The 130,379-nt window shown below is 39.9% G+C and overlaps 4 protein-coding genes across 5 annotated transcripts in view; 2 read left to right on the plus strand and 2 right to left on the minus strand.

Annotated features, from left to right (window-relative positions):
- The window catches only part of LOC309474871 (uncharacterized protein), a gene marked incomplete at its 3' end in the record, with an annotated part of 89,173 nt that extends 72,443 nt beyond the window's left edge, over positions 1 to 16,730 (plus strand). Inside the window, exons 6-8 of the mRNA XM_082137490.1 lie at positions 14,054 to 14,686; positions 14,867 to 16,093; positions 16,720 to 16,730. Coding sequence (XP_081993616.1) covers positions 14,054 to 14,686; positions 14,867 to 16,093; positions 16,720 to 16,730 — 1,871 coding nt within the window. The remainder of the gene's footprint in view (positions 1 to 14,053; positions 14,687 to 14,866; positions 16,094 to 16,719) is intronic.
- Positions 1 to 28,420, plus strand: part of LOC309475951 (uncharacterized protein) — a 237,897-nt gene extending 209,477 nt beyond the window's left edge. The window contains exon 7 of the mRNA XM_082138968.1: positions 24,487 to 28,420. Within this exon, the coding sequence (XP_081995094.1) occupies positions 24,487 to 26,291 (1,805 nt within the window). The 3' untranslated portion in view covers positions 26,292 to 28,420. The remainder of the gene's footprint in view (positions 1 to 24,486) is intronic.
- Positions 6,428 to 11,282, minus strand: LOC309474873 (uncharacterized protein; the record flags this gene model as incomplete). The annotated part of the gene is made up of 2 exons (XM_082137492.1): positions 6,428 to 9,173; positions 11,224 to 11,282. The coding sequence occupies 2 exons, from the start codon at positions 11,280 to 11,282 to the stop codon at positions 6,428 to 6,430; spliced, it is 2,805 nt and encodes a 934-aa protein (XP_081993618.1).
- Positions 28,421 to 45,869: 17,449 nt separating the features above from the next.
- Positions 45,870 to 117,265, minus strand: LOC309475962 (GTPase IMAP family member 8-like). Of its 2 annotated transcripts, none has more exons than XM_082138988.1 (5): positions 117,209 to 117,265; positions 67,114 to 67,788; positions 54,574 to 55,233; positions 48,309 to 48,941; positions 45,870 to 47,930 (listed from the first exon to the last, which is right to left on the minus strand). In XM_082138988.1, the coding sequence occupies exons 1-5, from the start codon at positions 117,222 to 117,224 to the stop codon at positions 46,780 to 46,782; spliced, it is 3,135 nt and encodes a 1,044-aa protein (XP_081995114.1). In that variant the 5' UTR covers positions 117,225 to 117,265; the 3' UTR covers positions 45,870 to 46,779. The 2 variants fall into 2 exon arrangements, with proteins under 2 accessions (XP_081995114.1, XP_081995115.1); XM_082138989.1 differs by lacking the exon at positions 117,209 to 117,265 and adding an exon at positions 90,202 to 90,237.
- Between the last annotated feature and the right edge of the window lie 13,114 nt (positions 117,266 to 130,379).

Below are 130,379 nucleotides of genomic sequence, written 5' to 3' on the forward strand. Positions count from 1 at the left end.
AACGCGCCGCCTAGCTTCCAGCGTTTAATGGAGTTGGTTCTCCGTGGTCTTCATTGGAGCATTTGCTTGATCTATTTAGACGACATAATCGTTTACAGTGCAGACTTCGCACAACATTTGAAACATTTGCGCGACGTCTTTGGACGCTTCCGTTCAGCTGGACTTAAACTCAAGCCGTCTAAATGCCATCTGGCATGCTCCTCGGTTACATTTTTGGGCCATCGTGTCTCCAGCGCCGGAGTTGAGCCTGACCCATCAAACATCGAGAAAGTTAAAACGTGGCCAATTCCAACATCCGCCACGCAGGTCAGGGCTTTCTTAGGCTTATGTTCGTATTACCGCAGGTTTATAAAAAACGTCGCTCATACAGCAGAGCCCTTACACCGGTTAACACACAAGGGTGTTACGTTCACTTGGTCAGTTCAGGCGGAAGAATCATTTCGTTTCTTAAAGGAAGCATTGACGTCGCCGCCTATTATGGCGTTTCCGAATCTTTCGATACCCTTCCTTCTTTACACAGACGCGTCCCTGTATTCAGTTGGCTCTGTCCTCTCACAGCAGGTGGATGGCAAGGAGCATGTTATTGCATACGCCAGCCATGTGCTGTCTGTGTCGGAAAGGAAATGGTCCACTTTCGATCGAGAACTATTCGCCATTGTGTGGTCGGTGCGCCATTTCCGCCACTACCTTGCGTGCCACCCATTTACTATCATCACGGACCACAAGCCATTGGTCGGACTAAAAAAGCTCCCTTTGGACCACGATCCAACGGGTAGACGTGCACGTTGGGCAGTCGAATTAGACCTTTATGATTGGTGTGTGCGCCACCGCGAAGGTGCCAAACACTTGAACGCAGACGCTATGTCTCGACGGCCACAGGGTGAGGTTGTTCAACAAGATAATGGCAATGAACGGGAGTCCGCCAAGTTTTCGGTCGCCACACAGACCACATTGTTCGATCCCCAGTCAAACCCTGCGTCGACACCTCTGCAAACACCAAAAATGGATGTTAATTCTCTCGTAGGCACTCCTGTTTCAAATTATGTCACAGCGAACCTAATTCAAATTCAAAGTGACTGGAAAGTAGCAGAACAACAACGGTCTGACCCTGATTTGGCCGCTGTCCTCTCATGGGTAGAAACGGGTCATAAGCCCCCTTTGTGGAGGCTCCGGAACGCATCACCATACGTTAGGAAATTGTGGTCACAATTCAGTCGGTTAACTATACATGACAATGTCTTGTGTAGACTGTCGCGCGAATCTCCTGCGGACGATGTCCTCCAAATTGTCATTCCGACGTCCTTGGTTCCAGACATACTGACCCATGTGCACGGCGATCCTTCAGTTGGCCACTACGGACATGCTAAAACCTTGAATAGGGCTAGGCGGCTCTTTTATTGGCCCTACATGTCTGCAGACATATCTAAACATTGTTCTCGATGCGCGGCCTGTCAGTCCCGACGTTCGCCTGTGCCCCGACCACAAGCTCCGCTCATTTCCATTTCTCCTGACCGACCATTCGAAATTGTCGCCGCGGACATAACCGAGCTGCCTTTGTCGACTAAAGGCAACCGTTACGTTTTAGTGATGATGGACCTGTACACTAAATTTGTAAATCTGTATCCTTTGAAGGATCAGACAGCTATCTCTGTGGCAGGTTGCATTTTTGATCATTATATACCGCAACATGGGGTTCCGGATGCCTTGCACTCCGACCAAGGCAGACAATTCGAATCTGACCTCATTCAAAATCTCTGTAAGTTATTGGGCATTAAAAAGCTTTGCACATCTCCCTACCACGCCCAATGTGACGGCGCTGTGGAGCGCTTCAATCGCACCTTAAAAGATGAGCTTGCCAAATATCTCTTTGAGTCTGGTAGGGAATGGGACGAACACCTCCCACATGTCGCATTAGCTTACAACACCATCAATCATTCCAGTACCGGGTTCACGCCATTCTTTTTAGCGCATGGACGCGAGGCCCGCGTTCCCTTAGACGTGCTATTTCAGGACGGCACCTCTGTCACTTCAGCCACATCGGGCACGCCTGCAGCGTTTGCTAATTCACTACGACACAGATTATCCTCTGCTTATCGGTCAGCAACTGCCTACCGGGACAAAGCGCAAGGACAACAACGACATTACTATGATCGTCATGTGAAGTACACTCCATACAAGGCGGGAGACTTGGTACTCATTGATGACCCAGCCAACAAGCATAATAAACTACGTCCTCGCTGGGTGGGTCCTTATGAGGTTTTACATTCAATAGCACCTCTTGGTAGTCTTACCCCCGTGGATTTTGCTGTTCGTGATACTTCCAAACCACACGCCAAGACCAAAGTCATTCACTATAACCGCATGAAGCCATACATCACTGAGCACTCACAAACACACACACCCCTCTCACCTCAGTTAACCGCCAGACCAAACACTCTGAACACATTATCAGGTCTCCTTCCACCTCATGTTACGCCAATAGCCCCAGGACCTCCCGCTGGACCCCCCAGGCCACGTTTGCCGCCAGCACACCAACCTTTGCTGCAGTACGGCCCACTACCTGATGTTTCAAAGGACAATGCTAGAGACATTTGCCCCGCACCTTCCTTGGTACAGCCCCCACAAATGCCACCTTCGATGGTTGTGGGAGTACCCGCTGGTTCCCCAGTGTCCCCTGTCACACAGTCCTCCACTCCACACGAACGTCCAAGGTTGCGTCGAATGCCGGTTTACTTGAAAGACTTTCAGTTGTACTAAATAGTGTACTTTGAGGTTCTGATGTGACTTGGTTCTATCTTTATACAGTAGGCATAGTGTAATGAGTATTTTGTTTAATTTATTTTATTTTATTTTATTTTGATACCACTGTAAGTTGGTTAACAGTATGATGAGTTCATTGTTCTCATGGCCTTACAGTAGTGCAAAAATATATATAATGTGTACGTTTCATGATATGCACTGTTATCACATGTTCTCTTATGGGGTTTTGTGTCGACATACATAGAAATGAGGACATTTCTTATAGGAAGGGGAGTATTATGTAAGAATGGAAATGGGAAGGTTTAAATAAAGTTAGATGGTACGCGAGATATCGCGAGCGTAAGAAACACGCGAAAAGGGGAGGAGTTGAAAAAGAGGGAGAAGAGAGAGAATATGGATGGAGAAATGGACGATGTAATCGGGTGGAACGATGTAGAGTCATAGTTAAGAGAAATGTTGAAATAAACACTGAGTTCTGAGCACAGAAGTCTTGGTCTGACTCCTCTATCAAGTGACTACGACAGATACAGAAAATAGCCAAGAACCCACGCATAATACTCGGTAAGCACGGATTCATCGAGACTCGCAAATCCGAGTATTACAGACCTATTCAAACCAGCCAATGGAGTGTTCGATCACTGAGCGAGTCCTTCAGTGTCTGTCACTATGTAGCTGGCTCGTCTACTTGGATGGAGTCAAGTCAAGTCATCTTCATTTATAGAGCGCTTTTAACAATGTAGATTGTTTCAAAGCAGCTTTACAGAGATAAACGTATAATTTAAGGTAACAGAGATTGTTTTGGCTTTATAGCGGTTCTTTAATAAAGTTATTTTCCAGCTAAAGTTAGTTTTGATTGATTCGCTTCCGTCGCAACGATCATTTGTTATTAAATTAGGGGCCGCTAAGACGACACCATTCTCTCTACACAGACTTTAAACGCGAACCTGTGAGAAACGCTGATGGCGTTCACATGCGCATTAAGAATTGGTTCTATAGTTATGTGCGTTTGAATATATGTGCGCAGGTTTGTAATTCCCTACAGACCAAGCCTAAACAAAGTACTGGTGTTTCCTTATAAATTTTGATACAGAATTTCTTTATATTTTGTCACTTCGTGGTAACAAATTTTCCAGACAACGTTTTATCTGTTGAGTGGTAATGGGATTCTCCATAGGGAGAGACTAGTTGGCACTACAGCACTGCGTTGTCATCGGGTCCTGGCGAAGGTCTTTCATCAGATCTGGATACGGCCTGGATACGGCAGGCTGCAGGAAAACCTCGGGATAAACAAAAACACTAAAATTAGCGTAGATGCCATTCTTCTTATGATGTAACGAGTACATCAGGATTTATGGGAATTGTTCCCGGTTCCGGCTGACCTGATCTATGCAGCCTAACATTGAATTATAGAAGTCTATAATGTGTTATGTGTATGCTAGGCCAAAGAGATGTGTTTTTAGTCTAGATTTGAACTGACAGAGTGTGTCTGCTTCCCAGACAATGGTAGGAAGACTGTTTCAAAGTTTTGGTGCTAAATAGGAGAAGGATCTTCCGCCAGCAGTCGATTTTGATATCGAGGTATTATCAACTGGCCGGAATTTTGAGATCGCAATAGACGTGAAGGACTATAATGCGTTAAGAGCTCGCTCAAGAACTGCGGAGCTAAACCATTTAGTGCTTTGTAAGTAATCAGCAATATTTAAAAATGTATACGATGTTTAATAGGGAGCCAGTGCAGTGTTGACAGAACCGGGCTAATATGGTCATACTTCCTGGTTCTGCAGTGGCGTAACGAGCCAACACTGGGCCCTTAAGCAGGATTAACAAGGCGGGTCCCCCTACTACAACACGTGATGACGCTACACGCACCAAAAAAAAAAAAAAAACTGCTGGTGACGGCGCACCATAATAACACATTGTTACTGTTACTGTCACTGCTATATACACATAGGCCTATCCAAATACATAAAAAAAGATGCTCACTTACATTATAGGTTATAATCTCCCCCTGTGTCATCTTTTTAAAGAAGCTTCCTATTTTTGGTAATTTATTAATTAATTTATCAAATTCCTCTTTTCGTTTGCGCTTTTGAAAGCCACTTTTGTGTTTAAAATTTGACGACTCCATTCCCCAGTCCCAATTCGAAACAAATTACACCAAATTCATCATTGTTAGTTTCAAACATTTATTTAATGATCAGTCAAATATGTTGTTGTCATTATTTATTCAAATCAATTGGCAAAAAATTAAAATGCGATCAGACTAAAAGTAGAGTGTGGGGAGTGAATTTCGAGGGGGGACGGCGTTCCAGTTGAAAAAAAAAAAAAATGGTTATAGGCAAATTTTTTTTTTTTTTTTGGACATTGTAACAATTACTATATTTTATCTACAATATAATAGCTACATAAACGTAGCACAATATATGATAATAAAAACTTAGAGGGATATTGATATTTATCAATGGCATTCTGTAAAATTGGCTGCGCTATGTCGTCTTTTGTTATTGGCCAATGCCTGCAGACTGCAGCCAATGGAAATGCTTCTCTATCAGTGCGCGTCTTTCTTACTACGCACAGAACTTCAAAACAGACCGCTTGAGGTAAATAAATAATCTTACCTTAAAAATCGTTCTCATAAATACTCAAATCGTGTTCTTCTAATTCTTCTGAGGTAAATCCAAGGTAAACAGCACATTGAGCACAAACACAGTCTTCCAAACTCGAGGAAAAACAGGAATACGGTACTTGTTTTTGAGGTAATGAGTCCGTTAACAGCACGTGGATCATTTGCATGTCAATAGCTCGTACGCGCGTGGACGTGGTCACATTAGAGTTAATTAGCTCGGACTGGAGAAACTGTACATGTTGTTGCTTTCATACGGATTACTTAAACAGAGAATATTTGTTTTTTTTATATGGTTTACATCATTTAAAAATGGAGACTTCAAGCTTTGTAAAGACACATGTTTCATGCCACAGTGACAAGCATTCGCGGAGTTACAGATCATTTTCTGTCGCATTTCAGAATGAACTTCACTTTGAGAGAGACGGGACAACGCATCATGTTTATTTATATTTTATTTTACGAAAAACACAACGTTTTGTTTTTATTATTTGCAATAGCCGACCCCAGGGGGTTAAATGAAACATAAAATAAATAATTGATATAATTTTGTTATTATAGATTATAAAGGTTTTTAAACATCTGAAAGGTCATCTAAAGTTCAAGTTCAAGTTCAAGTTGAGCTTTATTGTCATTCCGCTACATGAGGGAACATACAGTGGAACGAAATGTCGTGCCTCGCAGGACCATAGTGCTACATAAATACAGACATACAACAATGAAGTAAAAAAAAAACACTATAAACCTATACACAACTAACCTACTGACAGATTTAACTATAAGTATACAATATATAAGTATTTACCCTATACAACTAAAAGAATAAAGGATAAAAAAAAAAAAAAAAAAAAAAAATACAAACTATATACTTCACAAAAATATTTACGCTATACAAATAAAAATAGAAGATACTGTAATATGTGCAAAGAGAGACATTTGAGTCAGCAGCTGGTTGGGGAACAGTGCAGGATGATATGTAGTGCATGAGCATGTAAACATATATTGCAGAGTCTTGTTTCAGGAGGTAGGGGGTTGCGTGGGGTTTCAGAGGGGGGCGGGGTGATTTGAGTTCAGGGCTCTCACAGCCTGGGGGAAAAAGCTGTTGAGCAGTCTGGCGGAGCGGGCTCTGATGCTCCGGTACCGTCTTCCTGATGGTAGGAGCTGAAAGAGACTGTAGAATGTGGTGAGGATGGGTGGAGGGAGACTTACTCTTTTCAGCCGGCGGAGAAAGTATAGGCGCTGTTGTGCCTTTTTGAAGAGTGACATGGTGTTGGTGGTCCAGGTGAGATCCTCTGTGATGTGCACCCCCAGGAATTTAGTGCTGCTGACTCTCTCCACAGTCGAGCTGTCGATGGTCAGTGGGGGGTGGTCAGCGGAGTTTCTTCTGAAGTCCATCACAACCTCCTTTGTCTTCTCCACATTGAGGGACAGATTGTTTGTGCCACACCATTCAGCCAGCTGTGCCACTTCCTCTCTGTAGTGCGTTTCATCGTTGTTGCTGATGAGACCTACCACTGTTGTGTCATCAGCAAACTTGATGATGTGGTTAGACCTGAACTTGGCAGTGCAGTCATGGGTCAGCAGTGTGAAGAGCAGCGGGCTGAGCACACAGCCTTGTGGGGCGCCTGTGTTCAGTGTGGTAGTGCTCGAGGTGTTGTGGCCGACACGGACTGACTGAGGTCTTCCAGTTAGAAAGTCCAGGATCCAGTTACATAGGGAATTGTTAAGGCCCAGCAGGTTTAGTTTATTTATGAGCTGTTGTGGGATTATTGTGTTGAATGCCGAGCTGAAGTCAATGAACAGCATTCTAACATAGGAGTCTTCATTTTCTAGGTGGGTAAGAGCCAGGTGGAGGGTGGAGGAAATTGCATCGTCCGTAGAGCGGTTTGGACGGTATGCAAACTGAAGCGGGTCGAGTGTGTTGGGGAGGCTGGTTTTGATGTTATGCATGATTAGCCTCTCAAAGCACTTCGTCATGATTGGAGTCAGTGCTATGGGACGGTAGTCATTGAGACAGGACACCGGTGATTTCTTTGGTACCGGTATGATGGTTGTGGATTTGAGACATGTGGGGACGACTGCCTGGCTCAGCGAGGTGTTGAAGATATCTGTTAGGACATCTGTCAGCTGTACAGCACAGTCTCTCAGAACACAGCCAGGTATGTTGTCAGGACCCGCAGCCTTGCGTGGGTTAATCCTAGATAGGGTCTTCCTTACGTCGGCTGGAGACAGACAGAGCGCCCGGTCGTTGGGAGGTGTGGGCAGTTTTTGTGCAGGTGTGTCATTCTGCATTTCAAACCGTGAATAGAAGTGGTTGAGTGCATCGGGGAGGGATGTGTCCTCATCACAGGCCTGTGGCGGGGGCTTGTAGTCAGTGATGGTCTGAATGGCTTTCCACAGGTTCCGTGTGTCTCTGCTGTCTGTGAAGTGGTTGTTGATTTTTTGGGCATATGACCGTTTTGCATTTTTGATGCCACAGGTCAGACTGGCTCTTGCTGTTTTGAGGGCTGCTTTATCTCCTGATCTGAATGCTTCATCTCTGGTCTTTAGCAGCCCACGAACCTCTGCTGTCATCCATGGCTTCTGGTTGGCACGTGTGGTGATGGTCTTGGTGACTGTCACATCATCAGTGCACTTTTTGATGTAAGCAGTCACAGTTTCAGTGTACTCATTCAGGTCTGTGTGGTTGTTGTACGTGGCTGCCTCTTTAAACATGTTCCAGTCTGTGTCCTGGAAGCAGTCCTGCAGTGCTGAGGTGGCATTGTCTGGCCATACTGTGATCTGCTTTTGAACCGGTTTGGTGAGTTTGAGAAGTGGTCTATATGCTGGGATTAGCATAACAGAGATGTGGTCTGAGTACCCGAGGTGGGGGCGGGGTTCAGCCTTGTAGGAGTTCTTTATGGTTGTGTAAACAAAGTCCAGTGTGTTGTTTCCCCTTGTTGCAAAGTTCACATGTTGGTAGAACTTTGGCAAAACTGACTTTAAGTTTGCGTGGTTGAAGTCACCGGCTATGATGAAAAAGTCGTCAGGGTTTTTTGTTTGTTGTTCGCTGATGGCGCTGTACAGTTCACGAAGAGCGTCTTTAGCGTTTGCACACGGGGGGATGTAAACCGCGACAATAACAATGGCCGTAAACTCCCGCGGCAGATAGAACGGTCGGCACTTCACAACCATAAACTCAACCAGCGATGAACAGTGTTTTGATAATACCGCAGCATTGCTACACCAGTCTATGTTGATATATACACACAAGCCACCTCCGCTGGTCTTACCGGACAGTGATGAGTCTCTGTCCGCTCGGAAGTTGGTTAGCCCGTGCAATTGAATGGCGGAGTCCGGGATGTTGTCCTTCAGCCATGTTTCGGTGAAAACAAACACACAACAGTCCCTTGCCTCATGCTGTGTAGACCGACTGAGTTGAATTAAGTCCAGTTTGCTTTCCAGAGAGCGAACATTTGAGAGCATGAGTGTTGGAAGAGCCGGTCTTGTGGGGTTAGCTCTCAGCCTAGCTCGTATACCTCCGCGCTTACCGCGCTTCCGTCCTCTCTCACACCGCTTGCGACGCTGCCTTGTGCGGGTAGCATCAGTAGGCGAGGCCGCGGTCTCGAGGTCTGGCTCCAGCAGTAAACAAAGGCCTCGTAGCTTCTCAGTAGCCGCCGGCGAGATTTGATATTCGTATGCGTTGCTGATATCCAAACGACTTTGGCGATCATAGATGAATTCTGGGGTTATTTCCTTAAGAGTTAGCGGTAAACTGACGCTATTTGGAGACGAAAAGACGACATTAACCCTCTGAGGTCTGAGGGGTTTTTGGGGTCCTTGAGATGTTCTGACATGCCCTGACATTTGTGCTTTTTTCAGTTGCTTATAAACATATTAATGGCAAAGGTATAATTACACTCTATTTAGCACAAACAGGGCTACCATAATATGTGAGCAACATGCATGTACATGTTTGTATTTTTGAGAGAATAATGTTTATGCATGGTTATTGAAAAAACTAAAAACTAAAGTTTCTGAAATAAGGCCACAAAACACATACTAAATACGTGTCAATAAGACTTTTGACTAATTGATGTCTTTGCCTAGAATTTTTTCTTCAAAATGATGTGAAAATCATCCTGCCCTTATCATTCACATAACACAATACATTGATTTAAATCTTGTAAAACACTTTTTGTTTGTAAAGGCAATATGCGCAAGGGGCGTCAACCATTCAACAGCATCATGCATATGTAGTGGTTCACACCTCAGGAGACAATGGGGCCCGCATACCTAATGAGCCATTCATTCAGGTGTGTCACCTATAGCCACAAGAAAGAATGCAAGAGCAATATATATACAGTATATATATATATATATATATATATATATATATATATATATATATATATATATATTCTACCAAATTGGTTCACAGTTGGAAGCATGTCAATTTTTTTTTTTTTCACAAATTTTGCTTGCAAATTGTATAATATCCAAGGAAAACATGTCTATTAATTGTGCAGTTAATTCTCATACTGTATTTTCAGTTTTGGAATATGTATCCTCTCCCCAAATTTGTCAATAATAAAACACAATAAAAATTATTTAAAGAAAATGCTTATATTTACCTTTTAAAATTTGTTTACATCTACCTTGTAAATATATATTTTTTTATTAAAAAGGTTACAATTACAACAACAATTGAAGTGTAATCTTTCTTTGTAAAAACTAAAGTATACATTTTATCATACATATTTCAAACTTCGAATATAGCCTACATTGACAAAACATACTATATTTAACATATTAGCAAAAATTGGCAAACAAAAGCTTATTTGAGGTGGCAGATATTTTACAGTAAAAATGTGTAATCTATCCAAAACTAATCAACGAAATGTTGTCTTTCATATGTCTGTAACATAGGTCTTTCGTTTTTATTATAAGGAATATAAATGTTAATTTGCAGTTTAATACGTTGCTTATACAAATACATTTTATTTCAACATATTTCAATCGATTTTACTCAGTATAGCTAAATAGTTTGCTAAAAGCAGATCATTTATTCACACACAGAAACGCAATTCAAATTTAAACCGTCTTTTTGCGAGTTGTGGTAAACAGCGCATCTCTGCGTTCATTCATTCACACAGAAACGCGATTTACTTGAGAATGAAAAAAAAAACTTACTACATTATTCCATCCGTTGCTCCTCGAAATACCAGCACTTCTGAGGTAAGTTTTCCATTATTATTATTCCTCACAGCGCTGCGAGACAGTGTAGACAAGTACACTTATCTGAATAAACTTGATGTGTTTTCTCGAGCTGATATGGGGGCGTTCACAGTTTGTATGGGATCGTCTCAGTCATTTGCGTTTGAATAGCGCGCGCTCTCCGTGGGCGGGGCCGATTATAACGTAATGAGATGAGATGAGCTCGACTGGAATCGCTCTCTTTTAATACAGATTTCACAAGATTAGAATATTTGTTTTTTATATAAATTACTTCATTTAAAAGAAGAAAATTCAAGCTTCATGCCTGTGTGTCTGTATGCCTGTTTGACTGAGTATTCGCTCAGTTATTGTTCATTTTCGGACGCGTTTCAGAATGGACTTCACTGGCAGAGAGAAGGCAGAACTCGCTTCGTGTTTATTTTTCTTTATTTGGCAAAAAGCACAACACTTTGTTTTTATTGTGAGTATACACAAAAATAATACACATTTAACAGAATCGATTGATGTATGAAACTCCTATGGAAAATCAAAGTCAACAGAGTATTTATGAGTTTCTTTTACATTGACAAAAAAAAAAGCGAGCTGGTATCGCCGGCGATACCGTAGACCTCAGGGGGTTAAACGACATAAAAGCACCGTCTTTGGGACCCGGAGCAGCCGCTGCGTTCAAACGCGCCGCCATGATGCCAGATGACCTCAATTTATTCATTTTTTTAAATAGAGTCCGCCCAGTGAATTTTGCCCATTTCCACCACTGCCCGTAAGCAACCGCTTACCCTGCTTACCGATAGGTACACCTGTGTGGTTCTGGTAAGAACTCGAGCTGCTGCGTTTTGGACCAGCTGTAGTTTGTTTATTAAGTGTGCAGGGCAACCACCCAGTAGAGCATTACAATAATCTAGCCTTGAGGTCATGAACGCATGATCTAATTGTTCCGCATTTGTCAATGAGAGCATATGACGTAATTTAGATATATTTTTAAGATGAAAAAAATGCGGTTTTACAGACACGTGACTTTCAAATTAAAGATTGGTATCAAAGAGCACACCCAGGTTCCTAACCGACGATGAAGACTTGACAGAGCAGCCATCAAGTGTTAGACAGTATTCTAGATTATTACGTGAGGACGTTTTTTGTCCAATTATTAGAATCTCTGTTTTTTCAGAATTTAGTCGTAGGAAATTACTAGTCATCCAATTTTTTATATCAGCTATGCATTCTGTTCATTTTGTGAATTGGTAAGTTTCGTCTGGGCGTGAAGAAATATAGAGCTGAGTATCATCAGCATAACAGTGAAAACTAATACCATGCTTCCTAATGATATCTCCTAATGGTAGCATGTACAGAGTGAACAGCAGCGGTCCTAGTACTGAGCCTTGTGGTACACCATACTGAAATTGTGATCGATAAGACATCTCTTCATTTACTGCTACAAACTGATAACGGTCAGATAAGTATGATTTAAACCATGCTAGTGCAATTCCACTAATGCCAACATAATTTTCGAGTCTATTTAAAAGAATGTTGTGGTCAATAGTGTCAAATGCAGCACTAAGATCGAGTAACACTAATAGAGAGATACAACCACGATCGGATGATAAGAGCAGATCATTTGTGACTCTAATGAGAGTTGTCTCAGTACTATGGTACGGTCTAAAACCTGACTGAAAATCCTCACAGATATCATTTCTTTCAAGAAAGGAACATAGTTGTGAAGATACTGCTTTTTCTAGTATCTTTGACAGAAAGGGTAGATTCGAGATCGGTCTGTAATTGACTAATTCTGTACGATCAAGTTGTGTTTTTTTAACAAGCGGTTTAATCATAGCCAGCTTAAAGGTTTTTGGTACGTATCCTAGAGACAAAGATGAATTAATGATATTAAGAAGAGGATCTATGACCTCTGGAAGCATCTCTTTCAGTAGCTTAGTCGGTATAGGGTCTAACATACATGTTGTCGATTTAGATGATTTAATGAGTTTAGAAAATTCTTCCTCTCCTATAGTAATGAATGAATAGAATTTTTCTTCAAGGAGACTACAATGCACTGCCTGATGCGATACTGTAGTAGACGGTTGCATAGTTATAATTTCGTCCCTGATATTATCAATCTTATAAGTGAAGAAGTTCATAAAGTCATTACTGCTGTGCTGCTTGGATATTTCTGGGCTTGAAGCTTTATTTTTTGTTAGTTTAGCCACTGTTTCAAATAAATACCTAGGGTTTTTTTTTTTTTTTTTTTTAGGGTTGAAAAATAAGCAGATCTAGCAGCTTTTAAAGTTTTAAATCCGAAATACCTCTAGTTTTGTTTTCTTCCAGTTGCGCTCCATTTTTCTGGTGTGTATAATGTATATTACAAGAATCATTCAGTTTAATTAATTACTTTGCTTACTCCAATAAAAAAGTGCGGACGCATGGTCTTGAGTGTCCGTACGGTGTGCACATATTTACGCCTAGTTTTCTTTTTTATAAATCGCGATATGTGCATGGAAAAATGGGTGTACTAATTTCTATGCCCATTTTGTGCGTATGCAACGTTAATACATCAGGCCCCAGATATCTGCCTCTGTCACTTGTTTCTGCTCCTCCTTGCCTGTGTTTTGAATCAAAGGTTACATACTGATTCAGAAGATACATCATAGTGTAATAGTGCCCTCTACAGTGAGAACACGGATAGCTGGATTATTCCATTTTTGGGGGGGGGGGGGGGGGGGGGGGGGGGGAAGCGTTGTGTCATAAATGACAAAACTGTCCGTCAATGGCAGGGAAAGAGTCAAGCTGCATGTTTGGTCTCATTGTCCTACTGCAAAGTGAAGCCATTTCCAGTGAGATCCAATGAGTCATCAGTAAAAACTAAATGTTTCACTGACCATACTGTACATGACAGTTTATGCATTCAAATAAAAAATGGCTAGATGCAGCACACATAAATGTCTTGAGAATATTTTAAAAGATGTGCTTATTAAAAATAAAGAAATGTTGAAAAAAGCATCACATCTAAACATCTGTCTAGTGCAGGTGTACTTGGAAAAATAACAAAAACCAATGCAGGAAGACACACAAAAACCACCCATAAACACTACTTCACCCATTTCACAGATATGATGGGGGTTGTTCTTCTCCAAGCAGTTCACCATGCTTTTTGTTCTTTCTCACTTTGTTACACATTGATAAAGTAAATGGCTTGCTGCTGTATCTACCACAATTTGGACCATTGCATTGGACTGAGATTCAAAATTCAATGTTCTGCATAGCTAAATCATAGCAACAGAACTAGTTACTGTGCCAATATTTACAGTAGCATGCAAACGTTTGGGCATCCCATGTCAAATTTTTGTTTCTGTCAATTACATTACAGTCATGATTACGGCAATTCCAACATGATGCAAATGCAGAATTAATCTAACTTTTAAGCTAAAACCAAATTGTTAAACTAGTTTGTTCCTTTGACAGTTCCAGAGGGTGTGAAGCTGAATCTGGTTCTGTGTGGGAGTGACAGAAGATTAAAATCCTTCATATCAAACCTGATCCTAAACCAGGGAGACAGAAGATCAGAGCTCAGCTCAGGGTGTGTGAGGAGAGACGTGGAGCTTCATGGACGTCTGGTGTCTCTGGTGGAGCTTCCAGCTCTGTTCAACACTCGGCTCTCAGAGGAGGAAGTGATGCGTCAGACGCTCCGCTGTGTGTCTCTCTGTGATCCTGGAGTTCATGTGTTCATCCTCATCATTCCTGATGCTCCACTTAATAATGAAGACCGAGCAGAAATGGACAAAATCCAGAAGATATTCAGCTCAAGAATCAACAAACACACCATGATCCTCATAAACCAGAATCCAGAAGACAGGACAGCAGAACTAAATGAAGAAACACAGTCTGTCATTGAGAGTTTTGGAGGACGACATCATTTCATTGGCCCTGACACACAAGTGTCCATGTTAATGGAGAAACTAGAGCAGATGGTTGAGGCAAATAATGGTGTTTGTTTCTCTACAGAGACATTGTTGGATGTACAGATGGAAAAACTGCAGAAATTTGAAGAAATGAAGAAGAGAATCCATTCATTACAGACGTGGTTTCAGTCACAAGGTAATGATCAGAAAATCTGCATGATTTTCACTTTTCATGATTGCAAAAGTCTACACAAATTTGTGAGATAAAAAAATTACATATGCAGAGTTCAGAAGAAATAATGTGATTAGCACATGTATTTTCTTGGCAATCTTCACTTAAAATTCTATATATTGTTTTTATTTGATATATCTTTAGATTCCAGAGAAAGTGAAGATGATCTGAGGATTGTGCTGCTGGGAAAAACTGGAGTTGGGAAGAGTGCAACTGGAAACACCATCTTAGGAAGAGACGAGTTTACAGCAGTAACCGCTCATGAATCAGTCACTAAAGAGTGTCAGAGAGAAACGTGTGAAATCAACGTCAGACATGTTACTGTAATCGACACTCCAGGAGTGTTTGATACTGAACTTACTAATGAGGAAATCAAGGGAGAAATCAGCAACTGCATTCCCATGATCCTGCCCGGACCACATGTGTTCATCATTGTGCTCAGTCTAGCACAACGATTCACTCAAGAAGAAGCAACATCAGTGAAGATCATCCAAGAGACATTCGGTGAAAACTCTTTAATGTACACAATGGTGCTCTTCACCGGAGGAGATCGTTTGAAGAACATAACCATTGAAGAGTTTCTGGGAAAACCTGGATCTCCTTTGATGAAGCTGATTGAAGCGTGTGGAAACAGATTCCATGTGTTCAATAATAATCAGCCTGGAGACCGAACACAGGTGTCTGATCTACTGCAGAAGATAGACGACATGGTGAAAGCAAATGGAGATAGTTACTACTCATGTAAGATGTTCAGAGAGATGGAAAGAGAGAAAAGAGAAGATGAATTTAGAGCGAGAGAAGAACAATATAAAAGAGACATTAAAGAAAGAGAGGAACGAGAGAGAAAGATGCAAGAGGAAATGAAGACAGAACAAGAGGAATGGGAGAAACAGAAACAACAGGAAAAACGCATGAGAGAAGAAGAGGATGAGAGAAGGAGAAAGAAAGAACAGGCAATGTGGGATGAATATAGTCAGAGAGAAGAACGATATAAAACAGAGATGAAAAGAGAACGACAAGAATGGGAGAGACACAAACAAGAAGAGAATGAGAGAAGGAGAAAGATAGATCAGGAAACATGGGATGAATATTATGATAAACTTAAACAAGAGATAAAGAGAAGACGCGCTGACAGGGAAGTTCTTAAGTCCAAACATGAAGAAGAGAAAAAGAAAATGAAGATGATGATGGAGGAAGAAAGGCAATACATAGAGGATCAAGAGAGAGAGATACGAGAGGAGATGAAGAGGGAACGAGAGGAATGGGAAAGACAGAAACAACAGGAAAGACTAATAAGAGATGAAGGGGAGAACAAAACAAATAGATTGAATCAACTTTATATGGGAACTCCAGAGGGTCAGGACACAAATAGTAAGTCAAAATTATTACCAGCAATTTTGAAATTATTATGCCAAAATATAAACATTTGGGTTTAACCTGTTAAGCTGCAACGCCACTTTTGAAAAATCCCCAGAAATGACATACCCAAACTGAAACAGATACAGTTCATGAACCCTTTGTACTAAAAGCACAAGTATGATCTCATTTGAAAGCTGACACCTGGCTTCAATAGCTTCAAAGTTTTGTAAAGTTATTAGAAATGTATTTTTATGAAACATCTTCATGAAAATAAAATTGAAGTTGGCACTGTAGCAATCTAGAAATGCACTGCAGCTAAAGCCAAATGTGTGACCATGTTATGTTTAAAATCTGAAGATGATAAGTCTAAAACTCTGTATTTAGTTCAATGTTTTTCAAGATCATGTCAAATTACTTTATTTTGATTAGACTCTAAAAATGCTACTGATGTTTAGTCATCATCTAAGTCATCTATTCAGTCTATTGTCTCTATTGTTTTGTGGTGCAAACGAGCCCCATTCAGTCTCAGTCTCCCCATGCACACATTCACACACCTCTCCAGCCTGGTTATGGCTCTAAATATGCATATCTTTTGTCTGCATCCTATCCTTCACTGCTCTTATTCTTTCTCTGTGCAGTGCCATTATAGAGGGGTTAAGCTTGGATCTCGAGCCGAGCCTCGGGTTCAATCCCCCTTCGAGAACAGCAAGCTAAATTTGTTTACGATTAACTATTAAGACTGAATATTTTGAAACGCTTTCCAGTTGTTCACAATTGCTAACAAGCGTTTACCAATACTTAAAGTACTTTTTCTAAACTCTTAACACAGTTTTGGAAACTCAGAATCGAAGACCAGGAGATGTTGGGATTGCGTTCAAACAGAAGTTATTCTTTATTGAGCGTGGCTGCAGTCCAACAATCTAACTGAGTTCTATACAGTATAGTTTTTATACATTTACAAGGAGGAGGGACTTTTGGAGGTGGAGACAACTCAAAACAAATCATAGGGATGATTTGATTCAATCAAGAATCAGCATTACACTATCATTTAAATGATCCAATCAGCCTGACAGTATCACCCATACCCTCACATGATCATAGCTTAACTTGGACCATGACACTGTTCAGGAGGTCCATACAGATAAAAAGGTTCATGTCCGAAACCTGGGTTGCTTGACTTAATCTTCTTTGAAATATCATCATCTATGCCTCACATGCTAAAATCAGTAACCTCATTTAAACATTTAATAAATGTGTTATTCCACAACAGCAACACACCTATATCACATAATTAGCCAACCATTCAAAATTCTACATTTTTGTTGAGTTTTGAATCTTATTTGGCATTCAATTACATGCTTTTAATAATATACTTCTAATAATAATCATAAGAATAATAATAATTATGTCACAATATGGCTTGGTTGCAATGAAGTGCACAACGATACTAGATAGATGAGAAAAATCTAATAACAAACTCAGGAAACACAACTTTTACCATGAACGTAAACGTAAACGAAAACAGACAAAGGACTCAACATAACAGGTAGTAAATATACACAGAGTACACATGAGGAATTAAAGTCTGTATGAACCGGAAGTTGCAAACGACTTTTCTCCAGTGTTGTGACGTATTTCCAAGTGAAAGGGAATATTGTACAGAGGGCAGGGTTTGACTTTAGCGCTCCTCCTCTCCATCTCTGCTCATAGCAGACTGACAGTTAAGCGTGGTTAAGACTGACAGAGGAGTGGTTAAGCGTTTTCAACCCAAGCCATCAAACCGACGTCATCAGAGAAAGACCAGACTGAAAGTAACTTTTTAGATTTTGATTACAGATTACCACGGCAAACTATTTTTTTCTGTTTATTAACTTGCACAGATTAATTGTTCACCACAAGACTAGTTGTATGCGCTAACAAAGTAAATAGTGTCAATTTTGATTTCATGTCGACTTTAAACAGGAACAGCTGACCGAAATGATTAACAAATGAGTAACCATAGAAATAACTAGAGCGCATGCAGATACAACAGGAACTAAAATAAACGGAACATGATAAATACTACTACTACTACTACTAATAATAATAAATATAGCTGCTAGCAGCAATTATCGGGGCCAAGCACCAAAAAGACATGATGGTCTGATGCTACCATTTTAGAATTGTTTTGCTGGTCTGGTCATCAGACCAACTTCAACAATAACATTAAAAACGTTTGCAGATAATTTTAGTCAAAATGGCTGAAAAATCGTAACAATTCGTCGACACTATGGCTACATTCACACTGTCACTCCAAATCTGATTATTTGTATATCCGATTTGAATCTGATCTAAAATTATTGACGTTAACACTGTGTATCGCAACTGTTCAGATCCAATTTGTGTGTCCATGCATCTCTTTCGTTTTCCAGAGTATCTGCATTGGTTTCTATGGCAATGATGTTGCGTTGGCGTTTACAACAGCCATGTCACCCTGTAGCCCAAGACCGGTTGCCCACTGAAGCTAAGCAGGGCTGAGCCTGGTTAGTACCTGGATGGGAGACCTCCAGGGAAAACCAGGTTGCTGCTGGAAGAGGTGTTAGTGAGGCCAGCAGGGGGTGCTCACCCTGTGGTCTGTGTGGGTCCTAATGCCCCAGTATAGTGACGGGGACACTATACTGTCAAAGAGCACCGTCCTTCAGATGAGACGTTAAACCGAGGTCCTGACTCTCTGTGGTCATTAAAAATCCCAGGATGTCCTTCGAAAAAGAGTAGGGGTGTAACCCCGGCATCCTGGCCAAATTTGCCCCTTGGCCTCTGTCCATCATGGCCTCCTAATCATCCCCATATATACTGATTGGCTTCATCAGTGTCTCCTCTCCACCAGTAAGCTGGTGTGTGGTGGGCGTTCTGGCGCAATATGGCTGCCGTCGCATCATCCAGATTGAGGAGATTCCCCCCTTCCATATGTGAAGCGCTTTGAGGACCCAGAATAGCGTTATATAAATGTAACGAATTATTAATTATTATTATTATTATTGTTGGTAGGAATAAGACAAATACAACAACAACCGCAACATGGAGGGGTTTGTAATAGAGATCTTGTCTTATTTAAATTTTACAACATGACAATATGTAGCCACCTCGCTGTTCTACTGCGTCTTCTGAGGCAGCAGCAGAACCGTAGGAGGCTGGTAAATACAGCTTTTTTTTCCGCACTGTCGTATCCGTCGGTTTACAAACATGTCTCCATTATATTGTCATTTTCTGCTCATCTGGCACTTTGGAAAAACACAGCCTTGTTTCGGCAGCAACTTTCAGCATGTTTCCTATAACAACGTCTGATGTTTACATTTTACGTGGCATGAGAAAGTCACAAAAACCACGCGAAATCCGATCAGAGTGGTCAGACTGAAACGGATTTCCAGAAATGTGATTTGAATAACCAAATAGTCTTTCATTATTTTGAATTGCCAAGGAATTTTGTTTCTAGCCCTTATGGTTCAAAAGGTATTAGCATAAATGAATGAAAGGAATGAGTGAAACTTTGGACAGTTGGTGGCGCTAGAGAGAATGAGTTAGAGACTCACAATTTGCTGTGGTTAACCCTCTGGGGTCTGAGGTGTTTTTGGGGCCCTGAGATGTTTTGACAGCTACTTACATGCATTGTAAGTAGCTGAAATAAGCACAAATGTCAGGACATTTGTGCTTATTTCAGCTACTTACAACATACCATTGGCCAACATGTAATTTTGATGTATTCAGCACAAACTCTGCTACAATAATATGTGAGCAAAATGGAAGTTACATGTTTGCATTTTATAGAGAAAAAATATTATGCATGGTTAGTACGTTTTGGGAAAAAATTGTCACTGCAATAAGGCCATAAAACACATACTGAATAGTTGTCCACAAGACTTTTGAGTTACTATTCTTGTAGGCTAGAATTTTTACTACAAAATTATGTGAAAATCATTCTGACCACTCTTTCACAAACAACAATATAACGATTTAAACTTTGTTAGTCAGTTTTTGTGTCAGCACTGCTGTATGCGTGGGTGTGTTGATGGCCATGAATATTAATGTAATTCATACCAGGGGTGTGACTAAAGACACTCCCCCAATGGCTAATGACCCATTAAGGTGCTGTGAGGCAGCCTGAACAAAGAATGAGAGGAGATTCAAAGGTTTTGTTTTTCAATCTGTTTTATTGTAATTCCTCTATGTGGAGGAACTAAATGTTGTGTCTGACAAGACCACAGTGCTACATATATAAACATATGTTACCGGTCAAAAGTTTGGACACATTACTATTTTTTATATTTTTGAAAGAAGCCTGAATTTATTTGATCAAAAATACAGAAACAACAGTAATATTGTGAAATATTATTACAATTTAAATGAATGATTTTATATTTTAATATACTTTAAAATTTAATTTATTTATTTGATCAAAGCTGATCAAATTTTCAGCATCATTACTCTAGTCTTCAGTGTCACACGATCCTTCAGAAATCCTTCTAATATCCTGATTTGATAATCAGGTATTATCAATGTTGGAAACAGTTGAGCTGCTTAATATTTTTTTTATAACCTGTGATACTTTTTTCAGGATTCACTGATAGTTAAAAAGAATAGCATTTATTCAAAATATAAATCTTTATATAAAAGAAAAAAATGAAAGAAAGGTAGTGTATACTGTTACAACTTAGTTGACACAGCACTTTCTTAAAAATAGTTTGAATAGACTCATGGGCGAATGTGTCAGTTGTCAGTTGTGGTCCAGTTTCCCGTGCAGGAAGGAATCGCACAGTCTGTGGAACCATGTCAACATCAGTCTCTGTTTTCCATGTCAGAGTTGACTGCCTGTTGCTTGCCTGCTGGTTAGCCTTGGCTCTCTTCGGAACAGGTGCTTGGACAAGTTCATTGTCACATCTGTTAATAACACAATCAAAGATACTGTATTATTATCATTATCAATCACTAATGGCAATGGATAAAAAAAGACACAAAATTTCACACAAGAATAGGTTATATTATGACGATGTAAACACAATTACATTTCATCTGTAAATATTACGTCTGTGGACTGTGGACGCACTGAGAACTGAACGACACCTGCGTGCCCCTCTGCGATGTGCTGGAGAAGGAGAGCTTGATGCAGACACATTCCTAAAAAACAACAACAAAATAAAACTGTTAGCATACATTATTCAAAGTAAACTGATGGGCAATTAATGGTTATGGACGCACAGTGGCCCTCATTTATCAAAAGTGCGTACACCAAATTTCCAGCGTACACCTGGTGTACACCCAAAACCACGGTGACTTTGAGATTTATCAATATGGACGTTGGCGTACGGCACGCTCTAACCCTACGCCAGCTCAGGAGGTGGTGTATGCACGTTTTGAGTTAGTGTAGAAATGCACAGAAAAACTATTCCTAACACCAGAAAACGCACTGACAAACTAAAAGATATGATATATTATGACCCACTGTAAAAAAACAACAGCATAGTAATTATAAACTTCAGTGTTTATTTTTGTGCAACATGGACTTCAATGTTTAATTTGTGTGACTTTACCAAAGCATTTGATTTGTAGGCATATGTATTCCTTCAGTTGCGAGCCTGTGCGCTTTACCTGACGTTTCAAGCCTTGTTTATACTTTCGCCTGGCTCTGCAGCGCGAGTCTCCGCTGACTGCGCGCGCACCTCCCCAAACGGACGAGTTATACTCGACGCGCTCGCCATTGTACTATTCTTTGAAACGATGGTTAGGCCAGGGTTAGGCCCGGCAGGTGCGCACGGACTGGGTTCAGTAATGAAAGGCTTTCAATGACCAAAAAATAATTCAGACTGACAAAATAATAAACATGACATTCTTCTTCTTTTAAATAATAATACAAATAATAATACAAATAATAATAATAACGACATTCTTCTTCTAAATAACAATAAGCGTCATTAATAATAAAAATCATAATAAGAATAATAAGAATGTTACAAATTGTCATGCAATTATTAATGTGAATGAATGGTACTCCACATCACATCATCATCACTATTGTACACCCCAATACATGTGACGTGATACGAAATTAAATGCTAATTGTTTCAAAACACGTGTTGTAAAATAATGCATTGTGATAGGTCATTTGCTCATCCAAGTTTCTCTTCTTTGCCGTCTTCCGTGTGTCCATGGCGTAAAATGAGGGCGTGGGGGAAGCGGAGACTTGAATATATAGGGGCGTGTTATTCTAATGACGATCGTTTTCAGCCGCGGCATTTATCAAGGGCAGGTATTACGTACACCTGAATTTCAAAGGTACGCACAGCTTCATAAATCAGGCGGTGAGAGGAGTGTAAGCATAATCTTACGCCAACATATACGCCCGTTTCTACGCAAGAATGATAAATGAGGGCCAATGTATGTATATATCGTATGTATTTATCTGTTGATGGGCCATAGGACGGAGAAATATCTATTTATGGGCCGTAGACCGCGTCACCGCGAGTATCTGTTGATGGGCCACGCATTTAGAGCATTTCAAACTTTTACACCTGTATTCACAAATATCTGTGCATAAGGCAGTATTTTAGCAAGATAAGCAGTGTCATAGGCTAACCAAAACCGAACATTTATATATAAAAATGTATTACATGGCTTGGTTGAATTCTAATGTAGAATGTGGTGTGTTATTTCTTGATATCAGCCACTGCTAAGTATAACAGAGCGTTGCAAAAACAGAGTGTTGCTATGGACGCAGGATTCTAACCGTAGAGACGGAACGGACTATTTTCTTTAGCAGAAGCAATACAATTGTTTTTAAATCAATAAACTCCTTTTTAAATCAATATTTTGTGTCAAATTATTATTTGGTGGGTAGCCATGTAATAAGCGGGACAATATAGAGCGAGGCGGTTGTTATAGCGAATACAACCCCTTCAGGATTCAAGCTCCGCTTCGCGTCGGGGTCCCGATCAGCCTGTCGGGGTTGTATTCGCTATAACAACCGCCTCGCTCTACATTATCCCTTACATAATGTCTAGTGACAGTAGGCTATCACATATTTTACCGGAGGCTGAAATATATTTGGACTGAATCACATTACATAAGCAGATATTCGCAAATAAGCTACATTACGCATAAGGCAGTATTTCAGCATGATAATCAGTGTCATAAGCTAATCAAAACTGAGTGAAATATATGTTTAGAGAGTAATATCACATTGAAAAAGTTTACACTTGTGCATATACACGAATGTTAGGGATATTGTAAGGCAATCTTTCCTGTAAGATGTCAAAAGCTAGCCAAAACATAGTCTGAAAATTCATACGAGTTCTGTATTATTAGACAAAGAATTATATAACACTAAACAACTTACTCCGAACTTGTATCCTCGCTCTTCAAAATGCTGCCGTTCGTCAGCGAGTTGCAATCTTCCTCTGAGGAAAAGGTGAATTCTTCCTCGCTGTCCAGAATCATCAGAAGGGCGTCTTTACCGGAGAAGCGTGCCATCCTCGGAGCGCGATGAACTATCAGTGAATCTGATGAAGAGACTTTGTGTTTTTATGGCATTGATCGGGGGGTGGGTGCGATGCATAGATCACCTAAACTATTTACCATGTGAATAGCGCCGGGGGCGGGGCGGCCTCAGCTCATTAAAGTTAATGAAGGGAGAACGTAAAAACGGTACCTCTCCTTGCTTTCAAATGGATTACATAAGCTGAGAATATTAGTTTTTTATATAAATTAGACATATAACTCGATCCTCTGTGACAAGTATTCGCTGAGTTACAATTAATTTTTCGGACGCGTTTCAGAATGCACTTCAATGACAGAGAGAAGACAGAACTCGCATCATGTTTATTTTTCTTTATTTGTCAAAAAGTACAACACTTTGTTTTTATTCAGAGTATACACAATAAAATAGACACTTAACAGGATCGAATGATTTATAACACTTATATGTAAGATCAAAATCAGTATTGGAGACTCTTTTGCACTGATAATAAAAAAAGTGAGCAGATCACGCTGCCGACCCCAGGGGGTTAATATTTGGATTGTCCTCTGTATGTGTACCAAATTTCATAATTTTTTAATATAAGGTTCTATGGGTTGTCATAGAGTCATTGGTAGAAGAAGAAGAAAAAGAAGAAGAACAATAACGTATACAATAGTTGCCTACACAGTGCCCCTAATAATAATAATCAACATTAATATTCAGGGAAGACAGTACATTTTATTTAATGGTGGTGGTGAGGGACCTGAATAATGGATCGGGGTGATGACCCAAAAAAACATTGGGGACCACTGAGATAAACTGTTGCAAATTGTTTAAATTTTAGGTTAGAGTTTTACCACATCACGGTCCCAAATGTAATCAATTGTTGTTAATCTCTAAACTCTATTGTCATTTTCAGATGATGAAGATTCATCATCAGATCCAGGATGTTTGAGAATCTTGCTGTTTGGGAGGAGAGGAAATGGAAAGAGTTCCACAGGAAACACTATCCTCGGAAACAACCAGTTTCACAGCAAAGCCAGTTCAGATTCGGTGACCACTACTTGTCAGAAGGGAGATGTTGAAGTTGATGGTAAATCAGTAGCTGTTGTTGATACTCCAGGACTCTTTGACCCTTCACTGTCAAAAGAACAAGTGGTTGAAGAAATGATGAAGTGTGTTTCACTGTCCGCACCTGGACCTCATGTGTTCATCATTGTGTTGAGTGTGGGAAGAATCACAGAAGAGGAGAAAGACGCTTTAGACATGATAAAGATGATCTTTGGCTCAAAAGCAGCAGATTTCAGCATTGTTCTCTTCACAAGAGGAGATGCTCTGAAGAAACAAACAATAGAACAATATGTAGAGAAAAATTATGAACTCAAAGAACTGATCACGGAATGTGGAAACAGATTCCTGGCTTTTAACAACAGAGAAACACAAGACCGGATGCAAGTTACTGAGCTGATGAACATGATAGAAGCGGTGAAGACATCTAATGATGGCCGATACTTCACTAATGAGATGTTTGAGGAGGCAGCGATCTCCACTGAAAAGAGAGGAGAAATGCTAGAAGAGAATAAAATAAAAAATCAGGCTCAAGTTGAAGAATTAGAAGCCAGAAATGAGATGGAAGTCAAACAAGACAAAGAGACAAAGAGACAGGAGGAGAAGAAACTAAAGACAGATGAGGTGAGAGTGAGGCTGGAGAACAAGTTCAGAGAAAAAGAGGAAATACTGAGGAGAGAGTTTGAGGAGAAAGAAAAATCAGACCAGAAGAAACAAGAGAGGGAGGAGGAACGGGAACGATCAGAAGAGGAAAAACAGCGAAGAGCTGAATATGTTCAAAGAATAGATGAGATGGAGAGAGAGAATGAAAAGCAGAGATTACAGTGTGAAAAACAGCTAAAAGAAAGTGATAAGGAGAAGAAAAAGAGAGAAGAAGAATATAAACAAGCTCAAGAAAAGATGAAAACTGAGCAGGAACACATCATGGCAGAGTTAAGAAGAGAACAGGAAGATGAAATAAAAAAGAGAGATTTAGAGGAACAAACGAGGAAGGAACGAGAAGAGAAAGAGAGAGAAGAATGGAAGAGAAAAATAAAAGAGGCTGAAGATGACAAAAATTCAACAAAGATTCAAGAGGAAATTAAACAGCAGAGAGAATGGGAGGAAGAGAAGAAACAACAGATGAAAGAACAAGAGGAAGAGGAAAGAAAGAGAAAAGAGAGACATGAGGAACAACTGAGAGAAAAACAAGAAGAACTGGAGAAAATGAGAAAGAGATTTGAAACTGAAAGAGAACAAGAAAGACAGAATTTAGAGGAGGAGAAGCAGAAACTGAGAAAAGAGAAGAAACAGATAGAGAGAGAATATGAAGAAGAGAGAAATGAAATGAAAAGCCATTATGAGAAGCTGGAGCAAGAGAGAAAAGAGGAGTGGGATAGAAGAAAACAAGAGGATGAAGAGAGAAGAAGTGGTAAGAGAAAAAGATGGGAGAAAATGATTGAAGATCTGAAACAAGAGCTAGAGGTGGAGATCAAGAGAAGACAAGAAAAAGAGTGTGATGAAATTAAACAGAAACATGAAGAGGAAGACAGAAAAATAGAGCAATTGAATGATATCAGAAAGAGAAAAGATCAGTTCAAGGAAAAGCTTGAACAACTATATGAAGTGAAAAGGTTACAAAAGGAGCTGAAAGGAAAATGGTGTCTGGTCATGTGAAACAGTTTGAATCATTATTGATGAGCCAGATAGATGATAGATGGATGGATAGATGATAGATGGATGGATAGATGATAGATGGATGGATAGATGATAGATGGATGGATAGATGATAGATGGCTCTTGTCTTTTGAAGTATGTGAAGGGGTGCTACAGATACCTGAACTAAAGCAATCATACTAAATTAGTTTTCTCTTGGTACATTTTAAAACATGATGGGACTCATTTATGAAATGAAATGACAGAAAACTGGGCATACAGCCGTTTCCACGCAAAACTTGGCATTTATCAATATGGACGTGAGCGGTGGCTATACGATCAAATCTTACGTCAGGGGCCTCATGTATCAAACCATACATAGATTTCATCCTAAAAGTGTGCGTACACACAAAAGCTAGATTTTGCATACACAACACACACAACAATTTTCAGATTTATAAACCCAAATCCTGCACAACATTTCCTTTCTAAAACCCAGTCAGCTGAAGATTGTGCGTACCTGAATCTCCACCCTGTCTCCTCTCCGAAAAAAACCATATATGGAGCTTACAACGCATAGTATTACTATGCATAACGTGACACCATGTTCAACACAAGACATTATGGAGAAAACTAAACACGGACTATGTGCCCTCACATTACATTGCTAAAAATCATTATGTTTTCTTGCCTTGTTTTAGAATAAATAAATCAATATTGTATCAAATACATTTCAGAGAAAATTTTTCTGGGAAGAAATAGAAATTAGAAGAAATTAGAAGAAATTAGGCCTATCAGTTTCCATTAAAAACATATAAACATCCTAAAATATATGTTTACATTATAGGCAAAACTGCATAAATTACAATTAACATACCATTTAAAAAAAATTTGGCCAGTGGAAAAGTTTGAGAATAACTGTAAATAATTGACTAACTCAGCATCACTGACAAAATATTTTAAAATAAAACGTGCGTATCTTACAGTTTCCTTTAAATTCTGTCTTCAAATACAGTGGTATTTTTCTTAATATTGGGAAGAGGATGAAAGGGGTGATCATTAGGCTACTGTCTGTCTGTACACAACACAAATAGCACCCCTGCGCACACTAGAGTACAGTACTGTAATGTCATTGGACCTGTTCAAACCAGCCAATGGAGTGTTCGATCACTGAGCGAGTCCTTCAGTGTCTGTCACTATGTAGCTGGCTCGTCTACTTGGATTAAGTCAATGATCACTGATCATTATTTGCACAAAAATATATAATGCACTAAGCAATCCTTGTTGGTCAAAACATTAAAACACAGCATGCCAGAACTGTTCAAAAGCAGCACATCCATTACAAATATTTCTATTTAAATTAATATAAAAAATGTGGTAAACAGAGTTTAAATCATTCTGTTTACTTCATCTCTTCGTTCACTCCAGTAAAAGAGTGCATTTTAATGGCTTTTTTGTGCGTACGCAACGTTTATACATCATGCCCCAGGGGCCTCATTTATAACCGTTGCATCATACAAAACAGGCCCTGAAAGAGTCGTACGCCACTTCCAACCATAGACTGTAAAAAAAAAAGGACGACGCCCCTTCGCTCTCTTCCATTGGTGAGAAGTGAAGCCGCCAGTGTCCCGATATGGCGCTGACATCTTGGGACTTAAGTCTGTGCAGTAGCGATCTCGGGACCAGACCTGCGCAGGAGTGAGGCCGCAAAATCAACGCTCCGCCCTCACTCTCGCAAAAGATGCAGAATGCACTCTCCCTGCACTTTTTTTAAGTGGCCTATGTCTGCTCCGTTCGGCTCCAATTTTGATGTCTGTTAATTGCAGTATGACAAGAGGCGTGTTCAAATAAAGTAAATACAATCTCCTCAGTCCTCCGAAGATCCCGAAAAAAATGTCTGTTGGTGCTTCAGTGACTACTTCGCTCAGAGAACCTGTCAATCACAGCTGTCAATCATGAAGTTACACCACCGCATCACGTAACTAACTAAAAACCAACTTATTTTAAAAACAAACACTTTAACTTACATCAGCGTGATTAAAACTACAGTAAATGACAGAAACCACCTTTGGAAAAAATATATTTGAAGTGTATTTAATTGTTTAGTTGGTCTCACGTCCCGTTGAATAACACGGGGAGGCGGGGCTTATGACCTATACTAGGACCAGTCACCGGGGGGCGATCGAGACGTTTTGGCTTCACTTTTCAGGGCTTGTGCGGCACACTTGCTTCCAACGCATAAGTTGTGATTTATAAAAACAAACTTGATGGGAAAATTTGTGCACCTTCACGCAAACTCTTGATCCATGTGTACGAACACTCTCGAGACGGAGCAGTTTGAGACACTGATGGTGAGCTGAGGGACTGACGGCAGATGGAGGAAATCTTCAGAATGAGTTCTAATCGTAAATACAGTGATGTTCACAATTACAGTTTAAATACATAAAAGAATGATTTAAGCTACTGTATGTTTTACATTTGATATACACATTTAGATTAAATATGCCATTCTCATTGATGGAGTCAAGCAGGGTTAGACACATTCGTATCTCATATTTTCATAATTTCTTGTAACGTTAAACATGGTGTCACGTGGATGAATATGCATATGCAAATGATATGCAGATGAGGATAAGCGTAGTAAAAGGAGGTGTTGTAAGCTCATACTGTATATGGTTATTTTGAGGTGGAGACGCATGTTCACAATCTTCCTCTGACTGGGATTATAAAGGGAATTTTGCGCAGGTTCTGGCGTACACACGCTTTTATATGTCTGAATATTTTTTACCGTACGCAATTTTTGGCTTTCAGGCGCACGTACACTTTTAGTAAGGATCCTACACACAGTTTTATAAATGAGACCCCAGGTCTCAGCTCCTGTACACAAGTTTTTGACCTAGCGTGCAGCATAGTAGGCTAAATCTAAATGTTGTTCATTTATATTTTCCTTTAAATTTAACGATATTCAGAACAGAACAAGAATGAAAAATAAGTAGCTATAAATTATACATTAAACTACAGAAGCGCTGCAGATGTGTGATGTGTGAGCATCCATTGTGTTCTGTTTATGCTGTTAAATTTGCGAATATAAATCTAAAGCCCTGGAAAAAATGGTTCACAGACACCCATCTATTCTAATTTAATTTAGCCTAACGGTTAATGATCGATTGAGCTTCGACTGTCGGTCAGGATTTGTTGAGGAGTGATGGGAAAATAGCCTAGACTATAGTAATGTTCGTAAATATTTAGTTTTATTTACCGGTATTTAATATACATAAATTAATATAATTGTTTGCAATTACGAGGTTAATGGGTGTTTTCGGAGTAAAATCTATTTCTCTGTCATGAGATTACTTCCTCTTCTTGGCCGGGTTACGTTTCTCCATGTTGTAAACTCTAGGAAACTGTGTCTGAATCTGAAATCGCCCCCTTTACCCTCAAATAGCACATTATTTGAGGGAACGGCCATTTGTAGTAGTGTCCGAAACCATAGTGGACATTATTAAGTGCACTCATTAAATCCCACAATGCATTGCAATAACGAGTGCACAACAGATGGACGCTCAACGGCTGTCCGAATTCACGTTATCATCCACTCCTTCAAGTGAACTGTATTAGTGGACTAACGTAGGGAATAGTGAATGAGGGTTTAGGGGGCAATTTCGGATTCAGCCTGTGAACTTTTAGGGGCGTGATATTAAAATGACTGTTTTCAGCTGCCACATTTATCAATGTCCGATCATTGGTACGATGGGATTGGCGGCATACAAATGTTTCATGAATCACCTGTCGTATAATGATTTTTATTTGGTAAAAAATACAGTAACAGCTTTGAGTTTGTTTTAAATGAAGTTTTATTTGGTTTGGTTGTTGTTTTCCTTGAATTATTTGTAACATGATCATTGTAATCAGAACATTATTCTCAAATCCTTTCACATATTCATAGATTTAATGGTGACAAAAAAAAAAAAAATTCCTTTAGATCATGTGATGCTGTCCGTCCTTCATTGAGATTCTGAAGAAAATGTACAACAGTAACAAAATAACACAATAACACAAAATAACTCTTTCAATCGTGACAACTCTCTGAATAGTTTTATCATGATATTGAATATGGCGATATTAATGTGTTTGGTCTTGGTGCACTAGATCTACTACTGCACTGTTGATTATTGCTTCTGCTGCACAGTAAGTATGGACTTGCTAGTGCTAACAGATACACAGACACACTGCTGTAAGAATGTAAGATGTGCAAGATTCTGCTGAATAAATAGATATACAAATCCAGTGGTGGACGATGTACACAAATCAAGTACTTCAATAAATGTACAGATAATCTAATGAAATATTACTCCAAAAGTCAAGTCAAGTCACCTTTATTTATATAGCGCTTTTTACAATACTGGGCTGCATTTCTCAAAAGCATCGTAAGCCTAGTAGATCGTAAAAATGATCGCACGAATCATCTTAGACTTACGGGCTGTATCCCAAAACTGTCGTTAGGCTGCTTAAGTAGTACTTGGAAATCTTTTTAAAACTACGCGTGCTCTGAAGTAATGTTAAATCCCTAGCTGCATTGTAAGGAGACAGAGGGTGCTTCTCAATATCACTCCTCGTCTCCTCGCTCCTCTGGCCTATGACCCGGAAACCAATCGTGATCAGCCATCTTGAAGGACATCTCAATTCTCTAATTGCACCGCGAGGAACGAGGATCAAGGAGTGAGGAGCTTCCAAATGAGTTATAAGTGAGGATACACAGACTAGTTTATCGACTAAACGTGACGCACGAACCCATAGAAAACAGTAAAAAAACAACAACATAGGAACATTGTGTGTACAATTAAGATAGCCTACACCACAGAAGCGATGTTATGAATATCCATAAAACACTTGACTAAACAACATATTAGATGTAACACCAGAAGCATCTCTCAAACATTGCATTTTAAAGCAGTCAACAGAGGGACACACGCACGCACATACACACCCAGGAAAGGTTGGTGGGCTTTTCAACCACTTACGGATATCCATGACGAACTGAAGTGAGTAAGCCGGCGAAAACTCATCCAGCTTTCAAAAATGCGCGGTAACTGTTGAGCGGCTACACTGACGTAGCCTAACTTTCTTTTTAGTAAGGCCGTGATAGGCTGTTGCAGTGTAGATTCCCATCAATCAAACGGCACAAGCATTTTTGTGGGCGGGCCCAGCTCCCTGTGGCCCGCCCATAGCGACGGGTGAGAGTAAAACGTCCGTCATTTAACACATTTTAAAAACACGGATGGATAATAAAAAATGCTTTCTGATATTTTGACAGAAAAAAAAACAAGCAAGAACAAAATTTAAACTTAAATTAACACTTACATTTTCATTTTACAATGATCTTCTCTCTCTGTGTGCGTGCGTCCCGTGTTTGTGAGAGAGAGCTCACGCAGCACTGATACAACGGTACTTTTTAATCCATAACTAACGCACTAGTTTTCATACAAAATAAATATGTAACATAATTAGGTACTTTAGTTATTATTAACACAATAACGTAACATATGCAGGCTACGTTTCTCAACACTGAGAATTAATGAATAAACGCCTGGTTCTCCAGACTCGCGCTTATCAGTAATCCACAAATCACAGCACTTTCATAATCACTAAGCTACAGCGATTTCAAATTTATTAAGATTTATTGTTTAGCATTACTTGAGCATTTTATAATTTGCATGGCTGATCTGAGTGACCATGAATGACGGAGTATTTAAGATAATCTATGCGATCACTCCATGTGATCATCGAATCCAGAGGATTAAGTTAACTCAATACAATATTTCAACTTTCCACATCGACCCCAGGCAGTTTACCTTAAGGACCGCGACTAGTCCTCTTAAATCAGTCAGACGGCGGGCCGCGGGAGTTGAAGGGGGATCGAGCAGGGCTGCGTTCCAGTCCACTTTTAGACATGCACTTGTAAACTTCCCTAAGCACTTCCCCTCGGGGAAATCCCTGCCGCCATTTTGAAGTGCGTTCCACTTCGTGAAGTGGACAAGGGAAGTTTATATGGACAGACCCTCGTTCCCTCGATTTTGACCGAGGGAGCGAGTCTACTTCATATGTACACTTCAGGCACCTATATGTCCCACAATGCAGTACGATTGTGACGTCCCCAAAGATCTCATCTAATCACCACCACAACAAACAACTCTATGATATATTAATTATATATATATTTTAATTTAAAACAACCCAAACACACCTAAACATTTGGATGCTGCATTAAACAAATTCTTAAAGGGAAAAAAATTTAAAGAAATAAATCAACTCCAAAGCTGATTCCAAGTGACCAAGGGCTTAGGACGTTCCAGTTCAGCCCATTGCAGTTTCCGCCAGTAGTGGGCACTTGTGCAACGTAAGCAATGACGTACATCCGAGTGAATAGAACAAGACGGGGGGGAAGTTAGCGAGTGAAGGGCATGACAATTTTGGACTGGAACGCAGCCCTGGATTCTTTATTTGTGTCGATTTTCAGTCTCTTTTTAATGATAGGCCTTAAGCATCTGTCAATCATCCCCGCTTGCTATTTGGGGAATGAACCCAGCGCTATGATTGGTCGAACTCTTCTTCTTTTGCTGTTGCTTGAGTGCAGACTCCAATTTGAAATTGTATCGCATAATGTTTTCTAAACTATTGATTATTTGTGAATCATCTATGACCATATAGCCTACATTGTTGTGATTGATTGTGACTAGACTTTTTTAAGAACCTGGTAAGAAAGAATATAATAAATAAAGTGAAAAACGTTTTACATGGTCGTCGAAGTCAGGCCACTCAATAATCCTGTCGTAATCCTGTCAGATCATCCACTGAGTGAGCGTGTACGGATCGGATTCATTGTTAAAAAACAAGATAAGAAAACTTGCAAACTAGCGTTAGTGAAGCGGCCAGGGGAATCGTTCTGCCTCCAGCTAAACTCCGCCCACAAAAAATGTCACCGTATTTACTAACTGAAAAGGGGTCTAAGAATGAAGCTTGAAATTATGCATTTCATTTTTCTTTTTAGTAACCCAGAAATGAAATACGTAAGGTGTGGTTCTTCTGTAGTTGTTCTGATATTAGAATGGGGAGATACAAACACATGTTCATCATTCAATTAAACATCATAGAACTAATATACAACTTGTATTTAGTAGTAATGTAGTAGCGGCTCCTGACCATAAAATGGTGGGGCAGATTCTGGACCATAGCTTATCTTTTAACCATAATGGCCAGAGTTTAGATTAAGTCAGGATTAGGCCCTAGTTAAATTAGTATATTTAAATAGATTTAATAAATTTGCCATTGAAAAAATCAAGTTAATGCAAGTTAAAACAGCTCAAACAGTAGAGCATTGGCGCTTGCAATGCCAAGGTCATGGCTTTGATTCCCAGGGAAAGCAAGAACTGATAAGAATGTAAATGTCTAAGTCGCTTTGGATAAAAACATCTGCCAAATGCATAATATAAATGTAAATGTCTGTGAAACTGGGGGCTAGAAAATATTTAGGCTACCACTGAGCAAGCGATTAAGAGATAACAATCACGTCATATGTCTAATCTAATCTTACCCTCATACATTTGCCAATTATATGTCTTCTCCATACACAAAACCCCCATGAGTAACTTTTAGCTCCACCATTCTGACAGTACGCTAAATGTGCAATACTGTGCTGGATCATTTTAGCCACTCGTAATTCCTTTAACAATATAATATTTGTGGTGAGCTTGTAGAATAGGACTGGAACACTGTGAAAGTGCTGCAGGGTTGCTAATTTCACCTTCTCACCATGTTTCTAACCATATGGAGCACTGTGTGTTTTGTGAAGAAAAGATAAACATTTCTCATTGTATTTTAATACTAATGTCCGGGGCCTGTACCATGATGGTAGATGAACAAACTCAGGGTTACAGGATTAGTTATGAGTTGACAAAACTAAACCAGTCCAACCAGGCTTTGTTGGTACCATGATGCTGATCATCAACTTTCTCTGTTAACTCAGGCTTTGATCCTGAGTTTAGGTGTGACATCAGTAGCAAACAGCCAATCACAGGCTGAGAAAGAGAGAAACAGCCAATCACAGGCTGAGAAAGAGAGAAACAGCCAATCACATGCTGAGAAAGAGAGAAACAGCCAATCACATGCTGAGAAAGAGAGAAACTGAGATTCACTTCTCTCTTCTGCAGAATATTACGAGATAAAACAAATATTAGGAATTTAAACAAATTTACACAGCAAGAACCAAATATCTGCCTATGAAAGAGGACTATGAAGTTAGTTTATACAGTTGATAAAGGTATAGAGAGAATTGAACATTTAAGCTCACATGTAGTCATATTATAGCTTCATATATTTATTCTAAAGAGTTTTTATATTACCTTTTATTTATTCTTTTAAACTGTGTGTAAAAATAATTGCTAAACTAAATTTGTACATTTGATCTATTAATAATTACATAAATAACATCTAAATCATACAAAATTATCATTCTAAATAAGCATTACTAAAAGCCAGAAGATTTTGTCTTAAAATCATTTGCTGTAGTGATCTTTAATGTGGAGTAGAAACAGGTGGAGTGACTTTATCGCATCAGACATGTGACACTTTGCTCACAGCTGATTGGTCCAAGTTGCAGCCTCTCACCTGAAACATCACCTGTCCCGCACTAGGTTAGCCGTGGAGCGTGAGTCACTATGGCGATGAACACGCTAAAACCCAAACCACTTTCATGATGCCTAAACTGACTTTGTCTGCCTGTCCAGTATCATGACGTTATGTGACAACTTCACCACTTTCTCCTGTGTGCTCCAAGATTCCAATTTTGGACAGAAAAGCAATGAACCGTTCAAAAAATCTACTAAACACAAATATTTAATTGTTTTGTTGCTGTTAATGTCAGGGAATGTACAGCCCAACCCAGGCCCAGACACCCCTATAAGTTTTAACACCCCGGCTGATTTTAAAGAAAGATCTGGTCTTGGTTTCTTTCATTTGAATGTTCGCAGTCTTGTTCCTAAAATGGACATGTTGCGTATCTGGGCTCACTCCACAGATGCTGATGTATTTGTCTTATCTGAAACTTGGTTAAGAAAATCTGTTTCAGATAGGGAAATCAATATTAGTGGTTACAATGTTTTTAGGACTGACCGCCTTAATAGAGGTGGGGGTGTAGCAATTTACATCAAAAATCAATATCAAGTTAATGTACTACTGTCAATATCATTAGTTAAACAGTTTGATTTTCTGGCTTTGGAGCTCGAAGTATCTAAATCACTTAGTATAACTATTATTGGTTGTTATAGGACACCCTCGGCTATTAGTGGTGCTCTGCCCTCCTTAATGAAACTTCTTTCTGATTTTAACTCTAAAGAATTAGTAGTCTTCGGAGACCTAAATTGGAACTGGTTACAACCAGTATCTGATGATTTCAGAGCTTACTGTGATTTATTCAATCTTTTTCAGATCGTTGACAGTCCCACACGGCCAAACCTTAAAAACTCGGAAAAATCATCGCTAATAGATGTAATTTTAACTAACGTTCCTTATAAATATTCAACTGCTTCCATATTTGCAAACGACATTAGTGATCACTGTGTCGTAGCAACAGTTAGAAATACTAAAATGCCTAAAACTAAATCACGCATTATCGTTAAACGAAATATGAAGCACTTCTCAGAACAAGACTTCCTTCACGATTTATCTAACCATGACTGGGAAAAAATTAATATTAGTACAGATGTTGAAAGTGCCTGGAATCTCTTTTATGAAGGGTTTACCAATATAATTAATAAGTATGCCCCACTAAAGAAGTACAGAGTCAAAGGCCGAAACAATGCTTGGTTTTCACCTGATTTAGCAAATATCCTTCATGAGCGCAATGTGGCATGGGCAAAAGCCAGAAAATCAAATCAGAACTCGGACTGGCTGGTCTTTAGACAACTGCGCAATACATGTACTCTCAAAATTAGAAAAGCTAAATCTGATCACTTTCTTTCTCAAACCACTCAAAATCTGAATAATTCATCAAAATTTTGGAAAATTATAAAATCGTTATCAGAAAACAGTAAAGGCCAGGAGCTTCCTTCAAGTATTGTTATGGACTCTCTAAAAGTTACCGACAAGGCCAAAATGCTTGATTGTTTCAATGAACATTTCATAGCCTCAGGATTTTTATTTGAGTCATTCAGTTCTCAACATGAGTGTTCCTCTACAGTTGAGACTGTTAGTCCTGACCCTTCTAGTTTGTCTTTTAGTTTCAGTCCTATCAAAGTCTCAGACGTAAATAAAGCCCTCAAGCATTTGGACACAACCAAATCTGCAGGCCCTGACAAACTGGATCCCTACTTTTTAAAGCTATCAGGAAATGTTATTGCTGTGCCCTTAACTACTATTTTTAATCTGTGTTTGAATACAAATGTCATTCCTCTCATCTGGAAATCAGCCTTAGTGGTTCCCCTGCTAAAAGGTGGTGACCCTACCATCTTAAATAATTACAGACCAATCTCTAAACTGTCTGTCCTGGTCAAGATTCTAGAATCCCTTGTTAGTGATCAGTTAAAGAACTTTTTTTTACAGTCATAGTGTGTTGTCTGACCGCCAATCTGGTTTTAGAAAAGGGCATAGTACAACAACGGCAGCTCTTAAGGTTTTAAATGACTTTGTTGAATCCATGGATAATAAACAGCATTGTGCAGCCCTTTTTATTGACCTTTCAAAGGCATTTGATACAGTGGACCACATAGTGCTTAACCCTCTGGAGTCTGAGCGTTTTTTTGGGCCCTGGGGGTGTTCTGACATGCTCTGACATTTGTGCTTTTTTCAGTTGCTTATAAACATATTAATGGCAAAGGTGTAAATTCACTCTATATAGCACAAACAGGACTACAATAATATGTGAGCCACATGTATGTACATGTTTTCATTTTTGAGAGAATAATGTTTATGCGTGGTTATCGAAAAAACTAAAAATTAAAAATTTTGAAATAAGACCACAAAACACATACTAAATATGTGGCAATAAGACTTTTGACTTATGGATGTCGTCGCCTATAGTTTTTTCTTCAAAATTATGTGAAAATAGTCTTGCTTTATCGTTCACATAAAACCATACATTGATTTAAATTGATGTAAAACAGGTTTTGCTTGGAAAGCCAATATGCGAGGGGGCGTGAACGAGGAGTGGTTTACACCTTAGAATACACCCACTCTGCATAATTAGCCATTCACTCAGGTGTGACACTGACTGAGCCACAATGCAAAGACAAAAGATATATTTAGAAGAAGACTTATATTGACCATTTAAGATTTTGCTTACATCTATCTTGTAAATATGTTTTGCTATTTTATTAAAATGGTTACAATTACAACAATAATTACAATTTCAACAATATTTCAAGTGTACTCTTTCTTTGTAAAAAAAAAAAGATTATAGGCCCTACATTTTATCTATGTATTCATTAGTTTGAATATAACCAACATTGGAACAGCTAACATCTTAGTTGATGACTTTATTTTTGACAAAAATAGTATTTTATATATAGAAATGGCTAAACAAAAGCTTATTTGATGTGGCAGTATATTCTACAGTAAAAACTGTACCCAAATCTGGTCAACAAAATGTTGTCTTTCATATTTCGTCTGACTGTAACGTTGTTTTCATGAAATATTAGGGCATATTGTTAATTTGCAGTTTAATACGTTGCTTATACAAATAGCCTACATTTTATTTCAACATTCAGTCGATGTTTACTTATCTCAGTATAGCAATACAGTTTGCTAAAACATCATCATTCATTCACACACGCGATTTAAATTTAAACTGTCTTTGCCAGCTGTGGTAAACAGCGCGCATCTCTGCCGTTTATTCATTCATAAACAGAAACCCACGTGAAGAAATTCACGTGAGAAGGAAAAAACTTACTTGTATTCCTCAGCTCGCTCCTCGATATACCCGCACTTCTGAGGGACATTTTCCATTAGTATTATTCCTCACAGCGCTGCAAGACGGTGTAAACAAGTAATGATCTAAATAAACTTGTGTGTTTTCTCGAGCTGATGTGGGCGTTCACAGGATTGCCTCAGCCATTTGCGTTTGAATAGCGCGCGCTCTCCGTGGGCGGGGCCGATTATAACGTAATGAGCTGAGATGAGCTCGACTGGAATCGCTCTCTTTTAATACAGATTTCACAAGATGAGAATAATTGTTTTTTTATATAAATGACTTCATTTAAAAGAAGAGAATTCAAGCTTCATGCCTGTCTGTCTGTATGTCTGTTTGACTGAGTATTCGCTGAGTTATTGTTAATTTTCGGACGCGTTTCAGAATGGACTTCACTGGCAGAGAGAAGGCAGAACTCGCTTCGTGTTTATTTTTCTTTATTTGGCAAAAAGCACAACACTTTGTTTTTATTGTGAGTATACACAAAAATAATACACATTTAACAGAATCGATTGATGTATGAAACTCCTATGCAAAATCAAAGTCAACAGAGTATTTATGAGTTTCTTTTACACTAATAAAAAAAAAGCGAGCTGGTATCGCCGGCGATACCGTAGACCTCAGAGACTGTATAGGGCTGGGCTTTGTGAGAAAACTGTTGGCTGGTTTGTTAATTACCTTACAGACAGAACTCAGTGTGTGCAGGCAGAGGGTTGTACTTCTCGCTACCTCCAAATAACAAAAGGTGTGCCCCAGGGGTCAGTCTTGGGGCCACTACTATTCATCCTTTATATAAATAACATTGATCATAACGTGTCTGACGTAAAATTTCATTTTTATGCTGATGACACTGTATTGTATTGCTCTGCACCCACTGCAGATCGGGCCCTCTCCCAGTTACAACTTGCTTTTAATACGCTTCAACAGAATCTTTATGATTTAAAACTTGTTTTAAACGCAGATAAAACTAAAGTCATGCTTTTTTCAAATTCAAAATCTAAGTCAAATCTCCCGTCAATCCTTACTTCCCAGGGTATGAAAATTGAATGTGTTTCTAAGTATAGATATCTTGGTATTTTAATTGATGAATCTCTTTCTTTTAGCCTTCATATTCAGCAGCTAGCAAAAAGATTAAAACTTAAATTAGGATTTTACTTTAGAATCAAATCCTGCCTTTCGTTCAAATCTAGAAAGAGGCTGGTCGCTGCCACGTTTATGTCTGTACTTGACTATGGTGATGTTTTATATATGCATGCGTCATCTCAAAGTTTACATGCACTGGACACTGTATACCATGAATCTCTGAGGTTCATCACTGGTATGAAGGCCCTCACTCACCATTGTGAATTGTATGAACGTGTTGGATGGCCCTCTCTATCAACACGTAGACTTCAACACTGGCTTATCTTCATCTACAAGGCTATTTTAGGTCTCCTCCCACCCTACCTTCGGACCTATATCAGTATAAATAGTACCGGGTCCTATAATCTTCGTTCCCAGGATCTTTTCCTGCTATCTGTCCCAAAGGTCAGAACTGAGCTAGGAAAAAAGGCTTTTAAGTTTGCGGCTCCCTCTGCTTGGAACAATTTACAGAAATCCATGAAACTTACTGAGCTCGTCTCATTGGTCGCTTTTAAGAGGTTGTTGATTGACATGGAGGCAGCCACATCTGGCTGCAGATGTTTTACCTAGCATGTTTTTAGGATTGTAGTTGACTTTGAAAGATTTGCTGTGTTAGTTGTTTTATGTTTTTTGTGTTTTTGTATATTTTGTATGTACTGTATGTGTGGTATAGTACTGCTGCCTGTCTTGGCCAGGACACTCTTGTAAAAGAGATTTTTAATCTCAATGAGTCTCTTCCTGGTTAAATAAAGGTTTAATAAAATAAATAAATAAAAAAACCCAGGGTTGGTGCAAACTAAACTGAAACACACCTGGCTATCCACCTAAACCGGCTTCATGGTACTGGCCCCTGGTTGAAGTTATGCAGGCTATCAACTGAGAAAGGAATGACAAAATAATCACAACTGAATCACACTTTATTATGCCACCACAGATACATTTATACAAGTTTTCAAACTAAACTATTTTAAAAGACCATCAAAGCAAGACAGAAGTAGCCTACTATATAATTAAAACAAGCTTGATGGATTTTGGCTCATTTACTCTGAGCCTATAGGCCTACAAACAATTAGCCACTGGCAAATTAGTGGCTGTAATCATTCAATCATATCACTTACATGTACAAACAATTGAGTATACATAAACAGTATAAAATAAATAAATAAAAGCTTAACTTGTTCTTCGCTGAAATTACGTTACAGAAGACAGTTTGTGTAGAGGAGCGTGCGTTAGTATTTTCAGTGGCGGTTTAAACACAAAACAGGAAACTCATGAATATTCATGAAAGCTCCGCCCAGTGTCACCGGAAATCTCAGACACCGAATATTTCAGAACACCTGACCGTGCCCTATTAGCATAGACCCCGCCCCCGAGTGAGCTGTCCACAGTCCACCATGTGTATCTCCTTGCCAGAGCTAAATAAAACCTATAAAAATAAAACCTAAAAATAACCTGCAGGGAATATTCTTGGTGTTCAGCTCAGCAGGACTACATTTCAAATGCCAACAGCCTGATTATTCCCTTATAATCTCACAGAAAATTTGTTTTTGTTTCTTAACAGTTACTGAGCAGTGACTAGAGCAAATCCTTTATTTAAACCTTTATTTTGCCGGCTCGACCAAATGGTTGAGCCCAGAGGAGTACCTAACTTAACTCCAGCTGACTGAGCCATCTCTACCATCTGGTTGAGGTATGTTATGCCAACAAAAATCCACTAGATGTCACTGTGTCAATCAACAGCACTTGTCACAACACTTCTTCTAATATGGATGTCAGAAACAAATAAATCACTCCTGCCATGTGAACTGTTCTTGGGGAAATTTTGCAAGGTAAGGTTGTTTTTTTTGTTGTTGACATATTACACTGTAAGAACCCATTTTCTTTGTCAATGCCAGAAGCCAAGTGTTGACTAATTACCATTTCACTGATGTGTTCTGTTGTATTTCTTGAATGTATGTTGTTGTCTGTATACAGATGCACTTGTTATTGTTTCTTGTTTGTAAGCAGATGCACATACATTTATAAGACATTTACAATTCCATTTCATTATCCAGTAGCTTAAATAAAACTAGTGGCAGTAAATGTTACACTCTTCCATAATATGATTTACTTTAATGGAACATGTCCAGAAACAATGTTACATGTTTGACAATATACAAAATACATAAAAGTATAACTTGTAAAATAGCATTAATCATTAAATATTTCAAATTAATGACTTATTTGGGAAATTTGTGTTTGTAATTAGACCAGGTCTGGGCCCTTGCAGTCAAATTACTAGGTCGAGCTATAAACACTTCTGTGCAGTCGTCTATGCGGTGTTGTTTGAACGTTTGGGGCATATTTTGAAGTATAGCTCCCTTATTTGGCCATTTAATTAATGGCTTGAGGACCACAGACATAACAGAGATCCAGCTCCAATAAATATTTGATAAAGTGCTTATTGTTACATGAAATCGATATACCAGCAGGTCAGTGTTACTGAGGCCCATCCTTCATTTCATCAAGACCATCAACAACTGGTCCTCTAGACTAGAGGAAGGGCTTGATGACTTACAGTCCCACAGTCCCACTGATGACCGTCCCAGTCCCCTAAACTGAACCCTATAGAAGATGAGTGGGATGAACTGAAGAGAAGAAGCACCAACATGAACTTGTGAATCTGAAGGATCGGGAGAGATTCTGTATGGAGGAATGGTCTCTGATCTCTGGTCAGTTATTCTCCAAACTCATCAGGCATTATAGGAGAAGACTCAGATCTGTTATCTTGGCAAAAGGAGGTTTTGCAAAAAGTATTTAATAACAGGGAGTCAATAATTATGGCCAGCGCGTTTTGGAGAAAAACATTTATTTCATAATGTGATCTAAATTCTAAATTTCAATTCTTTTACTTCAATGAAAGGTTTGATTTTTGCGCATTTTTTGAATGAAAGATCAAAAGGATAAACAATGCAGACTTATTTTTTACAGCCATTTTTTATCATATTTATCAGGGGTGCCATTAATTCTGACCACCACTGTATCAGCAAGCAATTTTGCGTTTAAAAGACGTCTAATAGCCGTCCAAACACAGCCCTGACGTCTAGGCTAAAACAAGGCTAATTTTGGGCTGTCAGTGAAAATGTAATAGACGTCTAAACGAAGCCCAAGAATAGACTAGACATCAAATAGATAGCAAATGATTTACTACATATAATAGACAACAAAATACAACTTAAGGATTCTGTTTACTCAAATATAACACACATACATGACAATCCATCCAAAAAATATATATAAATATAAAACTTTTATTTAGAACAATATAAAAATGAACAACTTAAGATAATAACAAATGAAAAAATATACAATTATGACACTTATTAATTATACAATTACAATTATGAAAATAAAATATTATAAATACAATAAAAATATATATAAAGATTATAATAACAAATATTGGAAATTAACTTAAGATAATGAAAATATAAAACATATTTTAAACAACAAGTATAGCTACAAACTTACATAACTGTGAAGTTTGGGTTATTTATTCTCTTAACTCTCAACAGTGAATACATTATTAATTGGTTTTATTTCTAAACCCCAACATTTTAAGGCATTTATCACTAACCCATTTATGTCTAATGTACATGTAAATGTACTTAAACACGTCATATGTTTTTATCTATCGTGTTGCTAACGAGATAGGCAACTGTGGGAAAGCTGCTTTTATTCCTTTATGTGAGTAATGTGCTGCCTGTAAATGTAAGTGTTATGTTCTGTATAGTTATTGTTGTGCTTAGTTACTGTATGCTGGATAATTTGCCAGAAACAGTGTCTTTAAACCAAAAAAGTGGATCACATCTCCCCAGTTCTGAGGTCTTTACACTGGCTTCTTGTCTGTCAAAGAACTGATTTCAAAATACTCATGTTGGTTTAAGCACTGAATGGTTTAGGACCAAAGTACATTTCTGATCTTCTGCTTTCTGTCCCAGACTAGAGTCAAAACTAAACAGAGAAGCAGTGTTCAGTTGCACCATATATCTGGAACAAACTCCAAGAAAACTTATTTAAAGTTAAGGCTTACCTTTAGCTTAGTTTTGTTTGCCACTACCTTTTATTAATTGGAAAAATTATTAATTTCTTACACTGCACTGTAACATTTACTATTCGGTTTTATTTGTTTTTGTTTAAGTATTTTAAAGTGTTTTTAATTGTTTTCTTATAATGTATTTTTATATTGCCTTGCTGTTGAAATGTGCTATACAAATAAACTTGCCAAGTTAAAAAGTCCTATTTTCATATCATAATGATCTAAAGAAAAGAGTAAAAGATATTTGTGGCTTTCATTACACATTATAATAGGTTGCACATGTTTCATGTTTACCCCTTTGAATTCAGTAATTGCATTTTTATTTAATTTAAAATGAAAGACATTCAAATAATATCGTAGCTTGTGTATGAATGTTATATGTGACAGCAAACATGAAGCTGCGTGGGCGAAAAACATGTAAACAATTTTAAGACTATTTTGGTCGTTAAACGTTGACCACTGATTGCCTCGATTTCGCCGGGTGGGCTAAAAGCAGACTACACTTTAGATTTTATTGTGAACATAATGGGATATCAACCATCTCATGCGCTGCCTGGCCAAAAAACTACAATTAATCAGTTTTGACTATAAGTGGGCTACAAATAGCCGGTCTGACTACAAGCTAAATCGTGTCTACGCACAGCCTACACACAGAACATGTCAAAGAAATGAAACCAAACAGCTTGTAATCACAGTTGACTGTGCCTACATGATGGAATATCATACATCTCGCAAGTTATTTTGCAAAAAATGACATGTAACCAGATTCAGTGTTATTTTGGCTAAAAGTGGGTTGCACATAGCCGGGCTATATCGGGTCTATATTTAACCGAGACGGTGAATTGACGGCTATTGCTTGCTGGGTTATCTCAATACTGCCACCTAATTTTTTTAGGAGCCATTCAAAGATTACAGAGGTCAGTCCAGTGAAAAACAGTAATTGTCCAATGCTTCTCTTAACATTGCTGTATGAAAATTTGGATTTTTGTAATTCATGCCTAAGTTCTTCATTCTCACTGCGTAATTTAAAGCAGTTCTTCTGCAGGTTGATGTAGTCTTCCTGCAGTTAATGATGTCTAAAGCAAAGATCATCTTATTCCTGTCTCGACACTGGGCGCTCCCCTTCAGCTTCCTCCTCTTCTTGAACAGAAAACAAACAGACATACAGAAGTTCAGTGAAAAATGATGACAACTTTGGAGGGTGTAGCTTGTGGGACCACAGGGCTGGTGTATTAGACTACATTAGTTTTAGCTTTAGCTTTACCTTTAAGAGATTATTCACACCACTGCAATGATGAAAGGTACAGTGATCAATGGTACAGTCTTGTTCCATCTCAGCCATGGAAGAAGCAGGGTTGCATGTCAGGGCGTTTATCTCTCTTCCTTTTCCTGTGATACCTAAAGGAAAACAAAAGGAACAATTAGTGCTGTGTGAAACCATTTAATCATTGTCTAGTTAAACTAGGCCTGCACAATATTGCTGTGACATTGAAATGTTATCATAGAATTTACATGAAACGAATGAATTTACAATTAAAATGCTGTAATTGTAATCTTTTTAAGTAGATATCAGATTCTACACTGAACATATGGCCAATAACACCATTGAGGTCTTAGTATCTCCTTGAGGCATGCTTATGCACTGACAAACATCAGACCAAATGAGTATTGATTGAATTTAAACAAGGTCCACAGTCCATATAAGACAGAAGGAGAGAGAAATACACGTGACTCAAGAGAGGGCTAGTGAGAGGAGTTCAAAGACATCTTGATAAGGATTAGACTAGATGGTCTAGACTGCACCAGTTTTCTGGACGTTCCAAGAGAGAAACAGACAAGCCTTATAGATAGATAGATAGATAGATAGATAGATAGATAGATAGATAGATAGATAGATAGATAAGGTTTTTTTTTTTACCTTTGCATTTTTGTCTTAGGTGTCTGGCTTTGTTTTGTGTACACAAACAAGGAGGGCACAAAGTCAGGACTACCGGAGTCAAGTGATCACCTCGGTCCTCACTCACTCCGGCTCCGCCTCGGTCTTCACTCCTGCTGGCTCCACCTCGGTCTCCTAGTCCTTTAGTGTCGCCTGGTCTCTCTGCCCATCGGACTCCACCAAGACCTTCACCGATCATGCCATCACCTCGGTAGGTTCACTCTGTTCATTGTCTTGAGTTGATTGTGGCTACCACACAGTGCCAAGAATAGCTAAATCCACTAGAGGAAGAGCACTTTCTTGCATGAAAATGTAAGCATGGTAACATACTGTATGTAAAAATTAACACTAAGATTAATTAGTGCTGAACAGCTTTTCATTGTCAGCTCATGTTAGTACTAGCAAAATATATTTGTAATTTGTAAAAATACACTCCGATCTATGTAAGTGACGGTAAAAAATCTTTCAAACACAAGATGTGAAGATGTGTGTTTTATTTACGTCAAATGCAAAATGTGCAGGTAACAATAAAGCTTACACCGTGTCTACACCTGACGCGATCCTTAGCACTCACATCGTGTCGGAACAGCTAAAGGCTGTCTACAACTGATGCAACAAAGCACCCCTTGCAAAGCATTTGTCCTTCACGTCAGAACAACATAAATAGAACGAGGCATCAGTTTACTGTCAGAGATTTGTTGCTCGCACCGCATCCAGTGTAGACAGAATCATATTATAAAAGTTTTTTGTTTTTAGTCGCGCCGCTAGCGTCAGGTGTAGACAATGTGTTACTCAATTCATCTGTTCACCAGCCATTTTGAGAGGAATGGATGAATTTAAATGTTGTAGATCTGACAGGCTTTGACAGCATGGCACCACACAAGACCCTGATCACAAGCAATCAACTATGATCACAGTAAACTTATTTAAAACACAAAATACATTTATTAGCATATATTTGAGAATCTGAATATCAGATATTTCACATTCTAGTCAACAAGTTTATGCTTTGTTACTCTCATTTACCAAAAAAAGTTTTTTTTTTAATTCCAACTGCTTGTCCTTGCATTAATTGTACATCACACATTCAAGACCAATCCCTAGGCAGAAAACTTTAACTGAGTTATATGGATGCCCTTAGTGAAAATAGTCAATACCTCATCTTACATGAAATTGAACACGGAAGACAAACACCTTTAAAATGCCTATTATAAATGTACTATAGTAATTAATACTATGACACTAATTTGGGAAACAAGCACTAATGACTTGTTAAAGACTTGAATCTTGCGTTGAGGACTTGACAACTGGACTTGGACTTGCAGGTCTTGACTCGGGATTTGAATACAAAGGCTCGAGACTTTCTCTTCTTATTCACTTTGTCTTTCCTGTTGTTTCTGTCTCCCCATTCCTCTCATTCTCTCTTCATCTCCTCTTGTATCTCTTTCTCATGATCCTCTATGTCTTTAATATCTCTTTTATATTGTTCTTCTCTCTCTCTAATTTCCTCTTCTCTTCTCTTTTTCTCTTTATCATGATTCTGTCTTTCTTCCTCCATCATCTTCTTCATTGTCTCTTTCACTTGTTTCAGTTTCTGATAATATTTATCCCATGTTTCCTGTTCTTTCTTTCTCTTTCTCTCATCCTCTTCTTCTCTTCTTTGTTTTTCTTCTTGTTTCTGTCTCTCCCATTCCTCTCTTTCTCTCTTCATCTCCTCTTGCATTTTTCTCTCTTGTTCCTCTCTTTCTTTAATGTCTCTTTTGTATCGTTCTTCTTTCTCTCTAAATTCATATTCTCTTCTCTTTCTCTCTTTCTCATGATTTTGTCTTTCTTCCTTCATCATCATCTTCTCTTCTTTGTGTTTCTTCATCAGTTCATCTCTTTCTCTGTTCAGTTTTTCCACTTCCTCCATCAGGATCTTCATCTGTTTTTCTTGTATTCCTCTTTCCATCTCTCTGAACATCTTACATGAGTAGTAACTCTCTTCATTTGCTTTCACCATGTCGTCTATCTTCTGCAGTAGATCAGACACCTGTGTTCGGTCTCCAGGCTGATTATTATTGAACACATGGAATCTGTTTCCACATGCTTCAATAAGCTTCAACAAAGGACATCCAGGTTTTCCCAGATACTGTTCAATGGTTTTGTTCTTCAGATCATCTCCTCTGGTGAAGAGCACCATAGTGAACATTAAAGAGTTTTCACCGAATGTCTCTTTGATGATCTTCACTGATTGTTCCTCCTCTTGAGTGAATCGTTGTCCTAAAGTGAGAACAATGATGAACACATGTGGTCCAGGCAGGATCATGGAGATGCAGTTGGTGATTTCTCTCTGGATTTCTTCATTACTGGATTTAGTATCAAACAGTCCTGGAGTGTCGATCACAGTAACGTGTCTGTCATTGATTTCAGCTCTTTCTCTCTGACACACTTTAGTAATAGACTTTTGACATGTGTCCGATATAAATGCTCCTCTTCCTAAGATGGTGTTTCCAGTTGCACTCTTCCCAACTCCAGTTTTTCCCAGCAGCACAATCCTCAGATCATCTGCACTCTGCCTTGAATCTAAAGATAGATAAAATAAAAATATATTGAATATAACAATACATTGCATTTCAAGAAGATTGTCAATCATCCAGGTCATCAGAGAATATTGTGTATAATTTATACTGAAGCATTAAATGCTAATCATAGTATTTCCTCTGAACTCTGCATATAATGTTATTGTTTTATCTCACCAATAAAATTTACATTTATGCATTTGGCAGACGCTTCGACTTACATTGCATTTCAAGGTACACATTTACATTCTTATCAGTTCTTGCTTTCCCTGGGAATCGAACCCATGACCTTGGCGTTGCAAGCGCCAACGCTCTACTGTTTGAGCTACAGGAAAGCTATTATCCATGCTAAATTAATCCATGCAGATTTTCTGATCATTACCTTGTGACTGAAACCACGTCTCTAATGAATGGATTCTCTTCTTCATTTCTTCAAATTTCTGCAGTTTTTCCATCTGTACATCCAACAATGTCTCTATGGAGAAACAAACACCACTGTTTGCCTCAACCATCTGCTCTAGTTTCTCCATTAACATGGACACTTGTGTGTCAGGGCCAATGAAATGATGTCGTCCTCCAAAACTCTCAATGACAGACTGTGTTTCTTCATTTAGTTCTGCTGTCCTGTCTTCTGAATTCTGGTTTATGAGGATCATGGTGTGTTTGTTGATTCTTGAGCTGAATATCTTCTGGATATTCTCCATTTCTGCTCGGTCTTCATTATTAAGTGGAGCATCAGGAATGATGAGGATGAACACATGAACTCCAGGATCACAGAGAGACACACAGTGGAGCGTCTGACGCATCACTTCCTCCTCTGAGAGCCGAGTGTTGAACAGAGCTGGAAGCTCCACCAGAGACACCAGACGTCCATGAAGCTCCACGTCTCTCCTCACACACCCTGAGCTCAGCTCTGATCTTCTGTCTCCCTGGTTCAGGATCAGGTTTGATATGAAGGATTTTAATCTTCTTTTACTCCCACACAGAACCAGATTCAGCTTCACACCCTCTGGAACTGTCAAAGGAATAAACTAGTTTAACAATTTGGTTTTAACTTAAAAGTAATGCTGCATTCATGTCATGTCAGAATAACTGCAATCTGGCAACAAGAAGTGTTTACAAGCTGTGATTCTTGCCATAGAGGCTGTTACTAATAGGAGTGTAATGGTTCCCAGAAAAATATCAAACCGTACCGTTCTTCATCTGCGGAATGGCGGAATAGCACTCGGGAGCATTTCGACTCTGCGCAGTAATATCATTACTCCTGAAAAATCCTCTCCCCCTCTCCCTCTCACTTCTGTCATTAGAACCAACGTGACTTTTTACTGCACCGAGTCGAAGTGCTCCCAGAGCTATTCCGCCATACATAAGTTATCCTTTTTACCCGCTTAGAAAAGCGCCACGTTTTATTTTGCGTCAGCTTACTTGGTCGTGTAACTACTCGTGTAACTGTATTTAAATAGGGAAAACGTGGAGGTGTTTGGTCGCTTCTAACTTCATCTCTGTTTGGATCCTAATGAATGAACTGGGCTAAGCTAAGTGCTATCAAAGTGTCACTGCGCGCCAGAGCAATTGAGTGCACGCACTGAGATGAGAGAGGTATGTATCAACTCATCTTAGTTAAGGGAATAACATAGTTTAAAATGAAAATATGGTGGAGTGTTCCTTTAAGGCTGAAATACACTACACGACTTTTACAATCTGAACAGATTTTAAAACACTAGCCATCATACACTTGCCGGCTTTGTAAATGGTTACATAGGAAAAACTGGGCATCATACACTAAACAACTGAGGATAATACACTACATGATTTTCTATGAAATCTGTTTGAAATCTGGCACTGAGTTTCGGCAACTGGCATCAACTTGTCCAGAAAGTCGTGTAGTGTATCCCAACCTTCAGAGTCTGGTGATGTGTAGGATCTTAGACTTTACCCATAGCCTAGAAATCTAGACGCACCCTAGCGGCAGCAAAATGTATTTTGCAGCCAGGGTAGTCTAGCAACTCTCCATTGACTTTCGAGCTGCAAAAAACAAAATTGGGTCAGGCCAATCACATCGTGTATAGAGTAGGCGGGGCGGGCTTAACATAATGACGACAGAGTTGTGACGGTTCCCTAGCTGCTACTTGAAAACAAAGAATGGCGGCTGCTGGAGAACAGTCTTTCCAATCGGCTTTGGCCGCGACTCTGGAGGACTTGAAGTTAACCCCCTGAGGTCTACGGTATCGCCGGCGATACCAGCTCGCTTTTTTTTTATTAGTGTAAAAGAAACTCATAAATACTCTAGGGCTGTCCCCGACTATGGATTTTCATAGTCGAATCAGAATCGTCATGTCTTGCCTATAGTCGACTAATAGTCGAATCATGTGTATGGGGGTGGGGGCGGGGCTTTAACGTTTCAAAGCCGCGATGTACAGAAAATCACACAAAGATATCTAGAAGAAAATGTATAAAAACATTTTTGATCAATAAAACAAAGAAATAACATAAATAACTCCAGAAAGGCCACACTGCAGATTTGCATTTCACATGCAAATCAAATTAAATCGGCTAAATTACCTGTGCGAGCAGGCCAGCCTACAGCACAACATCGATGCACCGAAAAAATAAACAATTAATTTACTAAATTAAATTAGAACAGAATATTCTACCTTTCTAATAAATAAAAATACAAAACGAAATAAATCAGAATCAAGTCACAGGATGAGGAGCAAATGTGTGCAAAATGCCTAAAGTGCAGGGGAACATATATTCAAAACACAAGCCACAAATAGTTAGATTAGATAACCCTGACAGATCAATAAATAAAATTAAAATAAAGAAATTATTAAAATAACGATAGTAGCCAGAATTTTCAACTTTGTCTTTTTAACTGCAGAAACAACAATAAATGCTAAACTGGAGAGGCAGTCTTTTTAGCTAAACATTTTCACAGCATCCAAAAATAAAATTAGAACCGGCTGAAAAGTTTTGAAATCACTTGTACCTGATCGAGAGAACAAATCCTGAAAGTCTTTCACTCTGTCTGTCCGTTGGAGTCTTTTCAAATTGTGCGCGCGGATAAAATACATTCTAACGTGAAACCCAGTCTATGCGTGAAACATGTTAACGTTGGCCGGCAGAAGTGCGATCATGGTTTTCCTGATGCTAAATCCAGCCTTGGAGAATATCCTTTCTGATGGTGTACATCCACACTTTAGATTTTCTTATCCCAGACATTGTTAAAGATTTAAAGGGGTCATATAATGCCATTTTTGTACAAGCTAATATGATTCTTTAGGGTCTAAATTAAAAGTTTGTAATATACTTTAATTAAAAATTCTCATTAGTATTGTAAGAAAACACTAATTTTACCTGGTCAAAAACAGCTCTGTTTTCAGCACGCCGTTTCAGTGCATGTGTCTTTAAATGATAATGAGCTTTGCTCACCCCGCCCCTCTGTTCTGTGGGTACACCGTATTAGACATTCTCTGACCGTATCTAACACAATAACCACGTGTTATTCGTTATAAACGTGGGATTATGAATTATATTGAGAACGTCGTACATAGAAAACATGCCGTAATGTACCCTGAGTGTAAACCTTATCATCATGAAGCCTGCAGCAAGGTTTGCAAATTTCGCAAAGATTAATATAAATACTAATATAAAGGTTAATAAAACATTACACTCACATCTTCTGGAGGTTCAGCAGGAACACGTTGGTACCGATCCGTTTTTTCTCGTTTGTGAAGCTGTCTGGTGTGAAATGATTCGCGCAAACATGAAAGCACAGACGATCGTGGGGAATCCCCGTGAGGGAATCCCCGCGTCAATCCTTTGGGCATATCACTTCAAAAACAAAACTCAGCCACTGCTTCTTCAACGGCTCGGATTTAGGAACATCCAAATGACTGCTGTGTTCCTTATTACATCTAAGAACAGAACACCACAATCGCTTAGACGCCATTCTACTCCAGCATATCAACAATGGCGGACTACTATGACGACGGCTGTCACAGCTTGCTCAGGGCGGGTCTTGTGTTGAAACACGGCTGTCAATCACAATAGCGGGAGGGGCGTACGATCTTATGACGTCACAATATCGAACGGCTTGATTTCAGAGATGGTCAAACATATAAGGAGATTAAAACAAAACCACTGGATGAATTTTTATCATGATAGGATGGTTGTGTACAGGCACTGCAACAGACATTTCAGTGCAATCAACTTGTAAAAGTGCATGTACCATTATATGACCCCTTTAAATCCTTGCCGCGAAGACGCTCCTCTGTCGGTCACGGATTGAAAGTGAAACTTAAATCTGCCACGGGGTGTTTGGATTTATTCACACACGTTAAAAAATATTTATTAAAAGCTTCTTTCTTTGTACATTTTTATATACAGCATTATCATAATAGGCTGAATATTAACGTATTGACATAAAAGCTAGTTCTATGTGAAATCAGACATTGATCGCCCTCATATAGCCAAAGTGGCATGATCCTCGTTTCATAACACCTCTGCGAAGATTCGACCGTGAGATCGGTAGTCCAATCAGGCTCCTCCTATCGAAGCATCGAATCTTCGACTATTCGGGGTCACCCCTAAAATACTCTGTTGACTTTGATTTTCCATAGGAGTTTCATACATCAATCGATTCTGTTAAATGTGTATTATTTTTGTGTATACTCACAATAAAAACAAAGTGTTGTGCTTTTTGCCAAATAAAGAAAAATAAACACGAAGCGAGTTCTGCCTTCTCTCTGCCAGTGAAGTCCATTCTGAAACGCGTCCGAAAATTAACAATAACTCAGCGAATACTCAGTCAAACAGACATACAGACAGACAGGCATGAAGCTTGAATTCTCTTCTTTTAAATGAAGTCATTTATATAAAAAAACAATTATTCTCATCTTGTGAAATCTGTATTAAAAGAGAGCGATTCCAGTCGAGCTCATCTCATCTCATTACGTTATAATCGGCCCCGCCCACGGAGAGCGCGCGCTATTCAAACGCAAATGGCTGGGGCAATCCTGTGAACGCCCACATCAGCTCGAGAAAACACACAAGTTTATTTAGATCATTGTTTACACCGTCTTGCAGCGCTGTGAGGAATAATACTAATGGAAAATGTCCCTCAGAAGTGCGGGTATATCGAGGAGCGAGCTGAGGAATACTACTAGTAAGTTTTTTCCTTCTCACGTGAATTTCTTCACGTGGGTTTCTGTTTATGAATGAATAAACGGCAGAGATGCGCGCTGTTTACCACAGCTGGCAAAGACAGTTTAAATTTAAATCGCGTGTGTGAATGAATGATGATGTTTTAGCAAACTGCATTGCTATACTGAGATAAGTAAACATCGACTGAATGTTGAAATAAAATGTAGGCTATTTGTATAAGCAACGTATTAAACTGCAAATTAACAATATGCCCTAATATTTCATGAAAACAACGTTACAGTCAGACGAAATATGAAAGACAACATTTTGTTGACTAGATTTGGGTACAGTTTTTACTGTAGAATATACTGCCACATCAAATAAGCTTTTGTTTAGCAATTTCTATATATAAAATACTATTTTTGTCAAAAATAAAGTCATCAACTAAGATGTTAGCTGTTCCAATGTTGGTTATATTCAAACTAATGAATACATAGATAAAATGTAGGCCTATAATCATTTTTTTTACAAAGAAAGAGTACACTTGAAATATTGTTGAAATTGTAATTATTGTTGTAATTGTAACCGTTTTAATAAAATAGCAAAACATATTTACAAGATAGATGTAAGCAAAATCTTAAATGGTCAATATAAGTCTTCTTCTAAATATATCTTTTGTCCTTGCATTGTGGCTCAGTCAGTGTCACACCTGAGTGAATGGCTAATTATGCAGAGTGGGTGTATTCTAAGGTGTAAACCACTCCTCGTTCACGCCCCCTCGCATATTGGCTTTCCAAGCAAAACCTGTTTTACATAAATTTAAATCAATGTATGGTTTTATGTGAACGATAAAGCAAGACTATTTTCACATAATTTTGAAGAAAAAACTATAGGCGACGACATCCATTAGTCAAAAGTCTTATTGCCACATATTTAGTATGTGTTTTGTGGCCTTATTTCAAAAACTTAAATTTTTAGTTTTTTCGATAACCACGCATAAACATTATTCTCTCAAAAATGATATTGTAGTCCTGTTTGTGCTATATAGAGTGAATTTACACCTTTGCCATTAATATATTTATAAGCAACTGAAAAAAGCACAAATGTCAGAGCATGTCAGAACACCCCCAGGGCCCAAAAAAACGCTCAGACTCCAGAGGGTTAAGTTTTTCTTTGAGAAAAGAGCAAAGAACGGCACTTAAGTCATTCTTTAAAAAAGGAAGATGTGTTCGTAGTTTTGCCGGCCAGATATGGCAAAAGTTGAATCTATCAACTAGCTCCGCTGTTGGGAAAACGCTCTGGTTGGTTGAAGCGCTGTCCTATTGCGTGCAGAGGGAATTTGAAAGACAGCCATTTATCCCACCCCTCGGATTGAGCCGTGTCTATGGTGAGTTGCCAGACCTAACATCTTGATGTAGGTCTGGCTTGCCAGGCTACTTTACCCAGTCAATAGTTGCAAAAGATTCAACAATTTATTTAGAAATATAAATGAATCCACTCACCCAGTGTCTTGATCTTCTCCTGTAACTCTTTGATTTCATTATCTCTCGCACTCAGTTTATTTTCTAGTTCATGTCTGATTCTTCTCTCTGGGGCGCTCATATACATCTGAAGTGAATAGGGTTCAGTATTCATGTTCTCTATACAATCCAGAATATTTGAGATCTCTCCGGAGTTTCTATCATCCTTTAACCCCATCACACAGTACCAATACCCATAGAGACTCACGATGCTTTGAGATTCTGTGGATGTTACAAAATCTGACACACTTCGGTCAACAGTGAGTTCAGTAGTGAAAAGCACCATGAAGTGCTTACTGGAGTTAAATATTCTTTTAATCTTCTCCATTTCTGCTTTGTCTTCATTAGTCAGTGAACCGACAGGAGTAACGAGGATGAAAAGATGAACTCCAGGATCACAGAGAGACACACAGCGGAGAGTCTCCCGCATCACTTCCTCCTCTGAGAGCCGAGTGAGAGCTGGAAGCTCTATTACAGTAATCTGCCGTCCATGAATCGTTCCCTCTTTCTTCACACACACTTTGCTCATCTCGTTCTGAGGTTTACTCAGTTTCCCTCTAAATATTTTAGACACTGAGGTCTTGAGCGTTGTATTATATCCACAGAGGACAATGTTCAGCTTTGTTTTTCCAGAAGTAGTCACTGAAACAATATTTAGAGACAGATGACTCAGTTTAGCTTTGGTACAAAATCTACAATTCCTTAAAAAACAACAAAATATTATATAAAACTTAGATTGCAATTCATTGTTTTATCTACTGAAGGCTTCCTTGCAATAGTTTACTGACTTAGGCCTCGTTTACACTGCAGGTCTTGATGCCCAATTCTGATTTGTTGCCTATATCCGATTTTTTTACTGTCTGTTTACACGTTTCAACTTTCAATTGTGACCCATATCCGATTCATGTGTTTACACTTGCCATAGGCTACTATCTGAAACATATCGTGCATGTTTAAAGGGTTAAATTCTCTTGCACAGATGGACGAACACGAAATATGCTTCATGCTCTGCGATATGCGAAGTTGCCAAACACCACTTTTGAATAAGAAACAATGTCTGTAAAACTCGTTAAAACTGTATGAATCACAAGCATAACGGTGAGAACACTTGTTAAAACAGCATACAAACACACAAACTTGACTCTACATAACATATTTGACATTATTGATACTGCTTTCATTCGTAATGAAACGGACCGATCTACGGGACATAAATTAAGCCTTAAAATAAAGGGGTTATTGGGCTGTTCACTGTCATACAATAAAGAGCCTGCACAGCGACAGGAAATAGAAATGAACAAAAAAAAAACTGCCTAGAGCCTGTACTTACACAACACTGACAGTGGAGTTGCGCTCAGGAGTAGAGCAGTTGTGGATATTTTTCTTTTTCTTTTTTGAGCGGCTGCGGATGAATTCTTTCTATGCACACACAATATGACGTCACACTCTGTGCGTAGCCTATGTTTTAAAAATATAATTGAACATGTAAATAGTCCTAACTAGGTGTCAGGGTTGTTGCAGGATGCTGAAGACGAGGACACAGGAACTTCAATGTAGTTGATTTATTTACAAACTAAGCTTCCAGAAACATTACAGGAACAAAGGAAAAACTCCAGGAATTCAGTACACACAACCATACATGAACGACGACCAACAAACACTGAGGGAAAACACAGGACCTCGGACCCTCGGGCGTCCAGGGCGGTGGTGACCCTTTGGGTGGCCATGGTGGTGAGGACCCTTCGAGTGGCCATGGCGGTGAGGACCCTGTCGGCACGACCTCCATTGTCCCCCTTAGAGGACGTACTGCGCCCCCCCAAAATTTGAATGGGGAACTCGACAGTCACAAAGATTGGCTCTTGGCGTTCGGGACTGGGCAGGACTGGCGCAGGATCAGCGGGCTCTGGCGCAGGATCAGCGGGCTCTGGCGCAGGATCAGCGGGCTCTGGGCTGGACAGGACCAGCGACAAAGAGGGCTCTGGGTTGGGCAGGACCAGCGGCGAAGAGGGCTCTGGCCTGGGCAGGATCAGCGGCGAAGAGGGCTCTGGCCTGGGCAGGATCAGCGGCGAAGAGGACTCTGGGCTGGGCAGGACCAGCGGCGAAGAGGGCTCTGAGCTGGGCAGGACCAGCGGATTGGAGAACTCTGGGCTGGACGGGACCAGCATCTCAGGAAACTCGGGGCTGGACGGGACCAGCATATCAGTAAACTCGGGGCTGGACGGAACCAGCATATCGGGAAACTCGGGGCTGGACTCATGGGCTGTAATCGATGTGTGTGTTGCCCACACACACAGAATAGCCGTAGACACTACAATCAGCACTGTGTCTTCATGAGCAGATTCAAGTGCGGCGTGCTCAGTCTCTGGCAGGCAGGCTCAGGCTCTGATGGGCAGGCGATTGGCTCTGGTTCTGGCGAACAGGCGACGGGCTCAGGCTCTGGTGGGCAGGCGATGGTCTCTGGCTCTGGCGGACAGGCGACGGGCTCAGGACATACTGGACTCGGAACTGGCTGGAGTGGAAGATCTTCCACCACGAAGTTGGATCCACACACCCATAGCGTGTGATCCACGAACTCCAGGAAAGTCAGATCGAGATCTTTTACCAGAAGTATCTGGGCAAGAGGGTCTTTCAATCCACCACAAAAACTCTGTTTAAGTTCCTTTTCATCCCATGTCACGTCATCATAAAGATCCAGGTAAAGCCCAGCATTTTCCTCAAGTGAGCGTTCATATTGAAAGAGGATAGGTGTTTCCATGGGGTTCACCTTTTTTTTTTTCTCACCTTGCTCATTTTTGTTTTTTTATTTATTTTTTATTTTTTTATTGGTTGGTCGTTCTGTCAGGGTTGTTGCAGGATGCTGAAGACGAGGACACAGGAACTTCAATGTAGTTGATTTATTTACAAACTAAGCTTCCAGAAACATTACAGGAACAAAGGAAAAACTCCAGGAATTCAGTACACACAACCATACATGGACGACGACCAACAAACACTGAGGGAAAACACAGGGTTTAAATGTACTGGGGCTAACGGGATAATTAAACAGACACAGGTGATGGGAATTTCTAATGAAACAGACAGGGAAAAACTAACAGGATTAAACAAAAATCACAAAGACAGGGGAAAACAAGATCACAGAACAGAACTCAACACATCAAAATGTGACGCTAGGGCTGTCACTTTTTATTCGATATTCGAATATGCATTCGAACATGACGTGAAATATCCAAAATCGAACTATAAATAAACTATCCAGTTTTTAAAGTGCCATGTTTTGCACATTTTTTACAGTCTGTGATTAGACCGTTTGCTTTTTATTTTATTGTTTGCCATCTCATCCAGTAGCGGCCTCTCTAAACGTATTGTAGCGTAGGCCCATGACCAGATCAAGCGAATAATAGCCAATAGCCAGCTTGTTTTGAAAATGGAAGATAACGACAAGACTAAAGAGACCGCGCTGTAATTCCTGCCTATTACACACACACACACACACACACGGCCCACAGAAAAGACGCGTGTCAGTATCAAGTTCTCTTTCGGGCTTGAACAAACCATAACACACAAATTATGCCAAATGTCAGTTTTGTCGAGTGTCCTCATAAGAGCAGTCTTAAATTATTTAAATAAAGTCTTAAATGAACGTAGAGATTTGTGAGAAAATGGGACGCGTGTCAGATCGCGTCTCTGTCAGCAGCGGCTGCTCTTAAAGTGTCATTAATGTTAATCAAAGAACAAAGGTAAGAGAGTAAATTACTCACTCAGACCCGGCGCCAGGAGGATTATTATACCGGTAGCCTAATCAGGAATGCACTCCGCTATCTTTTAACTATGTTCGTCTCCGGCAACGGCTTTTTCACGCAAAAGAAAAACTCTTCATGAAGCGCAGTGAAATTCAGCGACCATGTGGCGTTTCCTGATGGATCGAGGTTGTTCGTTAACTTCCTTTTACATTTTACTCGTAGATATTAGAATATATTCGAATACATTGCTTGATATTCGATATCCGTTCGAATTAGATTTTTCTCAAAAGTGACAGCCCTAGTCCTAACACTTTTTAAATGGTCCACTTAAAGTGTTTATTACAAATAAATTACTAAATGCTTAAAATGAATAAATGTAAATGAACAAAAATTTTCATTTCATTTACAATCCTATGAAAACACTTCCTGTGCCACTGTCCACATTCCTCTCCTACGACGACACAACGTTTCGTCGGGCCATCCGTCCCTTTGCAGAAGCGCGTCGGCTCTCGTCATTAAACCGCGGAGACATTGCCTAATGCCTCAGAAAATCCGATCTGCCTGTTTACATGACAGTCGCATTGGCACATATCCGATTTATTTCCACATATAAATGAGGCCTGAAACCGATCTCGAAATATCCGATTGCATGCGTTTTTTTTCCTGTTTACATGGTCATAGAACACATGCGATCTGTGTCAGATATGAGCAAATAATCAGAATTGGGTCACATTTCACTGACAGTGTAAACGAGGCCTTACTGTCTGGGTGAATCTACTCTCTATGGATCTATGACATGTACACCCACACAACAGCCTTTTAAGGAATAGTTCACCTAAAACATCTCCTGTCTAATTTCTTGACCTCGCACTCTTGTCATCTCATTTGTTCATTTGCCCTCACAGTCATTACCCTCCCTATTTATTCTCTGTCCCGTGCCAGATTGTTGTCTAATTTTCCCAGTGTCTCAAGCCTTGCCTTGCCTGTATGTGTCACAGTTGTGTTCTGTTTAGTTTGTTTTCATTGGACTCGTCTGCCTGTCATCATGTCACGTGTCTTCTTCACTGTCATTATTAGTTCAGTTGTATCACCTGTGTCTAGTTAATCATCATCATCTACATCACCTGTGTTCAGTTAATCAGTGTTCATCTGTGTTAGTATTTAAAGGTATAGCGGAGGATGTTTTACTTCCTGGTGGGTAGTCTAAACTATTGGTCCTCCTAATTGTCAATCATTCTGGTGAATCAATCAAACTTTTCAAAAAGTGGAGAGGGCGGGTCTTATCTAAAATTTGGAAAGATCCTCCGCTATACCTTTAAGTTCCTTCAGTTCAGTCAGTCTTTGTCCGTTATCTGTTGTACTTAGTGTGTGAGTTTCCTGCCTGCCTGTTCCCATTGGAATTTCTATTTAGTAAAAGTTTGTATTGGAGCCTTTTTGCCTTCGCCTTTACCTTCACCTTCACCTTCTTCTGCCTGCACCACACCCTGACAGTATGATAGAGCTGAGGTGCATTTAGTTCATGAAATGCAGTATAAGGAAACATTGGTTCACAAAGTTCAATATCCCAATCCCACCTCTTCATCCCTAAACTTTTCTGTCACATTCAACTGTCCTCAAATAAAGGCTGTCAACTGACCTAAACATTTATATTTTTGACCCTGACAGTAAGAATTACTTCCAACATTTGTTGTATAGAAAAGAACCACCTGGATGTTCGGTTAAACATAAACACATTCAGGTTTCTTTAACTGGTCACGTCATGCGTTTTCTGTGATCGGTTAGCTATCCGATAGCTAAAAGACCAGGTGTAAATGCCCTCCGAAACGCATTCGAGACGGATTTGAATCTGATCACTCAAACCACTTCAGGAGGAGGTGTGAGACTCATTCCAGACGAAACTGGACAAGTGTAAATGCATCTGGCTGTTGAAATCACATATGTAAATTTTACTCTCTCCCAACAATGCTAAAAAATAAATGTGTGAGAGCGTGTTATAGGCTATATGTCATGTTATAGTCAGATATTACAGCGCTACTGCATCACACATCACCACAGATGAGCATCTATTTATCAAGCCAATGTGCAAACTATCGCAAATCAAAGTGAAAGTAAGTCGCAGACACTCAACACACAATCATCATAATTAAAATTAAAGAAACTAAATTATCTTATCAGTGCTGTTGGCGCGGTCTTTGATTTTAAAATTAGCTGGTTATCAATAAAATGCAGCTCATATCTGTTGCTCATATCTGTTGGTGATGTGAACTCCATTAAATCTGCATATAGCGCGGGAACTGAAGATCGGATTTAAATCCGTTTTGTGAAAACATATTTATGTGACCAGGAGTAAATGAAATTGTTTTGATAAATCAGATAGCTATCCGATCAGAGAAAATGCATGAAGTGGCTGTGGTGGTTACAAAAATATATAAAGGAAAAGAGAAAATAAAATTAATAATAATTAGTGTCATCAGAATATGTTGTTGTCATTGAAAAATAAACTGAATGTCATTAATGCATAGTGTATGATTTTGGATGATGGCGATTGGTATTCCTTGCCTAGTATGGATGATCGATCATTTGATTATATTTGATAGCTTTCCTGTAGCTCAAACGTCTCAGGTTACGACTGTAACCTATGTTCCCTGAGAACAGGGAACGAGACACTACGTCATAGACGCTTTGGGGAATGCCTCAGGCGTGACAGGTGTCTGAAATCAAATATCAACTCACGGCAATCATGTTGACCGGCGACAGCCCGTGAATCATCAGCTTGATTGATTAACGCGCGACCTAGATGTATAAAAGGGAGCCTTGAAAACATGACAACATCCTATCGTCTGAAGGGACTGTTGGTAGGCAGGCCCCGGGGCATGGCAGGGAGGTGTAGTGTCTCGTTCCCTGTTCTCAGGAAACATAGGTTACAGTCGTAACCTGAGACGTTCCCTTTCGAAGGGAACTCGACACTACGTCATAGACGCTTTGGGGAAAGGTAGTGGCAACTGTCAGAACCAGCAATTCAGTGAACGCTAGAACCCCCTCAGGTCACACTGGGCTGTCAGTGACAGCACTCCCTACGGTCATAGCCCAAGCTATATGATACCACAGGAAACCTTCATAAACCTAGTTTAGTGAAAGGTCTACCTGGGCCTGCTTAAGGGCCTAGGACCACAACTTCAACTTCTTAGAAGGGGTCCCTTCTAGGGAATGTGGCTAGGGAACCCCAGCCAGTAACTATTCAGGGGAACTTGCCACCTGAAATGCCACCAGGCAGGCCTAACCTGGTGTCACTACATAAGACACTACAGTCTGGCCACTTCCTGTCTGTCTGATAACAGAGCCTCTGGACAATTGCCTTTGGGTAAGGGATCCAACACGAGGGACTGCGAAGCAGGCAGTGAACCACTCAGCCCGGATCTCAGAGACGGGATATCCTGGAGAGTATGACTCAGCATAGTGCTTTACAACCCTTGCCAGCGAGGGGAGTATCTCTACTCGATCCATGGATCAACCCAGTGTTTGTGTTTCAAAACACTGGAAGTACATGGGAGTTCACTTACAGAAAGGCCTGGTTTAGAGGCCTACTACCTGTTATCAGAAGAGCACCTTAAATGGAAACTCAAAGTATGTTGGAACTCAACTCCAGGGAGGCCTGGTGAGGCCTACTACCTGACAACAATGACATGAGGGAGCTCACCTTCAGGAAGGCCTGGTAAGGCCTCTGACCTGATAACCACAGCATGTGGGAGCTCATATTCAGTAGGGGTGGGAATTTTTTGTCACCTCACAATCCGATCCGATTCCGATTCTGGGAGTCACGATCCGATTCCAGAACGATTCTTTATCTACCCCCCCCCCCCCAACCCCCTATTAATTCATTAGTTTACATAAGTAATTAAGTACTTTAAAAAATTTTTTTACACATTTAAAAAAATAAATAAAACAGTTGTATGTTAAGAATTTTTAACTAATAACTTCAAAACATACAAACAAGTAGCAAATAATAAGAGGAGCATAGAAACATATAACAAACAACAAACAAAGGGTGCTTTCAGTAGCCTATTTAAGATTATCTGAACGTTTTCCATTCAACGTTTTTCTTCATCTTTACTGTTGTTTTTTACTATGACATCATAGACAGCGGGAGATCTGTTAAGCTGCGCATTCACGCACGGATCTCTTTTGAAATATAAGAAGTAATGTGGTTTGTCCTGTCCGTTTAATCCCTTAAGACATAACTGGCTGGGTTTATGTTAATTTTACACGGAGTCGCACAGCCGCATGCGCGAGCAGTCTACACAAACAAAGCGCGCGTCAGCATTTGAAATTGAAAGCAGCCTTCTGTTAGTGAGGTTCATATTTTAAATATATAAGTCCACTGCATTCCAAACCACATAAATGATGATTCGTAGAGCATTTGTAAGGAAAATACCGAAAGGCGAGACACGCTTCAAGTGTAACGTAACATCAAACAAAGCGCGCGTCTCTCACAGCGCATCCTGTGCAATGAAGCCTGTGAATGTCCTTGTAATTCACTTCAACCTTTCTTTCAAACTTTATGAAAGATTATTTTACGTAAAGTTCGAGTGGTGTATGTGTGTGAGGAATTGGAAGCAAGCAGATTACGGGTGTTTCTAAAGCAAACTCAGCGTCATGGCACATCTGGTTAAAAACTAAGCTCAGAATCAATTCTACATTGCATCCAGAATCATTGGAGAGAGAATCGCGATGCATCGATGGATCGATTTTTTTCTCCCACCCCTAATATTCAGGAAGGCCTGGTGAGGCCTCTGACCTCATAACCATAGTACGTGGTAGCTCATATTCAACCACAGTATGTGGGAGCTCATATTCAAGAAGGCCTGGTGAGGCCTCTGACCTGATAACCACAGTATGTGGGAGCTCATATTCACCCACTGTATGTGGGAGCTCACATGCAGGAAGGCCTAGTGAGGCCTAAAACCTAATAGACACATTATGTGGGAGCTATTTTCAAGAAGGCCTGGTAAGGCCTATAACTTGGTAACCACAGAATGTGGGAGCAAATATTCAGGAAGGCCTGGTGAGGCCTCTGACCTGATAACCATAGTACGTGGTAGCTCATATTCAACCACAGTATGTGGGAGCTCATATTCAAGAAGTCCTGGTGAGGCCTCTGACCTGATAACCACAGTATGTGGGAGCTCATATTCAACCACAGTATGTGGGAGCTCATATTCACCCACTGTATGTGGGAGCTCATATTCAGGAAGGCCTAGTGAGGCCTAAAACCTGATAACCACATTATGTGGGAGCTATTTTCAAGAAGGCCTGGTAAGGCCTTTAACTTGGTAACCGCAGTATGTGGGAGCTCATATTCAGGAAGGCCTAGTGAGGCCTATGACCTGATAACCACAGTATGTGGGAGCTCATATTCAACCACTGTATGTGGGAGCTCATATTCAAGAAGGCCTGGTGAGGCCTCTGACCTGATAACCACAGTATGTGGGAGCTCATATTCAACCACAGTATGTGGGAGCTCATATTCAAGAAGGCCTGGTGAGGCCTCTGACCTGATAACCATAGTATGTGGGAGCTCATTTTCACCCACAGTATGTGGGAGCTCATAATCAACCACTTTATGTGGGAGCTCATATTCAGGAAGGCCTAGTGAGGCCTATGACCTGATAACCATATTATGTGGGAACTATTTTCAAGAAGGCCTGGTAAAGGCCTATAACTTGATAACCACAGTATGTGGGAGCTATATTCAAGAAGGCCTGGTGAGGCCTTTAACTTGGTAACCACAGTATGTGGGAGTTCATATTCAGGAAGGCCTAGTAAGGCCTATAACCTGATAACCATAGTATGTGGGAGTTCATATTCAGAAAGGCCTAGTGAGGCCTATAACCGGATAACCACAGTATGTGGGAGCTCATATTCAGGAAGGCCTAGTGACGCCTATGACCTGATAACCACAGTATGTGGAAGCTCGTATCCAGGAAGGCCTGGTAAGGCCTATAACCCGATAACCACTGTATGTGGGAACTCATATTCAGTAAGGCCTAGTGAGGCCTCTGACCTGATAAGCCACAGAATATGGGTGTTTTTTTTTTTTTTGGGAAAATGGGGACTGTCTGGTCAAGGAGGCCTGCTAAGGCCTACTACCTGACCATGCAGCTTCCGAAAAAGCTTTTAAATTTTACCTTCTTACCATAACATGCCACAAACTCTATACATTAGACGCAGTCTGTAAGAGAAACAGAAATATGTTATTTGCGCACAAAAAACATTTCACAAAAAGACAGTACACCTGCGGCATGCGGAGTGAAGACACGTCAGGAATCCCTTCTTTTTTCAAAGAGCACCTGGGCTCACCACTTAGATGCCTGAAAGAGGCGCTCCTACTAACCAGGTCGAGGAGGGCCATCAGACATGATACTCATCATGGGCCCAGCCCCAGGCCTGATGTAAGAGACGCCTGGGGGAAGTTAGGAGAAGGCTCCGGATCCTTCTTCCTGTGGGAGTTGCGTCTCCTCTGTGACCTGCTCCGGACAGGAGGAGGCGCACGAGAGGCGACACTGGCCTTCTGGGCCTGTGTATGGCTCTCAGACCAAGACGGGCCAGGCCTTCCCGCCTGCTTAGGTGCGGACTCTGATCTCAGTGGAATGCAGCTTTTAAAAGCAGGTGAGTGCGCCCTCGCCTCCCTGAAATTTTCAACCACCGTCTGAACAGAGGGGCCAAAAAGTTCAGTGGGCGAAACCGGCGAATCGAGAAGAAAGGTCTTTTCTTTCTCCCCGATGTCAGCCAGGTTAAGCCACAGATGCCTCTCCGTGGCCACCAAAGCCGCCATCGACCGGCTGATCGCGGCAGCAGATTGTTTGGTGGCCCGGAGAGCAAGATCCATGGTACGGCGCAGCTCAGTGACCGCCTCAGGGGATAGTCCTGTCCCCTGGTCGAGATCCCGCAGCAAGTTGGCCTGGTATGCCTGTAACACCGCAAGTGTGTGCAAAGCAGCACCGGCCTGACCCGCTGCTGTGTATGCTCTGCCATTCAAGCGCGACGTTGTTTTTAGCTGCTTGGATGGCAGGGTAGGAGCTCTTAGTGTCGACGCCTGCCCAGACATGAGATAGTTAGCCAACGTCTCATCAATGGGCGGCATCGACACATACCCATGCTCTGCGATTCCATCCACAGCAGCGAAACTACCCTGCTGATGTGGATGAATACGGGCAGAGTATGGGTTCTGCCATGCCTTCTTGATCTCAGTATGGAGATCCGGAAGGAATGGAAGGCTCACCTGAGCTGGTGGCCTATGGCTGGGAAGAAACCAATCGTCAAGACGGCCACGAGCGGTCTCTTCCCTAACGCACCTCCACAGCAGCTGTAATCTGTCGGTAGCGCACCCCATAACGTCCACCAGCTCCGCATACACAGGGCAAGATGGTTGAGATGGTTCGGTCTCCACCTAGCTGACAGCATCATCAACCAAATCTTGCCCGTCTGGAAGAGCACCAGCTGCAGACGCATTAGGGGATAACGATAAAACATCATCATCTACCTGCAGCTCACCCTCGTCAGCGGACTAACTGTCTGAGAGGTTAACCTCCCTCTCAAGACGATCGGCCAGCACCATCTGAGAACCCCATGATAAAAGTCGCCACTGAGCCTCAGCACCTGCGGGACCAGTACCACGGGGCTCAGATGCTGAACCCTCTTCCCTCGAGAAAAGGGTCAGACGAGAGAGGAGAGTCTTTAATGAAAAACTCTCACAGTTTGCTCTCGAGAGCCTCCTGTGCATGCTCTTCACCCAAGCAGAAGACGCACAGATCGTGTGTGTCACCCGGCGTGAAATATCTTGGGCACGGGTCTGCACATTTACGAAAGCTCTCTTTTTCTCTGCGCGTTTCATTTCCTCTCCAAAGCGATATTTTGTTAATCAGACAAACAGTCCCTGAAGACGAAAAATATGTTGTCATGTTTTCAAGGCTCCCTTTTATACATCTAGGTCGCGCGTTAATCAATTAAGCTGATGATTCACAGGCTGTCGCCGGTCAACATGATTGCCGTGAGTTGATATTTAATTTCAGACACCTGTCACGCCTGAGGCGTTCCCCAAAGCGTCTATGACGTAGTGTCGAGTTCCCTTCGAAAGGGAACAGTAGAGCGTTGGCGCTTGCAACGCCAAGGTCATGGGTTCGATTCCCAGGGAAAGCAAGAACTGATATCATTGTAATGTTTACCTTGAAATGCAATGTAAGTCGCTTTGGATAAAAGCGTCTGCCAAATGCATAAATGTAAAATGATTATTTTTGCCTTGGGACTTTCACCTGCTGGGGGAGGGGGCGCGCTGCTCAGACAATACAGAGACTCAGAAGATATTGCAGCAGCTCCGTGTCCTGTGTCTTTTATTGACTCTATATCTCCCCTAACCAGGCGGTCAGGGTGCTACATGGCCAGGTGTAAACAGGCCCAATGAGAGCAGAATGATAATATTTGGGTGAACAGTCTAACAACACTAACAGCCTTATTTAAACTGTGTCTGAAGACTGTTTTTAGAATCACACTTTGTCTTTCTGTCAATGTCTGATACTCTATTAAAAATGTTTCAGGTTTTTTTTTTTTTTATGTACCTTTTAGAAGCTTTTCGACTACAACAAAACAGATTACTAAAATAATAAGTAACTGTTACAGTGCAGAAGAGGCAGAAATGACAGGGAGAAAAATGAGAAGCACTACTGTAACTATCAAAGGACAAAAATTGTAGTTAGAGGTATTATCCAGAAAAAGGACTTAAACAAACCTCCTTCATCACCTCCTGTTTTTGTGCTCTGACTGAGTTTTCTTTGATCTTTGTGATCAGAATTCTCTGGATCATCCACTTTTGTTCCATCATCTTCATCCTCATACATGTTACAGACGAGAAATTCTTCATGTTCTTCCTGGAGTATCTTCTCTATCCTTCTGATCATCTCAGAGCGCCATCCTGTGTTTCTTGCATCAAACTGAAGATGTCTTCCTCCACACTCCTTTATTAAATTATGAATAGGGTTATCCCATATCTTAAAAGCCCATTTGATTGTGCGTGGCTCTCCATCAGTAGTCAGCACTATAGTGTGTTTAATGGCCTTCTCACTGAAGAGGTTCAGCACAGTTATCACTCTGTTTCTGTCCTCCTCACTGAAGTCCTTAAACTGCAGTACGAGTAAGATCACATGAGGTCCTGGAGCAGACAGAGACACACACTCTCTCACTCTCTGTGCGATCTGATGCTGTGAGAGATGTGGCTGGAGTAGGTGAGAACTGTTGATGACTGTGACATGTCTCTTCTCCACCGTTCCACTGATTATCACACTGTGCTGCTGTACATAGGATGAAGGAGCTTCACTCTGAAACACTTCTGTACCCAATATAATGTTACCCACTCGGCTGTTTCCTGACACATTCTTTCCTAGCAGAACAATCCTCAGATCACCCACTGAAAAAGAGCACACACACACGTGGGGTTTTCAGACAAATTGATTTTATACTGTACAAACTGTATATTCTGTCCCCTTACACTAACCTGACCCCCCTAAACTTGCCCATCTCACACACACACACATAGCCTGGTTAAAACCAGACCCTTCTCAGTTGAAACTGAGTGTAGGGTCTGGCGAAGCTATGACAAATCATTTCCAAAGGGGCGTCACCAACCAACATAGCTCAAATTCCTCTGGGCGCAATTGGATAGTCATAAAACCAATCAGATCGATGAAGGAGATGACGTATGCTTTGAGTGTTGTTCTTTGCTCCGGTTTTAACGAAAACGGTAAGTTTAAATCGCTCAAAACAGACGCGATAACTGATTCGTTTATATACTGTCTATGATTCGAACGAGTGATGTTCCACGGCGGCATCCATCTTTGTAATGAAATCTCCTTCAGCGTCGCTGCGCTGTCGTCATCATGTAAATCCCTCCCCAAACGTTTCTGATTGGTGCCGCGATTTCGGCGGCACAGAAATGAGTTTGAATGGGCTCTTCTCCAGACTATCCTGGAGAGAGAATTAAAATTCGCCGGAAGTAGTCTGGGTTTTCCCAGGCTAACACACACACACACACACAAACACACACTAACCCGGCCCCTAAACCTACTCATCACACACACACACACACACACACACACACACACACACACACACACTAACCCGACCCCTAAACCTACCTATCTCACACACAATTGAGTACAGAACAGTGTGCTGAAGATATACAGATCAGTTTAATTGGTGAAATTACTGTGTGATGTTCCTTATCTTCAGAACATCTACACTGTATGTCAAAATTACAATACAACTTAGAGATTCATAAATCGGCTACTATTCCACAAATCAACAAATATAATTTGAAAGGAATCACAGATTAATAGACGAAGCCTCACATACTTCCTCTTCTGCAAAACACGTCAGCAAAACAGAAAAACCTCAATAAATGTCCAACAGCTAGCCTACAAACAAAAGCTTCTTTGACAAAGCGGCAGATCACCCATAGCTAATACTTTGTCAAAGTGAATCGGTTATTTTGAGAAAGTAAAATAATAAAGCAGCTGGCCTAGACCAATCAAAAAATCAATTGAGATTCGAGAACCTCTCTGATTGGTGGATCTCACACTGGGTCCTCCCTGATTGTAATTCACATAATTCTACTGTTATATTTAGCATTACAACATAACCTGACACAAAAGTTTGTGCTTTCTGTTTTTGCACAATGATAAATGTAATTTTAATGGCTAATTAACTCACTCACCATGAGAGGATGTAAATATTGACGTTTTTATTTTTACATCATTTTAAAATTGATTATACATCTATCTGTGTATACTCATGACATATTGAGAAAGCAAGAGAGAACGAGAATACACATTCAATAATAAGTGTTTGTGTTGTAAAGTCAAATGTGTGTATATGTGTGTCCATGGGTGGGGGATGTGGAAAAGTTCTCTGATTGGCTACTAAATTACATTACAGATTACTTAATGCTTAAAACCAGGCTTAAAATGAATAAACAATCTCTAAAACAGCTAAACTTTTATTGAAACATTTACAAAAAGGCCTAAAACTATTGAGTAGGGATGAAAAAACGAAGCCTCTTAAATCTTTGTGTTTTTTTTCTGATTGTTTCCGGGAAAAGATTCAAAACAACAGGAGTGTTGAAAACAGTGCCATCTTGTGGCAGGTCAAACTGACAGCAGCCATAAACCCAAGAGCGTTTTAAAGCACAAATAAAAGCCTGACAACGCTGAATGTGTTTAGTTTTCTGATTCTATAATTCACATACTAAAGTGATGCAGGGACAAGCAATAATAATCAAGTCAAGTCAAGTCAAGTTTATTTGTATAGCGCTTTTCACAATACAGATTGTATCAAAGCAGCTTCACAGTATTAAATTAAAATAATACAACAAAGTTTGTTTCAAGAGGAATTTATTGATTGATAAAATTAAATTAAATTTCCCCAAAATATCCCCAACTGAGCAAGCCAAAGGCAACAGTGGCAAGGAACCGAAAAACTCCATCAAGTGACCTAATGGTGTCCTAAAACTCCATCAGGTGACCTAATGGAGAAAAAAAACCTTGGGAGAACCCAGGCTCAGTCGGGGGCCAGTTCTCCTCTGGCATTTATGAGCTAGAGGCCGGATTGTAGTTTGAACTGTAGGATTATATGAATGCCTGGCTGAAGAGATGCGACTTTAATCTAGTTTTAAACTGGGAGAGCGAGTCTGAGCAACGAACAGTATCAGGAAGACTATTCCAGAGTTTTGGAGCCAAATGTGAAAATGCTCTCCCTCCTTTGGTGGTTCTGGATATCCTAGGTATGACCAAAAGCCTTGAATTTAGTGATCTTAAAGAGCACGATGGATTATAGGGCGATAGAAGATCCGTTAAATAGACTGGAGATAAGCCGTTTAGGGCTTTATAAGTCAGTAGCAATACCTTGTAATTAATACGGAACTTTATAGGTAACCAATGCAGTGATGATAAAATCGGTGTTATATGATCATATTTTCTTGATCTCGTAAGAACTCTAGCGACGGCATTTTGGACTAACTGTAGCTTGTTTATTGAGGATGCAGGACAACCAGCTAATAAAGCATTACAGTAATCCAGTCTCGAGGTCATGAATGCATGAACTAACTTTTCTGCATCAGAAACTGATAGCATATTACGTAGCTTAACAATGTTTCTAAGGTGGAAAAAGGCTGTTTTTGTAACATATGAAATATGATATGGTATATGGTATAACACCCAGGTCTTTTACTGTAGAGGATAAAGTAACAGGACATCCTATGATGTTAAAGTTGTATTGTGCGAGGTTTTGTGGGCGGTTTTTTGAACCGATAAGTATTACCTCTGTCTTGTCTGGATTTAATAAAAGAAAATTACGCGTCATCCAATCTTTTATATCTTTAACACACTCTGTCAATTTGGAAAATTTAGCGTTTTCATCCGGCCGTGATGAAATATATATTTGAGTGTCATCAGCATAACAATGGAAACTAATTCCATGTTTCCTTATAATATTTCCAAGTGGCATCATATATATTGAAAATAACAGAGGGCCTAATACAGATCCCTGCGGCACTCCATAGTTTACTGGAGTTATGATCGATTTTTCTCCATTTAAATAGACAAAATGGTAGCGGTCAGATAGGTATGATTTGAACCAGCTTAGTGCTTGTCCTTGAACACCAGTATAATTTTGTAGTCGATCTAAGAGTAATGTATGATCTATAGTATCGAACGCAGCACTAAGATCAAGTAAAACTAGTATTGAGATACAGCCTTGGTCAGAAGCTAAAAGTAAATCATTTGTGATTTTAACGAGCGCAGTTTCAGTGCTATGATGCGGTCTGAATCCAGACTGAAACTTTTCATAGATCTCATTTTGTTGCAAGAAAGAGCCCAGTTGAGCGGACACCACTTTTTCTAATATTTTAGACATAAATGGAAGATTTGAAATGGGTCTATAATTTGCTAGATTATTATGATCTAATTGTGGTTTCTTAATGAGAGGTTTTATAGCTGCCAGTTTAAATGTTCTTGGAACATGACCTAAAGATAAAGACGAGTTAATAATATTGAGGAGAGGCTCTTCCACTACAGGTAACACTTCTTTCAGTAGTTTAGTTGGTATAGGATCTAATAAACATGTTGTTGTTTTAGATGAAGTGATAAGTTTATTTAACTCTTTTTGTTCTATAGTTGTAAAGCACTGTAATTGTTCTTTCGGGGTGATAATTGAAGCTGAATTATAAGGCGCGATTGAAGATTGAACGTTTACAATTGTGGTTCTGATGCTTTCTATTTTCTCAGTGAAGAAGTTCCTGAAATCATTACTACTAAACTGTAACGGGATATTTTGTTCGGGTGACGTCTGTTTATTTGTTAGTCTAGCCACGGTGTTGTAATGATGCAGTGGACGAGGAGGGATCCATTTGCAGCTTTATTTAGAGTGGTCAGACAGGCAGGGTAAATCAACAGCAGACAGAACAACGGAGAGAACACAGAGCAGATCGGGGTCACAGGCAGAAGTCAGGGCAGGCAGCAAAAGGCAAAGTCCAATTAGTGATCCGGGTAAAGGCAGGCAGAGAACAATCAGGAGTCGAGATACACAGTCCAAGGTCAGTAAACGAGAACAGCAAACACAGGAATAAACGCTCAGAAATTGTACGCCGGGGCAATGCAATACTTCGCAGAGAAGTGGAGTGTGGAAGTGGCTTTTATGTGTGTGTGAATGAGGTGCAGGTGTGTGTAATCAGTGCAGTGCAGGTGTATGAAGTAATCAGTCCAGGTAGATGCAGGATGGGAATTGTAGTCTGAGTAAATATGATAGTCCGGTGTGGAGTGCCCTCTGGTGGCTCTCAAGGGCACTCCAGCTGGTGACCGTTACAGGTGTTAAATAAAAACCTTGGATTGTTTTGGTTGTTTTCTATTAGTTTGCGGAGGTGCTCAGCCCTGGCCGCTTTTAGGGCCTTTTTATAACGTGATAATAATAATAATAATAATAAAACATCTAGAGATTAAAGTCATTATAATGCGAGAAAAAAGTCTAAATACAATGTTGATAATAAACTCATTCAATTTTGAGAATAAAGTCGTTGTTTCGAGGAAAAAACTCGTTACATTTTGAGAATAAAGTCGAAATAATAGGTTGAGAATAAATTAATTTGATCAGTGTTCATTGGATACTGATAGAAAACATGACAGTTGAATCACTTATTCAAGCTATATTTTACACTTTCTTTCAGTAACAAAGAAATACTATCAGCTTTAGCTAATTATGACAGGATAATAAGTAGGCTAGCACTGCATTACTTTAGAGTTTAGAATTCTGTCATGTCCTCTATCAGTATGCAATGAACACTGATCGAATGGAGGCGGGCCAAGATGGCGGCTTGACTAGACGCACATGTTCTAGCGCTTACAACAATTTAGGGTATATCTTACAAATGTTGATGTAAGAAACAAGTCACACTTGTTAGGTGTTATTGAGATTCTTAGAAATAATTACAGTCAATTAATACTAGTTCCGCGGTTTCTTACTTGAATAGAGAGTCTAGAAGTGATCATGGACTTGTCAGCCCCTGAATAGATTGATATTGAACTCCAAAGAACGACAGAAAAAAAGACTTAAAAAGACACCCCTGAATCTTAAAGGTGCAATGTGTAATAATTCTGAGGATCTATTGACAGAAATGCAATATAAGATCCATAACTATGTTTTCAGTGGTGTATAAAGACCTTACTTAATGAACTGTTATGTTGTTATTACCTTAGAATGAGTCATTTATATCTACATAACGGCGGGAACCCCCTTCTATGAAGGTCGACATATTGTGACGTCATGTTTCTACCGTATAGCCGACAGCGAACAAGCAGCGCTACAGAGCGCGTTTCGTCACTAGCTTGAATGAGAAGTAGCAGAAAAAGACGCAGCAGAATTTCGGGAACATGAATGACCACAGTTATTGTTTAGGACAAGAGCCGACGGAGGGTAAATCTGCTTCGAAGAAGAGAAAGTATGATGAAGCCAGAAAAATAAGGGAGAAACGTAGGCAAAAATCATGGGTCAACACCGGTGCGGCTTTTCACCGATGGAAGGGTCTTATTATGAGGGAAAAGGCTTTCAAAGCGACGCCGAAGTTGCCTGTTTTCTGCTGGACAGGTAAGGTATTCCAACTTTAACAATGCAAATGAAAACTGTTGTTTCATAATGTTAGCAGTACCTAGAAGCTAGCCATAGACACCGTGAGAAGTGACTTTTCCCTTGTCAGTGGTGTAAAATATGTAGTTAGATTGTTTCATGTAACTTAGTTCTTCTCCCTCGCTGTGTTATGGCTTTGCTATGTGGGTATAAATGTGCTGGTTACGTTCGTGAGACAATCAGCTGATTAGTATTATTATATTACATATTAAGACCCTTGATCCTCACCTGACTATGGCTTTGTAAACTTTATCCATGATGTGGTTTATAATGGACTGTGGTACAGAAACAGTGACAAAGTTACACACTCTTGGCTTATGTTTTCCACGTTGTCTGTGGGTGATCGTACTTGCACTAAGTTAGATGTGATAGTTTTTGGGATGTTCAGTTTATTAGGCCAGATGAGCAAACCCTACCAAGATGTAACACATTGTGGATTACAGTAGAGTAATGTATTACAGACGTATGCACTGTTTTTGTGTGTGTCCCTTTAAATGTCCCAGCACAGAGGGCGGAGCTTCAAGAGTTTGTGTCCTTTTACCTCACACACACATGCACTGGAAATTTCAAAAACTTTTAGCCTTTTATATTCAAACCGGAGTCAAACAATGATGGAGAGACTCAAGAAGAAGTGACAACATGTAGAAGCAATCAGGGCTCTCAAGTCTCACGCATTGGGCGTGACACACCCATTCACACGCTCACACGCCACACCTTGTATTTCTCACGCAGAGACATTACGAGGATAACGCCCACCAAGTTGCGGCGCTATTTTTTAAACCGTGAAACCATGAGTGAAACAAAATATAGCTACCGAACAGCCAATCAGAAAATAGCATTGCTGTATCTGGGTAAGATTTTCACAGGCTCGTGAGTGCGACACAGATTCAGATGCTCGCTGAAGTAAGTAATGTAACGGTTACAGAAGAGGACAGCGGCTGTCACATTTTAAATGATTTACATCTCGCCGAACTAATTTCTACAGAGTACAGACTGATCAATGTGGGAGAAGAACATCCTATGTAAGTCATCTCACCATTGCTGGGGAATATGTGTCCAGACAGCTGGTAACGTTATGTTAACTAACAGTTTGACCAGACTATCACGTGAATTAGCCTATCTAGTCTGTTGAATCCCTGGTAGTTTTATCTTAAGTAACTTAGTTCACAAAGCAGTTGAGACCAACTTCTAGGAAGGACATTACCAACTTAAAGGGTTAGTTCACCCAAAAATGAAAATTATGTCAGTAATTACTCACCCTCATTTTGTTCCAACCCCGTAAGACCTTCGTTCATCTTCGGAACACAAATTAAGATATTTTTTATTAAATCTGAGAGCTGGATCACTCCTCCATAGGCTTCTATGTGATTTGAACTTGCTGGCCCAGAAAAGTTATTAAAGAGATCGTTAATATAGTCCAAGTGACTTCAGTGGCTCAATCTTAAGTTTACGTACAACACAGAAGCGTTGCGCTAAAACACTACGTGAATTCACTCGAGGCCCACAAGGAAATCTGAATAGTAGAATAAAGTCGGGTTTTTTTTTTTTTGCGCACAAAAAGTATTCTCTATAATAATATATATATATATATATATATATAATATATAATAAGTATTACACACACACACACACACAAATAAATGCTGAATTAAATACATTTTATTTTATTTGTAAGAATATGTGTCATCATTTATGAGATCAGACACCCGTTCGCCGCCAAAATCTCACTCTGAACTCAGTTCAAAACTTGAGAGCCCTGAGGACATTTCTGAATGGTTAGTTGGTGAATTTATGTAGCTTATGTGTAGTTATCTTCTAGTCACTGATTAGCATATTCTGTCTTGATAATCTATAAATCGTTTTCAGGGGGCGGGTTTATGTAAATTCTAGGGTTGGTGATGTCATTAACCCGGGAGGAATGTGGTGTAGTCTCTACCAGCCGTTTGTTGTAGTTCTTAAAAAGCAATTTTTAAGATTGAAGATTGCAGTTTCTTGTTGAATCCGGCATTGAATTCGTGGAGATTCTGGAAGCTGTCTTCCGTAAAACGCGCAGCACAGAGAGCTATTACGATTGAAATTTTCAGGAACATAATCAAACATAAATTTTAGCCATTGTTGACGAACTACAGCGTCCTTATGAAGCCCGAACACAGAAGACCTGGCAGCTGGGTGAAAATAAAACACTTTTGACGGCATGGCTACAGCTCTCCACTATAACTCTTCCTCTTCGACAAAGCCACAGAAATATGGCCATGCCCCCTTTTTTGCATGGGTTAGTTACGTATAAAACCCGGAAAGTATCTCGTTGTAGTCCCATTCCAGTCGTTTTTGTAGGCATTAAACTTCCTGATTTTTAAAAGACGATATCTCTGCTTACGTTGAACTTTCAGCGCAGCAACTTTGCAGATACTGTTCATGCACCAACAGCAACATTACACACCATTTAAAATGAAAAAAGTGAAATCACAATCAACCACCCCTTTAAAGCAAACAGGATCTTCAGACTGGATACTGAACTGTGACTAAATCTCGAAAAGATTACGTGTAAGATTTACACCCTTACACCATTTACACACTCTCAACACTTTCAACCTTAATTTGCTCACTGTTCACCTAATTGTTCTATTACAGGTTTTTTTTTCCCTTCTTCTTTAAATTTATGTTCAGTTAATGCTAGGGGTATACGAGACATGCTAAAAAGAAAAGCTCTGTTTTTGTTTTGTAAAGGTAAAGAAGCAGATTTTTGTTTTATTCAAGAAACCCATGCCTGCAAAGATGATGTGCTTTTTTGGAAGAATCAGTGTGGTTCTGACATTTGGTTTTCTTTTGGTGCCTCAAATAAGACAGCAGGTGTCGCTATTTTAAAGGACAGGTTTTCAGGGAAGGTTAGAAGTCACAAAACAGATGATCAAGGTCATTGAATTGCTCTACTTATTGATATAAACCACGCTAAAATTATTATTATAAATATATATATGCCACCAATAATAAAAACAAAAACAAATGAGTTAATCTTTCAAGATATTGAAGGCCATATTAATCATTTACGTTCAAAATTCCCCTCAACTGTAATTTGGGGTGGTGACTTTAATACGGTGTTTGATGGAAAACAAGATCGATTGCCACCTAGAATTGACAATATGGCAAGTGAATTAAGCAATGTTTGTTTACGACTGAACATAATGGACATATAAAAATCCACAGTCACTTTTGTATACATGGAGTAATAGGGACAGATCTCAACAATCGCGTATTGATTTTTGGCTCATTTCAGAACATATAAAAGAGAGAGTTGAATTTGTTACTACTGAACCATCAGGTTTAACAGATCACAAAGGCATATCTATTCAAATTAATGTGTTACTTTGTCAATCAAGTAGAGTTAAAGAGGATATTGGAAGTTAAGTGATAGTCTATTGAAACATAATGATTTTTTGTGACCAAGTTAAGAATTTAATTGTTAAATATTGGCAACAAGCTTCTTTGATTCAAACTTATCGGAAAATATGGGAACAAACAAAATTTGAAATAAGGAAATTCGCAATATCGTATGTAAAATCCATAAAAAAAAAGAAAATGATTACAAAATAATTAATGAAATAATTAATCAAAAATGGATGGAAGCAGGAGAAAAAAATACACTTTTTTTGGTTTAGAAAAAATAAATAGAGAAATAACTTCTGTAAACAAATTAATAATACATGGACTTACTAATGCTAATCCCAAGGATATTTCTTGTTTCGTTAATCAATTTTATAGTAAATTGTATAGTTCAAATAATCAACTAAATGATGCAGACTGTTTTCTTAGTAATTTATCAACTAGTATTAATAAGATTACGCCAGACTACAAAAAAATCATGTGATAAAGAATTAAATATTGAGGAAATTAAAAAATGTATAAATAGTCTTGAAGAAAATGAATCTCCTGGGAATGATGGCTTGATGGGAGTTTTATAAACATGTTTGTAATGATCTTACATCCTTTATACTTGCAGTTTTAAAGAAGCAGTTGATTTGGGAGAAATGCCCGCATCACTAAAACGAGGGGTAATTACACTTATACCCAAGCCTTACAAAGATAGATTGTTCTTAGAAAATTGGAGACCAATTAGTTTCTTAAATAATGATACTAAAATCTTTTCTTTCATTTTTGCAAAAATACGTAAGAAAAATCGTCTCTGGTTACGTATTTAACCCTTGTTCCCTTAGAGGGAACGAGACTGCGTCAGTGACACTTTGGGGACGCTCCCTTAGCGTAGCAGCTCTGAAGTATGAATGAAAACTAATCCAATCCTATTGGCGTTGCGTCGTGACGAAATGAGTGACGGCATAGGCGGAAGCTAGATAAGGACGCCGGCACAGCATAGAGTTAGCTTTGCGATGAAGCAAGCGCTCCCAGGCAGGGGGAGGCGTGGCGAAGGGACGCAGTCTCGTTCCCTCTAAGGCAGTGGTTCTCAACCTCTCCTGCAGGGACCCCCTGACAGACCATGTTTCTGTTTTAACCCTGAAATGGCACACCTGATTCAATTAATTAAAGGCTTAATGAGTAGTTAACTAATTGATTAATAGACTAATTCCTACTCTTCTTACTCTAATAACTACTCATTAATTGAATCAGGTGTGTCATTTCAGGGTTAAAACAGAAACATGGCCTGTCAGGGGGTCCCTGCAGGAGAGGTTGAGAACCACTGCTCTAAGGGAACAAGGGTTACATACGTAACCCGAGACGTTCCCTGTCAAGGGAACTCGACTGCGTCAATGACACTTTGGGGAACGAATACCCACTATGCCACAACGAGCCCTGCCTGTCCCAGTGTGAAGCTGAATACAGGCGCACTTAGGACGAGAGCACAAGGGTGCCAGGTGTCGAGGGAAGGTCCAAACTATAAAACCTAATAAAGGTATGCGGGGTAGCCCACCCTGCGACCGCCGTCTCATGAGGTGGAGGATGGAAAGCCTGCAGAACCACAGGCCGAGCCACATTGGATGGAACCTTAGGTAGATAGCCCGGCCTGAAGGATGGCTCTGATGTCGCCTGGAGCAAACTCCAGGCACCCGTGAGATAGAGAGAGCGCCTGAAGATCTCCTACCCTCCTCAGAGAGGTAATGGCCAACAGGAAAGCCACCTTCAAGGACAGGTTCTTGGCCTCAGCCGACTCCAGATGTTCGAAGGGGGCCTCGACCAGCCCTTCGAGAACCACTGCCAGGTCCCAGGTGGGAACCCTGGTACGAGCCGCAGGTCTCATCCTCCGAGCCCCATGGAGGAAACGTACGACCAGCTGTTGTCTTCCCAGCGGCCCATCACCCAGAGGAGCATGGAAAGCCGCAATGGCAGCCACGTACACCTTAAGTGTGGACGGGGTAAGACCAGCAGAGAAGTGATCTTGGAGGAACTCGAGCACTGAAGCCACTGGACAGTTAACTGGATCCACTTCACGTTGTCTACACCATGTGGTGAAGACATTCCACTTTAGGCCGTACAATTTCCTCGTGGAGGGAGCTCTAGAGCTTAGTATGGTCTCAGTCACTCCTGCTGACAGACCAGCCTCTAGGTACTGTGCCCCCTCAGGGCCCAGACCCAAAGACTCCACAGCTCTGGGCGAAGGTGAAATATTGAGCCCTCCGCCTGTGTCAGCAGGTCCCTCCTGATGGGAATCTCCCATGGAGGGCCGTCCAGGAGTGATATGATGTCCGAGAACCATACACGGGCCGGCCACAACGGGGCTACCAACAGTAGACTGACCCCGTCACAACGGACCCTCTCTAGAACTCCCGGGAGCAGAGCGATCGGGGGAAAAGCATACAGACGCAGCCTTGGCCACATCTGCACCATGGCATCCAACCCCAGCGGGGCTGGATGAGTGAGGGAGAACCACAGTGGACAGTGGGTCGTCTCTCGAGACGCAAATAAATCCACTTCCACTGGGCCGAACCTCTGACATATCGACTCCACCACATCCGGGTGGAGCCTCCATTCCCCGGGCCTCAGCCCCTGCCTCGACAGGACGTCTGCTCCTAGGTTTTGGTCCCCTGGGATGTACATTGCTCTGAGAGACAACAGTTTCCCTTGAGACCAGAAGAGAATCTGATGCGCCAGTCTGCATAGAGGGCGCAACCTCAGTCCCCCCTGATGGTTTAAATAGGACACCACTGACGTATTGTCTGTTCTCACAAGAATGTGATGACCCTTGAGTCTGTACCCCATTTCTACAGTACGCAGGACCCAAGGTGATATATTGGAGAGGCCATGCCATCCCTCAGGGCTGGTGTCTAGTGTTTTGTGAGAGCCCTTGATGATTCCCTGAAGCAGAGGACCAGCAGGAAGTGGTCGAAAACGACTCTCGTTGTGCGGACGTGAACGCTGCCTGACCACAAGCCTGTGGGGTGGACAGAGCAGCGTGCGTTCGCTGGAAACTGATGTGTCCCGAGGTTTCCTGAGGGCCCAACGGGAGAGAGGACCTCGATTGCTCTCTCTCGTGGGGGACGGCCCTCAGAGGTCCCACTGACAGTAGGACCTCTTTCCCTTAGTCTTCTTAGCCTGAAGGACAGTTCTTAAATCTGCCCTCTCAGGAGGCTGCGGGTGAGAGCGCCATCCAGAGTCCCAAGCTCTTCGAGGGGGAGCTCTAGAAGTGACACTCTCTCTTTGATCCTGCCTATATGAGGAGCTTGCAGATGGCTGAGGTTGGCCACTTCTCCCAGAAGCCACCCTCCTGGCCCTCGAGCGGCGAGGGATGTACTGCCTAAAAGCTGCGCTCTGTTTCTTGGCTTCCTGAAATCTGTCGACGACCGTATTGACCGTGTCGCCGAACAGACCAGTGGCCGAAACAGGGGCATCCAAAAGAAAAGCCCTATTTTTTCTCTTTTATACCGGAAAGATTGAGCCACAGATGCCTCTCCGCAGTTACCAAAGCTGCCATGGAGAGCCCAATAGCACGGGCCGTCTCCTTGGTAACCCGGAGAGACAAATCTGTGGCTCTGCGCAGCTCCACGACATCCTCAGGTGTCGGGCCCTCGCCCTCATCAATGTCCTGTAGCAGGTCGGCCTGGTAGGCCTGCAAAATAGCCATGGTGTGCAGGCTCGCACCAGCCCGACCCGCTGCCATATACGCCCTGCCTACTAAGCCAGATGTCGTGCGACAGGACTTAGAAGGCAACTCCGGGGCTTTAAGAGATGATGCCGCGTCAGGAGACAGATAACTGGCCAAAGATTCCTCGACCCGTGGTAACACCCCATATCCATTTTCCTTAACCCCCACGATGTTGCTGTAATCCAATACCGGGGGATTAGACAGGCGAGCAGAAAACGGCCTGTTCCATGACTTACACAACTCATTGTGTAAGTCTGGGAAAAATGGCAAAGCCCTGCGTGGAGGCTGAGGTCGGTGCTGTAAAAAGCGCTCATCCAGTTTGCTTGAAGCACACGCTTCCTGCCTCTCTTGAGGCCAGTTAATATTTAATTTCTCTACAGCACGTGTAATGACCTCTAAAAGCTCCTCATATTTAACTGGTGCCGATGAGGTTTGCACAGTGTGTGTGGGCTGTTCAAGGAATTCCCCTTTAAAATGAATATATATATTGCCTATAATTGCGCAGCTCCCACTGTCAATGATCTAGCACCCCCTCAGCACATGCGTTAAAAATTATCTGGCGCCGCCCCTGCGTGGGATAAGATAAGGATGTCCTATTTCACCTTTTCTCTTCACATTGGTTACTCAGGTCATGGCTGCTCATATCAAAAAAGCAAATTTTCAAGGAATTTCAAAGTTTGGAAAAGAGATTAAACTTGATGATACCACAATTTTTGTCAAAAACAGTGACGTATTGGATGAAGTTATTAAAGGGATAGTTCACTCAAAAATGAAAATTGTGCCATCACTTACTCAACCTCGTGTTGTTCTAAACCTGTATGGGTTTCTCTGTTCTGTTGAACACAAAAAAAGATATTTTGAAGAATGTCGGTAACCAAACAGTTGATGGACCCCATTGACTTCCATAGTATTTTTTTTCCCCCCCACTATGGAAGTCAATGGGGTCCATCAACTGTTTGGTTACCGACATTCTTCAAAATATCTTCTTTTGTGTTCAACAGAACAGAGAAACCCATACAGGTTTAGAACAACACGAGGTTGAGTAAGTGATGACACAATTTTCATTTTTGAGTGAACTATCCCTTTAAATGTATTGGAACATTTTCTGGAATCTCTGGATTAAAGATGAATAAGAATAAATCCACTTTATTCTCTCTTAAAGATTGTGTGTTGAAAGACATTTGTGGGATACCAATTAAAGACAATACCACATACCTTGGGATAATGGTGTGTAAAGATTTGAATCAAAGAAGCCGGTTAAATTTTGAGCTTATTATTGAGAAAATTAAACACCGATTCAATATGTGACTTATGAGAGATCTGTCCATAAATGGATGTATTCTACTTTCAAAAGCAGAAGGGATCTCAAGGTCTGTTTATATATCTATGTCAGCAAATATTATTCCATATACAGCATCGATGCAGTGAAAAGTTGCCAAGCCAGCAGTGCCTGCTTATGAAAGTTTGCCAGTTTAACTGGGATTTTTTCAACTGAGAAATTACATTTTAAAAGAAAATTATTGCCACCCAAAGACTTAAATATGTAACTTGGGAAAGCATTCCATACACTATCGTTATTTTTAATAAATTCGATTATTCATTCTATTTTAAACACATTATTGAGATCTATAAAATGTAAAACTTCAAGGCCACTAAAGTCTCTATTTTTTGTTTAGAATATCTTTCTGTAAATTGTGTATTTTCTTCTTCCAAATAAAATCATAAAGAATCTTATCTAATTACCTGACAACATTATTTGGAACATCTGCTGACATAGATATATAAACAGACCTTGACTTCAAAAGTAAGATGTACTTCCTTATAGTGCAGCAGATTAGTAAAAAAATCGTTCACTTTGGTATAGAAGCATGAAATTTGGCACAGATACTCTCTAAGGGCCACTATTTTGGAAAAAGGCGTTGGCCACTCAAAAATTCAATATGGCGGCCACTTTTCAAAATGGCCGCCATTGCTATTCAATGCTTAATATATAAATTATTCAAACAGTGATCCAAGCATAAAATTTGATACAAATACTCTCTAAAGGACATAAAAAAAGATGAAAGTTAATAGAAAAGTTAATAGAAAAAGATACTTGTCCCTCAAAAATTCAAGATGGCAGTTCAGTTCAAATTCAAGATGGCATTTTTAAAGATGGCCACCGTTCCTGTCGAATATTAATTATTTTAAGTGTTCAAATGGTGATGCAAGCATAAAATTAGGCAGAAATACTCTTCAAGGAACACTCTTTTGGAAAAAGGTATGTGCCACTCAAAAATTCAGGATGGCCACCATTTTCAGGATGGCCACCATTTTCAAGATGGCCACCATTTCTGTCAAATAGTCATAATGTCTGCTTTGTCTGCCTCCTCTCCTTTGACCTGTCCAGCTTAGTTCAACTTGCCAGGGATATAAAATCCCCGCCGGCATAGGTCTCAGGTTCATTGGAGCACACAAGCCTCTCCACCACGGCAAGGTGTAGTCCACAGAGAGGAAGTGCCACTGTTAAAAAAGGATACGCTGCTGGTACAGGTTGCACATACAGTGGGGAGAACAAGTATTTGATACACTGCTGATTTTGAAGGTTTTCCTACTTACAAAGCATGTAGAGGTCTGTAATTTTTATCATAGGTACATTTCAACTGTGAGAGATGGAATCTAAAACAAAAATCCAGAAAATCACAATGTATGATTTTTAAATAATTAATTAGAATTGTATTGCATGACATAAGTATTTGATCACCTACCAACCAGTAAGAATTTCGGCTCTTACAGACCTGTTAGTTTTTCTTTAAGAAGCCCTCCTGTTCTCCACTCATTACCTGTATTAACTGCATCTGTTTGAACTTGTTACCTCTATAAAAGACCTGTCCACTCACTCAATCAAACAGACTCCAACCTCTCCACAATGGCCAAAACCAGAGAGCTAAGGACATCAGGGATACAATTGTAGACCTGCACAAGGCTGGGATGGGCTACAGGACAATAGGCAAGCAGCTTGGTGAGAAGTCAACAACTGTTGGCGCAATTATTAAAAAATGGAAGAAGTTCAAGATGACGGTCAATCTCCCTCGGTCTGGGGCACCATGCAAGATCTCACCTCGTGGGGCATCAATGATCATGAGGAAGGTGAGGGATCAACCCAGAACTACACGGCAGGACCTGGTCAATGACCTGAAGAGAGCTGGGACCACAGTCTCAAAGAAAACCTTTAGTAACACACTACGCTGTCATGGATTAAAATCCTGCAGCGCACGCAATGTCCCTCTGCTCAAGCCAGTGCATGTTCAGGCCCGTCTGAAGTTTGCCAATGACCATCTGGATGACCCAGAGGAGGAATGGGAGAAGGTCATGTGGTCTGATGAGACAAAAATAGAGCTTTTTGGTCTTAACTCCACTCGCCGTGTTTGGAGGAAGAAGAAGGATGAGTACAACCCCAAGAACACCATCCCAACCGTGAAGCATGGAGGTGGAAACATCATTCTTTGGGCTTGCTTTTCTGTAAAGGGTACAGGACGACTGCACCGCATTGAGGGGAGGATGGATGGGGCCATGTATCGCGAGATCTTGGCCAACAACCTCCTTCCCTCAGTAAGAGCATTGAAGATGGGTCGTGGCTGGGTCTTCCAGCATGACAACGACCCGAAACACACAGCCAGGGCAACTAAGGTGTAACAACAATGGCATCTGCTTTTCGCATTAAGTGGATCATGTGATGGCAAAACACATCGTCTTTGTCCTTGCTGGTTAATAATTGCCCCACGAGGACCAATTTACCAGCGCCCATGTGACTCGTATCCCCCGAGGGACATTTGAGTCACATAAGGAAACCCTGTTTTCTTAGAATCCCCTCTAAAACCCCCATTTCAGCATGGACTCCCTGTGACTTTTCACAGACTCGTGACATTCCACACACACACACACACGAAAGCCACTAAAGTGCAACGTCATGTAGAAATATGGCTCTTGAATGTATACCTTCCGATATGTATGTGTGTGATTAGCTTTGCCTTATAATAGAGGTGTGTTTTGCTAGAGTAAAATCTTTAATTCTGAAGATTCATTGAAAGAATATTCACTCCATAGTGTCTGGTAACCCGAACTCAGACCATAAAACTTTACGACCCAAGCCTCAAAGGCATTCCAGAACACACACACACACACGCACACACACACACACTCTGGAACTTTGGAAACAGATATTCTTCCACATAACAAGCCACTAAATGTTTGATAGGTATTCCTGTGTTTCGCAAGTGTTGTCACTTGCCATAACGGAAACACTGACAACTTTATTGTGTGTTTAATCAAACTTTATTTGTGTGTAATTATGCATATAAGTGTAACGTTATGTTTCCCCAATCTTTACCTGTCATAATTGATATCTCTGTAATCCTCTCCATCTCACGGAGACGAATCTTGACTGCAAAGTACAATAATATGCATTTGTTCCAGGAAATATCATATTTCTAAGTATGAATCCTTTCCCTCATAAGACATATGGTAAAAGGGGGCGTGTTTTGCTTCACACAAAGAAGACTTCAGATCAGAAGTTTTGATTCGCTCTGTCCCCAAAACAGGGCGTAAACAGATGTCTGATAAAACGGCAGAAGCCCCCTCATATCGCTCTCTTCCTCCTCTCTCATCCCACTCTCAACTCATCCAACTTCTCTGGACCCTCTGCCTCGGCGCAGCGCTTCTCCAAGGAACATCTGAAGGAGGCCCTGGCCTTCTCCATCGAACGAACCCATGTTCGAGTCGTAACAGCCGGTCTTTGCAACTAAGATTTCCAGCCTCTCCCATCCCGGGAGACGAATCTGAACTTTTCCGGTAACGTTAAATTCAAGTGAGCCTTTACATCGTTTTTCGAAACGACCCAGAAGAAGAAGCTAGACGCAAACCAGCCGGACACGCGCATGCGCGCGCCCCCTTTTCAGCATCACACTGAAAGAGTACCATATCTCGCAAGTATCTTTCTCTCTAACAGCTGATTCCTGGTGTTTAGCTTGTAGGTCTGCGAATTAAGTTACCCTCTATCTCTTAACTCTTTCTTTCTTTCTTTCTTTCTTTCTTTCTTTCATGTCATTCATTCCGATCACGTCATGCTATGTTTTATGTTTTTGTTCGGTTAAATGTTTGTCTGTTTTATCGTTTGCATTTTACGTACGTTTATATTTGTAGCTTATAATCTCTAGCGTGTGCCATTTTATTAATAAACCCATTTATACTTTTAACTGTCTCTGTGTTTGAAAACCCACTTTTTATAAAGTCAATGAAACAAAAGATCTATAAAGCTACAGGCTCTATATTATAAAACTACTTTGAATAGTTTTAAATTATAAACCCAAAGAGGTTTTGTCTTCGTGGCCAGAAGATAAACTTTCTTGGAGTTTTGTAAACAGGAATACTTCTTCTTAACTGTAATGATCAGACAGTACAGAACGAGGCATTTCCTATAATTGATAAAGTAAATGCATATGCGATTTATGAATTATGACCATGCGTTATAAATATTAATATTGCCAAAATTCCCTATATTCTTGAGCTAATTCGCATTAACCCAGAGGCATTTACGTTACAAAGGAGTGGCTTCGTAAGAAGCATCTCAAGGTCCTGGAGTGGCCTAGCCAGTCTCCAGACCTGAACCCAATAGAAAATCTTTGGAGGGAGCTGAAAGTCCGTATTGCCCAGCGACACCCCCGAAACCTGAAAGATCTGGAGAAGGTCTGTATGGAGGAGTGTGCCAAAATCCCTGCTGCAGTGTGTGCAAACCTGGTCAAGAACTACAGGAAACGTAGGTTCTCTATAATTGCAAACAAAGGTTTCTGTACCAAATATTAAGTTCTGCTTTTCTGATGTATCAAATACTTATGTCTTGCAATAAAATGTAAATTAATTACTTAAAAATCATACAATGTGATTTTCTGGATTTTTTTTTTTTAGATTCCGTCACTCACAGTTGAAGAGTACCTATGATAAAAATTACAGACTTTTACATGCTTTGTAAGTGGGAAAACCTGCTAAATCAGCAGTGTATCAAATACTTGTTCTCCCCACTGTATCTGCGAGATGGAAGGCGGAAGGACCATCAGAATTGAGACTGGTTTCAACAATATAGGCGACCAGTTCAGAAAGAGCCATAGGAAATATGGCTGGTTGAATCGTTTCACTCTGTGACTCTTTCTCAAGCCTTCTGAGGTGGAGTTTCTATCTGTTGTAAAGATGAATGAGACACAAATGATGGTATTTCAGCTCCTGTGCAATGGCATCAGCACCACTTAGTTGAAACAATTTAGCATCAAATTCGACAATTGTGGTGATACTTCGCTTGGTTCCTTCTCAAAGTAGCTTCTATACCCCCACCTTCATCCAGTCGTTCCAGGTCCAGGGTCATTGTCATTTTGTTCATCTTGTGAAAGAGTGGAATGTTGGTGGCAATCATTTTATAGCCATCATGTTGAGAAACATGATGGGTAGGTGGTGATTGGAGGGTTTCCTTTGTGTCTGTCTGACAAAGACAACATTTCATCCAATCAGTTGGACTCTTGGCTGACATGGGATTTTCATTTACCATTTTGGGGGTCATTGTTGTCTGATTAAGGCCGAGGGGTTATCCTTTTACCACCTCAATCATAGACATAGTACACATTCAGGTATGGGATACCATAGATATCATATAATAAAGGCTAGATGTCTCGTGCGCACTGCTGGCCAATGGAGGTCGACGTCCGCACGTGGCGGCCATCTTACCACAGGGTGCTCGCTCCCTCGTAACATGGTGCATGTACTTTTAAATAACCATAACTTGCTAAATTTTCTACCGATTTTCAAACGGTTTGGTTTGTTATAAACGTCAGAGATGTAATTATGATACTGCATACATATGAATAATTATAACAATGGACTTCCATATGAAAGAATTATAGCCACTTTAATAACGTTTGTAAGAAACCAAACCGTTTGTAAATCCGTCAAGATTTCAGTGAGATAAGAGGATTTGTGTGTGTGCTGATCACTCACCTTAATGCACAGCTTCCCTGTGGTAAGATGGCCACCGGTGATGCCGGAAGTGACTCCGCCTTAAGACATCTAGCCTTTATATGGATATCTATGTGGGATACAACTAGGTACGGGTCACCTACACCTAGCCCGATCATTCATCCAGTGCCATTTAAGTCCTGTGTGATCTGTACACCTTCCAGGTAAGCATACATGAACAAGTCATATATTGCCCCGCTTACCCTGGGCTCGGCTCTCCCGCGCTGGCACAACTTGTCAATTCAAATGCAGCTATCTAACTACGTCTATTACTAGCTAATTGATGAGGGACTGTTAGGCAGCATTTGGGACACTAAACTTAGCTATACTATTACTACTAGTCAAGAACTACAGTGTAAGTAAAACTAGATCAGCTGACACTGAAACCCATGCTGAGTTCCACAGCAGTGAAGTCACCAGTGTTCCCTGGTTGTGTAATGACGTTCACTCTATTAAACAAAACCTTCCTTAACACATTAAATTGAGCTCTGACAGAAATGGTGGCCATCTTGAAAATGGTCGCCAACTTGAATTTGAGCGGCACACACCTTTTTCCATGATAATGTTCCTTGAAGAATATTTGTACCAAATTTCATGATAGCATCACCATTTGAAAAAAAGATGTAAGGATTGAAGAGAAATGGCGGCCATCTTGAAAAATGGTAGCCATCTTGAATTTTTGAGGGACAAGCACCGTTTTCCAAAAAAACATTCTGAAGAGAGTATTTTCACAAAATGTTATGCCTACATCACTGTTTGAACAATTGACATAATGAGAATTTGACAGAAATAGCGGCCATCTTGAAAAAATGGCCGCCATTTTGAATTTTTGGGTGGCCAACGCCTTTTTCCCAAAAAGTGACCCTTAGAGAGTATCTGTGCCAAATTTCATGCTTTTATACCAATTTGAACGATTCTCTTGAAATATGCCATTAATCTGCTGCACTATTATACAACTTTTTATTTTACTTGGAAAATATCACATTCATGTGAAAAAAAATTGACTAAAGCTAAGCAAGCTTTGAACAATTTATAAAAGAGATTAAACAATATGGTGACCCATTAGATAAAATTAAGAACAAAAAAGCAAGAAAGACCTATGAAGCTTTTTGTTTACTTTAAATTATTGTAATTTTATCCCTGGCATGAACTACTTTATTTTACATGTTCTTATGTATGTTATTTTCTACTTCTTGTGAGATGTATATGCATGTACACATCTTTGTATATATTTTTGTTGCAATAATAAAATAATAAAACAATGATCGAATGCGTTCATTCTCAAAGAATAATTAGTTTATTCTCTACATTTTATTTCAACTTCTTTCTCAAAAAAAAAATTCTCAAAAAGTTTCACAAAAAATTCTCAAAGTTTTGTTTCGAGTTTTTTTCTCGAAATTTAACAAGTTTAATCTCGCATTATAATGACTTTAATCTTGAGATGGTTTTATTCTTTTATTATTGCTTGGCCCTAATCCTGTTCTGTATGCAATAAATTAAATGCAACAACAATAATTATAATAATACTAATTATAATAATACCAACAGAGTTGTTTGGGGAAAGTTAATGGTGCTCTAATTATTTTATGTTTTTTTTAAATGGCAAAATATTAAAATGTAAGATAGGTTATATATAAAAAATCTTAATAAATGGACTTGAACTTTCCTAAGCCCATAGAGTAGGCTAGGCTTGTGGTCTGGGTTTAAACATTTCGACACGCAAAGTGAAGCATTCATGTGACTGGAAACAAAGCGAACCTTGGTTTTTCGTTGACCACATGTTTCTCTGAAAACACAAAGCCGCTCAGTGACTGGGGGAACGTAAAAATAAAATTAAAAAACCTGTGTGTAGCCTGAGATAAAATCCTGCAGGCGCCTCTGATAGGGACCCTCAATCAGAGTGATCTGGTTTAGATTTATGGAGTAAAAAGTCTTGACCAGGGTTTAAAAACGTTCGTACTGCTTCATTTTGGTATTTGCATTGCATTCTTTTACTATTACACATCTGATTAGTCTCAACATGCTTTAATTTTTTGTTGCTACTTTTGTGTCAAGGTCAAATTAAAATCTCTTGCTTTGGTGTGCTCTCTAGAAGTGTTCAGTTAATTCTGCTTACTGAAACTAAAATATATAAAAACTAAAAAATGTGGTCACAAAATAAAAATGTTACCTTAAAACTATAACAAACTCATTAATGAAACCAATAAAAACGGAACTGAAAGTTATAGCAAATTTGAAAAAGATTTTAAAATAAAAACGAATTTAAAATGCACAACTATAACCTTGCATAACCTAGAAGATAATAGATTTTATGAGTATTAAAAGTTATGTAGCCTATAAAAATGTATGTGAGAGCCTTTTACGTCGGTTATTAGTTTCTCCCTAGTAAAGCTACTTTAAAACATAAGTGCAGTGAATAAACTAAATAAAGTAAACCTGATGTTTGCTAATATTTCATAAATAGCATACTTAATGAATAGCTAATTGAGGAAACGTTGCTGCATATATTTAATTGATTCTTACCTGAAAATGATGCCATCTCAACACCAACGCCTTGAAATCTAAATTGAAAGAAAAGCACTGAAAGACTCGCCACGCCCACAGGAGGATGGGGAAACACAGTCATTCTGTATTGATTTGAGTGAATTAAGAATGAAGCTGTGTGTTCCAGTTCCAGTTCCAGTTCCAGTTTTTAAACTTCTTTAATTGTTCTGTTATAGAATGATACATCTTCATTATTCAAAATTCGTATTCAATTAAATAATCATAAAAATCATAGCAATTAAATACAACTTTATATATATATATATTGGCTCCTGACCTCCTGATCTCCAGGAACTGAATGCTCTAGTATATGTGCATAGAATGTTATCTTACAACAAGATAAAAAAGTTTGTTGAGCCAAACATTAAGTTGGCTTGAGAAAGCTGGACCAGAAAGTTTGAATTAGTTTTAAAATATTAAAGTTTGAAGGTTTTCAGTTGAAGTAGTTTGAAGTGTAAAGTAGTTTACAATTTAATAAAAATTAAAGACCAGTGAAGGCCAAGTATGGTAACCCATACTCGGAATTTGTCCTCTGCATTTAACCCATGCAAGTGTAGATGTAACGGTTCTCTATGGATCAGTCTCACTGTGTTGTGTACGTGGAGCTGCATCTGCACATGGGGAAACCAAACTGAATCAGGATAGGCATGTCGACATCACGGAGAGAGACAAACAGCCCTACACAACGCACAGTAAGTCAGACGGAGGAATAGCATTAGAAGCCATGCAAAATAAGCTACATTTATAATTCAGCTCTGAGTCTAAAACGAATGACTCACTCGACGCCAAACAAACAGCATTCATCTGGAAAAAGCAGCTGAGAAGTTTGAGATATCCATGACCAATGTAATGGTGGTTGTACATGATAATGCTGCGAATATTGTTGCTGCTCTACGGATTTTGGAAGAACAGCATGGGATTGCTTCTCTCAGGTGTGCTGGTCATACATCCCCAGATCAGCAGGGCACTGAGGGCTGCGAAGAGCCTTGTGGAACATTTTAAAAAAGTGAGCTGGCCAGGTCAAGGCTGAAAGCAAAGCAGCAACAGATGGGTACCCCCAAGGATACGTTAATACAAGATGTATCCGTAAGATGGAACAGTACTTTGCACATTATCAGCCGCCTGCTTGAACAGAGGTGGCTTGTGACAGCAACGCTTTCAGATCCTGATGTCACACCACAAGGGAAGCGCTTCCTGGATTTAAAAAGTGATCAGTGGAGCCTTGAGGAAGTGGAACAAGTCCTGAGGCCTTTTGAGTGTGCCACTGTCTTCCTGAGTGGAGAGTCCTATGTGACTGTGTAACGGTGGTGGCCGCCCTAACATGAATAAATTATTTTAAAGAAAACTTCTGGGCACCAGACAGGATTAAAACCTGTCAAAATTTAAATTAACCCAGGATAGCAAGACATAAATGAATAACCACCTGTTACACAAACAAATCAAAATAATAATCCCAGAAAAATTCAGTTCACAATGGGATATTTATTCTTCAATTAAATAATGTTCATAACAGCAATAATAATAATAATAATAACACAAACTCTTTTATAAAAAAAATAAAAAAATAAATTAAGTTCAACACTAGCAGTAGATAACCAGAAATCCGGTATTTGAAATCCGTGCAGAAAAACGTGTCACTCTAATCCACGTTTGCAGATTCGTGTCCACATTCATTCACAAATTGTCCATAAAAAAAAGAAAAGAGAAAAAAGTAAACATCTGGGCCCGTATTCATAAAGAATCTTAATGCAAAGAGTAGCTCCTAGTGACACAATTCTAAGAAAATTCTTAGAAATGTGGGCGTTTACTCTTAAAGTTAAAGAAAAAATCCTAGTAAAGAAAAAAGTAATTCAGAAAGCATCTTAACCCTTAAAAGAGGTCTTAAGGTCAAAATTGTTAGGAGCACGGACGAGGACTTTTAAGAGGCTTAAGAGTTTCTTTAGCAGAGGAGAAAATGGCAGAAAGACGAAGAGGGAGAAGAAATGTGTTGCAGACAATGGATGACAGTGAGTTAATAAGACGCTATAGATTAGATCGTGCAGGGATCATGTTTGTGACTGATCTTATTAGAGACACGCTAACATCTCCGACACAGCGCAGAAATGCCATAGCGCCAGAAATGAAAGTAATCACTACATTACGATATTTGACAACTGGGAAAATTCCATGTTTGATACATTAAAACCAACATTCAAACCAACATTAAAACCGCCACTTAAATAGACATGCCAGCAATCAGTGGAAAATAATTGGAAAGAGTGGAACAATTTTTATCATTCTAAGCCAAGCAAATACCTTATAGGAAATTAACAGCATGCATGATACATTATTACCATACCATGGTAAATAAAAATAAAAAGGATTTATATACACATATATAATGTGTGTGTGTGTGTGTGTGTGTGTGTGTGTGTGTGTGTGTGTGTGTGTGTGTGTGTGTGTGTGTGTGTGTGTGTGTGTGTGTGTGAACGGTCAAATAAGAAAAATGACGCATGTAATTTCAAAGTGAAGGCCTATAGACCCTATACTTAAAATCACTTTTTTTTTTCCTTCTTGGACAACCAACCAATCACAGTCTTCAAAAGATTGTGTCATACATAGCAACGGGGTCAGCCCCGCCTCCTTACTAAGATGAAAGTTTTTGTCTTTTCCTTACTCAGAGTTCCTCTCAGATCGGTCCCGAATCGCTTTTAAGCTAAGACTCCTACGTAAAAGTTTTTAAGCTAAATTAAGAGTTTTCTGAGAGGATTCTTAGAATCTTTATGAATACGGGCCCTGATAAACATCTCATTCATTTCGTTGTAAATCAACAACATCAAACAACAATTTTAACGGGCAACAACAATTAGGAAAAACAAAACACTAAGCACACAGAATGTGTGAATGTGCAAGGTATGCGAGTGGGTGCGTGTGTGTGTAATGGCGGCGCAGAGGTACTGACCAAGTTTGCAGGTATGACGGCAGCTAGAGAGTATCTCGGGTCATCTTCAGACACCAAGATAGGCGGATAAGCAGCTTTGACTTGTCTTCAGAACAGCTCAAAATCAGTCGGTCTGGAAGTACAACACTTCAGTCGAACTCCGCGACGCACCAGACATCAAACTCAGGAAGCATCAGATTGACAAGCGGCCGTCTTTCCCCAATAATCCACCGTACTCACAACTGGCAAACAAACAGATGACGCGTCTTTTCCAGGTACGACACACTTCCCTATATCCAACTTCCTTCCGTCGTTAATTGAAGCACTAAAATCCACTTAAAGGTACAATATGCAATAATTTTTGCCGCTAGAGGGCGCTACATTCCAAACAACAACAACGGCGTAGCTTGATGACGATGTGAAGGAGCGTGGAATGATGGGAACTGTCGTTTTAAACTCCACCGTGGATGTAAATCAGTCAGACGGGAATCGAAAAATCATGTTCATGGATGAGGCTAAGTTCTATTTTTATAAATGTTGCATTTAATGACATGCTTTTTGTGGCGAGGGGGGCGTGGTTCAGCGCGGTCTGTGATGGGAGAGAGAAGAGACGAGCAAGTAGGTCAAGTGCAAATGACGAAGACCTGTGTCTGTACTGCAGTATTATTGGCGTGGAGAGACCGCTTATAAGCCGTGCGCTGGAACGAGAGAGAGACTGGAGAGAAAATTGGACGCAGAGGAAGAAAACCGGTGGATCCGAGCTCTCATTTTTGAACTGTTTTGTGCCGTCGCGGTTGCCACGGTGAATGCGCGTTGTGCGCGGCTTTTGTTTGTTTTGCTTTATTTTAATAAAGTACGAGTCCCAGTCACGCCGATCCCTGTCTTCTTCCTTCCTGACTCTTGAACCTCATCACCCTTTTATTTCATTAAAATGAATTAACCGCAAGAAAAGTAAGGTTTAATACTAAATTGGTTATCATAGATGTTACTGTATTTGTTGAATTCATTGTTGTGATAACGCTGCGCAGTTTTACGTGTTCTAAACAATTGTTGTAAAAGTACATTCGAACATGCCCACATCATTTGCCAAAATACTGATTAATCTTTATGTATAACACATGCTATGTTTATTTACATGGCCATAAACACCAGACGTGATAAACAATGTCAATAAACTAAACACAAATCTAAAGCAATAATACTTTCCTTACATAAACATAACTATTACCGAATGCTACATTTGGAAAATATAAAATGAAGCATGCTTTGTCGACAGAACCAGCTGCAATCGGTAAAGAATAATTGTGTACCATAACGACTGCAAGAAACAAGCTAAAGTTTGTAGCTTGATAGACGCTACAACTACAACTTCCGCATTTGTCCAGGACTCCACGCAGTACGAGCGGAAACCGAGGGTAACGCGGATATGACGCAATTGACTGGCGACTCCCAGCTCCCCCCTGCTCTAACGCCCCGTTTCCTTGGTTAAAATCGCAATTTTCTCACGATTTAAAAATAGTTGGAAACATTTGGGATATTGTAAGTAATCAACTTAACAAAATATATAACACTGGCCTTGAGATTTTGGGATATTTGAATGCAAAATTCGTACATATTGTACCTTTAATACACAATAAAAAAATATACAATAAGATTAGTTAACAACGTAGCTCCTGGTGTTCTTCTAAAATGAGGGCGAGCCACAAATCCGTGAGTACAGTTTACAAACCCGTGGGAACGGATTGCGAAAGCGTGGGCACGGTTTATGAATTTGTGGGTACAGATTGCAAAAACTGAAGGCACGGTTTACAAATCTGAGAGCACGGATTAGAAACTCGTGGGTACAGTTTATTAATCTGTGGGCACGATTTGTTAAACCAAGGGAACAGTTTAAGAATTTGTGAGTACGGTTTATAAACTGAGCGGACGGATTGCGAAACCATCGCCACGGATTGTTTTTTTGTCTCCCACAGGTGACTTCCCAGGCTCTGTATTTTTTTTTATCTATTTCTTGAACTGAGTGAAGTGAAGTTATTCAAATTAGTAACACAGTCCCCCAACTTTTTTTGCACTGGGCAGTATTTGTGTTGGACTTTGCTCCTTTAAACTACTCAATGCCTTCATATTAATGTATTTTTTGCCCAGTGTTTGGCAGAATTTATGTGGCATTAATGTTACATCATGCACTAAAGTGTTGTTTGCATTTTAATTCTGGCACTTTATTTTTTATACTGGGAAATTTCAAAATATTTTTCAGAAAATGAATTAATAAAAGTTTGAAATACTTATGGTAGAAGTTGTATGTATTATTTATTGTAAAGTTTGCCAATGGATAAATCAGCTAATCCAAAAAATAATCGTTAGATTAATTGGAAAAATAATCGATAGATTAATCGACAACAAAAATAAACGTTAGATGCAGCCCTAGTTGAAACGCTCTGTGATCCCGTTACCCATCGGGTGGTAAGGGGTAGTGTGTGATTTCTTTTTCCCAGCCATATCCATCAGTTCCTCGATGAGCTTACTCTTGAAATTAGCCCCTTGGTCAGAATGCACACGCTTTGGGAAACTATATATGCAGAAAATATCATCCCATTAGCGGCGAGCCACTTGTTTTGCTGACTGGTTCTTACAAGGAAAAGCAAAGGCCATCTTGGTGAAATCATCCGTCGCTACGAGAACATCAACAGACTTGTTGTCTCCCTGCTCTGCTGTCCAGAAATCAATGCAAATCAATTCCATGGGCTCTGTGGTGTGAATGTTCTCCAAAGGAACACGAGCATGAGGCTCCGGTGCCTTACCAACAATACAACGCTGGCAGTTTCTGACATAATGCACAATATCATGTGCCATGCCTGTCCAAAAACAACCTGTGTCTGGCCAGTGAGAGTGTAAGTGAGCATTCTTGGTGACCTGCGGCATCATGAATGCCATGAAGCACTTGTTGTTTCAGACAATCTGGTACAATGAACTGATAGAGCTTGTTGTTCATGTTGTGATCTCTTTTCACTTTAAATAGCATTCCATCTTGCAGTGTGAGTTTGCTCCAGTGCTTGAGCAGCTTAATTACACTACGAGGCTCCTTTGTACTGAAGGGTTACAAATTTAAGAATCTATTTCAGATATGCTTCCTTACATAACATCACGGTGAAGAATACTGATTTTAACTTTTAAGGTTAAGATGTCAGCAAAGTTGCAATCTCTATTGTGTTTTAAATGAGTCAGATCACTGAGATTCTCACCTTTCGGAGCCCAGACATTGAATCGTTCACCTTTGTCTTTAATGGCTCTGGGATGGCCCTTGGAACTGGAGTTCCTGGCCAATATCAGCATTTGAATAGGTATGCTGATTAAATTGAGACTGCCGGTCTGGGGCGGTTCCTTAACCTGTATACTCATTTACATGCTTTGTTTGAATTTGTCTCCACCTTCAAAAGTCCCTCCTCCTAAAATGCCTATAAAGACACCATGTAAATGTATATACTTTAGATTATGTTGGACGAAACCGCAGCCGCGCTCAAATAAAGAAACTCTTCTGTTTGAACGTGATCCCAACTGTCTCCTGGTCTCTGCTTCGATAAAAGAAAACTTTACAACAGATGGTGCCGTGACCCGGATGGAGAAAAAGGAAACTGAATCTTGAAACTTCAAGCTCAAAGATCTCAACAAAGCCTGACTAAGTTCCAGACTGAATCTTCTGAATCCAGATTGAAAACTTCAAGCTCCAAAAAGATCTCAAAGACTGATTTTTTCCAGACGGAATCTTTCTCTACAAACGAAAGACTTGGTGAGTTTCTTTCCATTCAAAGAACCTTTGCAGACCAGTACAAAATAGTTTTCCTCTGCGACGACAGAGAAGAAGTTAACAAACAGCTGCAGGGTTTTGTTAACTAAGTTATCCTCTAAAGTTGTCTTTTAGAGATGAAATTTATCCTTTGTTGTTCAGGCAGGGAAGTTTAACAGTTACATGTTAATATTGTGTGTATCCTCTTGCTAGAGAAGGCCTGTCCTTTGTAAGCTAGAGAAGATTAGCATCATGTGCTAATAAGATTGTACCCTCTGTTTGTAAGACAGTAGAGAGAAGTTTAGTGTTTGTTTGTGTGGTAACATAGAAATTCACAAAATGTTTAGGAAAAGTACTAGACAGATTACACCTTTTTGGACAGATAGTGAATTCAAGTCTTTGTTATCAGAGCACATGGACTCAATCGTGACTGAGGAAGTCAGATTGAATTTAACAAAGAAATTTGGCATTGATCCAGGCAAAGTTTGGTCAATCGAAGATTGTAAGAAGGTACTAGGAGAAAGTATTCGCAAGAACAGTGTGAAAAGTTGTATCTGTTGTCACCGAGAATTTGGTTTAACACTAGCTACAGAACAGTCTAAGCGCAACTCAGAGCTAGAGAAACAGATCAAAGAGCTCCGTGCTAGAATATCTTCGTTGACTAAGAAAGTAAACCGCAACAAAGATGCAGAAAAAACTGATGTGGAAGAAGTTAGTCAGCCTGATAACAATTATCCTGACTTAAAAGCTTTCTTTGAAACAGATGTAGCCATCCAATCAGTAACTGATCAGCCTGTAGATTCAGTGCAGGTTTGTGGGGCTAGGAGAAGATCTCAGGGAACTAAAAGTGTTACTCCGAACTCTTCTGTTGTCCAAATACAAACGGTTGCCAAAACATCTTTAGGTCCTAAGGATATAGATAGACTCTCCCAGAGTTTACCCTCAGCACGCACGAATTTTTCTGAATTTAGAAGAGTATTGTTCAGTAAAATGCGTCTTTACGACATGTCGTTGCCAGAAGTCACACAGCTGATGTCACAAATTCTAACTGAATCTGAATTCAACAATTTTGAGTCTGCTGTTACTTCCGAACTGCAACATGTTAGTAAAGGCGATTTGAGAGAAGGTGTTTTGAAAATCCTAAAGAATATCTTAGGACCCAAAATCGATTGGTCGAGAGTTACTAGCTGTGTACAAGAGAAAGAAGAAACTGTGAGTGAATATACTGAGAGGTTCTGTCAGGTAGCGGTAACGTACAGTGGAATAGTGGATGATTCCGAAAGTGTGTTAGCTGACAAAGGAGCTCTAATCCGAATTTGGGCAGATGGTCTTGTAGCTGAGTACAGAACAGCCTTGCCATTCCTAGATATTACGTGGGCTAAAAGAACTCTCAGAAGTAACCTAGAAAGTTTAGCTATTTGGGAAAGAGATTCGGATGTCAAAGAGAGAGTAAGAATTGCAGCAGTTTCTGTTAAGGTCAACTCAGAGAAGCCAAAGAAACGCAAAAGTCCTAGAGAAGCCAGTTGTTCTTACTGTGGCAAGCACGGACATTTTGGAAAAGAATGTAGAAAAAACAAAAATAACTTAAGACAAGTTAACAAGGTTAACCAGCTTCTGCTGAGCCTGCTTGATATTCTGAAGCAGCCCCTCCCCTCCTCGTTAAACTCGTGGGGCAACTTGATACGGTGTTAACCATTTTGGCTGTGATTGCTTAATCTCCCCAGTAACTTACAACAAAGATTAAAGACTTATTTTTGTTTAATAGAACAAAAGGAAAGTGACTGTCACAGTCTTTGTTTGGGGGACATTCAGAAAACTCACAGCCTTAAATGTTATACCACAGAAATATTCCAGTCAGACCCCCATGCTCTATATGATGTCTTTTAAGACTGATGTTTCACTGGAGAATGGGAAGTGCCAATTTTCTCACACACTGTACAGTTGTTTCCCCTACAGGGATAGGATAGGACACATGGACCAGTGAGGAGCCCAGGAAGAACTGGAAGCAACAGGCTTTCGGGGGCCAACCCTGTGGTGAAGATTCCCTTATAGGCCCTTCCCAACCATAGTCCATCCTCACCTCACTGTTCCTTTTAGGTGTCTCAAATCAATTAAGAAACAGGGAAAGAATGAAACGACCACAGTAGACCCTGAAAACGATAGAACCATAGTGTTTAAACTGCTACAACCCTAGTGTTTGAAGAAATACTGCTCTGTTTTCTGTTTTCTTTCTTCCTCTGTACAGATACCACTTGATGGCTGTTCCGAGATCCATATGCAACGACCGTCTCACCTGCATATGAAGCCACAACCTCAAGAAGACAACTAGACCAACTGCTGAACGAACTATCCCAAAAGAAAAACAATACACAACGCAGAGACTTCACGGACCCTAATTGCATGTTTTGTTTCTGTGTCAGCATGCAATTACAGATGAACAACACAGATCATGCTTGTGCCTGTAACTTTTTCAAGTTACAAGAATGGACTTTTAAGTGTCTAAATTTGTATTTTGTGAGAGTTTTTAAGAACTCTCAAAGAGGGGACTGAAGGGTTACAAATTTAAGAATCTATTTCAGATATGCTTCCTTACATAACATCACGGTGAAGAATACTGATTTTAGCTTTTAAGGTTAAGATGTCAGCAAAGTTGCAATCTCTATTGTGTTTTAAATGAGTCAGATCACTGAGATTCTCACCTTTCGGAGCCCAGACATTGAATCGTTCACCTTTGTCTTTAATGGCTCTGGGATGGCCCTTGGAACCGGAGTTCCTGGCCAATATCAGCATTTGAATAGGTATGCTGATTAAATTGAGACTGCCGGTCTGGGGCGGTTCCTTAACCTGTATAATCATTTACATGCTTTGTTTGAATTTGTCTCCACCTTCAAAAGTCCCTCCTCCTAAAATGCCTATAAAGACACCATGTAAATGTATATACTTTAGATTATGTTGGACGAAACCGCAGCCGCGCTCAAATAAAGAAACTCTTCTGTTTGAACGTGATCCCAACTGTCTCCTGGTCTCTGCTTCGATAAAAGAAAACTTTACAACAGTACGCTCACGTTTGTCAGGTCTCTTGTGCCTCTCGACATAGTAAACCACTCTACTCACGGTGCTGTCCTGCTCCTGCATAGTCAGAAGAGTGCTTTAGGCAGAGCAGTGGCACAATCCTCTTTCTCCAGATGAGGGATGACTCCCGTCCCCATTACACGGCTTGTCCCACCAGAGCAGTGTGCATCCAAGAGGGCGGAGATTTCCTGAGATGTTAACTGGAAAGTGGGTGGGAGAGATCAGAGCTTGGCTCAACATCTGTGCTCACAAATTGACAGTTGTTTGTGTATCTGAAAGCATCTTGAACTGTTTCATCCATCACACCATTCAGTTGATTTAACAAAGCATGGTATGGCTCTGTCACAAGGCGATGACTGACACTGGACTGGACAAAAGGCTTAGTGCATCACTATAGAGACCCCTGCCCTGTTCTCCTCACACCACAACTCAATTAGTCTCCTCTGACCGTTGTTTTGTCTAATCCTGGCCTGTCTCTGCTCTCTTGGCTGCATACCAGGGACATAATTATGACTGAGGTCCGTCATACGAGTAAACATTTACAATTTCCTCAGCGTCCGAACTGTCATTGTGATCCATTGCTTTCCTATTGTTTACTTTGACCACACTCCCTCCTGTTTTCAGATGCAGAAGTAAAATTTTCTCACAAAAACGACTCCAGAAGCCTTAATAACGTTTTATAAGTATATATTTATATTTAAATCTAGTTCCTACATTATGTTTCTATACATTGACTCACTGGGTACTCTAACCTGCAGAATGCCCTTTAATGATGTCACGCATGCAGACGCTTCTACACACATCTGTGAGAGAATGAGTCGCTCTCAGGAGCTCAGGGAACTCAAGTGTGGGACTGTGATCGGTTTCCACCTGTACAATAAGTCCATTCGTGAAATTTCCTCACTACTAAATATTCCATGGTCAACTGTTAGTGGTATTATAACAAAGTGGAAGCAATTGGGAACAACAGCAACTCAGCCACGAGTTGTGGTAAGCCACGTAAAATCAAAGAGCGGTGTCAGCGCATACTGAGGCTCATATTGCGCAAAAGTCATCAACTTTCTGCAGAGTCAACAGCTACAGCCCTCCAAACTTCATGTGGCCTTCAGATTAGCTCAAGAACAGCCCTTACGAAAAAGAAGTATACTTAAAGTTCATTTTATCAAGTATACTTAAGTAATGTTCAAGTATATTTTTAAGTACACATTATGTAGTAAGTAGGTCAATATGGTCAATAGCTCAATAAGTCAATATGTACTATTAGTAAACTTGTAAGTGTACTATTTTAATACCGCTTGGGACTAAATTGGCCCACTTTTAGTATATAAAAGTATATATTTAAGTGTACTATAAGTGTAACAGTAGTAAACTTTCAGTGCACAACTAGTCCATGATTACGTTTCTCATTTGTACTGCAAGTGAACGTATGGGAATAATGGGTACTCTAACCTGCAGAATGCCCTTTAATGACGTCAAACAGGTGTTGGAGTAATAACTACTTTTAATGAATTTGTTTGAGATCGTTTTAATGCTCAATGTTTTGCTATAGATTACAGACATGCATCTGAGGAATATTTCTAATTTTTCTCAGTTATTTTGCTTTATTTCCAGATTCAATCATTGGCTCGTTCTCACTAGAGCTCGTTCACACATGCGTACTCTTCAAAAAATCTCTTAGGGCCCGTCCACACGGAGACGCGTTTCGCTGTATACGTATACATTTTTTATCGTATTGGCGTTTCGTCCACACGGATCCGGCGTTTTCGGAGACTGAAACCGCAATTTTTTTTTAAACCGGGTCCCAAGGTGGATAAATCTGAAAACGCCGCCCTTGCGTTTTCGTGTGTACGGCCAATCCGTACATTTTGTGAAACGATGATGTCATCACACCAAGTGTCAACTAGTCAGACACCGTTAAGTCACAGCAACTACATTTATGGTTTTTCATATTGTTCAACAAAGTTCTTGATTAAAAAAGAAAAAAGAAAAGAAAAAAATAAGCTACTGTGCCTAATATTATTGTTGTATACAGCGCGCAAGGTTTATGCGCGAGCTCCAAGTCTTCTTCTCCGTTTTTAGTGTATGTCTGTGGCAGAATTACAGCGCCACATACTGGTCTGGCATGTATACTACATCGTTTTGAGTCGGTTTCAGTGGTTTCGTGTGTACGCAGATATTTGTTGAGACGAAGCCGTGTTTACCGAATTTTTTTTTTTGAACGGGAAAAAAAAAATCGGATAGGGAAAGCTCTGGCTTCGTGTGGATGTGGCCTAAAACTAAAACACGTTAATGACATTTGTATATATTCTGAATAAAAGATATAGATTGTACTGAATGTCAGCTTGCTTATTTTGCTCAAGATAAGGATTTATTGAGTCCACATGTCATGCAAACCAGAAAGTCTGCTTCTAACCACAGGTCGAGATCTGTCGCTCCAAACACACCATTTTCATTTCATTAACTCTGATGCAAAGCATAGATCCAAATCAAATCAAATCAAATGAGATCGACTCAGAAAATACGTCAATGAATGCACGCGTGTCACCTCATCCACAAAAACATCTTCTTTGTTGCATGCACAAATTATGATACACTATTGTAAAAGAATACATTTGTATTCACAAAAATGTCTCTATTTGTACAAATTCCTGCATATCTGAATTTTATACAGTTCGGTTGAATGTGTTTTCGACTACCTCTGTTAGTGGTCAAAAGTGGACGAGCTCAAAACGTTTTAGACCCGTTTACACCAGTATTTAGCACTGTCTACTTGTGATCCGATCGACCAAAACGCTTCCTAATACCAGCTGTAAACACAGCCTCTGATTAATCTGATGTTATACGGTCATTGACTCTTTCGTCTCCCTTGTACTCTATCTCTATGTTCACAAATTGCAAATCTCTCTTTTTAACACACACACACTGAACATAGTGGTGGTTATAATCTAAGATAAATCACTTATCACTTATGTAAAAATAATTCATTACATTTGGTTATCTGTATCAGAAATTGCAAGTTCTAATGAAACTATCTACAGAATCTGTATCTATAGATATCAATAGATGTACCAAATAATTAATTGATTAACTATGGAGTCAATATAGGGCCATATATATCTGCAAAATAAAACAATGTTTTGCAAAAAAAAAAAATGTTTTGCAAAAAAAAAAAATGTTTTGCAAAAAAAAAAATGTTTTGCAAATAAAAATAAGAGTATTGAGATTTTTTTTTGCTTTTTTGCAAGTAAAAAAAAAATTATTGCAAAAGAAAAGTTAACCACTGAGAGAAAAAATAAAGTTTAGCAAAGTAAAACTTCAGCAGCATTGACTTTGCAACACATATTTCCCTTTGCGCCGCTCCTTTAAATCCGCGTTTCAGTCATCTGTGCCTCTGCGGCGCAAGCTTTCCTTTGCGCTTCATTTTTCTTTGCGCCTCGCTTTGTGTCCCTGATTTGACGTGGGGGGAGGGGTCAAGAGGTTGGGGTGTGTACAAGGGACGAAGGCGCGTCCCTCTCGTAACGTCATCAGCGCGAGCCCCAGACCGACTGGATCGATCGAAATGGCGGAGCAGAGACATGTGAGGCTGCGTTCCAGTCCACTTTTAGACACGCACTTGCGAACTTCCCTAAGCACTTCCCCTTGGGGGAATCCCTGCCGCCATTTTGAAGTGCGTTCCACTTCGTGAAGTGGACGAGGGAAGTTTATATGGACAGACCCTCGTTCCCTCGATTTTGACCGAGGGAGCGAGTCTGCTTCAATGTACACTTCAGGCACCTATATGTCCCACAATGCAGTAAGATTGTGACGTCACCACATATCTCATCTAATCACCACCACAACAGACAACTCTTATGATATATTAATAATATATATTTTTAATTTAAAACAACCCAAACACACCTATAAACATTTGGATGCTGCATTAAACAAATTCTTAAAGGGAAACAAAATGTAAATAATAAATCAACTCCACAGCTGATTCCAAGTGATCAAGGGCTTAGGACGTTCCATTTCAGCCCATTGCAGTTTCCGCCAGTAGTGAGCACTCGCAATGACGTACATCCGAGTGAACGAGACGGAGGGAAGTTAGCGAGTGAAGGGCATGACAATTTTGGACTGGAACGCAGCCCGGGTGATGGATCACGTATGTATTATTGACAATAATTCAGGGACACAAAGCGAGGCGCAAAGAAAAATGAAGCGCAAAGGAAAGCTTGCGCCGCAGAGGCACGGATGACTGAAACGCGGATTTAAAGGAGCGGCGCAAGGGGAAATATGTGTTGCAAAGTCAATGCTGCTGAAGTTTTACTTTGCTAAACTTTATTTTTTCTCTCAGTGGTTAACTTTTCTTTTGCAATAATTTTTTTTTTTACTTGCAAAAAAGCAAAAAAAATTCTCAATACTCTTATTTTTATTTGCAAAACATTTTTTTTTTTGCAAAACATTTTTTTTTGTTTGCAAAACATTGTTTTATTTTGCAGATATATATGGCCCTATATTGACTCCATAATTAACCATTAAGTTCAGTTGAATTAAATAATAGACAAATGTATTTAACTGATACTTTGTGATTTTGTGTATTGTACTAACACCATTGAAAACATGCTGAAATGCACTTTTGATGATCTATTGAAACTTTGCCAATTGCTTGTGAAAACTGCACTAAAGCATTTAAAAACTGTAATAATAATAATGAATTGATATTCAGTCCGTTTCATCTGTGGGTGTCAATCATTTCTCTGGGTAACTCGGGCTCATTTTAATGCTATAGTCTTCAGTTAACAGACTGATCTCACAGCAAACCAAAAGGAAGTGGAATTTTGTATCTGCTGAGATCAGCCTCTGCTTTCAGAACATCTGAATCTGGAACTTCAGATCGCAGGATTTTGTCAATCTTTGGAAATCTGTTATATTCTTGTGTTTGAATGACACAAAACACAGAAATATCTTCAACAACAATACAAAGATCATTTTCTAAACCTAAACCCCAAATAGAGTAAGTTACTGTATCAAAAGTAGCGGCTGACGTCACTGATGTGATGAATAAATAAGATCAAATGACGGACTGGAATTCTTTTCAGTGAATGACAACTTATGTTATAATAAGTATAAACAAAAAAAGTTATCGTACAGGTTCAGAAGTCTTGGAATGTAGGCCAAAAGCTGGATGAACTACTTTATTGATCTGTTTCTCATTGCACAATGTTCTCATTGGTCTTTGAAACGAGCCTCTGAAATGCAATGTAGGCTATCTGTATGTCCAGTAGTGAACTTCAATAATCACGTGCTCATGGAGAAGTGAACACTGCATAGGTTCCCTCAATCAGCGCTTGTGTAGATTTATGGAGTAAAAAGTCTTGACTGCTTCATTTTAGCGTATATTTGCATCATTTTACTCTTACACATCTGATCAATCTCAACATGCTTTTAAGGGGCGCTCAAGATGGCGGCGTGAACAGTCAAAAGTTTCGAGCTCTCGGTGCCTAACTTTTTGTAGGAAAACAGTTAACATAGTTGTCAGCAGAATTCATATGCTTTAGATCGTAAGATATTCTGTAAGATATCTTTGACCTTAAACATGCCTAAATCTGCACAAAAAAGGGCCAGTGACTCCGGGAAACCGGATTCACGTGTGTCGGCTAAAGATGGCCATGACTACGAAAGCAGTATGATTGAAGACACGCTTCTGGTAGAAGATGAAGAATTTCCATCATTCCCCGTAACTCCAAGCAAACCTCCACTTGCAAAAAAACCAACACTCGTCAAAGCTCACACTGGTAATGTATCTAATGCCGATGAGATTGTAACAACGCTCGCAAATCTTATCAATACACGGAGTGATGCCCTGGAAACGATGGTACAAAACGCCTGTGCAGAAATTAAAGAGCTAAAAGGCAAAATGCTTTACATGGAGAAACGAATGGACAGGGGCGAACAAACATCCAGGGTATGTATGAGTCGGGTGACGGATTTGGAACGGTATGGTAGGCGCTGGAACCTGCGGCTCAACGGTCTGCCAGAGACGACTACAGAGAATGTGCGAGAGGAGGTTATCCGCGTGTGCCAAGAAGTGCTACCACAAGAAGCAGCGAAAATACCAGACTCTATGGATGTCGCTCACCGGCTGGGAACCAAACGTGCTAATGAGACGAGGCCTCGCGCAATAATCATTCGGTTCACTGCCAGGAGATTCAGAGATGCTGTATGGAAGGCGGCTAAAAGCAGTGAGTTTCTCCGGAATCAAGGCATGCAGTTTAAGGAGGATCTGACGAAGGAGGACAGAGACTGCAGACAGAAGTTGTGGCCTCTGATCAAAAAAGCGCGCGATGATGGCAAATCTGCTTACTTTGTCGGAGGCCGTGCTTTTATTGAAGGAACTGAAGTCACGGGGTGAGACAAAGATCCATTTTTCTATAGGATAGGCCTACTGTTTCAAGATTCTCAGAAATCTGAGTTCATTTGTTGCATTGAACGCCAAGATGCTGCTGTAATCTTCGTTCGCAATGGACAATACTAGTAACACTTATGTTCGGGCAATATCCTGTGTTCAAAAAGGTATAATGTTAAAAAGTTTAACAGCAGCCTATGTTATACTGTTCTTTCTGTTCTATCAAAATGTTAATATTAAGCAAGAAATAAGAGAGAGTTTACGTTTAGACAGCCAACGTGAGTAATTAAATAGTAGTATTTTCCTTCACATAATTACTGCAATTTTTCAGTGGGCGCTGATCTCGATACCACTTTGATTTCAACTTTTATATCAGTTTGTCCAGACATTTTAGTTCTACCAGAAAGACTCGGGAGATAAAATGATATAACAAGTAAATTTATTAATAGCTCAGCAAGCATAGTCTTTGGCGTAGGCCCCGTCCTTAGCAAGCAATGCGAGGGTAACGGAATCTGCAAATCCCGCCTGAAGATGAAGGCAGGGGCGCAGCCGACCCCCTGGAGGCAAAGGAAGGGACCATCCTGGTGGTGGTGGGGAGGATGGAGGGAAAGGACCATCATGGAGGTGGTTGGGGAGGATGGAGGTAATTGGCGCCGTCAGTATCTGCGAACTCAGACGGATGTAAGTACCATTCTTTTATACTGAGAGTGTTAACACATGATTGGTTAGAAGTGAGTTAATTCATGACGCGCTGATTGAGTCTTCCTGGCAGAACTTAACGCTAAGCTTACATTTCTACCAGAAAGACTCGGGAGATAAAATGATATAACAAGTAAATTTATTAATAGCTCAGCAAGCATAGTCTTTGGCGTAGGCCCCGTCCTTAGCAAGCAATGCGAGGGTAACGGAATCTGCAAATCCCGCCTGAAGATGAAGGCAGGGGCGCAGCCGACCCCCAAAAATAGGTGGAGGAATACCTCCGCCGGGACGGAGGGATACCTCCGCCGGGACGGAGCCCACCCCCAAAGATAGGTGGAGGAATACCTCCGCCGGGACGGAGCCCACCCCCGAAGACTGTAAGTAAGAGTACCCACCAGTCGTGGATCCTGCAGTTCCTGGAATGAGAAAGAAAAGTTAAGAATAACGTGAAAAAGCATTTTTTTTTATATATATATATATATATATATATATATATATATATATATATATATATATGTATATATATATATATACATATATATATATATTTTTTTTTTTTTTTATTATTATTTTTTTTATATATATTAAAAAATGAACTGCATAAAGACAAGGTCACGATAGACCATACGTGAAAGCCATAATATTGCTTGATTATGATGACCACTTAGACAAGGCCTCAATGGACCATAATACCAAATTTGCTGTGCATAGACGTGATGTGATAGACAACATAAAGACAAGGTCCAAAGACCACACATAATAGCTATAAAGCACGAGGTCGTGATGACCACATAGAGACAAAGCAGCGATGGACCACTTGACCCTGATAGGCTGCACTAAGAGCCATTGAGGCGCCAGGTCGTGATAGACCACATAAACAAGGTCAAGCTTGACCACAAGGCCACGATGGACCGCACATAAACACAAGGTCATGCTTGACCACAAGGCCACGATGGACCGCACATAAACACGAGGTCATGCTTGACCACAAGGCCACGATGGACCGCACATAAATACAAGGTCATGCTTGACCACAAGGCCGGCTCAACCACACATAACAAGGCCGCGATGGACCAACATACCTCAATGGGCATATGCAGACGAGCCATGCAGGCTACACGGCCATGATAGACCACATATAGCTGGCCATGATGGCCATTAGACACAAAAGACCACAAACGAGACAGGCCACGATAGACCGGACGGCCATTGGACCACATAAAACCAAGGCCTCGATGAGCCACGAGGCCATAATAGCCACATATAGGACAAGGCCACGGTAGGCCACACGGCCATGGGAGACCACATAGACGAGACTGCTTAGGAGCCACAACGGCCGCTAATGCCACACAGAGACAAGCCTATAAGACAAGGCAACTAAGCCACGCAAAACCAAGGCCTCGATGGACCACGGACCCCGATGGGCCACACACAGGACAAGGCCACGATAGGCCACACGGCCATGATAGACCACACAAAACGAAGGCCTCGAGGGACCACAGACCACGAATGGCCACACATAGGACAAGGCCGCAATAAGCCACAAAGCCACTAAAGGCCACACATAAACGGGCTAAACATAGACACGGCCATAAAGCCACATGAAACCACGACCTCTAGAGGTCACTAGACCTCGATGGGCCTTGCAGGACAAGGCCACGATAGGCCACACGGCCATGGGAGACCACAGAGACGAGACCGCTTAGGAGCCACAACGGCCGCTAATGCCACACAAGAGACAAGTTTCACAAGACAAGGCCGCTAGGCCACACAAAACCAAGGCCACAATGGACCACAAGACCACGATGGGCCATAAGGACAAGGCCACGATAGGCTACACGGCCAAAATCGGCCACACAGAACACGGCTATGATAGCCACACAGGACATGTCCACAAACGGCCACAAGGCCGTGATGGACCACACATAGACGAGAGACAAGACCAGACAGGCCACATGAAACGAGGCTGCAATAGCCACATGGAGACAGACCACATTATCTGCTTATCGGGTCATGCGAGCTAGAGTTCCGGCACAGATTAATTGAAACATGACACCACCACCAGTATTTGCATGAGGATTTACCTGAATCGTTACTGAAGAGCTTGCTGAGCTTCCGGAATGATTTTAGAATAATTTCTTAAATAAGACTTGAATGCAGAGGAAAACCATCTGCCCAGCATCTTGATAGCTGAAGTAGAAATGCCGCATTTGGCTGCTGTAGTGGCAGCCCCGATCCTGCAGGAATGACCGGTATGCTGAAAGGGAGACAGCTGTAGCTTTTGAGGACAGAAACTAGATGAGTCCTGAACCAGACTTTAGAGAGATGCTTCGTTAGGTAGGAAAATAGAGGGAGTGATCTGAGAATCTAGGGAGGATTTTACTCATAGATCACAGGGACAAAATTTATTGCTAATTTTAGAATTTGTTAATGTGATACCAGAACTTTAGTCATTTGGAGTGCTTAAGAAAGAGTAAAGAAATGAAGTGAGAACGTAAATCAGAAAAAAGAAAGACCATGGCAAGATCGGAGTGTTTAGATCTGGATCAAATTCCCCTGGGTGCATGAGCCATGAATGCTGTTAAACATGGCTACAATCGAATCTGAAAATAGAAAGAGAAGACCATTTCGAATGGAAGGTTAAAGGATTCCACTTTCTGTAATGTTGCTGTTAAAGCATTTCAACAATTGCAAAGTTACAATGCACAAAGTCGAGCATGGAGGACTTAATTTAAAGAGATTGCTTTGTAAGGACTACAGCAACGCTGAGAGGGACTGAGCGGCATTGCTTCCGGATAAGTGGCATTGCAAACCCTAAAGTTACATGAATCCAGCTCCCAGATATGATTTATAGCCTATCGAGACAGGATGAGATAGTGAATGACTAGAAGATTACTACGCATAAGCTACATAATTCATCGACTAACCATCCGGAAATGGTGTCTACATGTTGACGCTTCTGAGTCTCTCCATCTCTGAGTAGGTTTGAACGAAGCTAAAAGTTTTGAAAATGTCTGTGAGTAACCGGAGCTGCAAAACGAGCTGTTGAAACTCCACCCCCTGTGCCAGGGAGCAGCAGCCTGACTGCATCCAAAGGGACAGACAGAAACAATGCACTTTACTCACACTCAAATGACAACTCCAGCATAATAGAAGAAAATATCTTTGGAGCATTCCAAGTCAAACCCCTCACACACACCCTGGGGACACTGGAGACCCACCAGACATTGATTTCGTAATTGTAGACTTGGAAGGAACAACCGGCCGTGATGAGGATGGGAAATAAAGGAATCTGAAAAGAAAACCGAAACATTATAAACAAATACTGCAGAAATATAAGCTTTTAAGATGTAGGGAGCCACGCCTCCAGTGATATATGGACTAGCTGGATTGAGCAGAGCGACTAATTTACATAATCACTGTTAGAGGAGACGGGGTGATGGACAAGGGTTGCTGAAGGGCAGAGCCACCTGAAGACTAGTGTGTAGCTATAGCATAGCAGTGGTCAGGAATGTGCTCAAGCAACCTTAATCATGAAATTGGAGACTATTGCCAGATAAACATCTCAGGAATAGCATGTTCGTCTAATGAGAAGATCTGCCTTGATGCAACCGAACTTTGTTAGCACATACAACGGAAATTTTTTTTTTTTTTTTTTTTTTTTTTACCACTTCGGACCCAAAAGGATGTTAGCAGCCACTATAGGATAATTTCTGTAAAGCGTGAATGAACGAAGCCTGAGCAGGCTCAATAATTATTATTATTATTATTATTATTTATTTATTTATTTTAATTAATTAATTAATTAATTTATTTATTTATTTAATAACCACTAAATCTTAATCTTATTAATCCTATTACAATACTTACCTGAAGTAAGGTGACGGCATACCGATAAGATACAACCTCAATCACACTTGATATTCTGTTGTTGACTTTTGAGCGCAGAATCTATTTCTCAGCTGTGCAGTGTACACCTGACATTACTCTCGAGTTGCCTTTGTACGAGTGAAGTTTTATTCACGGCCGAGAGACCGCTGGCCATGGCAACCAAGTGAGTCCCTTGAATAGAAAAATCTCTGAACATTTAAATCATACAGATGAGTAAATATGTCACTCGAGTCTTCTTGACTAAGATTCCTGGTGATTGGTTGAATGATATAATTTAAACATAATTATTAGGTCTACTGTGTTAATCACATTGGCAAAGTCCGTGACCTTTGACCTGAGCATCCTAGTCTGCCTTCTTTGTACATTTAATATCAAATACCTATTACGTAAATATTTCTATGACACATATTGGTGGATTAACGTAGTCGCCGAGAACAGTTGTGTTACAGCGATTGTACAATATTTCTGTTACTGAAGAACTTAAATGCAAGTATTAAAAATCTTGATATGAAGAAATATATATCAGCACTGTAAATGTATAATTTATTTCCTTTGTATTATATACTCCTGCAACATAGGCCTACCCATAAGCCCAACATCCTTCATAACCATGACTACTAATGCATAACGTCCAATGACAACTTGCTTTCTTTAGGTTCAGCTTCTTCTTTATAGTCATATATTTCCATGAATCATTTTCAAATGTATTTAAAAATAAAAGTAAAAAATATTTAACAGCATTAATTGCTGTTGCTTTAGGTTGAAAACGAGCTGAGATATACATAAAAATATATGTATATATTCCCCCTATTGATTGGTTTAAGTCTGCAATCATCCAGGTATAAGTCGAGATCTTCCCGGCGGTGGGGAAGTGGTTGACAAAAACATCTCCAGTCCATAAATGCCGAAGCAATACCGAATTCAGAAAAGGCGTAAAACAAGTTGGATAGGTAGGCTAAGCTACTGCTCCTTTAAGACGGAGTGCACTCACGATGGTGAGTGAGCGGGTGAGGAGCGCGAGCTGTAAGCATAATTATGCATATAAATCCGATTAATATCTTAGTTGCTCTAAAGCTCGTTTTAAATGTTATTCAGCAACCCAGTTGTTAGTATTTTGCAACTGCCCATGAGTGCGTGGGATCAACGATGCTGAAAATTACCAGAGCTGTGGGATATCAGTTACGCAAGTCTTTGCATACACTTGCTACAACCAGCGAGCTATCCGGCCCTAGTAAGTAGTGTAGTGTAGTAAGTAGACTGTAGTGTAGTGAGTAGACTTTTTTTTTTTTTTTTTTTTAAACTACCACGTCGCCAGTCGCCATTTAAACTTGACCGCTGATGAAGGGAACAGTAGAGTAGCAAGTTATACTTACCTGAATGAAGTTTAATCATAGTAAATAATGGGGACATGTAAACAGTGGCCGCTGAAGCTCAACGTAAAACTTTGAAAGTGGAACTTGAACTTGAAAAAACCCTGTGTGGAAATCGTTTCTCATGGGATTTCAAGCTGCCACGCGCTTGTTTCCTACACGAGTGTGTCGCACTCGCACACCGCGAAAAATGCTGAGATCTAATCAACGATATGACTTGTGTTGTTAGGGTTGGAATCAAAAACGCGAGAGCGCGAACTCCGGTGTCGGTTTCTGCGAACCGAATGGGGCGCGTAATTGGCGCCGTCAGTATCTGCGAACTCAGACGGATGTAAGTACCATTCTTTTATACTGAGAGTGTTAACACATGATTGGTTAGAAGTGAGTTAATTCATGACGCGCTGATTGAGTCTTCCTGGCAGAACTTAACGCTAAGCTTACATTTCTCTATTCCTTAACTAATCTGTCACATTTGTCACTTATTTCGTTCAATGCTAGGGGATTAAGAAATATAGTTAAAAGGAAAGCTCTATTTCTCTTTGCCAAACAGTTTAGGGCGGATTTTTTGTTTTGTACAAGAAGCTCACTCTATTAAAGAAGATACAAAATTTTGGACTTCACAATGGGGTAACTCAGTATGGTTTGCTCATGGATCTGAACACTCCGCTGGTGTAATTACTTTAAAGAATAGATTTATTGGAGATGTTCTTCATACAGAATATGATCCTGCAGGAAATTTTATTTGCCAAGTTATTATGTGTGTTGATAAAATACTAATATTAGGAAATTTATATGGGTATAATAACACTTTGGAAAATAACAGTCTTTTCGAAAACATAGAAAATATATTTATTGATTGGTTAAATAAATACCCAAATGCCATTTTGTTAGTTGGAGGGGATTTTAATATTATACTAAATGGAACTATGGATAAGTGGCCACCAGGTCGACCTAACATAAACAACAACAATCTTAAAAACTTCATGGATAAATTCAACCTTACAGATATTTGGAGAGCCAAATTTTCACATAATAAGATATTTACATGGAGTAATAAATCAGGATCTAGTCAATCCAGAATTGACTTCTGGTTATTGTCTGAGAGATTTAACAAAGATGACGTAGAAGTTGATATTATTTCTACTCCGCTCACAGATCATAAAGCTATTAGCATTAATATAATGGGGGGGTGGTGGTGGCGCAGTGGATAAGACACATGCCTTTGGTGTGAGAGACCCGGGTTCGAATCCACTGTGAGACACCAATGTGTCCCTGAGCAAGACACTTAACCCCTAGTTGCTCCAGAGGCGTGCGACCTCTGACATATATAGCAATTGTAAGTCGCTCTGGATAAAAGCGTCAGCTAAATGAATAAATGTAAATGTAAATGTAAATATAAAATTTTCTACTGCAAGTTGTTCTATGAATGGATCATATTGGAAGCTTAACAATTCTCTGCTACTATATGATGAAGTAAAAAAAGTAATCACTGGGTTGATAAGTAGCTTTTGGTATAAAGCAAATAAGGAGGATGCATTTTGTTCAAATTGGGAACTTCTGAAATTTGAAGTCTCTAAATATTTAAGGAAATTTGGTAGCCAGATAGCCAAACACAAAAGAGCTAAAGAAACCGACACAGTTGTTGAAATAACAAAACTAGCAAATAAATGCCCAGACAATTTGACGGATGAAGAAAAATTACAATTGTCAGATCTGCAAATTAAACTAGACGATCTATATAGAAAAAAAGCTGAAGGTGCGTTTGTCCGTTCAAGGAGACGTTGGCTCGAAGAAGGTGAGCAAAATTCACAATACTTCTTTAATTTAGAGAGACACCATATTAATAACATCATTGGTAAATTAAATGTGAATGGGGTTGTAACAAAGGACCATAAACTAATCTCTAATTACTGTTGTGAATTTTTTAAGAAAATATATGCATCCAATTATTCTCCAGCGGTATCTGATGCCTTTCTGAGTGCTATAGAGGTGAAAACTATTGACAAAAATGAAAATGAACTCTGTGATATGCCCATTTCTGTTGAGGAAGTGATAAAGGCAATTCATCACTTGAAAAATAATAAATCGCCAGGTACGGATGGTTTGACCGCCGAATTTTAGATGCAATTTATTGAAGATTTGGCCCCTTTTTTGCTAAAGATGTTTATTGAAAGTATTAACAATCAATGCCTTCCACCCACATTGACTCAAGGATTAATCACTTTAATTCCCAAACCAAAAAAAGATTTGCTCTCTCTTGATAATTGGCGTCCAATTAGTTTACTGAATAATGATTATAAAATATTTGCCCTGATATTCGCTAAAAGACTTAAAAATGTATTAGATTCAATTATCGATGAAACACAATCTGGCTTCATGAGGAATAGGCATATCACAAACAACATAAGATTAGTTTTAGATATTATGGATTATCCTGAATTTAATGAAGATAATGGGTTCATACTTTTTCTTGATTTCTGTAAGGCCTTTGACTCCGTAGAACATCAATTTATTTTTGAGTCACTTAGAAAATTTGGTTTTGGAAATTTCTTCACTAACGCAATTAAAACCCTTTATAAGAACAACAACAGTTCAATTAAATTGTTGGGTGGCACTTCTAGTAGGTTTAATTTGTCTAGAGGAATTAGGCAGGGTTGCCCGGTCTCTCCTTATTTATTTCTGATAATAAGTCAACTCCTTGCGAATAATATTAAAGCCAGCTCGATTAAAGGTATGACTATTGTTGATAGAGAACTGGTTATAACACAATTAGCAGATGACACCACCCTTTTTCTCCAAAACGATAACCAAATACCCATTGCAATTAAAATAATAGAGGAGTTTTCTAAAGCTTCTGGTGTTTATCTGAATGTAAAGAAATGTGAACTCTTGGCGGTCAAAGAATGTTCAGTGGCATCTTATTGTAACATTCCAGTAAAAACAGAAGTCAAATACCTAGGAATTACAATAAATAAGAATCAAAAGAATAGAAGTTCATTAAACTTTAATCCTGTTATCCAAAAGACTCAGAGGACGTTTAATCAATGGCTTCTACGAGACTTATCATTAAGAGGGAGAGTTCTGATCTCCAAAGCAGAAGGCATATCCCGGTTAACTTATACTGCTATGGCTCTTCAGGTTGATGATAAAATATCGAGGGAGATTGATAAGATGCTTTTTGGTTTTGTTTGGAAAAATAGGATACATTATATAAGAAAATCAGTATTAATGAACTCGTATGAAAATGGTGGTCTCAATTTCCTGAACTTTGCTACATTAAACAATACATTTAAAATCAAGTGGATTAGACAACTTGTTAGGTATCCAGTCTCTATTTGGAATATTATTCCCCTCCATATTTTATCTAGTCTGGGTGGCATAAATTTCTTCCTTGTTTCCAATTTTGATATTAACAAAATACCTGTGAAGCTTTCTGCATTTCATCGTCAAGCTTTTCTAGCATGGAGTTTAATTTACAAACACAACTTTTCACCACACAAATACTTTATCTGGAATAATAAGGACATTCTTTTCAAACAAAAAACTATTTTCTTTGAAAATTGGTTTCAAAATAATATTGTTTTGGTAGACCAATTATTTAATTCAGATGGCCTTCTTTTTACTTATGAGGAATTCTTGTCCAAATATAATATTCCTATACCACCAAGGGAATTTGCAACTGTTTTTGGAGCAATTTCTTCTAAAATATGTATGTTATTTAAACAACAAAAAATATTAGATTACCAGCAACTTCCACCCCTCTCACCAAATCAGTCCCTAGTAGGTAAAATATGTTTCTCATGTCCTTATATTTATAACAGGTCAATAAGAGCCCTTTTCCAGAAAGATGTTGTTTCGAGACCAAATGTTATTGCTTACTGGAATCAGTTTGTGAGTGATGTTGACTGGAAAAAAGTCTGGCTTCTTCCCAATCGCTATCTCTTAACAAACAAGGTTAAAGAAGTATCTTTTGAACTCCTTCACAGAATATACCCTGCTAAACACTATTTAACCAAATTTAAAAAAGATATTGATGAAAGTTGTAGTTTTTGCAAAAAGAAGCCAGAGACAGCTGTTCATTTATTTTGGCACTGCCCTTTTGTGTCTTTTTTTTGGCAAAATGTACTTTATTTCATTGTTGGAAATGTTGATGAAAATTTTACATTACTGTGGAAAGTTGTTCTACTAGGTATTGTAAACTCAAAAGAAAAACAACCCCGCACTTATTTTATAATTTTTTTTATTTTAATGGCTAAATTCCACATTCATAAATGCAAATTTTCAGGGAAAAAGCCGTGTTTTGTTGCATTTAAAAATGAAGTGAAGCTTTATATTGAGTCAATATTGCCCTCGAAGAAAAAAAAAGCTATTAGAATTCTGCAAGCATGTACACTCTTTAAGGTATTCCTATAATGCTGACTGTACCTCCCCCTAGCATTTGAAATGTACTGTATTTCTATTGTTTGTTTTGATATTTCCTCAATAAAAAAATTAAATAAAAAAAAATAAAAAAAAATCTCAACATGCTTTAAGATTGTGTCGCTACGTTTGCATCACTATAAGCTTACATTAAAATGTCTACCTTTGGTTGTTAATTCAAATTTAAAAATGCTAAACTGTAATAACATTGGCCGAGATAATAAAACTGGTGTATAAAAATGAATGTGAGATGTAGCCTTTTATATAAGTCAGTTATTCTTCTTCCTGGTGTTCAATGCCACTTTTGAACATAAATATAAGAGCGTGAAATAACTAAACGAAGTAAACCATTGTCTGCTGTTGGCTAATATTTCATAAACACTGCAAAAATCAGAGGAAACTTTGCTGCATAGACTATATTTGTGCCTTAATTTGATTCTTACCTGAACTCGACGCCATTTCAACACCAGCACCTTGAAATCAAAACAGAAAGACAAACGCTGAAAGATGAGACTCACCTGTGCCACGCCTGCAGAGGCTAGAAAAAAGTCATTTTACATTATTCCGTCCATTAATTATTCCATTATTAAACCATAAATGAAATACGGAAGATGCGGTTTATTCTTCAACTCTGATGAATAGAATAAGTGAACAAATGAATAATAGAACAAACTCATTTTCATTATTCAAAATTCTTATTTCATATACAGTACTGGTCAAAAGTTTGGAAACATTACTATATATATATATATATACATATACTATATTGCCAAAAGTATTGGGACACCCCTGCAAATCAGTGAATTCAGGTGTTCCAGTCACTTCCATGGTCACAGGTGTATAAATCAAGCACTAAACATGCAGACGCTTCTACACACATCTGTGAGAGAATGAGTCGTGAACTCAGTGAACTCATGCGTGGGACCGTGATCGGTTTCCACCTGTACAATAAGTCCATTCGTGAAATTTCCTCACTACTAAATATTCCACGGTCAAATGTTAGTGGTATTATAACAAAGTGGAAGCAATTGGGAACAACAGCAACTCAGCCACGAGTTGTGGTAAGCCACGTAAAATCAAAGAGCGGTGTCAGCGCATACTGAGGCTCATATTGCGCAAAAGTCATCAACTTTCTGCAGAGTCAACAGCTACAGCCCTCCAAACCCTCGTGTGGCCTTCAGATTAGCTCAAGAACAGCCCTTACGAAAAAGAAGTATACTTAAAGTTCATTTTATCAAGTATACTTAAGTAATGTTCAAGCATATTTTTAAGTACATTTTGTAGTAAGTATACTAATGTCAATATGTACTAGTAGTAAACTTGTAAATGTACTATTTTAAGACCGCTTGGGACTAAATTGGCCCACTTTTAGTATATAGAAGTATATGTTTAAGTGTACTATAAGTGTAACAGTAGTAAACTTTAAGTGCACAACTAGTTCATAATTACGTTTCTCATTTGTACTGCAAGTGAACTTATGAGTATACTAGTAGTTTACTAGTTTAATACTTGTAGCAACTTTGAAGTATACTCTCAGTAAACTACTAGTTTAGTAGTTTTATACTACAAGTTTTCTTTCAGTGAACTTAACATTATACTAATAGTTTACTATTTATATATAATTTTTGCACTTGCAGTAGGCCTATACTACTATGTTCAAATGTTATTTTTTATTCTTGAAAAATACCTTTAACTGTACTTTAATTTTAAAAACATTTTATTAGCTTCATGCATCCTTTTTTATCAACACTTTAATGTCGGTAAGTTTCATAAAGAAAGGCAACATTTTAAACAAAAAAGATGAGAAAATCACATTTTTGTCAAAGACTACGCCTTGATCAGATTGAGAACGATGATCAAAACACAGATGGAGTAGATCGAGTCCAACATCCCCAAAACTTCAGTCGTTTTCTCTTCATGGGTTATGTATCATTTCATTTGGTAATATTAAGCAGTTTTGATTTACAAGCTGTTTAATGTTTGATGATCATGTTATTTTACATTTGTGTGAGTAATCTTCTATCAGTGTTGCCAGATTGGGACGGTGATTTCCAGCCCAAAAGCTCATCAAAACTAGCCTGGTTAAAACCAGACCATTCTCAGTAGTAACTGAGTTATGGTCTGGCAAAGCTTCTTTAATAACTCATTTCCAAAGGGGCGTCACCAACGGACGTCGCTCAAATGCCTCTGGGCGCAATTGGATAGACCTAAAACTCCTAAAACCAATCAGAGCGATCGGCATCGTGTAAAGCCATATGCTGTGTCCCAATTCGCCTAAGTTACACTACGCCATAAAAGTATGTACTCTTTTTGTGAAGAAAATGTATTTACTTTTGAATCTGTAGCAAAAAAGTAGGCAAGTTTTGGACATACTACTTCGTCATCTTTATCGTACAGATCTGTCGCGTGCATCCCGTCATGTAAACTGCCCTGTCAATCATCTTGTCACAGTTAAAATCCTCTATTAAATCTAATTTAATTTCCTACTGTTTCGGAGAGAAATGTAGTAGCACGTTCATCTGCCAGTGGGTCTTTCATGGAGACTGTCCTCATGTGTTTGCAATTTGAATATAATAATGCTGCATTTAAAAGTTGATGCGCTTCACCAACGGACGTCACTCTAATGCCTCTGGGCGCAATTGGATAGACCTAAAACCAATCAGAGCGATCCTCATCATGTAAAGCCCGCCTCAACGTTTCTGATTGGTGCCGCGATTTTGACGCCATGGAAGTGGGCTTGAATGAGCTCTTTGCCAGACTACTGTAGAGTAAATCTAAATTTTCCGAAAGTTGTCTGGGTTTTCCCAGGCTACACCAAAACCCGCCCACTACAAGAAAAAAACACCCAAAATTTTACTGCCAAAATAATGTGATATAATTTCATTACCATGATAAGCACAATTTGTATCTCCTTAAAACAAAATAACAATGATAAAATAAAAAAAATTAGAAAAAATTTGAATAATTTTCCAGGAAAACAGATCAAAACAGGGCAATAATTTAGGAGAATTAGCCAATATGACTAAAATGTCCAGGTGGACACTGTCAAAACGGCAATCAAGAAATGAACCGATGACTTTAACCCTCGGAAGTAGCCTACACATTGCAGAACATAACGCAGAATTTAGCAGTCAAAACAGATTCATCGTTGACTCAAACCTTTTTCAGCAGCTGTCAGGGTCGAGTAGAGTGCATGCAGTCTGGACGGTGTAAAGATTGCAGATGTCTGGTTAGGCTAGTGTGCACATGACCATTGACTGGAGTCGTCACATATTTGATTTCAATTCAAGTCATTTAACTGTGATCTCCTCAGAGTTATATTCACCATTGAGGCATCTCCCACCACATGTGTACGTTTTTAGTGTTGCTCACTATCTCACTCTTTATACTGTAGTAGATACAACTTACTGTATAGTAGGCTATGTCACTTTGGCATTAGCGATCACTTGAATATACAGCTACAACTTATCGCGCTCAATCGCATCTGTCTGCTGATCGCTGATTGGCTAAAAGTGCGTGCTCGTCGGTGATGTCAACACTAACGCCAGCTACTCTGCATGGGCGTGTGTGTACGGTAATGTCATGATGACTGATTTTAAGGACTACATGCTCACTTTAGTTTAGTTTTTTAACCAATTAGACTTTAAAATGTAGATGTTTGAAAACCGCCGAACTGACCCCAAACCAGCCAAATTTTGTCCACCCGCCCAAACCCTTTTTTACCCACACAATCAAGGCACTGGAACTGGCACCAACGGCTCAGGAACAGACACCACCGGCTCAGGAACAGACACCACCGGCTCAGGAACAGACACCACCGGCTCGGGCTCAGGAACAGGCACCTCAGGCTCAGGAACAGACACCACCGGTTCAGGAACAGATACCACCGGCCCAGGAACAGACACCACCGGCTCAGGAACAGACCCAGGCTCGACTGCGGCCATCTTGTCAGGGGACACAGGCTCGGCGAACATGACGTGTACACTCTCGGCGGTGGCCATCTTGTCCGAAGACCCAGGCTCGGCAGGCGTGAGGTGAACAGGCTCGGCGGCGGCCATCTTGTCTGAAGACACAGGCTCGGCAAACGTGACGTGAACACTCTCGGCGGCGGCCATCTTGTCCGAAGACCCAGGCTCGGCAGGCGTGACGTGAACAGGCTCGGCGGCGGCCATCTTGTCTGAAGACACAGGCTCGGCAGGCATGACGTGAACAGTCTCTGGCTGGGCAGACGTGACGTGAACAGTCTCTGGCTGGGCAGACGTGACGTGAACAGTCTCTGGCTGGGCAGACGTGACGTGAACAGTCTCTGGCTGGGCAGACGTGACGTGAACAGTCTCTGGCTGGGCAGACGTGACGTGAACAGTCTCTGGCTGGGCAGACGTGACGTGAACAGTCTCTGGCTGGGCAGACGTGACGTGAACAGTTCTGGGAAACTCTAGGATCTTGTATAGTTTTTCGAAGTAATCCAACAGAGTCTCAGCTGCTCTGTCTATCTCAGACTGCACCGGGACCTCCGAGACTGGGACCACTGGAACTGGGACCAACGGAACTGGGACCACCGGAACAGGGACCACCGGAACAGGGACCACCGGAACAGGGACCACCGGAACTGGCATGGAGGAAGTCTTCCTTCTCCTCCTCCGTTTCGGGACCACCAGAACTGGGACCACCGGACTCGGGGCCACTGGAACTGGGACCACCAGACTCGGGACCACCGGAACTGGAACCACCGGACTCGGGATCACCGGAACTGGGACCACCGGAACAGTCACGGAGGGGTTCTTCCTTCCTCTCCTCCGTTTCGGGACCAGCGGTGAAGGCTTGCCTTTCTGCTGACCATCATCTGCCATGGTCCTCTCCTCCTCCATAGTCCTTTGAGCACATTTGGCGAAATATTCAAACAAGGAAATTGAAGATCCCTTATCCTCACCAGAAAAAATTTCACTCCGCTGAATCCACATATTTGGCTGGTTCGTTCTGTCACGTAACGGATGAATATGAGACGAGGATTCAAATGCAGAGGAATTTATTGATGACATGCAGACAGGGTAACAAACTAAAAAAACACAGAGCTCCAGGAACACGCAACAAGGACAGGTAACTCGGACAACGAACCAGCACAAGACTACGAACACAAGGAGGCTAAATAGGGGAACAAACAAAGGAGGGTAACGAGACAGACAGGTGGGACAAATTAACCAATAATCAGATAACAAGATGGGAGGGGCTAGACAATAGACACGAGCACATGCCCAAAATAACAAAACACCCATGTGCAGCACAAGACAGGACAGGCATGTGACAGGAACACGTATCACCGCAGATGAGCAACTGCATCAAGCCAACGTGCAAACTATCGCAAATCAAAGTGAAAGTAAGTCGCAGACGCTTAACACACAATCTTCATCATTAAAAGTAAATAAATGAAATTATCTTACCAGGCTTACTGCTCTCTCTTATTGCGGTGACGTGCACTCCATTAAATCTGCATATAGCGCGAGAATTGAAGATCGAATTTAAATCCGTTTCGCAAAAATACATTTATGTGACCAGGTGTAAATGGAATCGTTTTGATAAATCAGATAGCTATGCCTCACGAATTAGTTTGCCAGCTGAACTCAGGTGTTGTGAGGTGTATTTATCACGTAGTCCTGAGTATTCCTGCGATTATCATGAGAACAGCTTTCAATATCTCACATAATTATCAGGACATAAATAAGCCTAACGTAGAGGTTGTATAGTGTAAAGGAGCACAATTTGCAAACTATTATGATAAATTGCAATAATCATGTCTAATGACATCATAACGGCCAATGTTATGAAATAATGCGACGTACATTTAACTTAATTGATGTTATCTGCCATTTTGTAATGTTTACATTCCAATAAAAACAACACAAATTAAATTATACAGTAGGCCTAGACTATAGACTATTTACTTGTGATTTAGCTGCAATCATGTAAAAACGTTATAATATAGGCTAATATATTTACGACAGTGCAAGTATTCCACAGCGACTCTAGGGGTCGCTGTTTGACAAAAACACAATTTCTACTTAGTGTGGCTTTAACAATATACTTGCCTATCTGTTTGACTTACAGTTTTATTGATCACTGAGATAGCATTGATTTGAAATGTAATTTAAAAAAATAGCTTAGATGTAGTGAACTACTTTTGCCATTTTCCTGTAGCTTAGCTTGCTACATTTTCCAGGGTGGTAGCTTCAGTGTAGTGAAGCTTCATTTAATGTAGAGTAACTGTTAGCTTAGCTCACTACATTTTCCAAGTAGCTTGCCCAACACTGGTAAGAGATAAGAGAATGTCTCCACTCAAAGGTTTTTACCATCACAGGAAGATGTTGTGAAGCAGTAATTTTCTGTAGCTTTTGCTTTGGTATAATAACACTTGATGTATGTGCATCACAAAATGTACTAATGTACTATTTCTCCTATCTCTCTATTTAATTTTTCTGTATCGTGAGGTAAAAGGACACAAGCTGTTGAAGCTCCGCCCTCTGTGATGGGAGCAGCAGCTTATTTGCATTTAAAGGGACAGACACAAAACGCAGCTTTAATTCTCTTTTTCGCTTCCTTGGCGACTCTGCTACATGTCCTCGAGAACAGGCGTGATCCTCCATCTTCAACAGGCTTTCAAATCTGCCTGCAGTCGCGAGTAATCTCCCTCTCGCATTCGTCACGGTGCCACTGAGTGTAAAAGCGCGAACGGTGAAGCTTGAATTTCCAGGTATGTCCCTCTTTGGCTAATGTATTTTCAAGATGGAGGCGCAACATGGCTGCCGTCATTCGAGCGACTCACTCGTATGTATTCTGAATGGCAGATTCTACGCTTATGAGAATACTTGATTAGTTGGTGTAAGTAATTACACATGAATGAGCACATATAATTTTGAAAGAACAAAGTGTTTTTTGCTAAGAATCACTTAAAATTACACAGTGTAGCTTTAACATGCTATATAAAATATCTGTGGGGTATTTTGAGCTAAAACTTCACATACACACTCTGGGACTTATTTTACATCTTGTGAAAAGGGCATTATACCACCCCTTTAAGGTCCTTGCACACTGAGTCAGAAATTTTCGCACGTTAAAAAATAAATACGACCTCATGTTGTTCGTCACAAAAAAAAATCGGATCGGGTTCGATTTTCTGCATTATTCGCATCCATAGCAAGCAGTTTGAGAGGTGTTTTGACAATTCAGAGCCACCGAATAATGAATAAAAAAACCATACGAAAATTTCTGTCTCAGTGTACAAGGACCTTTAGACTTTCTCTGCTTCTTCTTTTCTTCTTCTACTCTGTTCTCTCTACTGATCGACAATAAAGAACAAAGAATAAATAATAAAGACAATAAACAATAAAGAATAAGCCTCAGGTTTTTGTCTCTTCGTTCGAACTGGTCCAACACGTGGAAAGACGGGGTTTAGATCGGCTGATGCAACTGGCCTTGTGGAGGAAAAAGTACTTACTTTTAAGTGTGCAGCAGAAGAGTAGACACGTTTTGGGACAAACTATCATGTCATTGAGTTAGGCCGGCGACACACTGGCTGCGTGGCGTGTCCGTTTTTATTTCGGCTCCCATGTTAGCAGGTTAGAGCTTGCACACTGCCTGCGTGAGACGCGCGTCTCAGTTGCGGCACGAGCCGCGCGGAAAACGCATGCTAGAAATAGAACCGACGTCTATTTTTCACGCGACACGCAAGCCTGTTGGAAGCGTTTCCTGGCAAAATAGAATAGGAAAAGATGTTTGTATGTCATTTTGACATGAAAACATATTAATAAATTACATTTTGATGTTTGAAAGTTTAAGTTTTTACATAAATGCAGATATAAATGTAATTAAAAAAAAAATATTATCAATTTTCAAATATTGCACCTGTCAATACAGAACGAAATATTCTGTAGCCTATTTTGCCTATTATTAGAGCGCAAGTTGCTGCAGCCGCGAGGACAGTCTCTGCTGCACGCGTAAAGGAGTGATTGATTGTGATTGATTGTTCGCGGCACTGTGTACAAAAAAAATACTTCACTACACAATTATCTCGTTATTTTCGTTTAAGAATTTTCGTTCATTTACTTGCACTGTTAGGCTATACTGAAAGGTCTGATTTACTTGCACTGTTACTTACAACAGTCATTGTTTTTTTTTTCTTTTCACAATGACATTTGAGTTCATGATTTTAATGTTGTTTTTTTGTGGCAGACTAAAGACTAATGACAGACTGTTAATCTTTGAATAAAAATATGTTTGGTTCAGGTTTGAAATTCATTATGTTTTATTATAGGCTACGCAGTCTAATATCATAGAAGCCCCCCATCCCATAAAAACCTTCAGAATATTGATAGGAATAAAACTGTAAAGTTTGTTATATGTTAGTGCTGCTGAAGTGGAGAGAAAAAGTCATTTTGAGAACAGACTTTAAAGATATTTACTGTAATTGAAATCTACAGACGCAAATAGATAAAGTGCTATAAAAGATACACTTAAAAGTGTTTTCTTTCCACTAGTCAAAAAAAAAAAAAAAAAAGCCCAAAATCTCAAAATCTGTTTTTGTCTGTAGTGTCTTGCCTTAAAGACACAGTTTACAACACAAACTTTAGAATTAAAGTTAATTCTGAATTACACAAGGACACTAAACCTCTTTTATTCATTATTTTTATTTCAAATCCAAAAGTTGTTACTGAAAGTGTTTTGTCAGCATTGCGATTCTCTTTGTACATGTTCATAAACATATTCATGTTTAAATACACTAAATGTAAATTATTCAATGCATTACTTCTATATAGATTTCTATATTAAGTTGCTCAAGTGGCAAAACATGTAAACATGTACTTTTCTTATGTTAAAATCACAAACATTTTAAACAAAAAATTCAAAAACAGCCGACTCTCATGCCTTTTCTTTCACATTTAAACCTTTAAACAGGAAATGCTGCGGTTCATTGAGAACTTGTTTTTCCACGAAGAGACGAGTGTCATCCATTACGTCGCCTTGATAAGGTTAGGTTTATTTGTCCTTGCTTTACCCCGGGCAAAAAGCCATGTGTTGACTGTGAAAATCAGTAGAGTTTAAAGGTACAATATGCAATAATTGTTTGCCGCTAGAGGGCGCTACATTCCAAACAACAACAACGGCGTAGCTTGATGACGATGTGAAGGAGCGTGGAATGATGGGAACTGTCGTTTTAAACTCCACCGTGGATGTAAATCAGTCAGACGGGAATCGAAAAATCATGTTCATGGATGAGGCTAAGTTCTGTTTTTATAAATGTTGCGTTTAATGACATGCTTTTTGTGGCGAGGGGGGCGTGGTTCAGCGCGGTCTGTGATGGGAGAGAGAAGAGACGAGCAAGTAGGTCAAGTGCAAATGACGAAGACCTGTGTCTGTACTGCAGTATTATTGGCGTGGAGAGACCGCTTATAAGCCGTGCGCTGGAACGAGAGAGAGACTGGAGAGAAAATTGGACGCAGAGGAAGAAAACCGGTGGATCCAAGCTCTCATTTTTGAACTGTTTTGAGCCGTCGCGGTTGCCACGGTGAATGCGCGTTGTGCGCGGCTTTTGTTTGTTTTGCTTTATTTTAATAAAGTACGAGTCCCAGTCACGCCGATCCCTGTCTTCTTCCTTCCTGACTCTTAAACCTCATCACACTTTTATTTCATTAAAATGAATTAACCGCAAGAAAAGTAAGGTTTAATACTTCATAGATGTTACTGTATTTGTTGAATTCATTGTTGTGATAACGCTGCGCAGTTTTACATGTTCTAAACAATTGTTGTAAAAGTACATTCGAACATACCCACATCATTTGCCAAAATACTGATTAATCTTTATGTATAACACATGCTATGTTTATTTACATGGCCATAAACACCAGACGTGATAAACAATGTCAATAAACTAAACACAAATCTAAAGCAATAATACTTTCCTTACATAAACATAACTATTACTGAATGCTACATTTGGAAAATATAAAATTAAGCATGCTTTGTCGACAGAACCAGCTGCAATCGGTAAAGAATAATTGTGTCCCATAACGACTGCAAGAAACAAGCTAAAGTTTGTAGCTTGATAGACGCTACAACTACAACTTCCGCATTTGTCCAGGACTCCACGCAGTACGAGCGGAAACCGAGGGTAACGCGGATATGACGCAATTGACTGGCGACTCCCAGCTCCCCCCTGCTCTAACGCCCCGTTTCCTTGGTTAAAATCGCAATTTTCTCACGATTTAAAAATAGTTGGAAACATTTGGGATATTGTAAGTAATCAACTTAACAAAATATATAACACTGGCCTTGAGATTTTGGGATATTTTAATGCAAAATTCTTACATATTGTACCTTTAATTACATGGATTTATGGTGAAATTTCTACATTTTTATCTGGCATAAGTGTTTTTCTATCGATATTGATTTAAAGGGGTCATATAATGGTACATGCACTTTTACAAGTTGATTGTACTGAAGTGTGTGTTGGCAGTGCCTGTACACAACCATCATAAAATGATAAAAATCCATCCAGTGTTTTTTTAAATCTTCTGATATGTTTGACCCCTCAAATCAAGCCGTTCGACCGTGTGACGTCACACTGTCGGACGCCCCTCCCACGATTGTTAATTGACAGCTTCAACACAGACCCGCCCTCGCTCGTGAGCGAGCTGTCAATCATAGTCCGTAATTGTTGATACGCTGGAGCAGAATGGCGTCTAAGTGATTGTGGTTTTCTGTTCTTGGGTGTAATAAGGAACACAGCATAATTTTGATGTTCCTAAATCCGAACAGCTGAAGACTTTTTGTTTTCGAAGGGAATATTCCCCACGATCAACGTCAATGCTTTCATGTTTGCGCGAATCATTTCACACACCAGACGGCTTTATAAACGAGGGTCAGTAACGTTATAAAGCTGGTTTTGCTAAGAAGCTGCTCCTGAAAAAAGGATCAGTACCAACTATTCGTGTTCCTGCTGCACCTCCAGAAGAAGAAGTGAGTGTAACGTTTTATTGACCTTTATATTAATCTTTATATTAATCTTTGCAAATCGCTTGCACGCTTCACGATGAATGCGGCTGCTTACACTCAGGGTACATTACGACATGTTTTCTATGTACGACGTTCTCAATATAATTCATAATCCCACATTTATAATGAACAACGAGTTATGGTTATTGTGTTATTACAAACTGTGTACGCAGGTGTTAAAGTTAACATGGTAATACTACACTAAGCTTACTTTTGTAGATGGTTTATAATGGTGTCTGTTACTGATTAAGAAGAAATGTCAAAAAAACAGTTATAACTGCATGAAGATGAATGGTAACACAAAATTCGTAGGTGTCCTTCAACTACTGTTAGAAACATTCCTGCCGTGACCTCATGTTAGTGCTTCAGCCCTGACAGTTGTACCTAACACTGCATAGATAACGTTACGCATCACGGACAAGCCTACTGTAACAACAATGGCATCTGCTTTTCACATTAAGTGGATCATGTGATGGCAAAACACATCGTCTTTGTCCTTGCTGGTTAATAATTGCCCCACGAGGACCAATTTACCAGCACCCATGTGACTCGTATCCCCCAACTTTACAGCCTCATGACATTCCGCACACACACACAAACACCCTTTTGTGTATAACTGAGAATAAGAGAAATATCTGTTATTTTATTTTATAATATGTGTACCTTCCTATATGCACGTGTGATAGAGGTTTGGTTTGCTAGAGTATAGTTTTGAATTCTAAATGTTCATTGAAGGGAATTCCTCAGTCGTGTCTTGTTGTAACCCTACCTCAGACCATAAAACTTTACGACCCAGGAAAGCAGGCATTCCAGCATTACACACACACACACTCTGGACTTTGAAACAGATATTCCCCCACATAACAAGCCACTGAATGTTAATATGTATTCCTATGTTTCTCAAAGTGTCGTCACTTGCCATAACGGAAACACTGACAACTTTATTGTGTGTTTAATCAAACTTTATTTGTGTGTAATTATGCATATAAGTGTAACGATATGTTTCCCCAATCTTTACCCGTCATAATTGATATCTCTGTAATCCTCTCCAGCTGGCGGAGTTGAATTCCGATAGCAGAATTCAGTGATGCGCATTGTTTTATAAGTTCATATGTCTGGAGAAAATCCTCTCAAGTTAAAGTCAATCATGACTCATTCGAGTGGGCGTGTCTAACCGGACAAAGGAATCTTCCCGCTCGAAAAATCTCGACAGCTGATTCGTCCTACACGAAGGAGGGGACGGCACATTAGACACTGATAAAAGTCCAGACCTTCAGTTAACTCGAGCTCTCTCTTCCAACTCAACTCATCCAACTTCTCTGGACCCTCTTCCTCGGCGCAGCGCTTCTCCAAAGGAACATCTGGAGGAGGCCCTGGCCTTCTCCATCGAGCGAGCACATGTTCGAGTCGTAGCTGCGTCCTTTGCAACAAAGACTGTAAACCTCTCCCATCCCGGGAGATGAACCTTATTTTCCGGTAACATTAAATTCAAGTGAGCCTTTACATCGTCTTGCGAAACGACCCAGAAGACGAAGCTAGACGCAAACCAGCCGGACACGCGCACGCGCGCCCCCTCTTCAGCACCACACTGAAAGAACACAGAATCTTGCATCAGCTTCAGCCTGACCAGAAAGAGCACTCGCAAGTATATTGATTCCTATAAAAGCTGTTCCAGGTGTCTAGGTCTTAGGTCTGTGATTTAAGTTACCCTCTATCTTCCCTCTATATCTTTCTTTCTTTCATTCCATTTTCATTCTGATCACGCTATGTTTATGTTTTTGTTCGGTTAAATGTTTATTTGTTTGTTTGCATTTTTACGTACGTTTATGTTTGTAGCTTATATAATCTCTAGTGTGTGCCATTTTTATTAATAAACCCATGTATACTTTTAATTGTCTCTGTGTTTGAAAACCCACCTTATAAAGTCAAATTGTAAAAGATCTAAGCTACAAGCTCGATATTGACTACCTTGAGTAGTTTTAATTCATAAACTCAGAAAGTTTGATATTCGCGGCCAGAAGATAAAACTTTCTTGGAGTTTGAAAAGAGATACCCCCTTCTTAACTGTAATGATCAGACAGTACAGAACAAGGTAATCTCGATAATTGATAAAATAAATGTACATGCGACTTATGAATTATGACCATGGGTCATAAATATTAATATTGCCAAAATTCCCTATATTCTTGAGCTAATCCACATTTACCCCGAGTCGTTATTGTTACACTACATTTACCGAAAAAATTGTTTTCATGACCATTAGCTGTAACATCAATCTGTCAATGAACTAACGTATACACCAGTAAACACATAGTGTTCGTATCTCACTACTCTACCCTGCCAGTACACACAAAGGTAGATCAAAGTGACATTACGTCAACCAACCATTCAGAAACGTCCTGTTCGAGCCTTAATTGTCGAACTTCTTCGGGCCGTCATCTTGTTCCGAAATTGATACGGTTGCACAGTGTCCTCAGAGACTCCCGCTGCCATTCTTTAAAATATACCCTCAACTGTTGTCAAGGCAACACTCCACATGTGTTGTTGTGGCAACACCCCCACAGAACAGAG

The sequence above is a fragment of the Leuciscus leuciscus genome (genome assembly GCF_965113295.1).
Source record: "Leuciscus leuciscus genome assembly, chromosome: 15".
NCBI lineage: Eukaryota > Metazoa > Chordata > Actinopteri > Cypriniformes > Leuciscidae > Leuciscus > Leuciscus leuciscus.

Coding starts and splice junctions, on each gene's coding strand:
- LOC309475962 (XM_082138988.1), bottom strand. Junction 55,234..67,113: donor AACAGGAGGTGATGAAGGAG/GTTTGTTTAAGT, acceptor ATATTGTTTCAG/TGACTACTTCTGGAAAAACA. Junction 47,931..48,308: donor GACGTGGTTTCAGTCACAAG/GTAATGATCAGA, acceptor ATCTATCTTTAG/ATTCAAGGCAGAGTGCAGAT.